Source organism: Labeo rohita, chromosome 10 (genome assembly GCF_022985175.1).
Source record: "Labeo rohita strain BAU-BD-2019 chromosome 10, IGBB_LRoh.1.0, whole genome shotgun sequence".
Lineage (NCBI taxonomy): Eukaryota > Metazoa > Chordata > Actinopteri > Cypriniformes > Cyprinidae > Labeo > Labeo rohita.
This window is the reverse complement of record NC_066878.1, coordinates 18,786,226-18,930,404: the sequence shown is the minus strand read 5'-3', so window position 1 is coordinate 18,930,404 and position 144,179 is coordinate 18,786,226. Positions and strand designations below refer to the sequence as shown.

The window sequence follows — 144,179 nt, the reverse complement described above, 5'->3', positions numbered from 1 at the left end:
AATCAACCTAGCATTAAAAAGCCAGTTTTAAATAAAAAATGTCTGGGGTTTTTTTTTTTTTTTTTTTTTTTTAAGTGTGTCCCAAAAAGATTTTGACCTTTTCAAATATCCAATAATTACAACCACAAGTCATGATATCAAAGTCATATGCAGAATTTATTTTTAAATCATTGTATCAAAAATAGTTATTTAATTAATTATAATGAGTAAAATATATATACACCTATAAAACATTTATTAGAGTAACATTTTATGCTTTAATATCACCCATATGTCCATAATTTATTGCAAAAGTTTAACAATAACTACCAAAAAAAAAAATAAATTCAATTCATCCATGCCTATTTAGTGTTTTTATTTATTATTATTTCTTACAGTAACACTTTAAAATAAGGTTAATTATTTAACATTAGTTAACTACATTAGTTAACATGTATTAAGAATAAACAATACTTCTACAGCATTTATTAATCTTAGTTCATGTTAATTTCAGCATTTACTAATGCATTATTAAAATCACAAGTTGGGTTTGTTAACATTAGTTAATGCAATGTGAACCAAAATTAACAATGAACAACTGTATTTTTATTAACTAACATTAACAAAGATTAATCAATAGTGTTATAAATGTATTGTTCATAGTTCATGTTAGTTATTAATTAACTAATGTTAACAAATGACACCTTATTATAAAGTGTTACCATTCTTGTTTACTAGAAAGTAAAAGAATCATACAAATCGGTTTTAAAATGTGCCACATTATGGTTTTCAAACCTCCTACAGAATGTAAGAAGAAAATAAACACTATCCAGATTTATCCAGAAATCACACCTTTTTCCAGATTGGCACGGTAGCTTTGAGTGTGTCGATGCAGTACTTCACCGCCTCCAGGGAATCACTTCTGTGCGGTGATGAGATCCCAATTATAACACTTGCTTCTGTTACAGGAACCACACTGTGGACATGGTGGAAAAGAACAGAAATTAAAATGATTTTAAAGTAATTAACTTTCATCATCAGAACAAACTGTGAGACTCACCCAAGTCTGTGTTGTATGTTAATATGTCTGACGCTGGGCCATTTTGTCCGGATCTTGCAGCAGATCTTCCTGAGCTCTGACTCTGCCATTGGACCGTACGCCTCATATTCGAGCTGGATCACTTTCTTCCCCTCAAAATTATCTCTGGTAGTCCCTGAAACAGGAGATTACATATAAAACTAATATAGAACTGTAAGAAAGCCAACCCTAAACTGAAGCAATGATCCAAGGAAATATAATGTAACAAAGACTGACCAATAAACAGAGATACAGCACCACAGGAGGGACATGTAACGGATTGAGAAACACTATCAGCAGAAAGTTTGTCAGTAGTGAGTGTAATTATATCTTGACCCCTATCAGCAGCCATACCTGTACAAAAACAAAACATTATTTATAAGATATGTCATTATATAATAAAAATAATATTATGTATACTATGAAACATTTAATTTGTTATATTTTTATAATGTATTATTATGATGCACACAAAAAACAAATGCATTAACAAAGACAGGTCTGAGTTTTAATGCCCACCTTGGTATTTTCTTTAGCCTCCACTAAGGGGCGGTATAACGGCCACCTCGTCCCCGTCTCTGAGGGTCAAAAGCTGCTCTCCCAGAGGAACGTACTCCTGACGCACAGCCAGAACCACCTGCTCTCGTAACACAGAGAGACTGCCAAACAGGACACACATCTTCAGAATGAAACTTGACTATACATAACAAACAGAAATTAAAATAAAAATTAAGAGATGCTCAAGTCCAGAAACGCCCAAACCAAAGATTTTTGATTTGGCATGTAGGCCCTGGTTTGGGCATCACACGAGGAAGGAGAAAAAAGACGGTAAAAACACTAAAGCATATCTTCATTTATATCTATCTATCTATCTATCTATCTATCCATCTATCCATCTATCTATCTGTATATGTTCAAACGATTAATCACGATTAATTGCATCCAAAATAAGTTTTTTTTTGTGTACATAATATATGTGTGTACTGTGTGTGTATATATATATATATATATATATATATAAACACACATACAGTATATATATATAAAATATTTATGTATTTTTTTCATATATTTTCATATTTCATATATTTTTATATTTTCATATATTTACACAAATATATTATATTATAAACAACTTTTATTTTAAATATGTAGTTTTTTTTTTTAAATATGCATATGTATATTTATACATATGTACAGTACACACACATATTATGTACACAAAAACACTGAAAAATGTTTAACCCAATATATGTGAATTTGATTAAAACAAAAAAAGATATGGTTAATATATATATATATTTTTAATGCTATTTAAATATAATTTTTTGGGCACCTTTGCTCTAGTATATTGGGAAATAACACAAGTTCGTAATTTGTAGATAATTTGTTATTCTTAGCATTATTTATATGATTTAGAGCATGCATAGAGCAATAAATCTTCAAATTTTGCCCAGACTTAAAATCTGGGCAAAGAATCAGGAAATGTGTTCTTAAATAATAAATATTTACACTGAAAATAATACACAATGTTATTATATGAAATAATTATCTTTTAATGACATGAATGTTAGTTTATAAAATATACCATAAATATTTCCCTTGCAATGAACAAAACATATATAATTTTAAATAAAATAATATTAAACTAAATTATAAAATATAAAAGAAAATATATATATATATATATATATATATATATATATATATATATAATGTAATTATTTTTTTTATTAAATTTTTAAAAAGAAATATTATATTAAATTGTAAAATATAATAAAATAAATATCTTATATATATATATATATATATATATATATATATATATATATATATATATATATAAATGTAATTTCTTTTATTTAATTTTTAAAAAGAAATTATATTATATTAAATTATACAATATAATAATATAAATATCTAATATATGTATATATAAATGTATATATATGTATATGTATATATATTAAAATGTATTACATAAGATAAAATAGAACAAATATGTATTAATAAAAATTATTTAGATCACTATATTTTGTATTTTTACGTTAAAATGTTTAATATATGTAATATATATATATATATATATATATATATAAGTGTATATGTATATATATATATATATATATATATATATATATATATATTGCATGCTCTAAATCATATAAATAATGCTAAGAATAACAAATTATATATATATATATATATATATATATATACTTAAAATTTTGCACAATTATTGTTATTGCTGTTATTAATATTAGCAGTGAAGTCTTTTCTAGTTTTATCTCGTTGATGACTTGGAGTGTAAATATCCGAAAGTCCAACAAAAGAATTAATGTAAGTTAGTTAAAATAATAATTCACCTAGGGTGTCTGGTCTCCAAATGCTGCCACAGCTGCAGAGATGATATGTTGGACGGAACCGTGATGTTTTCTGCTTTAAGTCCCGTTAATTCGGTACTTTTTGCAAAGTACAGAACCGACACCTGCATAACGTATAACTGTTAGATATTTATGAGAACAATATGGCCAGTTTGTAACTGAAACTGTTACCAAAACATTCAAAGTTCAGTGAATGTAATGAATGAACGGTGACGTATGTGATTCGCTTTGTATTTTTGCCTTGCAGGTGGTTATTTAAAAAAAAAATGTAATTGTATAAACGATTTCAAAAGCAGACTTACCTCGGTACTCATGTATGTACATTGGCTGGACACAAGTAAACTTCAACCCCTCACCGCGTGCTGTCGGTTTGTCTTCCTGAGAGCCCAAATCCAATTGGTTTTGCTTCAGGTCAGCTGACTCGTGACAAGAAAACAGACACGTGACGCTGTGTTTATTCCGGAACTCAATCAACCTTGTGACCGTTTAAAATTACATTTGATAAATTCGCATTTTGTCTCTTCTATTAAATCTAAATTGCGCTTTTATCATTAAAACCAGCGATTTTAACCCTTCCTGAAATTACACACTTCACCAGCAGATGTCTCCAAATTCACATATCAAACTGTGCCATTCACCAACCTCACATAAGCTCACATGTCCCTAAATATAATGTATAAAACACTTTCTTCATGCTTACTATATTTAGAGACTCATGTAAAGCCTTATGCGCATATACCAATGGTACTGATACCATTAAAGGTATCAGTATACAAGAAAAAAAAACTTAAAACAATACATCAAACGCTCGTTTCACCATTATTAAACAGGCGAAGGCTGTTTTTGTTCAGTAAGACAATTCTGTGTGGCATTCGATCAATCCAGTGACATCTGCAACCACAGACCACAGCTGTGCAACGTATGTCCCGGTTTCACAGTCATTGTTATTAACAACGTGTGGTAAGAGACACTTGCAGAGTCGTGCATTTCTCCCAATTTTCCGACAGAGGGACAGCAGGACAACGGCGTCCCATCCAGACATATCTGGCAAGCCGATTTAACATTTACAAGTAGTATGTTTTATGTTACCAGTAGGCAGTAGGTACTACCTTGTATTTATCTACTTATAAACCAAATAATCCAATATTAATTTTGACAGGAATGAAACCAAGGCTGTGAGGGAAAGAAGTATAGTGTGTTCAGTTGACTGTAATGTTGTTTAACAACATACTGATTGTTCAGCTGATCAAATGCCTTTCAAGTACACCAGTGTTGCCAAGTCTGTGGTTTTCCTGTGGAATTGGGCTACTTTAACACTGTTGCCGTGGGTTGTTTTTAATGCAAACACAGTAACGTCATATTTAGCCCCTGAAATGAGAATTTACCAGGGGACCCTGACAAAAAAAACTTGTATTTTATCCCCCGGAACATATTTTTAACTGGCCCCCGATTGGGCTAGTTTTGAGTAGCTATTGGGTGAGTTTTGTTGTGAAAACCTGGCAACCCTAAAGTACATCATAAAACAGTTATCATAAGGACAGTAAACAGCCTGGTTTTCATCCATGTTGAATTCAATATGGCGTATAAACCAATTACGGTCTATAAGTGGAATACATATATAGTACCATAGATATGTATAGGTAGATGCCACATTCATCCACTCATGACGATGCGTCCGCCATCTTGGAATGGTTAACGTCATCGCTCACAGTAAAAATCAATGAGTTTTCAAGATGCCACAACATTGCGCAGCCTCTGGCCAAGATTTAAATTACAAAAGAAGTGTGATTACTTTTTACAGGTGAGAATGTGTTGGTTTGTGTATTTATATGTACTAACTCAATAGAGGTTTTTAAACTGTGGTTACATTTTAATGTGTTTAGCATTTGTCGCCTTTGTCTTGTACAGATGCACAGACAATTTGCTCTTTGACCACTCTAATCAGGGTTGCCAGGTCTGCATGACAAATCCAGCAATAGCTCGAAACTAGCCCAATCACGGACAGAAGTAGCCGAATTGTGTTCACGGGGAAACTGGCTAGCAAAATTGCTCCAAAATCACATTTCCAGCAGGGGTTTGCTTCAACCAACGGATTAAAAAGAACCTGTGGCAACAGCATAAAAGTAGCCCAATTTTGTGGGATAACTACAGACTTGGCAACCTTGGCAGAAGCCATATAGTGCCCAATAGAAACATCTGTATATATATATATATATATATATATATATATATCTATATCTATGCATAGTGCTACAATCCATACTTAAGAGTTTGATTGCAAAAATGTGTTACTAGAAGTAACTAGTAGTTACTTTTCAGTGTTGTAAAAAAAAGCACTATGATCTGATGATTAAGTACATATTTGCATCACGGATGCAACATCTCATCGAAACTGCAAGTGCAAGCAGGAAAAACTAAAACACTCGTCTACACTGGAAGTGTGCAACGTCAGCAGCTTCACAGGAGTTTGTCGTGTCACGACGCGTCACTAGTAGTGTAGACGGGGTGTAACGCAACACTCTTATGGCTTCCTTTTGAAGGAGGATTTGTTGTGCTATATTTACAGATTTGACCCTGGGGAGGACCAAACAACTGTCTCAACTATTATTAGAATGGCCGTATCCTTCAGTCTATTATTACACATTAAAATTCACAGTAATAAAGCACAAGATTAATGCTTATTCTCCCAAATGAAATGAATGGAAAAGTGTCTGGATCTATTAAAAGCAGAGGACTCTAGTAGTTCATACGTATTCTCACGGCACAGAGATGCTGTTGTCTCTATTCATATTGTCTGGTTTGGTTTACAGTAGAGTACATACAATTTTAATAATAAAGAATTTAGTAATGTAGAAAAAAAAAATCAGTTTATAGTAATCCAATAATAATTTGTGCATTATATAAAAACAAAAAGCAAAATTCCAGTAACTTTATTTCATTTTAATATATTTTATTTATGTATTTTTCCTTCATTTTGTAATTTTTTTTTTTATTTTGTTGTTGTTGTTTTTTTTTGTTTTGTTTTTTTTTTTGGTATGGTTTGTTCCCAGGTCTTGCCATTTTAGCAAATATACAGATTTTGGATAAACAAAAATACCTAAATAGAAGTATTTTGTATTTCCTGTCTCTCCTACTCTAATATATATATTTATAACAGGGTTGACTTTTATGCTATCAGCCAAAAATTATAAAAAATATAAAGCATATTTCATAAAAGATTATATATATATATATATATATATATATATGTGTGTGTGTGTGTGTGTGTGTGTTTTAATAGACATTTTTATTAAGAAGGCATGAAACTGTAGGTTAGGCATCAGCCCTGTTACCTTATAATTCCCCTTATCTGTATAATTAAAAATAAATCATATTAACAGTGTTTATCCTTGTGAACTTTTCATCATTTTATATTGCATTACGATCTTTGTCTGTGGCATCCAAAATAGTCAACCCTGTTACCATAATTTTGAACACTAAACTGGATATTTGCAGAAATATCAACATTAAATCTTTATGCAGACACCTTGTAGTATTAAGATCTCAAGAAGAGCACAACATTAAGCATAAAACTCAACCCTGTTATTCTGGGTACACTTCTACTCCAACATATAGTACATTTTATTTAGCCTAAGATTTAGCCAATTTATTGGCATTTAATGACATTTTAATTCTCTAAAAATGTTTACAGTCCTACAACAATCAAAGGTTATCTCATTAAAATAAATTACTATTTATTCTGCAATTTTGCAGAACTGATTTCTGCTTCATAAAGTTCAAGTTCAAAGTTTGGCATATGTTGAAAGAAAAAAAAAAATATTTATGTCAAATAACTGTTATGCTATAACAATCAGCTTTCTTTCCACATTAAACACAAACAGACCCCAAATCACTTTTCTGCTGTTATCCAACTCTTTGAAATCCCCCCCAAACTCAGCCCCAAATCATAATGTTGCTCTTGAGGGGAGAAAGTTTCTAGACTTCCAAATGTCACCTGATAAATTTCGGTGGGCAAACTATTACAATGCTCTCCCCACCCCCCTATGAAGTATGAAGACCGCCCACCACAGGCATCCAACTCGAGACCCCATATAGATTTAAAAAGCGAGACGGATTCCGTGTGTATGACAGTCACTGAGTGCAAAGCATCGGGAGAACATCTGTCCGTCTGTAGTCCGTCTGTCTCCAAAGCGCGTCTCCACTTTTTCTGAGGATGCTACAGTTACCGCAGCTCCGCCAGGGCGTCATCGCGCTTCTCATATGGTTCGCGCACTTGATGGAACAGCAGAAAGTACAAGGTAAAGTGACATTTATTCTTCAAGTGCAGTCTGAAAGTCTGAATGAGGGAGATTATGCAGTGTTAAAGCCGTTCATGCATTGGTTTGGACTTGAACAGCTTGAACGCGCAGTTGCGCGCTGGAGCGTGCGTAAAAACTAAGAAAAATGATCTGAACTTGTTTTCAAGATACCTATACGAATTTATAATAGATATTCATTGGAAAGCCACTTCCTACTTACATCTTAAAATGATTCAAATTTTCAGACGTTAGGTTAAAACTTTGTGCAATAGGAAGTGGTATTTTAATCATTTATGATGTTTATAATGGAATTATGTCTAAACGATTGAGCATGTTGCCGTGCAATGCACAAAAACGCTTGCACAACCACAATATAGTGTTTCTTAAGAGTCTGAGTGGATTCAGATGGCAGAAAGACTCTTTGAACATTTGGAATTTAAACCCGGGTTCGTTTTAAAATACCATTAAAATTATTTTCAAATGTTTGTTTGAACTTTTACCTGCATCCAGAAAAATCTGCGGTTATTTTATTGTCACAATGTAACTTGCCACTAAAATGTAGGCTAACCAGATATTCAATACAGAGGGGACCAAAGATAAGAATTTAACATCTAAGTTAAAAAAAAATCATGCAACATGTCCCCCTTAATGTCTGAGGTAGTTATGGCCCTGCTTGGCACTAATTGGTTTCAATTAGCTACATTCAATTACATGACGGGTATGAGTGATAAATGAGCAAAATAGTGTTCAGCACGTAACAGAGTGACTCTTTCCAGCTGGCAACTGCTGGCTTCAGCAGGGCAAAAACGGGAGATGCCAGGTTCTGTACATGTCTGGGATGAGTCGGGAAGACTGTTGTAGGAGTGGGCGTCTGGGCACAGCATGGACCGAGGAGGATGTACCCAATAACACACTCTTCCGGTGGCTGATCTTCAATGGCGGTGCACCGAACTGCATACCTTGTAAAGGTACCACATAAGATTGAATGTTTTAAATTTAAATGTTAGCTTTCAGACAGGAAATGTTAGGAATGTATGAGTATCCCTGCTGGAAAAATAACAGCTAAAACCAGCCTAAGCTGGTTGGCGGGTCTTAGCTGGATTAAGATGGAAGTAGCTGGTTTTAGCAGGTCTCCCAGCCTGACCAGCTAAGGACGTGGCCAAAACCCCTCTAGCTTAGGCTGGTTTTAGCTGATCTTTTTTTTTTCAGCAGGGATGGTATATATAATATGAAAAGTGTTATCATTTGTCAGTTCAGAACTGGTATGTTAATTAATCATGACCTTCTTTATTGATTCCACAGAGACTTGTGATAATGTGGACTGTGGTCCTGGAAAGCGGTGCAAAATGAACAAGCGGAATAAGCCCCGCTGCGTATGTGCCCCAGACTGCTCCAATGTCACCTTTAAAGGGCCTGTGTGCGGCTCCGATGGGAAAACGTACCGGAACGAGTGTGCCCTCCTTAGGGCCAAGTGCAAGAGACATCCTGACCTGACTGCACAGTACCAGGGAAAATGCAAAAGTACGGTCACTCTTGAAACCCAAAATTACTTGCTTAATTGCTCACAAATACATTCTTCCAAAGAAAAAAAAATGTCTTTGCAATCCTAAATATTTAAAAATAATAGCCTGCTTTGAAACAACTTTTTCTTCTAGTGACATCACGTAGGCCGTGCAATCTATTGGATAATTTAGGAACTGCTTTAACAAACTTTTATTTTAATTTACACTTGGTTATGTAACACACATTTTTCATGTTCCACTCAATTCCCAGTGGATATGGAAAATCAGGTCCCGACCTAATTTTTTATTGCTCAATACCCTGTTTAATCTGCTCCACCTCTGAAACAACTTTTTGTTCTGGTGACATCATGCAGGACACGCAGGCTAATTGGATCATGTAGGAATCGTTGCATTTTAAATTGCATTCTGTTATGTAACATCCACTTTTTATAATCCAATCTTTAACCCAAATCTGCATTAAAAGGAGCTGGATGGTAACTTGATAGTAGCTGAAGAAACATACATAACTTCATGTCTCCTTAAAGGGATAGTTCACTTACAAAGGAAATTTCTGTCATTAATTACTCCTAATGTCGTTCCAAACCCGCAAGACCTTTGTTCATCTTCAGAACACAAATGAAGACATTTTTGATTAAATCCTAGAGTTTTCTGACCCTGCATAGACAGCAATGCTACTGACACGTTCAAGGCCCAGAAAGGTAGAAAGGACATAAAAAATAGTCCATGTAACATCAGTGGTTCAACCATGATGTTATGAAGCTATGAGAATACAACAAAAACATTGACTTTATTCAACAATTTCTTCTCGTCTGTGTCAAGTTTTTAATGCCCGTTCAGGAGAGTACCACCAAATGGTTAAATAAATTTTTGTTTTCTTCGTGCACTAAAAGTATTCTCGTAGTTGAACCACTGATGTCACATGGACGATTTTATCGATGTTTCTGGGCCTTGAATGTGCTAGTTGCATTTCTGTCTGTGCCGGATCAGAAAGCTCTCAGATTTCATCAAAAATATCTTAATTTGTGTTCTGAAGATGAATAAAGGTCTTACGGGTTTGGAACGACATGAGGGTGAGTAATTAATGACAGAATATACCAAAAAATATATAGAGAAAAATGCAGTGACAAAATATAAAGCAAGTTTCAAATCAGTGTCATGTAACCAGGTGTAAAAGGTTGTTAACCACAGAAGCTGCCAGCATTGATGGATGATTATTTTCCTACAGAGTCATGTTATGACGTGCGCTGTCCTGGAAGCTCAACATGTGTCCTGGACCAGACCAACAACGCCTATTGCGTGACCTGCAACCGGTTTTGCCCTGAGGTGACCTCCCCGGATCAGTACCTGTGCGGGAACGACGGGATCGTGTACGCCAGCGCCTGCCACATCCGAAGGGCAACGTGCATCATGGGACGGTCAATTGGAGTGGCCTACGAGGGGAAATGCATAGGTGAGAATAAGACAAAATCTTGTGCTTGCACAATCCCCTCTTAGACATGTGGTTCTCATTACTCTGTTTTCTGTTGCAATAACACATTCATGTTTCACATGGGTAGCTTTGACTGTTGCTGCTTTTCTGCGTTATTTAATACCTCCTCAAACCACACCGAGTGAATAAGACTAAAATTAACAGCCGAGAGTGGCTTGAAAAGTGGTTTTACAAAAAATGAAATCATACCAGTTCTCAGTTTCTTTGTCTGCGCCGTGTCGTCCTTAGACGCCAGGTCTTGCGAAGACATCAACTGCCGGGAGGAACGAAAGTGTCTGTGGGACAAGCGGACGGGACGGGGACGATGCGTGGTATGCGAGGACACCTGTCCCGAGAGTCGTCCGGGCGACAGCGTCTGCGCCAGCGACAACGCTACCTACCCGAGCGAGTGCGCCATGAGGCAGGCTGCCTGCTCTTTGGGTCTTGTCCTGGAAGTCAAACACTCGGGATCCTGCAACTGTAAGTAGAGGATGCTAAACCTGGCCGCACCCATGTCCCGCATTCCCTACCCCTGCCGAAAACCCCCCTCTTTCTTGACCCTCCCATTGCCCCCACAAGGAACAAACAAGGACTGTCGGAGAGAAAGCGAGTGTGTTTTTGCCCTTGTGTCGGCTTCCTCTCGCAAAGACTTAACTCAGTGGCGATGAGACGTTAGAAATGTCCGGGACAATGTCCCCTTGCTCATCTATTGATGAGGCGTTAAGCCAAAATCTTTGAGGTCAAGCCTGAAAGGATTTCCGTTTGGGATGCGAGACAGTTTTGAACATGCTGCTCCTCCGATTTGGTTACACTGTCTGCGCATCAGAGACAGAAACGTGACTGTCGGTGTCTTGTGCAAAGTACATAGGGACGTAAACTCACTTAGCGTGCTCTGTTTGTGAAACATCTTGTTGTTTCTGCCTACGGCAGGCTGACCGGCTCTGTGATGATAATCATGATACAGATGTTATGGACAAAGAAAAGCAAACCTGGTGCCCGGTCAGAAATTCACCAGGGAATATAAAATACGGGGACAGAAAGTTTTTTAAATGTGTATTTTAATATATAGATATATTTCTGACACATATTTTAATTGCAACGGTCAGTATGCTGTGCTTTTATATGCCCAGAGAGACAAATGTGACCCTGGACCACAAAACCAGTCATAAGGGTCAGTTGTAGATAGATGTTCAGATGAATAAATAAGCTTTCCACTGATGTATGGTTTGTTAGGATAGGACAATATTTGGCCGAAAGTCAACTATTTGAAAATCTGGGTGTGCAAAAAAAAATCTAAATATTGAGAAAATCGCCTTTAAAGTTGTCCAGATGAAGTTCTTAGCAATGCATATTAAGTTTTGATCTATTTACGGTAGAAAATTTAAAAGATCTTCATGGAACATGATCTTTACTTAATATCCTAATGATTTTTGGCATAATTTTGACCCATACAATATATTTTTGGCTATTGCTACAAATATACCCATGCTACTTAAGACTAGTTTTGTGGTCTAGGGTCACAAATATCGTCTGCGGACGTTCATTTCTGACCCCAGCTAACATCTCTAACACCTTTGTCTATCGTCTATGTGTAATAAAAGGGAAACGCCATTTTTTCACTATCGGTTTGTTATGTCCATTTTGCGCAATGTGAAAACCTATTTTTCTAATAATTTTCTGTTTTTCTTAACAAAAACCTTATTCCTCTAAAAGATGAGGACGTTTCTTCATGTTTCCCAGAGAATATCACTTCTTTCGTTTTGACCGTATAATGGTTAAAATGTGGGACATAACAAATCTCATGTGGGAAAAATGTGACTTTGTGTTTAGTAGGAACATGTTTAGATGCTTCAGTGATCAGTTAGAACATCTGTTAATGCCTTAAAGTAGAACCATCCTTCACCAGCCCCAGTCTGTGTGTGGTATTGACAAATCATCCTCCAAAAAGCGATATTTGTGTTTATAAGAAGGGATTACGTAGTGTCTCTTACACTTATTTTATACAAAGTACAAGAAATCGTCTCCGCTAATAAAAGACAGAGGTAAGGGCGCGTTCCGCAGAGCAACTCAATCCCACCCTCTCCTTCCTCTCTGAGCTGTGATCCCACAACCTTGTGTGAATTGCAAAGCATCGATTAGAGATGCTTTGGGAGAAAGATGCAGTAGGACTCTGTGCCTGAATGCCGTTGTGTTTTACACTAATGCGACAGCTGCTATATTCCTCCGTAGCGCTCTCCGAAGAGACGGATGAAGAGGAGGACGATGAAGATTACACGGATTATAGCCATGTATCTCTGTTACTGACTGGATAAACCACCGTCGACAGCAGGACTCCATTTAAGCACAGAGTCGTGTTCATATTGTACATACGTGTACTCTTATTTATTTTCCACAGGCACGTGGAAGATGCTTATTGATCTAGATGTTTATTTATACATTTTTTTTGTCTTTATTTATACATTTATAGTCTGAATAAATGATCTCCTTCGTCTTTGCTTTGTCGTCTTTAAAAGAATATTATTTATTATAACGTGCAATGTTACTCTCTGTAAGATAAATGTGTTTTGAAAAGTGGTCATATTGTGAAACAAAGCTTAAAGTTTTTGTCATCTCCCCAAATGAAATCTGCAGTAAAACATGCATGTGTTTTATTTATTTGCAATCTAATGTTCACTAATATCAATAGCTGTTCAAAAACAGCTTTGTCAGTAAAAACTATGTCTGATTTGTTTTCAGTTTGACACCAAAAAAATGGTTTGATTATACAGAAATCATGTTGATTTTAAGTCAAAATATACCTTTTTGCTAACATTTTTCTGTTTTTGTGTGGGTGCTCAGAGGAATCTAGTTTATCATATATTGTATAAAATTAACAATATCAAATTTAGCATTGTTTTCTTGCCATATATTGTTTGTCTTTTTATTTTAGAGATCAAGCTATAGTTTTGTATTTGTATGTAAATGTTTCATGTGTATAAAGTTAATGATGCCATTTGTAAAGATGCAATATAAAAAGTAAAAACTGAACCAAATACGTCTCCTAGTTCAGTCACTGTGGTCGGATTTAAAAAAGTACAGCAGCGAAACTAATCTCTGGAAAAAGTATTATTCCCAAGCCTTCATAGAAATGTAAATCTTGCCATTTTAAATCTGTAATTCAATGATGGGATTCTGAAAAACCTTTAAGAACTTAATTGGCCCTGACCCTGAATCCTTAAAGTGGGAATTTGTTATTCCTTGCTAGTCGCAAGCAGATTGAACACACACACGCACGCACACACACAAGCCAATCCAAGTTTTGCAGAAGCCACCGGAACTGTCTGAGCTGCAGTGAGGAAACTAATTTGCCAGGAAGTCGCACAGACGGCTAATTGGAAAGGAGAGCGACACCACCTCTTTGCCTTGCAAGGCTTCATTAGATGCTTATCGTTAATTCAAACCCACAGAGATGTTTTTCAGACAGTCTGGGAACTCATTTTTCTTCATCTGATTTTGTGCACAGACGCCTTTAAATATCAAATTAACAGGTTTTATGACAACAGCTCGTCTAGACTCTAAGTTAAGCTCTTCACAAACTCACAATCCAGTGTTTAACTTACTTTTGGCTGAAGTATGGACCTAGGCTTTGTTCACTAAAGTGAGGTGCGTCAGTGCTGGCAGGGATGATCTGTGTCTCCTCTCGCCGGGCAGCTGAATCAGCAGTGGGCACGGGCTGTTTTGTCCTGAGGGAATAAGGGCGCCCGGGCCTCGCCGATACCTGCTGGGCAGCATCTGTGATGGCTCAGAAACAGGGAAGAGTAATCATATCTGAAATGACTGCAACGAGGAAGATTGTAATCAAGAGTGAACACTGTGTCACTGTCTCTGGCTTGTTTTGGAAAAAATAGCAGGCAGCCACTATAACGACGTTAAGAAACAGCTGACATTACACGGGAGAGGAGAGAATTTTTCCCATAGTCATGCTGAGGGAGTTAAAATCCCTTGACGTTTCTAAAGTCTGCTTTTATATTTGAATACTTTTGCGGCATAGATAATGATTGTTTTCAGAATGTTAAAAGAATCCCAGCTAACAAAAAAACGATTTGCTAAAATTCTCATTATGTTATGAAACTTATTTCTGAATGTTCTCTGAATGTTCAAAACATCCTTTTCTCTTTGGTTATGTAAACATTAACGACAACATTAAGGAAACATTATTGTTCTCTAAACCGTCTTTGTTAAACGTCCAGTTCAAATGTTTCAGACCAACGTTCCATAAACAATGTACAAATAATGGGTTTTTTTTTTCGTTATAAGAACGTTATTAAAGACCGGATAATTTTGAAAACAAACAGTCTATCAAACATTCTAAACATTCTAACTTAGAAATAAACATTCTATCAACATTACTGCAAGAATGTTTGTTCAGAACTTTGAGAGAACTTCGCCAGAATGTTAGCGATTGCTCAATGTTCTGAGAACGATCCCTGTTAGTTGGAATAGCCACTTAAAAATGTAAATTCTGTTATTATTGATCTTAATGTGGTTCCAAAGTGCTATGAAAATCTTCAGCAGCAGTTCAGAGTGATCACAGGCAGTCAAGCTCCAAAAATCAAAATCATTTAAAACGCCCATACAATGTTCGCCATGTTTCGAGTGTTCTGGACTATTTTTATATTTATAGTGCTTTCTAGTACTATTAGGAGCGTGACACGCATGGTCTCAACGAACTGTTCTTATAAGGCATAAATTATTCTTTAAAACAGCTAAATTTATAGTGTTCCACGGAAATGAAGCATTTCCTTTCTTTCCTTTTTGAAACGTGTGTTTCATGCATCGCGGCGGCGATGTGAATCAGACTGGAGCTGCTGAATTTTAAGCAAAAGATGGCATATTTTAGCCGAGCTGTAAATGTGTTTGTATGATAAAATAATGTGCAGAGCGTTTACCGTAAAAAAATAAAGCAGGTGCCTTCATACTGAATTGCCTTCGCAAGCTTCTCGAAAAGCAAACATATCCTGAATCCTGTGCAAATTCACTCTTACGAGCGGTTCTTTTAATGAATCATAAACTCACGAATTTACCGGTTTAATCCGTTTGATGAATCATTCACTGAATGAACTCACTGATTTGGTTACAGCGGCTAATAAATCAACATTTGACTCACTCATACTCTACTTTCAGTGATGTGCGACTCGAAATAAAGCACTTAATAATTTTGAAAACTTAATGATTTACTGATTAGTTATCATTACCGATTTTCATATGACAGTGTATAGATAGGCTAAATACAGTTGTATATATATTGTGTGTAATATACAATAAAATAATAATACCCCCCAAAAAAACCCATAAATGTACTATTATAAAAATAAATAGCTGCAGAAGAGGAATGAGCAATGTTTCTCTTGTATCTTGCCTGTACTCTACCTGTTTGTTGATGTTTGACCCTGCCTGTTGTATGACCATGTCTCTGTTTAATAAAAGCTTGCCTATGGATCCGCCCGCTTCACATTTCGTTCGCTCCATAACAATAATGGCAGTGAATGGGTGTTGAGATTTTGAAGTCCAATAAAGTGCATCCATCCATCATAAAATGAGCTCCATATAGCTAGGACATTTTTTTTTATATAACTCTGATTAAAATTGTCTTAAAGAAAAAAGTCATATACAGCTACAGTGGCTTGAGGGCGAGTAAATCATGGGGTAATTTTCTTTTCTGGGTGAACTATCCCTTTAAGAGCTACGCAAAAACAGAAGGTCAAAGACAAAATTCTAAAGATGGCTGCACACTTGTTTCTCTGATGCAGGAGATCTATAATTGCTAATAAATATGTATTAGTTGTGTATACAAAGTGTTGTGTAAAAACAGCACAATGTAAAAAGAAAATGACAAACTTATTAAAGTGCTCCTATTATGCCATTTTAAAGATTGCTAATATTGTTTTAATAGACTCTCAAAACAGGTTTACATGTATGCAAGGTCAAAAACACTTTAATTTTCTCTAAAAATAGATTTAATTTTATTCCATTTCTAAATGATTCGTAAACGACTCGTGCGAAGCAGTTTCGAAGAATCAGTCTCTCTAAACCCCTCCTTTCCGTGAGCTCTCACTGCTGTGATTGGTCAGATGGTGCAATCCTTTATGATTGGTCTACCGCGTACAGCGTGTCGGAGAACGAAACGCCCATTGCCATAACTGACCGACAGCCCTGGATACTTGTCAATACATAGAAAAGATGGCATCGATTTTACCATACCAATTCGAGCCAGAGTTTGACAATGAAACGGCTTAAGTGGCTGATTGACAAGTTAGCACGGTCTACCGTGGAAAGTGCTTGCAATTTGCTTATGTTAGCGAACCGGGCACAACCTCTATGTTGTAAACTTTAACACTGTATAATGCATTAAGGCGGCTTTCACACAGAACGCGGAAAGCGCTGCGCTGGGCCCTGGGTTCAGTGCAGCCCTTCAGAGCACAGCGGCAAAAGTTTGTTTGAACAACACATTTGAACTTTGTCCGCGGCGTGCGCGCTCCGCTGCGCGTGCGCTTTGGTCTAGGTAGAAACAAGCAATTGAAATGAATGGGTTTCATAGCACAGCGCTTTCCGCATTCGGTGTGAAAGCCACTTCGTGCGCCATCCTTTATCATTACTCCAACTAATGAGACAGACAGACAGTCAAGCTGCATCAATCACGAATTGTCAGACTACAGTGGGTCCACAGCTGAACAACAGAACTACAGAAGCGTGATTTAGCCGGTTAGCAAGACATGTGCAGGGTTGTTACACAACATAACATACACAACTACGTATTCTGAACGATCACTAGAAAATACAATATTTGTAGATTCATCTTTTGGAAGTGAATATAAAACAGTTTTACTCACATCGTAGGATACAGCGTCTTTTGTATAATGTACGTGTAAATTTCCATGTGACGTAAACCACATGGAAATTTTACTGTTTGTGGGCGGGCAAGTTGTTCACGACATAGAACGTGGGCGGACATTATGCAAATGTGTTACTTTGTGACGTGTGGCCGTAACAGAAAAATATTCGAATTCCTGATGACTCGTTCAGGTGATTGTGAGCCGACTCTTTTTTTTGATAGACAATAACTTCATTTATCGTGCACTGTCGGCTTCACAACTTTGCAGATATGTAGATTTATGTTCACATACAGCTACATGACACACTACATGAAAGATCATATTTAAAAAAAGGCATAATAGGAGCACTTTAAGAAAATTATTTTTGTAGTGCAGTACAAACAGTCACCATTGGTTTAAAAGGTCTTCGGTTTTCTGCCAAGTTCATGTGAGGACACCCTTTTTCTCTCTAGGTATAAACGAGTACAAAAAGGACAGTGCTCCAAAAAAAAAAAAGCATGAAGCGTTCTGGGGCACAAACAAAATGTTTGAAGAGAACCCGTCTGGAGAGAGCTGAGCTCTGTGGGTCATTTCCTGACAGTTCATTGAGTCTCTCTAGCAACCAGTCCGCCGGATCCCCGCTGGGTCTCTCATAGAAGTTCAATACAAACGTGCGAGTCAGTCGATGTCTGTGAGACAGCCACTGGTCAGCTGAGGTTTAGCACACTCTGTGTTTGCCTGATGCCTGGAAATACAATGAGAAATGTACTTGGGGGTGTAATCGAACAGCTCTGCCGCTCTGGACAGCAGTCAAAACAGTCTCTTCTGCCTGTCTCTGTCCACTTTTGACCAAGGCAGACTCATGCACGCAATACACAGACCTTTATCTTGGTTTATACACTCGGCCTGTTGTCTTTAGTGTTTATAGAGCATTATTAAAACCAGAGATCCCTGTAGAGCGAGTGACTGATGGGCCCGTATGGAAAATCCACGCTTATTAATGCACTGTTGACTGTTTTTGCCATTTCAGAAATGTTCTCTATTAGCGGTCGTATAAATTTGGTTTGAATTTTAACAAGGAAATGGAACGCACGGAGCCATCAAAAGAGGCGTACAGTTCCTCCAACTTCAATGCGCCGACAGCGAATCGTAGTCGAATCAGAGAGGGAAACGAATCTGCTGTTAAAAACAATCAGCAATTAAACCCTGGCTTGAGGCTTTGAAACCAGATCACAGAGAGCCGCTATTAGAGACTATCTTTGTTAGTCCTAACGTTGCTAAGAAGAGTTTTTCTCATTCGCTGATGGAGAAAGTGTCCCAAATGAGCATGCATGCCTCGTTACCCCAGACGGGACTGTTTTGATGTCCCGGTATTGTAAAGCAGAGAATGTACATTTTGTCCTTACTGTACATTTGACCTTTGTGTTGCAATACAATGCAAAATGGCATTCGCTAATGGAGGCGACGCGAGCTGCACCCCTAACTCATCATAATCAGTCATGGGAACGTGTTTGTGGAGGTACGGCCGCGACAGGAATAGCACATTTTTCATGTGCATGAAGGAAAGAGGCAAGGCAAAAGGGCCTGGTTAAGTTCATTTTCACCGGCAATTCTGGGATTCTTGAGTTTCTTGAGGCTGATTTGTTTTTTCCTGCACAATTTTGCATTTTTTTGGGGCTGTTTGGCTGTTGTGTCAGACCAGTAGAAAGAAAACATCCAAAATACACTTCTAAGTGTTTATTTTATTGTGCTTTACTGCATGTGTAGACTTCAGTTACGATATCAATCTTTAAAGGCTGTTTTCTCCAAATTATGTTTTTTTTCTGCACTGAGCCAGAAATCTCCACAGTAGCACTTACATACCGAACTTCACAGTTTATTCCTCTTTTTTTGTCATTTGCCAAATTTGATCACACTTTGTTCCTAGAAAACATTTTTTTCTTTCTGGCTGTTGACAGTGTTTCTGCTGTGGAAGCCCATTTCTGCCACAGGAAAAAAATAAAATAAAATAAAATAAAATAAAATAAAATAAAATAAAATAAAAGTTTTAAAATAAAATAAAAGTTTTAAAATAAAAGTTATAAAAATAAAAGTGAAACTGAAATTTTTTATCTTACAATTCAGACTTTTCTTCTCATAATTCTCAGAAAAAAAGATTTTGTTCATAATTCTGAGTATACATCTCAAAATTAATATTTTCTTAAATAAAAAAATAGAATTATATGATTTAATGCAATGCTGAGTTTATATATCTTGCAATTCAGATTTTTTCTCAGAGTTTATATATATATATATATATATATATAATTCTCACTTTTTCCCCTCTGAGTTCAGTGAAATATGTCTCAAAATTATTATTATTATTATTATTTTTAAATTAGATTACAACATTTTCATGCAGTTCTGAGTTTATATCTTGTAATTCTCACCTTTTTTGGCTCTGAATTCTTAAGAGAAATACATTTTAAAATTATTTTTTTTTTCTCAAATAAAAAATAATAGGAATTTTTGCAATTCTGAGTCTTGTCATTCAGATTTTTTATTCTCTGAGTTGATATCTTGTAATTCTCACTTTTTTTTTTCTCTGAATTCTGTAAGAAATCTTGAAGCATCTCCAAAAAAAAAAAAAAAAAAAAAAACTTTTTTTTTCCTCAAATAAAAAATGAACTTAGTTTATATCTTGCAATTCAGATTTTTTTTCTGACTTTATATCTTGTAATTCTCACTTTATATATATATATATATATATATATATATATATATACACATATATATAATTGCTAATTTTAATGCAATTCTGAGATTATATCTTGCAATTCAGATTTTTTTTCTCTGGCTTTATATCTTGTAATTCTCACTTTTACCCCTAAATTCTGAGAGAATGCAATTATGCAGTTCTGAGTTTATGTCTTGCAATTCAGATTTTTTTTTCTCTGAGTTTATATCTTGTAATTCTCTTTTTCCCCCTCTGAATTCTGAGACAAATGTCTCAAAATTATTTTTTTTCTCAAATAAAAAATATAATTGCAACTTTGTCATGCAATTCTGAGTTTATATCTCGCAGTTATGACTATTTTTCTCCTAATTTTGAGGGGAAAAGGCCTAAATTGTTCCATAATGCTTGTTTCATAATCCTCTGTGATAAAAGGAGATCCAAAACCTCCTCTGTAAATATCTTTTACTCTATTATGTCAAGAAAACAGAACAAGAATTTTGAACTCGGCTTTATCCAATGTTCAGATTTCTGTTCTGAAAAAAATATATACAAATTAGTGCTTATTTAAATAAATAGTGTCTCATTTGCATATATAAAATATAACTTTTTAGAAAACTTATACCACCAGTTTTGAATATAATCAACCACCTGGGGAATATATGATCATATCTGTTATATGTTTTTACCCTGTTTACTTGGTGTATCTTGCCTTAAAGGGACAGTTCAATCAAAGAAATGAACTTTCTGTCATTTATATTCACCCTCATGTCTATGAAAGTCATTGGGGTCCAAATGTTCTTTTGTGTTTAGCGTTTTTTAGCGACCTGTCCCTTTAAGAGCTGCAAAAGAAACTAATAATGCCTAAATTTAAGAAACTTTCTAAAACTCTCCCGTTGCACAGGTGTGATAGAGAGCAGAGACTTCTTAAGAAGATTAACGTAAGGCTGTCAGACAGTCAGACAGACTGACATTAGGGAAAAAGAAGAAAATATTGAAAATTTGTCTTGCAGACAGCTTTGTGAAGTTCTTCAGACATGGTTAGAGTTTAAAGATTAATCCCAAGTGTTCATCTGTCTGCATACTAATATTCGTCTGGGATATCGTGAGTGAGTCATTTCAAATGGTCTTAGGTTATTTTAGATAATGTCTCTTCGCCAGACACAATACCCATTAACAAAAGATGGATTTTTCAGAAGCTCATTCTTTCAGCAGCTTCATTTGCATTCATTCTGTCAGAACGGGTTTTGTCAGTCACATCTGAAAATCAGACGAATAATTTTCTGTCTGCCCCCAGAACGCAAAGTCACGGACAATTTTAATGTTGTATTTAAAGATTATTAACTAATCATCAGTGTCTGTGCTCCTTTTTACTTACGTTGTCCTCTGGTCAAGGAGAAATGAGAGAGAGGTTAAACTAAGGCACCTAATTATATTTCCGGATGTCTGCTGTCACCTGAAACTAGAAGAAAGTTTCTTTAAAGTGCAGCCATAGAATAACAAAGTGATCCAGTGATTGTGATCCAGGTTGTCTGAAGCTAGGGAGATATATACAGTGTCCATCTGTAAATATGATTAAAAGATGAGTTGGCGCCGATAGCCTTGTGGGCGAGTTCGTGTTCGAGTCCCGACTCCCGACTCGAGGACCTTTCCTGATCCCGCCTCCGTCTTTCTTTCCCACTTTGATTGTTGTCTTAATAAAGGCAAAAATGCCCAAAAAAAAAAAAGATGAATATGAGATATAATTCATGTACAGTTCTAAGGTCTAAAGAGACTCAGATGAAATCATACAGGAGAGAAGCCAGTCAGTTGAGTTTGTATGTAAATGCAGGAAATAGGATTTAAATCTAAAATATTTTCCCACATTTTTACACCCTTGGTTTACCAACTAAGAAGATCAGTACTTTTAGAGTTCATCCCACTATCTCACAAGTCTTTCTAAGTGATCAGCTGAGTCCTGTTGCATTATTTGTTCAGATATTACAAGCAGGGAATGTGACGTATCAGTTATATCTATTGCTTCTGCATTCTGAGTCTTGCATTCAATGACGACACACACAAACCAGGATGAAGACCAGGGAGCTGACGATGAGAGAACAGCAAGCAAATTGGATACTAAAATAGGAAGTCAATTAGAGCTATAGAAAAAACAAAGGGCATGGAGAAATCAAGATTTTGGAGACCAGCGGAGACATCAGCAGCCAACAATGACCTGATCAGCTGAGAAAAACAACAGGTGAACCATAAAAGCTGTGAAAATGAACCCTAAAATACATCAAAAATAAATCACCAACAAGCTCTAGAAAGCTGGGGTGGTGCTCTGACAATCTACTATCTACAGGAGACTTTAACATGGAATTACTGAAGCTACACAGCAAGATGCAAACCTCCGACCAGCACCAAAAATAGAAAGGCAAGATTAGAGTTTGCAAAAGCCAGTAGAGTTTTGGAACAGAGTTATTTGGACAGATGAGACAAAGATTAACCTTTATCTAAGTGATGGGAAATCAAAAGTGTGGAGAAAAAAAGGAACTGCAAATGATACGCATACAACCTCGTTTGTAAAGCATGGTGGAGGTGGTGTAAAGGCATGGGCATGTAAGGCTGTCTCTAGAACAGGCTCTCTCAATTTTTTTATGATGACTTAATATACTGTATGATGGCAGCAGCAGAGTGAATTTGGAAGGGTACAAAACCGTCATGACAACTAGTATTCAAGAAAAGGCCACCAGACTAATCACATTGCATCAGGACAATGACCCAAAACACCCCGCCAGTTCAGTCAAGGAGTTTATCAGGGCAAAAAAATGTTAAGTTTTAAAACACCCAAATCAATCTCCAGATTTAAATCCGGCTGAACGTGAATTTCACCAGCTAAATAGGAGACTAAAGGCAGAAACTCTCCAAAACAAGCAACAGGGGAAAAGCATTTCAAAGCATAAGACCAAGAATCTGGTGATGTCTATGGGTCGCAGACTCTCTGCTCTGATTGCACGCAAGGGATCTGCAACAAAATAATAGCTTTAAGTCTTTTACATCTGCCTTAAGTTCAACTGTCCCAATACTTATGCTCACATCAAATAGTGGGATGAACTCTAAAAGTGCTGTACATTTTATTTGGTTAAACATTTATGTGTTGAAACAGCTAATAATGAAATGTGACATTCTGTAGTTTTAATCATATTAGCAAATGTCTTCACTCCACAGCAAACAAAGCAATTTTGTCTTTACTGTCCCAATATTTGGAGAGCACTGTATATTAGGCAATATTAAATACTATATATATAAAATGTTCTGAATTAGTCACACCACAGAAAAATGTGTTATTAACCACCCATCCAATCGGAATGATATAAAATGCAAAATAAATAAAATAAGTTAACAAAAAATCTTAAAAAAAAAAAAAAAAAGCAGTACCCACCTTATTTTTGCTGTAAGAGGGGGTTCCAGCCAGCAGAACCTGATTTTACCAAGTACAACAAGTTTTTCTGAAGTTTAGGCTTACAATCAGTGTTTGGTGCTTGTACATTAGTGTCATTCATCTATTATTTCCTCTGATTTTAGGGATTACTCATGGGTAAGGTTAGGTTTAGGTGTAGGGATGTGGTCAATATTAAATTTTTGGATTAAAATGTTGTTCCAGGGTCAACAAAATATGTTGACCCGGGAACACATCTAAAAACTTAAACTTGTAAAAATTTAAACTGCATTTTGGAAGTTCAAACTCAAGGCACCATATTAGACCATATCATATGTTTTCCTTAAAAAACATAATTTCTTTATGACCGAAGAACATCTTGGATGACATGAACATCTTGGATTACAAGGGAGTGAGTACATTATCTGCAAAATCAGGACGTGCGGTGCAGCCATTTGCAAGTGTTATGGCCGGGTCTGGCTTCCGGTCTCATCCGCCTCTAGCTATTTTTACCTGTACAAAACAGCTAATTTTGCTGCTTGATATCGCAAATTGGCATGTCTTACCATATTATTTTAATGTATTGTCTTATTTATGAACACACTGGTTTGTGCAAACAGTTTTACCGTTTACTGGATGTTGTTATTCTTCTCGTTATATCCCTTATGTTAGATACCTTCAAAGTAGACAATAAAGATGATAATAACCAATGTCCATCACATATGTGGATTGATATATAAAAGCTTTTAATTTTTTTCATTTACATTTATATATAAAAATCGAATAAAACATCAGGAATAAAAACAGCTAGCTAATTTAACTGATTACCTTAAAAGTCCATCAATATTACTATTATTTAATACAGCTATTAACCCATTCTCCAACAAGCGGAAGTGATGAGACCTGTTTTCCGGGTTTGGCCAGGTGACGTTCGACATTTACCCTATATGCTTGTGGTAAGTGGTGACATAATGCATCAAACGAATGCACCAACAAATGCTGTTTCCAGGTCCAAGCCTCAACTTATTCCACTTGAGAATACTATCTCAACAGCTGTTTATGAGCACCGTTATATATATTAAACATTTAAGATAAACGCTAATCTGGGATTTCAGTATGGAATTAAAGGGGAGGATTATAATTTTTTTTGGTAGCATTATATCACATTGTTACTGTATATTAGCACCATTTGTTGTTCTCTTGTGGCATCTGATAGAGCGTTTGAACAGAGATTGTCTTTCTATAGGGAGATGAGAGGGTCTGTATTACTTACTATTGGAGAAAGCGTAATGGTTAACTTGGATCACGTGTTCCTTAATAACTACTCACATTACAGCCTTGACCATATTGAATTGTGCGACACTCATTGGCCGTTTACGGATACCATAGGAATGAATGATAATGCCGTAAGCTGAATCCCTCCTGTCGCAAAAAGTCAGTGACTTCTCTTATAAATATTATAATTTTTTTTTTAATTATATTTTTTCATGGTAAACTCTAAAAATAGTTCAATCAAACGTATTGTTTAGTGCAAAACATGTCGAAGATTAACAGAGAGGCTGTCAATTCATTAAATGATTTAGCGTAGTGAAGGCTACTGCGAGGCCGGAAGCGTTAGCTTTAGGTGTTATGCTTTTTGGGCTAAAGGTTGCATGCTTTGCATCTAGTGGCCTTGGTTTGGACCAAGTCATTTCTCTCAGCGGCCATCTTTGAAACGCCTCTCGAGCAGGCAAGTGCAGCTCCTATCTATTTGAATGGGGAAACATAAAATTCTCCAAAACTGTTCACCAAGCTTACAGTTGAATTTCATATTTGAAATCACCAATGAAATCTGACAACAAACTGCCTCATAAATATCGTTCCTTATGCTCCATTAGCGTTAAAAAAGCTTATTTTTCAGGCGAGATCAGCCAGTGCGCATGCGCAGTACTAAGCGCACGTCCCAGAACGCTGACTGTTTCTATAGCAACCGAGACTTCTAACGGCAGCTGCAATGACGCACTGACTTTACTAGTCAACGACTGGCTCTTTCATTAAGAAGACAGGGCTTAGCAGCCATAATGAGCTTTGCATATTTCCCCCATTCAAAACTATACGAGTGACAAGTCTGGGGTATTCTATAATCTTTGGTTTGGACACGGCTGCGGTGACGCGTGACGTCAGACTTAACAAGAGGATTCTCTGCTGTCGGCGCTGAAACCACGCCCACTCGCGGGAACGCTGCCCTCTCTCTCAACTGCCAAATACCGCTACGAATTGAATGGATGACCGAGCCGAACTGAACCTAAGGAAACTCGCATATTTTGCGGATTATTACTGCTGAAAATGGTCAATTATTGTAATGTTTGGGCTGTAAAAACATTTGGAGTACCTTAGACTGCCAAAAGTTATAACAAATCAAGGTGAAGAGTGCAAAAAAACTGAGGAACAAAAGGCGTTTGTGATTGGCCAAAGTGAAGCAGGATTTCCAAGGCAAGAACCTTCACAACATTTGTGTTTGTTTTTATCATTTCCGGTCAGGTGGGTGAAATATTAGGCTAATATCTTAATTAATACTGCTCGTATGTATCTTTACCACTTTTTAATCTTAGTTTGTCAAAATATTGCGCCCTTACCTGCTTACTAAGTCCTTCTCTATATGATTTAGCAGCTTCCACGCGTTTTTTCAGTGGTTTAGACAACATAAATTAGAAGAACAACGTATTCAGTAGTACATTAAAGTCCACTTCCAGAACAAAACTTTACAGATAATGTACTCACCCATTGTCATCCAACATGTTCATATCTTTCTTTCTTCAGTCGTAAAGAAATTGTGTTTTTTGAGGAAAACATTTCAGGAGTTTTCTCCATATAATGGACTGATATGGTGCCCCGAGTCTGAACTTCCAAAATGCAGTTTAAATGTGGTTATAAATGATCCCGGCCGAGGAAGAAGGGTCTTATCTAGCAAAACGATCGATATTTAAAAAAATAGAATTTAAATACTTTTTAATCTCAAATGCTCGTCTTGTCTTGCTCTGCCTGAACTCTGTGTATTCTGGCTCAAGACAGTTAGGGTATGTTGAAAAACTCCAATCGTATTTTCTCCCTCAATTTCAAAAAAGATTTCAAAATCATCCTACATTGCTGCAGAAGTACCAACCCAGTATTTGCAAAGTGAACATGCAAAGAAGATCAAACACTCTTAACAAAAAAGGTAAAACCAGTGATATAGGATGATTTTGAAGATGAATTCAGGCAGAGCAAGACAAGACGAGTGTTTGACATTAAGAAGTGCATAAATTGTATTATTCTTATGAAAATAACCGATCGTTTCGCTAGATAAGACTCTTCTTTCTCAGCTGGGATCATTTACAACCGCATTTGGGATTGTTTGAAGTCGCATTTAAACTGCATTTTGGAAGTTCAAACTCAGGGCACCATATCAGTCCATTATATGGAGAAAACTCCTGAAATGTTTTCCTCAGAAAACATCATTTCTTTAAGACTAAATAAAGAAAGACATGAAAATCTTGGATGACAAGGGGGTGAGTACATTATCTGTACATTTTTGTTCTGGAAGTGGACTTTTAACAGTGCAATCCATGCTGGCATCTGGGTAACTGAACAAACTGTGACGTAAGTGCAAACCCACTGTGGGCTGTAGTAACTAACCCCCAAAATCCTGAACTCAAAAACAGTAAAAAAACAGTTCATGAAGACATGTTTAATGGTTTAACTCCACAACTCAGTTTTCAGTAATACATTTTTAACAATTATAATGTGTTTGCAATTGTCTGAATTGCCTTTCCACAGACTTTAAGCTGTTTTTGTTCCCACACTGTTGTGTTTTAGTTTCCCCATCATCTATAAATGTGTCATTTGACATTTTAGCCAGATCTGGTTTTGTTAAGCTCCTGTATGGACATGGATACAGTACGTTTATTGGATACATGGATACATTAACTTCAGAGTCTGATTTATGGGATTCCCTACAAGCCAATGAAAAGAAACTGCCTCCATCTAATAGTTTTGTGGGTTATGAGGACAGCTGGAAATGACTGTAGATGACTAATCCGTAGACAGGGAAACACTATGACTAATCACTCTTGTGCAGATGACCCACAGAGATGCTGGCGTTCTTTACGCTTTAGTCAGTAGTGAGCTTAAAGTCATCCAGATGACCAAAACAGCGGGAAATATCAAAGGCAACTAACCTTATTGGTAAATGGGTCAGTGAAAGGGCGTTCATTTGTCTGGATCTTGATTATGAATTAAAATTCACTTTTATAAACTTGGGAACATAAAGTGAGAAATAACAAGATGAAAAGAAAGCTTGACTTTATTAAAAGCAAAACTTAAAGGAACAGTTCACTTAAAAATAAAAGTTTGCTTAAAGTTTTCACAGCCTTAGTTCATCCAAGATGTAGATGAGTTTGTTTCTTAATCACAACAGATGTGGAGAAATATAGCATTACATCACATGCTTACCAATGGATCCTCTGCGGTAAATGGGTGCCGTCAGAAAACAGTCCAAACAGCTGATAAAAACATCACAGTAATTCACAAGTAATTCACACCACTCCAAGCCAATCAATTAACATCACGTGAAGTGAAAAGCTGTGTGTTTTTAAGAAACAAATCCATCATTAAGGTGTTTTAACTTTAAACTGTTGATTATAAGTCGATAATAACACCCCCTTTAGTGAAAATATCCATCCCCTGTTGTTCTCTCACATCAAAATCCACCAACATATTTGTTCAGAACTGTTTTCACTTGCAAACGGTGCTTGATCTGTGCATATTTCTCTGCTGATTCAGACGAAACAAAATTTTCACTGGAGTAAACAAGCTATTCTATGAACAGGGGACTCGTGTTTTTAGCCAGAAAGAATAAAATGAAGCTAAAAATGTCTTAATAATGGATTTGTTTTCTTGCAAACATGCATCTTTTAGCTTTACAAGATGTAAATTTGTCAGCTGGAGTGGTGTGGATTACTTGTGGATTATTATGATGTTGTTATCAGCTGTTTGGACATTCACTCTGACGGCAACCATTCACTGTAACAAAGCAAATTTTCATTTCAAAACATAATTTTTGATTAGTAATATGCATTGCTATTGATTTAGACAACTTTAAAGGCAATTTAAAACATTTTTTGCACCCTTAGATTCCAGATTTTTAAATAGTTGTATCTCGGCCAAATATTGCTTTTAAAGAAAAGCTTTGATGTATAATTCTCAATTTAAAAAAATTGCCCATAATGACTGGTTTTGTGGCCCAGGGTCACATACTTCTTAGAAAATAATAAAGAGGACCCTTAAAGACCTCCACAACTGTGTCAAGGTCTAGATCATTTGTTCTTATTCATTATTCATGAGACAAAAAAGTAAAAAAAGACAACACAATGTCCTTCTTCAGCCTTTATTTTCCATGTTGCTCAGTGGAAATTATGCATAAATACACATAAACACCGTCAAACATGTGAATGACTTGACGCCACCTTGGTAAACGGCTAAAAGTCCACCTAGACTTTTTATCTTCCAGTACAAAGACAGGCACATGTCTTTCCAGAGACTGATCTGTAACAAATGTACAAATATCTGAATTACAAAAAGGCAGCTGAATTGGTTTCTGAGGGTATAAAATTGTAGTAGATATAAATAAAACCCAAGATGTTGCTCGAGTTTGATGACGATTATGATGCTCGCTTTTGGAAGTGTGGCACATGAACGAGTTGGTTAACACCAGACTGGGCTCTTGCATTCGCTTCCTCCTCCGTTCACCTCATCTAAATGGGACAACACTGAGACTAGAAGAGTTGTGATGATGCAAAGAGAGTGTGTTACATTCAGGGCCAACAGAAATACAAAAAAACGAGTAACGTGATATCCAAACAAGCACATGGTAAATACATCATGCATACAAAAGGCTGCGTCACGACTCACGGTTCACCTAAAGGGGCTGAGTGTGGTTTTAGTGTCTTTGGTGAAAAGACAAAGTCAAACGGGTGTTACATTTTTCACGTTTTTCAGTAGGGCTCTGTCAACCATTACAAGCAAAACCTTGTGAAATAATACTAGACCAAGTTATGAAAACATCTGTGTCCTCAATGATCCCAAATTAAAAATGTGCGTTTATAGGTCACTCTAAAGCTCCAATAGTACATCAAGTGCGGCTCCATGCAGTTTAGAGATATTACATTTTTTATTTCATTTTTTTACGACTGAGGAATCACTCATAATTCCACTTCTTTCACTTCACAGCCACAAATATTTAAGACAACCTATTTGACATTACATTTGTGAGAACACAATGAAACGTTTGTTTTAAAAATACATTAGCGATCACTTTAAGGCTTTTTAAGTACAAACTGGCATCTCTCTCTCTCTCTCACAAACACACATTCACGCAATAAGAAAAACTAGGGACTACATGACTTCCAGTCGCCCTACGTGACCAAGCATATGATTACATCATCTATTTAGTAGCAATGTGCAACTAGGTCTGTATTAAAAACAACAGATACAACCATTTTACTGAGAATCGTGTGTCGAACGCTTGTTCTGGGTTAATACGTGTAGTTTGAGAGAAGGTATCAAACTTAAGGGCTGAGGTACCTTCTTTTTCGGTAGATATGTATCCTTATGTGAGGATTTACCCAAGTCCGTTTTTTTTCCCCATTTCTCAATTTGTTTCACCACAGTAACAGAGTTGAAGTAACAACGTAGTTTACACGACGGCCAGGCTATACTGGAATGTGCTGGCCTGTGGTGAGTTGGCGATCTGTAGTGTCTGAGGGATGCTGGGATGTCGTCCCCGGGTCATATCCTGCCTGTCTCGTGGTCCTTCTCCTCGAGCAGATGAATGAGCTGACCGAAGCTCTCCTTCACCGCGTCCATGTTGTCCACCGTGCTGCCCTCTAGAATCCAGCTCTTGCCTCGTGCCAGAGGTTCCAGCTCAAAGTATTTCTTTATCTGTGTGTGAAATGAAGAGATGGAGAAAGAAATAGGTCAATTAAAAAAAGGTCAATTAGGTGGAGACTTCATACACTATGAGCGTTTTAAAGGGATAGCTCACCCCAAAATGAAAATGACCCCATGATTTACTGAACCTCAAGCCATTCTAGGTGTATACGACTTTGTTCTTTCAGATGAATACATTCGGAGTTATATTAAAAAAATGCTCTGGTTCTTTCAAGCTTTATAATGGCAGTGAATGGCTGTTGAGATTTTGAAGTTCAATAAAGTGCATCCATCCATCATAGAAAGTACTCCACATGGCTCCAGGGTGTTAATAAAGGCCTTCTGAAGCAAATTGATGCATTTATGTAAGAAAAATATCCTTTTTAAACCGTAATCTCTAGATTTCATTAACTGTTATACACACGTTCACAAGAGAGTGGCGTTTATAAAGTTTTATATATGGATATTTTTCTTAAACAAATGAACCGATTCGCTTCAGAAGGCCTTTAGTAAAAAGGTACACAGATCCTTCACTCAAGTAGAAGTACAGATACTCATGTTTAAAAATACTCTGGTAAAAGTAGAAGCACTGACTTTTTTACTTAAGTTAAAGTAAAGAAGTATGGGCTCCGACATGTACCCAAGTAAAAAATACCCGTTACTACTACCTGTTTCAGTGTCACACTGGTAACTGGACCTCATGTCATATTGACACATTAATACAAAATACCTTACATTTAAAATGTTGTTAGCTAATGAATGTATCAAGGCTGAACAACCACATTGTAGAACAGGGCAGGACAGGGACTGGGATTTCAGGCCGGTAAATGTCCAGGCCATCCCATACACCCACAAAACTTCTGAAACCACGGAAATCACTTTTTCTGTATGGCCATCACATTTTAAAAAAGTTTTAAAAAACCTAGCCTGGTTTGAAAATGTAAGAAGTGGAAAGTACAGATATTTGTGTAAAAATGTAAGGAGTAGGGGTGTAACGGTACACAGATGTCACGTTTCGGTACGTACCTCGGTTCAAAGGTCACGGTTCGATATGATATCGGTACAACAAAAACAAAAATCTACTATGCTAGGTTTCTTTTCATTTGTGACCCTGGACCACAAAACCAGTCATAAGGGTCAATTTTTCCAAAATGAGATTTATACATCATCTGAAAGCTGAATAAATAATCTTTCCACTGATGTATGGTTTGTTAGGACAGGACAATATTTGGCCGAGATACAACTATTTGAAATCTAGAATCTGAGGGTGCCAAAAAAAGTTTTTATATATTTACAGTAGGAATTTTACAAAATATCTTCATGGAACATGATCTTCAGTTAATATCCTAATGATTTTTGGCATAAAACAAAAATCAATAATTTTAACCCATACAATGTATTTTTGGCTATTGCTACAAACATACCCCACCGACTTAAGACATTTATTTTAAACAGACAGTACAAATTCCATTTTTTCCCACCCACATGTGAAAATACTAAATATTATATCAAATTAATGTAATATATAGGCTATAAAATCTGCAGTACATATGAAGAGCTCAGATGCAAAAGCCTCTAAATCCATCTGATGTATTTCTTTAAAATTAGCATTTCTTTCTGGCTACTTTGTATAGGTTTCTACATAAGTACTGATACTTCTGATTGGGCTGAGGCTGGAATTTAGCGAGTTTGAAGTAAAAGTATTTGATGGACGCATAATATGTGTCAGGAGCATTCACTCAGTATCATCTCATTTTTGACAGAGATGCATCTGAACTCTTCATATATACATACAAGGAATAAATACTTGAAATATATTTAATTTTGTTAACTGATAGACAAGGGAAAAAAACTGCAACACATAATGTAGTCTATATTTGCTGAGTTTCAGTTCAGTTTTGTGATGGAAAGGAAACTCAAATGGCAGAAAGTGACAGTAACTAAGTATTTGTACTTCGTTATTTTCCATCTCTGACCCCTCGGAGCTGTGTGGAGTACTTTTTATGATGGATGGATGCACTTTATTGGACTTCAGAATCTCAACAGCCATTCACTGCCATTATAAAGATGGGAAGAGCCATTTTTTAATATAACTCTGACTGTATTCGTCTGAAAGAAGAAAGTCATATACACCTAGGATAGCTTGAGGGTGATTAAATCATGGGCTAATCTAAAATTTGGGGTGAACTGTCCCTTTAATCCAGTTTAATTGTGAACCAAATGAATTTTTAACTGGGTAAGTATCTAACTAATACACTAGCACTGCACTAAAAATCCATCCTGAGATCAGACTGTTAGTTTGTAGATTTTAACAAGAGTTTTCAACAAACATTTGGTTGCGGTCGTTATTCTGGAACAAGTTTCCCCTACTGACCAATAATAATGCAGAATAAATTGTATCTGTAAATATTCAGCCTGTAAATGAGTTCCAAAATAAAACAACTCGATCTTTATTCTACTGAAGTTAGAAAGTGTGAGGTATCAGCCAAGAAATTCCAGTGTATTAGCCAGGGGAATATGAGGACAAACTTGTAGTACTAGCGCCAGTCCTTTTCAACGGGGCAGAAATGGGAGGGGCGGCAGGAATGCGCACGCTGCGCTGATCAGCGTTTGCTACGGTAGATGATACGGAGGAGAACTTGAGGTAACAGATAAGAAAAATGCAAAAAAGGCTTGTCAAACACAATGAACAAAAAGACTTGGGGGACAGTAATGTCACTGGATTAATCACAGCATTACGTGAGATCAGGAAGGTTCTTCTGATTAGAAGCAGCTCTGTGTTTTCAGTATTTCCAAGGCAACAATAGAAAGCAACAAACACAAATATTTCAACAAGAGCTATTTCCATGCTTGAAGCCCTTCAGGAAAGATCTACAACCATCTTACTGAAAAGTAAAACAGCCAGGTGTACCATGTACAATGGTCCCAACAGGCATTTGGAAACTTCTGGATACAAAACAACACTTAAAGGGGTAGTTCACCCAAAAAAGAAAATTACGTCATGATTTACTCACCCTCAAGCCATCCTAGATGTACATGACTTTATTCTTTCAGATGAATACAACTGGAGTTATATTAAAGGGGTCACCGGATGCCCATTTTCCACAAGTTGATATGATTCTTTAGGGTCTTAAAGGGGTCATCGGATGCTAAGTTCACTTTTTCATGTTGTCTGAACATTAATGTGTGTTGGCAGTGTATATACAAATCTACCCTGTAATGATAAAAATCCGTGCAGTGGTTTTTAATTAATCTGTAAAAATAATATTCCCTTTTTCAAATCGAGCCGTTCTCAGATGCCTGTCGGTGTGGCGTCACACCCACAGAGGCCGCTCCCATGATAGTTGATTGACATGAGCGTTTTACCTCGGATCAGCTGTCACAGTCCGCCCTCTTTGTTTCGATGCTGGAGCAGTGATGTAAGTTAGACAAGAATATCTCCGATTGAGCGATTGAGGTGTTGTGTTGCTGGATGTAATAATGAACGTAGTGGTCGTCTTTTACTCCCAACATCTGAGCCGCTGAGGATGCAGTGGATTATGTTTGTTTGTGAAGGGAATGCGCCTCCCGATCTTCATATATCTGTCTATGTTCACGTGAATCATTCCTAATCCAGCTTCACTTACAGCAGAAGTGAGTATAAGGTTTTTTTATGAATCTTTGCAATCGCCGTTCCTTATAACGTTGTAGTTAGGAAGCTTAGCGGCTAAATGTGGCTAAAGTAAACAAGAACATCATTCCACAGAGAGAAGAGAGGGGCGGGGTGAGCAGAGCTCATTTGCATTTAAAGGGGCATCCGATGACCCCTTTAATGAAAAGTCTATAATATACTTTGGTTAAAAATTCTCAATGGTTGTGTAAAACAACACCCTTTTTACCTTGCCAAAATCAGCTCTGCAAAAAAATCAACGTATTCTGGTCAAGGCTGCTTTAAATGCAAATGAGCTCTGCTCACCCCGCCCCTCTCTTCTCTCTGTGGAGAGACGAGCCTGTTTACCTTATCCGCATTTAGCCGCTAAACTTGCTAACTAGCACATTATTAGGAAAGACGATTGCAAAGATTAATAAAAAAAACCTTATACTCACTTCTGTGAAGCTGGATCATGAATGATTCACGTGAACATAGACGGATATATGTAGATCGTGAGGTGCATTCCCTTCATAAACAAACGTAATCCACTGCATCTTCAGCGGCTCAGATGTCGGGAGTAAATGACGACCACTATGTTCATTATTACATCCAGCAACACAACACCTCAATCGCTTAATTCTTGTCTAACTTACATCTCTGATCCGGCATCAAAACATGGAGGTGGGACTGTTACAACTGGTCTGAGGTAAGACGCTCATGTCAATCAACTATTGTGACGCCACAACGACAGGCATCTGAGAAAGGCTCGATTTGAAAAAGGGGATATGATTTTTACAGATTAATTAAAAACCACTGCTTGTGTTTTATTATTATAAGGCAGATTTCTACATACACTGCCAACGCACATTAATGTTCAAACAACATGTAAAAGTGAACTTAGCATCCGATGACCCCTTTTAAAAAATGTCCTGGCTCTTCCAAGCTTTATAATGCCAGTGAATGGGTGTTGAGATTTTAAAGCCCAAAAAAGTGCATTCATCATAAAAAGTGCTCCACACAGCTCCGGGGGCCTTCTGAAGCAAAATGATGCATTTGTGTAAGAAAAATATACATTTTTAAAACTTTATAAACAGCAATCGCAAACTTTCGCTAACTGTCATACGCGCCTTAATGAGAGAGTGGCGTTCCAGCGGATGACGTAGGATGTAGACGTAGCATTAAGCTCCAGTTAGAATATGCTAGTCACGCGAGAGCCAAGATTTGTTTACAGCAAAGGAAAACTAGTCTCCTCTTGGCTTATATTGAAATCCTGCAACATTTTCCTTTCGCCTACGTCAACCACTGGAACACCACTCTCTTGTGAATTTGAGTACGACAGTTAGCAGAAGCTAGAGATTGTGATTTATAAGGTTTTAAATATTGATATTTTTCTTACACAAACACATTCATTCACATCAGCAGGTCTTTATTAACCCCCCGGAGCTGTGTGAAGTACTTTTTATGATGGATGGATGCGCTTTTTTTGCCAACAGCCATTCACTGCCATTATAAAGCTTGAAAGAGTCAGGACATTTTTTTAATATAACTCCAACTGTATTCATCTGAAAGAAAAAAGTAATTTACAGCTAGGATGGTTTGAGGGTGAGCACATGAATGAGTTGTTAATATGTCTGAATATGTCTGTCATTACATTAGATTCTCAACACTTTTTGAGCAACCACAGGTGTAGTTCTCCACATTAACTATTAACATGTTCTACCAAGGACTGAAATACTCATAACATTGATAAGCAATTTAGTTTTGCTAATTTCTCTTTAAAATAAAAGACACTTTGTACAATACTTTTGTTTTACAATTTGTTTGTTTAATACAACACCTGAAAATGCAGGAAAAAATCAAAATAACAGACACCCTGTTGAGTTTCTTAGTACAGGGGGACTTTTTTGTAGGTATTGGTGTTACATGTGTCTACTGAATTTTGTACATGTACATGAAATGGAGCTCGAGGGGCACCTTGTTGAAATTATATAGGTGGCGCTATCGAGCCATTTTGACACACCCACTTATGAAACCCATATCAGATGTAAATTTTTACCACTTCTGGCATTTGTGTAAAGTTTAGGCCTTCAAAAATGGGATTAATTTTGGAGAAGAAGACGAAACTGTATGTTTTACTTAACATTCATCAATAATAACTTAAAGGGGTTGCAAAATTATAGACATAATATTTATAAAATATCTTATTTTGTGTGCACAGAGGGACGAAAGTCATACAGGTTTAAAATGTCATGAGTAAATGACGACAGAATTATCATTCTAGGTTGATGCCAGAAAAACCTTGACCTTCGCATGAGCATGTAAACATCCAAAAATGTCCCTGTCAAAGTGATTTCTCCCCTCCAGCTCCTAATTTATGCTTCTACCCAAATCGTTGACCCCTGACCTCTGGGGACTTAAAGAAGCCCAGAATAAATATAGAGTAAGCCACTAGCACAGGTGTGAAAAGTGAAGGCTGAGGGGCTAAATCATTTCACATGCTGCACTCACATCATTGCTGACACAAAAGAAACGCACTATATTTTCCTCTTGTTTTGGCGGTGTTTCTGGAAGATGGCCCGTCTCGTCACCTGATTGGCTCAACCCCAAATCTCCTGTGGAGAGAGACCACCGCACCGGGAGCACTTCGTCAAGCCTGGCCTCTGATTCCACGTTTAAACTCACTCACAGCACTGAAATATATGGCATCAGTGTCACATCTAGGAAAACACTGAGCTTAACTGACAGCCAGCGGGACGGGGCCAAAAAAGCTGTTGGAATTTTTTTTTACTTCCCTTTGAGAGTGCAATGAGAAGAAAAAAATAAATTAAATAATCAAACAAAACATCCTTTGAGCCAAAGCTTTCCTATTATGCCAAGAATGTTGATTAAGATTTCCCTGTCTGAGACTTTCATTGCTACAAAATTACACAATCCTGCTGCTTCGAAGAGCAAGAACAAACTTGGAACGCAAAGCCATATTTGTCTATTGTTTCACAGTGAAACCTATCCAGACATAAAAAAGCAGATGTAACATTTGCAGAAGACAGGAGGTTTAGGACGGTCTGCCAGTGACGTTCATGAAAAGTACTTAAAAAGATGATACAGATTGATACAGAGTGCTGGTATGTCTGACTACAGCTGATGCAGCAGAATGTGTATCATCTCTAAATTGTGCAATGGCTGAAAAGACTAGGCAGAAGAGACAGGTCAGAATGAACAAAGCATTCTGACACCCTCACACGTATATGAACATTTCTGATGTTTCATTAAAACATCCTGTCCACAACAACAGCATCCATTGCAACAACATAAAAACACTACCAAGCCAGGCCGATAGTTGGTGATATTGTGCTATAAAGATTTTACATACACAAACAAAAAACACTTAACTCTTTACCCACCAGCATTTCTTTTAAAAAGCTGCCGGTCACCGCCAGCATTTTTTAATCATTTTCACAAAACTTTTATGGCCCAGGGCTCTACAGTGCGACAATTTCAGTCACATTTGCGAATGAAAACTTATTTGAAAAATATTTAGGAGCACCAGTGCGTCTTTGCGCTGAGGGGAGCTTCAAAGGTTTCTACGTGCAATGTTGAGTAATGTATCACAGACATATCTCAGGAATCCTTTCATAAAGTGTAGAGAGAGTGTAAATAATTGATTCATTGTGCAGTGTAGTAATGGAACTTTGTGAGATTGTGACGAACTAAGACGAGTGACAGATTATAATGATTTTTAAGGGAGTTTGTAAATGAGATATTGATTTAATACAACAGTCAAACAAGAAGTTAAAGGAGAAGTCCACTTCCTAAACAAAGATTCACATATAATGTACTCATCCCCTTGTCATCCAAGATGTCTTGGATGTCTTTGTTTTTTCAGTCGTAAAGAAATTAGGTTTTTTGAGGAAAAAATTTCAGCATTTATCTCCATTATAATGGACTGATATGGTGCCCTGATTTTGAACTTCCAAAATGCTTTAAATGCGGCTTCAAGCGATCCCAAATGCGGTTATAAACGATCCCAGTCGAGAAAGAAGGGTCTTATCTAGCTTAACGATCGTTTATTTTCATAAAAATAATACAATTTATATACTTTTTAATGTCAAATGCAGTTTTTCCGGGTTCACGACAGTTAGGGTATGTTGAAAAACTCCCATCTCATGTTCTCCCTCAACTTTAAAATAGTCCTATATCGCTTTTTTGTTAAGGGTGTTTGATCTTCTTTGCGTGTTCACTTTGCAAAGACTGGGTCGGTACTTCTGCAGCGATGTAGGATGATTTTGAAATGATTTTGAAATGATTTTTGAAGTTGAGGGAGAAAATACGATTGGAGTTTGTCGACATACCCTAACTGTTGAGCCAGAATACACAGAGTTCAACGAGAGCAAGACAAGACGAGCATTTGAAAATAAAAAGTATTTAAATTGTATTTTTTAAAATTAAAATAACCGATCGTTTCGCTAAATAAGACCCTTCTTCCTCGGCTGGGATCTTTTATAACCGCATTTAAACTGCCGTTTGGAAGTTCAAAATCGGGGCACCATATCAGTCCATGTTATGGAGAAAAATGCTTTCTTTAAAAAACATAATTTTGATTTAATTACGACTGAAGAAAAAAAGACATGAATATCTTGGATGACAATGGGGTGAGAACATTATATGTGAATCTTTGTTTTGGAAGTGGACTTCTCCTTTAATATTAAGTGACTTACATTGTCTGACTATAACACTATTGCCTGATTTTGCTCTATTTTTTCGTCAAAAATAGTTTTAAACAAGTCACAACTGAGACGCTTCTTATCTCCATTCAAACACAGCGGTGTTTCGCTTATGAATGAACGTGCATTTTTAAATGAATCTAGTGAGTCAGTGATTCAATTTCCCATTCATAAAGACAGTCACTTGCTTTATTCCTGAATGAATGAGCCATTCGAACGAATCAAATGAATGAATGATTCAGTAATTAAAATCAATGACTTGCCACCACCTACGGGCAGTTTGAGTTTCATTTTTAAAGCATCTTTTCAGTTATTTAAATCATTTAATATTTTTATATTCAAAATTTTATATTTAAAACATTAATCTCAAAATGAATTTCTGAATTTGACTGCACCTATGCCACCTCTGAGCCTCTAAACATATGAAAATATGCCTACAAGACAGTTTTGTATTGTTCTCTGCCACCTCCCTAGTACAAATTAATTTTGTTAATACTGATTTCATTTGATTGGTAACTTATTCTTATTCTTAAAAAGTTTATAAAATATAATTGTTAAAAAATCTGAAATAAAAGATGACGTACTTTTAATGAAGTCAGAAAAATGCCATTACAAACAAAATGCCCCTGTTAAGCACTTTAAAGAGTCAAATATCATCTTGTATTGGCAATTGCGGCGACATACAGAGCTGTTGCACTACCGGTGTCCCAAGTTCGAATCCTGGCTCGAGGACCTTTCCGACCCCGCCCCCTCTCTCTCACCCACTTCACTTCCTGTCTGCTCTCCAATGTCGTATCATAATAAAAGGGTAATAAACAAATGATTTATATAAGAGTTAAGAAAGTTTTGAGATGAGTAATTAACATATGCAGTATGCATACTCCGTACCATGGGCGACATTGGGGGTGGGGGTGGGGGGTTGCAAAGCCACGCTGCAACTGGAGCGGTTTGCCATGCCGCCGGTTGTACGGAGGTACTAGACTGTGCTAAATACCCTCAGACGAAAGCAAAAGCAACTGAAGATCTGGCAAACTATGCAACGAATTGTAAATAAGGCAGTCGCTATGTAAATAAGGGGTTCATTGTGTAGTTTAGAGAGCTTCATTTAATTATAACACAACTTGTGAGATCGTGATAAACTGAGATGAGTGGCGCTTTTACGTGATAATAAAGTGAGCGAGCTTTGCGCACTTTCTAGGCTATAATCTGTTCAGAATTTGTATGAAACGTTCGTTTTATACGGTGCAGTGTTCCGGGATGACAGCTGCATATTTATGATGTATTATATGCTGAAAGTGGCCAGCGGAAGACTGATCATAGTCTGTTTGATCAATTTTGCCTTCTCACACCTTCCCTAAATAAAATATCTATCTATATAAAACAGTTCAAGTATAAAACAATGTTAGTTTAAACATTAAACCTAGACAAATGTGTGCTATTAGGTGCATATCCAATCATTTGTGTGGAGTGTGGAAGCTAAAGCCGCTTTGCAGAACATGAGGCGCCAGCGCGATCACTTGCATTTTTTTTCAGTGGAAACCATTTTAAATATTCTGTCACTTTTGCTGATAAAAGTAAGAATAATAAATCACTCCAAACTGTAAAGGGTCTACTTTTATTTGTGTGCACTCACAATATTAACAAACGTTGCAAACGGTGCTTCTAAAATAAAGAAAACAAACATGATGCGCTTTCCGTGGTCTCAACAGGAGCGCTTCACAAAAATGAACCGAAACTCAGCGAATACATAGCTCACAGACATGATACATACATCTATAGAAAGCTTTAAATTATACCTTAATGAAATAAAGCAAATCGTAAACAAAAACTCTTTCATCATGTAATCTGTAAAGCATTTCTCTCTAAAGAGGAGATGGCGAGTCAGGATCGGCAACTTCATCCTTGCGACACTGACTCAGAAAACACTAGTTTATTAATGAATAATTCAGAAATCTCGCATTCATTGTAATAACTTTTGCCGGTGCTTTGCGGCAACCTTTTAGCCGGAACTGTTCAAGCTCTGAAGGCGCGCTCGCAGCTGCTGCTGACGGAGACACTGCTGCTGACGGACACCCGTCGGTCTCGGCCTGCAATGCAGGGCTCTATCGGGACATATCAACCAGTAGCCTAATCACATTGACAGTAACGGACGGTAAAATTCAGAAATGAATAGTATGCGATTTATGACAAAATAGTCCCACAACTGATCATTCCTTTTTTGCCTAACGTGTTTCACTTTTATTAACAACAAATCAGAACGGATACATTTCAAGTGACAGGGGAAAAAGACATGGAAAATCAGAAAAGCAGTTTAAAAATGAAAGGCTGTCAACTGACTCTTAAAACGGGAAGCATCGCCAGATTCAAGAGTCAAACGTTGGCAACCTCTATAAGTTATTCTTGACTGCACTGCATTGACTGCTTTGGTGCACTGCAATACGGTAGGACATTTAGACTTTTGCTTTTTTTTTCCCCCCCCCGAATTTTTTTTCTTGCCCCCCCTGACTCAAGAGTCAAATGTCGCCCATGCTCCGTACAACAGTATGATCATTAAAGGGGTCATCGGATGCCCATTTTGTTGATATGATTTTTTATATGATCTTATACGAGGGTCTTAATGAAAAGTCTCTAATATACTTTGATTAAAAGTTCTCAATGGTTGCATAAAACAACACCCTTTTTACCTTGCCAAAATCAGCTCTGTAAAAATCATCCCATTCTCAGGGATTGTTCCTTTAAATGCAAATGAGCTCTGTTCGCCCCGCCCCTCTCTTCTCTCTGCTGCTCTGAGAGATTGTTTACTTTAAAAAAAAAACTCACTTCTGCTGTAGGTGAAGCTGGATCACGAACGATTTACGCGAACATAGATGCATGCATGTAGATCGGGAGGCGCATTCCCTTCACAAACAAATGTAATCCACTGCATCTTCAGCGGCTCAGATGTCGAGAGTAAATGACGACCACTATGTTCATTATTACATCCAGCAACACAACACCTCAATCGCTCAGTCAGAGATATTCTTGTCTAACTTACATCCCTGCTCCGGCATCAGAAACATGGAGGTTGGACTGTTACAGCTCATGTCAGTCAACTATCATGTGAGCGGCATCTCAGAACGGCTCGATTTGAAAAAGGGATATTATTTTTACAGATTAATTAAAAACCACTCCATGGATTTTTATCATTATAAGGCAGATTTCTACATACACTGCCAACACACATTAATGTTCAAACAACACGTAAAAGTGAAGTTTGCATCCGATGACCCCTTTAAACAATTATAGGCTGACTTGTAAATGTCATTGATGACAGCTGACCACAAAAAACTAACCAGCATTCTGCTATTGTGGTCAGAATCCTTCCCGACGAACTCCAACACATTTTTTTTTATAAACAATTGTTGCCATGTGCAAATGGTGCTCACGTGTTCATGCGCATCAAGGAAAACTGCACTGCAAAAAGTGTTTTCAAAAACCTGTTTTCACTGAAGCAAAACATTGTTTACATGTGGATGGGAGGCCAAAACAGTGAAAACTCAACGCTTGCAGAAAGAAATCCGTTTGTTGAATGGGATTTTAATTAGTGTGCTGTTAGCACAGCCATTTGTTTAAAAGAAGATGCAAATATGTACTGCCAATCAAAGGTGGCAAAAAAAAAACCCCAAATGGTAAGGAAAATATCTCTATTGTACTTAAGTGAAAATTAAGTTGATTAGACAGTCAAATGCTGATTATTATTATTATAAACAAAACAACTGACAAAAAGTTGGCAATTTTTCTCATATCAGTAAAAATAAAAAAAGATCACTTAACAGTATTTGCAGATGTTGTTCTATGAAATGGGTATCAGCACACATCTGATTACAGAAATGTTATGTATTTGAAGCTAACCTCAAGACATGTGCAAGGCTCACATGGCGCCAACTAAATCTGCACGTTCTCCAAGCCAGATTGGCTTTTACACCTGGTTTACTACAGATCTTTCTGTTTGGATATAAAGCCTTTCCGGGGTCAGTGGGATAAAGCCTTACTGGAGACAAGCCGTGACTAAATCGCTTTGTCAGAGACCTGACTACCGATGCCCCTGCGCAAAGTCAGAAGCTCACAGGTTCCAGGTCAGGGACCGTGAACAAGCCTCTTGGCCTGTGCGCTTTCATTCTGTGTTTGCCTGGTCATAGGGCAGATTTACAGTAACTCAATTTGCGTAAAGCTTGGCGGTTCACATCTGGATTCGCAAAGGAGCTGGGATTGAACTAATTAACTGCAGCATTGCAGGACCGCAAGGTCTCTTGTTGGTCAAACTATCCAACCGCCAGTCAGTTGTGCTCTTGCCCTGCGCGTCTGTGTGGACTGACCTTCATTTGAGCAGCTCACCCACAAAGGAAGAACGTACGCCCACAGACGCACCGCCTGAGGCACTGACAGGTGACCTGCTGGCAACATACCCACTCAAAGAATGATCAACAAATCCATCTGATATCCATCAGACGCTGAACTTCGTATGCCTAACCACACACACAGACCCACCTGCAGCTCTGCTCCCCAAAAAGGGAGAAAGTCCCCAATGGAAGTGCTAATTTCTTCAGCATACTGAAGAGTTAGCGCTGTGGGAGTCATTAGGAGGATCATATGACAATGAGTTTCTAAAGATAGGAATGCGTAAGCATTGTGATATTCATCAGATTTGAAGAGAAAAACATGAAAAGGTTTTCGGTCCAAAGATGGAGCTGAAGCAGACCACTAGAGAAACGGTGGAGCGCACACCTCCTCCCCCAATTGCTGAGACTTTGTCCAGTTGTTTTGCGGAGCTCTAGTTTCTGTTATTCATGTGTTAAATCAGGCTCATTCCACAGCAAACCACAGCAGTTCCATGGGCCCCCCTATTCACATGCTGGAGGCTGCACTCCCTTTCTGAAGAGATTTCCTCATATTAATAAATGGAACAGTATTTCATGCAGGGCAACGAAGGCCCTGTCGCTGGGGATTCCTCAGCGAAGAAACATTCCTGACAAAGTAGCTCAGAACAAGAGCTGGAGCCAAAATCGTGTTCAAGTTTCAAAACAAAAAGTGCTGGCCAAGCAATACAGGCATACATGTGCATGTATTAGAGGTGTATACATGTGCGTTATGTATTGCTCAATCTCTCCTGACAGGAATGTCTTTGCAAATCTTGAACCAGAACAAAGAGACAAAGCTGCAACAGACAAATAGTTTACGCTGTCAAATGTGGTACAGAACAAAATGTATTGCCCTTCGTGCACCTGAGATGAAAAAGCACCATCTGCTACAATGCCATGACCGCCCCCCCGACAAAACAATAACTTCCCGTCGTCATGACTAGTGTTAGTCGGCTCTTATGTAAGCATGTGTTTGAATTACGGTGATGACTGAAGGGAAGTTCAGAGTTCTCATAACTCATCGAGCCTGGCTCCAGAACATTAGGAACATATTAAAAGGAGCTGAACCTGGCCCCCTGGATATCTTCAACAACACTTTACCTAAACATAATCCCAACCGGGAGCCCCAGGCCATATCAGCGGTGATTCATAGACAAAAACTCAAATCTTGATATTACCCAAGCAGACAGTCATCCATATGCTATTTCCCTTTGCTTTACACGTGTTCACACCCTTCTAGCGTGACAGGCTCAAATGCAAATGTTAGGCAAGGCTTGCTGTCTAGACTCACAAGGCTGCAAATCAAATTGGTTAAAAATACCTAATTGTAGCAGTCGCTCATGAGAGAAGTGATTCAATTAGAGTGGATGCTGCAGGCTGAATGGGGTCTGCAAAAAAAAAATAGTCGCCATTGTGGATCAGGAAATCTGGTTCCGGACCAGCCCTAAAATCTTGCTGGGCTAAAACCATGAGCCTACTATGCCAGAGAATGGTCACCAGGTTAATTCACAAGATTTCTCACAGTTTGGCTAGCTAGCTACCACATTAACATTTCCAGTAAGGAGTAGTTCTGAACTCTGATGATCCGAATCAGGTGTGTTAAATGAGAAAGACATTCAAAGTCCTGGGTTCCCAGAACCAGGACTGAAAACTACTGTTTTACATACGAGGACTATCCAGAATGTAGTCTTGCGTAGCCAGAGCTTTAGTTTGACGGCAGAAGATCTGGGAACCTTGGCCACTTTGAATAGCCAAATACTGCCCAAGAGGCCATATGACTGTTAATGTCACCACCATAACAGACCGGTGTGTAAAATTCCTGGATGTATTTTAAATAGTTCATGCTGTGAACCATGAAAACGGAGACTTCTCGAAAATGTTGCAGACCCTGTTTCAGTTTGAAAACTCAGCGGTTGCGTTTCAGTGTAAATGGACCAAAACTGAGACTTTGGCAACTGAGACTTTGGAAAACAGTGGCGTGGCTGCCCTCATTTGCTCTGCGAATCCTTGACGACCGTGTAAACAATAATATCATGTTCGTTAGTTGCGTCTAACTGCAGAGGCTGCGTTCTCAGGAGGTCGCATTTTAAGGCTGCATACGTCATTGGGCCAGTCTGTTTTAAAGGAGAGGTCCGGTGTGATATTGACCTAAAGTGTATTGAATCATGATACCGAGTGTGAACTAACCTTGCATATCTCATCTCGGCTTGTCCACTCCAGTCCGAAATCTGGGGTCAGTTAGCCGATGCTAACAACAGGTTGTCGATGAGAGTAAATGGGGCATCGGGCTAGCCATGTAAATAAATCACTGTTTTACACCATTTACGAGGCACAAAGTAGCTCCACACTTCATTGGTAGACTTCCAAGGGCCCTGGCATTTAAAACGAGACATTGAGAACTCAGAATAACCACCGGTAGTTTATTTACAAGAAGACTTATACAAACAGTACCTGCAAGAAAATGACGGGCCGCCGCCATCTTCAATGTAGTCACGATAAGTTGAGTGTCGAGCAGGAACGAAACTACAACCTGATAACTCAAATGTTTCATCCTCGTCTTCATAAAACTCAGTAGCTTCATCGTCCGACATCCTTGCAATTGCCAACTGTCTGCACTAACTCCAGTCCAAAACAAACGCGAGGACTCACGTGACTTATCAGGTTGTAGTTTCGTTCCTGCTCGACACTCAACTTATCGTGACTACATTGAAGATGGCGGCGGCCCGTCATTTTCTTGCAGGTACTGTTTGTATAAGTCTTCTTGTAAATAAACTACCGGTGGTTATTCTGAGTTCTCAATGTCTCGTTTTAAATGCCAGGGCCCTTGGAAGTCTACCAATGAAGTGTGGAGCTACTTTGTGCCTCGTAAATGGTGTAAAACAGTGATTTATTTACATGGCTAGCCCGATGCCCCATTTACTCTCATCGACAACCTGTTGTTAGCATCGGCTAACTGACCCCAGATTTCGGACTGGAGTGGACAAGCCGAGATGAGATATGCAAGGTTAGTTCACACTCGGTATCATGATTCAATACACTTTAGGTCAATATCACACCGGACCTCTCCTTTAAGAAAAGTAACTGTAAAAATTGTAAAAAGTAATAAAAAAAAAAAAAAAAAACTGTAAAAATGATGGTTACTTTTCTTAAACAAGACTTCCTTGATGACGTTGGCAGCCTACAAATGCATGCCCAGTGTGCATAAATGGTCATGTGACATGCGTTTTCGGTTGTGTAGTGTAGACAGAGATCATTTCTGAAGCGCAATGAAAACGCCAGTGTAGACGAGGATTGTTTTCAATTTATAACACCGCTTTACACCTGAAAACACACTAGTGTAAACAGGGCCTTTTTGTTTCCAGGCGGAACATTAAAGAGCACGACCAAAGACTACAGAATACCCAAGACGTGTCACTCGTATAGTTTTGATTGGGGAAAAATGCAACGCTCATTATGCAAAAATGCAATGCTCATTAGTACTATGCATGCGCACTGGCTGATTTAGCATGAAAAATAATGCTATTGGAGCATAAGGAACAATATTTATGAGCCATTTTTTATTAGATTTCCTTGGTGATTTCAAATATGAAATTTAATCGTAAGCTTGGTGAACAGTTTTGGAGAATTTGATGTTTCCCCATTCAAAGAGACAGGAGCTGTACTTGCCTGCCCGAGAGGCATTTCAAAGATGGCAGACGAGTGAAATGACTTGCCATACAGGGACTTTGGTGTGACATACACGCCTTCTGGAAATTCTTTAGAATTCAACAAATCAGATAACGACTACGAAACTCCTGAAGCGCTTCCAATTTTGTGCATGTGCATCGGACGTTCACCACAATAACAGACCGGTGTGTAAAACTCCAGGGTTTGGCATCACGGCATCTTTGGCTATGTTTACACTAGTGAGTTTTTGTTTTAAAATGCATAACTTTTGCTACAGTTACGCCTGTTGTTTACACTACTTTTCCACCCACTAAAATGGAGATTTTTGAAAACGTTGCAGACCTTGTTGTAGTTTGAAAACTCCGGGGTTGTGTTTCAGTGTAAACAGACCAAAACTGAGACTTTGGAGTGAAAACGATTACGTGGCTACCCACACTCACTCTATGTATCCTTGATGACCACCATGCTTATTAGTTGCATCTAATTTCAGAGGCTAATTTCAGAACTTTACATATTTCACACACTTTTGAAAATTCAGCATTTAGTTGATCCTGATGAGCACTCATTGTCACAGTTGTAAACACAATGGCTTCACTCTTCCAAGAATGGATTTGGCTATGGTCACGCCATGGTCACCCATGAAAATGGAGACTTTTGAAAACGCTGCAGACCACATTTTAGTTTGAAAACTCTGGAGTTGTGTTTCAGTGTAAATTAACCAAAGCGGAGACTATGGCGTGAAAACGATGGCGTGGTTTCCCACATTCGCTGTGTATCCTTGACAATTGTGTAAACAATAACATCATACTCATTAGATTAATTTCGGAGGCTGTGTTCTCCAGAGGTCACATTATTTTGAAGGCTGCATATGTCATCGGGCTAGTCTCATTTAAGAAAGTAAATTGCAACATAGAGAAAAACTAAAAAAAAAAAATTACGATTACTTTTCTTAAATAAGACATCCTTGATGACATTTGCAGCCTACAAATGCATGCTCAGTGTGCAAGAATGGTCATGTGACATGCGTTTTCGCTTATGCAGCATAGATGGAGATCGTTTCTGAAACGCAGTGAAAAGGCCAGTGTAGACGAGGATCGTTTTTTATTTTAAAACGAAAATGCACTAGTGTAAACAGGGACTTTGTTTCCAGGGAGAACATTAAAGAATGCGACACACACGACTCCTGGAAATTCTGTAGAATTCAACCAATTAGCTGACGACTTCAAAACTCCTGAAGCATTTCCAATATTGCATGCCATATGCATCAACCGTTCAGCTAACGGTCCGTGGGTGTGATGTCTTAGGCTGTCCGGAACTATCCAGCCATGTAGTATGAAAAATAGAGACATTTATCAATGCCTCAGTCCCGTTCAAAGGTGATTTTAGCTTTGGGAAAAGCCAGAACTCTAAGTGCACCAAATTTTGAATGTAAGGGTGGCTGAGCCACCTGGGTGGAAAAACTCAGCATGAGATGTGATGCATGGGCGGGCGTATTGTCGTGATGAGGCCCATAGCTGCGTCCATTTTCGTCATAATGCATCTCTCGTACCTCGTATTTTACATATTAAATGGCTGCATACTTTCCAGCCCTCGTAGTTTGAAGAGAAATCAAAGAACTTGCAAAGACGACTAATGAGGGGATACGCCAAGAAATGCTAAACGCCAACTCCGGATTATAAACCTTAACTCAGATATTAGCATTTGGTGCTCAAGTCATTGGAAATGCAGACCGGGCCAGGTACAGTGGTATGGTTTGACCGTGGCACACTGGGTTCTGCTAAAAAGATGGTTTGCGTTGTTTACACACATGGTGGAGTTTTAATTGGTGTCAATGCTTCTGATCTACTGCAGCAGTGCCTTGCTTGTACAGTCTGTTCTACACAGACGGTTGGTGTCATCTGCCAGACCATACGTAACACGTCCACTCAAAGTGCAGTGAAAAGAACACTAATTGCCATCATGAAACTATAAGATGTACCAGCACATGATGTTTCCCTGTGTAATACTTTGTAAACCACAATAAATGATTTACCGCGATCTTGATGACAGCTTGTTCTTTGGTCTGTGTGTTGCAATCTCGATACAGCGCATTGTCCAAAAACTACACAATTGGACTGCAAGAATCTGCACCGTCCATCCAGGACCCATGACCATATGGTCCTCAAGCAGACAGCTGCTGGTTGTTCAGACACTGGGCACTGCCACCAGATAGAAGTGCTCCATGTGGCAGCACCAATGACCTCTCTCAGCAGAATGCCCTGAGTCAGGCTGCAAGCCGAGCTACACAATAACGTCTGGCCAGCATGTTTCTTCCCGAAGCCAGACAGAATACAGACAGTCCTACCACAGTTCAGCCTCCTTCAGGCACACAAGATGGCCTTTGTCTTCACGTCTCAAACACATCTTTCAGGACGAGGAAAAATTCCTCCCCCAAAAAAAACATTCAATTGATGGCGCCTGATGGCAATGAGGACTTCTCTAAGATTTTCCTCGCCCAGTGTATTTCGGAGATTCACAACAAACCACTCAGGACCACTTACATAAAGTGCCTTCAGGTATGTTGCACATCTTAATGCTCAATGTTGGTCAACACGCTGAGATTCAATTCCGTTGTATAGCTAAATGAATTTGGCGTGAAAGCAATGTCTAGGAATGAGAGTACCCGTTATCCAGAGGGTCAGTGAGGACATTAGATGAGCAGATACGCCAAACACCAAATGTGTTTGCTTTCCAGCTCTCTCTGTAAGGAAAGCGATGGAAAATGGTACCTGCATGCATTAGTTGGAGAGGACTCATAGACATCTGCCATCTGAAACAGGTCCAGTTCTGGAGCTTGGGGGTCTGTGTGCGTCTCCCACTCATGTTGGTTCTGTGCGCATCCATCTCTATCAGTCATAACTTTATTAGAGCCAGATGTTACGGGTGCCCTGTCTACTTCCAGAGCCGTGGTAATTTTATTATTACTCTAAATCACAACCCAGTGAGATCAGCCACGGGAGAAGGGGAGGGGGTTTGGGTCATGCAGGGGAAAACCGGGCGGTTCTTTTAAAGGTAAGACATTGACCCCTTCCATTACCGCATGGGGGGAAGCTGCTTCCAAAGAGCAGATGGGGAAACGGGGGCAGTAAATTACACCGGTGACTGTGACTCTGCTGGGTAGAGTTTCAACTGCCAAGCCCTTACATTTGAGGACCATAGAGCTCCAGGGGTACCATATATGAAAGATACAAGAGTCTCTCTTGAGCATGAGGAAGGGATTTAAAAAGTACACACACACCTGTAATAGTCGACACTAGAGTGTCAGTTTGAAACCAAGTCAACATTTCCTTAGATTTGTAAGCATCTGTGCTTTTTCTAAATCAGTTTTTCTGGTGGTCAAAGCCAAAAGTCAAGTCAAATTAGACAGATGCCAATATGATCAAGTTATGCAATCTCCAAAACAATGAGCAAACTATGCAAGAAACCAAACAATATTAAAGGGATAGAGTTCAGCCAAAAATGAAAATTCTGTCTTTAATTACTCACCCGTTGTCGTTACAAACCTGTAAGATCTTTGTTCATCTTTGGAACACAAATTAAGATTTAAATTATTTTTTATGAAATCCATGAGCTTTCTGACTCCACATAGACAGCAACGCAACTACCACGTTCAAGGCCCAAAAAAGTAGTAAAGACAACCCTAAAATAGGCCATGTGCATACACCGCTGTTGTGCTACAGCCGTCCCGAGTTCGAATCCCTGCTCGAAGACCTTTCCCAATCCCACCCCCTGTCTCTCTCCGACTTCACTTCATGTCAGTTCTGATCTGTCCTATCCTAATAAATGCAAAAATGGCAAAAAAAAATCTTAAAAAAATAAAAAATAGTCCATGTGTCGTGAACATGTCGAAAACTGACAAGAGAAGAAATTGTTGAATAAGGTTGTTATTTTTGTTTTCTTTGCACACAAAAGTACTTTTGTAGCTTCAAAACATTACAGTTGAACCACTGATGTCACATGGATTATTTTAACAATGTCCTTACTACCTTTCTAGGCCTTGAAAGTGGTAGTTGTGTTGCTGTCTATGCAAGGTCAGAAAGCTCTCAGATTTCGTCAAAAATATCTTATGGGATTTGAACAAGATGAGGGTGAGTAATTATTGACAGAATTTCATTTTTGGCTGAACTATCCCTTTAAATATATGCTACCTTGCAACAAGAAATAAATATTCATAGTTACTTTAGAATATAAAGCTTAAAAAGTTGGCTTCAAATAGAAACCCTATTTTTGATTCATGCATGTTTCTTTTTTAACCTTGAAACTAAATCACTTCTGTTACATTGCAACTTTAACATTTTTGCTCACGAATATTAATTACATGACATGGCATCTATCTCACAGTCTTATCTGATTTGGCAAATGTAAATAAGCAGTCGCTAGTCACTTACTGCTCAGTCAACTATCAACACAAAAAAACTTAGGCTTGAAGTCTTAGTTTTACACAGTTGGCTACTATTTTCTTCACACCGTGGCCAAGGAAAACAGAATATAATGATTATCTTCCAAAAAGTGGAGTGGAGGAAGTCTGTTCATGCTCAAGGCATAAAGACAAGCTTGTTGAGTTTTACTTGGTAACATTAATAAATTATCATTAATAAATATGTCACCCTGGACCACAAAACCAGTCTTAAGTAGCACAGGTATATTTGTAGCAATAGCCAACAATACAATGTGTGGGTGAAAATGATTGATTCTTCTTTTATGCCAAAAATCATTAGGATATTAAGTTAATGTTTCATGAAAATATTTTCTAAATTTCCCACCATAAATATATCAAAGCTAAATTTTTTATTAGTAATATTCATTGCTAAGAACTTAATTTGGACAACTTTAAAGGCGATTTTCTCAATTATTTTCAGAATTTCAAATAGTTGTATCTCAGCCAAATATTGTCCTATCCTAACAAACCATACATCAAATGGAATCTCAATTTCAAAAATTGACCCTTATGACTGGTTTAATTTGTGTTTACTTTTGTAAAATTATTTTAGTACTGTGCTGGATTGCCACTTCATGTCCAGTGTCAACCTGTGTCCTGAAGCAAAGCCAGTCAAGAGCCACTGCTCTAAATCATAGAGTTCATTAGGCTACAGAGTATCTTTGCATAATCAAAATGAGAAAGAAGATAGAGAGGAGGAAGGTGCCAAAATGGACAGCACCAATCTTTCCCACAGCAAGTAACATGAGAGACTGAGGAAGGGGTGCAAAGCCAGACAGACACCCAGACAGTGGCGTGAGTGTGTGTGTGCGTGTGGTATGAGGGAGAATGGTGTTTCTCCTGCTGATCAGACACTGGCCTTGGCACCCAGAGCTGAAAACCATGCCAATGTCGGCTGAGCAAATTCCGAGCCCCCGAGGAAAACAACAAACGGGTCTGTTGTTCGGACCCAGATTGCTGTGTGACCACGACGGACACAGATTCCAGGTCTGTCCTGACTGAACTGAGCCGGTCTCTCACATCGCTTCTTGGATCTAGCCTTGTGTTAACGTGCTAACTGAATGTTACTAACCGCCTAACTGGCTTTTCTCTTCTAGATCTTCATCAATTTTATGTTGTCACAACTTTCCTTCGTCCATTTGGCTTTGGACTGTCAACAGCGCACTGATTTGATGACAGATTTCCAGATCTGCAAGAAAAGAAACTCCTCGTTCCCTTTCAAATCTCATTCATCAAAATATGCTTTGTATAGCTACATTTGTCCCTTTCAGCAACCTTAATTGCAGCCTCTGGTCAACTTGGCACACAAGGAGGAGAGAATTAAACATGATTTTTCATGTGGTTGTTGAGACAGTCATGCATTGGTTTATTCAATTTCGGTACAATAGGTCCCTACTGCCACATTTTTAATCACTTGTATTACTCTCAACCTCAAACATCTCAACAGGTCCTAAATTTACATTTTCGTCTCATCTTCATAAGGCACTGAGGAAAACATAGTCATAAATCTAGCAGTCAACACAAATGGGTTTTCTTTAAATTCCCATTTTTCCAGACATACAAATCACGCTGTTCTCCTGCGTCATATATCGTATGCAGGACAAACATTTTACGCTTGACCAACTCTGATCCAAAGACAGAGAAATTGAGTCTCCAGCTGAATGCTTGTAACCATGTAGTCAAAAATATTTTCAATCGGACTAGTCATTGAGCTGTCTGAATGACTAGTCAACTAGTATTATCTAGTGCAATTTGGCTAAAACCTATTGGTAACACTTTAGAAGAGGAAACACTTATTCACTATAGAGGGTATGCATTGACGTGACTTTCCCACCGGGACACGCCCCCTCAGCCGGACTGAGTGGCAAAAGACCCTTCAGCGTGAATGGATTTAATAGGAAAGATGCGAAAACGTGAGTAAAGGAAACGATAATCAGTTTAAACTAAAGGTTGCTGAACTTGATATAATGTTCCTAATAACTTAACAAATATCCAGTGGTCAATGGATATTGATGCAGCCAGGAATCGTGTTTTCTAACACTTATGTGTCGGATTTTGACGTCAGGGAAAATAAATAAAGCAAATTTGCCTGTGAACTCATTTTGTAAATACAAAATAAGTTGGTCTAAACTCCGGTGATTACTTATATCAGTGTTATATATTGCCATATCGTCTAGCTGAAAAACGTATATAGTTTTTGTCAGTGTTTATTTAAAAACATCCAGTTATGCAGAATTTAAGATTGTAAATATTTAGTTGATGAGCTGTCAATACGATATACTATAATACAATATATAGGATATGATTTTACTGAGCAATTCAACATATAAACATGAAATGATAACTGCAAATCTGTGTTTCCCTGCCTGGAAACCATTTGTTTCTTTGAATTGCAGCGATTAATCTGCACCTCTTTCCAGTAGCATTGTCAAAACTATTTGTACAGCCAATCGCAAAGCTTGTTCTGGATTTAAAGGTGTTTTGTGTGTCCTGCTGCAGCATTCACCTTAAAACCAATGCTGCCACTCAGTGTTTTTACCACTCAGTGGGCGGAGCCGCAGCCACTCCAGCTGACGTGACAAATCACTCCCCGAGACGAGTCGTTCTTCCCGAGTCACATCGTTCAAGAATGACCCATCACTAACTCATAGCATCGTGGACGCGCATCGCAGAGCCTGTGCTACATGAGCTTTTGTGCTTAAAAAGTATACAAATTTTTATTTTCAGAAAAAAATGACGATCATTTCGCTAGATAAGACCCTTCTTCCCCAGCTGGGATCATTTACAGCCCTTTGAAGCTGCATTTAAACTACATTTTGGAAGTTCAAAATCAGGGCACCAATGAAGTCCATTATATGGAGAAAAATCCTGAAATGCTCGAAATCCTCAAAAACCATAATTTCTTCACAACTGAAGACAGAAAGACATGAACATCTTGGATGACAAGGGGGTGAGTAAATTATCTGTGAACTGTTGTTCTGGAAGTGGACTTCTCCTTTAAGAGATGGCAAAATAAAGTGTTACCAAATTATTAAAGCTAAACATTTAAAAACCAGATCAATTTCAGTAATCATCTATGTGGTTGTAGGGTGACTAGTTAGTGTAATCTGTGCTGCTGTTATACTAATGCTTCATAAGAGCAAATCACTGCACATAGGCTGAAAGTGTGTCCTTCATTTGGATCTCAAAACAGTAACCTACTGTAAATCAAAGTATTTATGTGCAAATGTCAACAAACTATAGTAAAAGCAAGTGAGGCTTGAAATCCCAATGAAGAATAAGTCAAAGCTGTCTTATGTGCTGTCACCAGTCTGTAGCCTCTTCACGTAGAGTCAGAGGACTCTGAAAAATGGTTGGGATTAATACATGGGATCCAGAAGAAGAAAATCATATGATGTAACCAGTCATAGGGAAACCTGCAGAAATCAGTCACACTAGATCTTTCTAAGCTGGGGTTCGGGGACTCCCAGGGGGTTGCAATGGGGTGCTAGGAGGTCTGTGGAAAATTTGAGATGAAACAATGTTTCTCAAAGGGGTCATGAACTGCCTTTTTTATTATTTTGGCCTGTTCTCTGAGGTCCACTTTTAATGTTATCAAGATTTTTACATCAAAATACATCATCATTTAAAAGTAATAGGTTCTGTCTTCTGTCCTGTTTTTAACCCCCCCTCATCGAAAATCTGTTCAAATATGCGTGGCGGATTGTAAACAATCACTGCTATGATTGGCTAACAGTTGTGTATGTTTGACAACCTACACTACCAGTCAAGTTTAACTTGATCACTACCAGTTTAAATTGATCAAAAGTGATGATAAAGACATTTATAATGTCACAAAAGATTTCCATTTCAGAAAAATGCTGTCCTTCTGAAATGTTTATTCATCACAGAAACCTGAAAAAAAATTCTACTCAGCTGTTTTTAATATAATAACAATAATAATAAATGTTTTTTGAGCAGCAAATCAGAATATTAGAATGATTTCTGAAGGATCATGTGACTGTAGTAATGATGCTAAAAATGCAGCTAAAAAATCAGCTTTGAAATCACCGGAATAAATTACACATTTAAATATATTCAAATAGAAAGCAGATATTTTAAATAGAAAAATATTTCAAAATTGTACTGTTTTTGCTGTACTTTGGATCAAATAAACGCAGGTTTGGTGAGCAGAAGAGACTTCTTTAAAAACATAAAAAATCGTATTCTTCACAGATCACTGCTGTGATTTAGGTTAAAAACGTATAAATACTCAGTACATATCAAAATACCTGCAATAACAGACAAAGCAATAGCAACCATGTAATAAAAGCAGTTACTCACACTTGTGTGGTGCAACATTACTGTCGGATCCAATATAGTCGGCACAGCATCGTCTTTTAAATTCAATCTTTCTGAAAACGCCTTGTTTGTAAATGAATCCACGGTTAAATGAAGTGAACAAAGGACCAAGTTCTCACTGACGTGATCTGGATCTTCATTTAAAAAAAAAAAAAGTTTCTTAACGTTGTAATCAAAGGCAATGCAAAGACTGTTTTTACTGCTCGGTTTCTGTGTAGACCTGCATTCGCCTCTCTCGTTATTTACAACACATTCAAACTCCTAACTCGTCACATATTGACGCTTGGTCAGGACCCTTTGGTGTCGCTTTTTTGACGCTCAAGGTACCCCTTTAGTGTCACTTTTGGACATGCAGGGTCCTCCACTGATTTCAGTTGTTTGCCTTAATTTAATGGTTTGCATAGATTGGTAAAAATATTAATAATTTTAGATAAATTTATACTTTCATGTTACACACATAACAGGCAAATATAAGTACAGTCACAGGTATTTATCGCAGAAACTGACCATAAACAAGCAGTATAAAAGCATTACAAACAAGTCCTGCTGCATTCTGTGTCTTCTGAAGCCATACGATATCTTTATGCGAACAAGAAAATAAATCATAAGGTATAATCGCTGAAAAAGATCCTGCTCTGTTAACATGCTCACATCTCATTCAAAAGATACTCCCGAACATTAGCATGATGCAATCGGGACACATGAGACACACAGGAGCCAATGGCATTTCACAACCAAGGCTGACGTAACGCTTCTTCTGGCTGTATTTTTTGATTTGTGCACATACAGCTTTATGGCGGACAGAGATCGCATCTATTCCTCTCTCAAATCAATCGTTTAGCCTCGGAAGACTTGGAAATATTAACTCTTTTTGAATAAATTATGACTGTAGCTTTATCTGCCTGTTACATTGACAAATGGTAGGTTTAGAGGCGGGGTTGAGTTACGTGCTTGTAAATGTGTAAATAATGTAATGTAAATAAAACTGTTGTGACGGTTTACATTGAAAAAAAAAAAAAAAAAAAAAAAAAAAAAAAAATCACACCCCAACACCAACATATACGCAATAATGGCAATATTATTACCTAATAAATAATGTAATCATGACGATAATTCGCATTATGACGCCAAGGGTTTCTTATTTAAAGCAATGGAGGACCCTGCACATCGAAAAACTACGCTAAAGGGGTACGCTGTGTGTCAAAAATTGATGCCACAGGGTCCAAAGTGTCAATATGTGATGAGTTGAGAGTGAGAATGTGTTATTTACACTACATGCATGACTTGGTGGGCGGGGCTAAACAGGAAGCGATGTAGAAGCAGGCGTTGATCTTCTTCTGCGGAGGCGGTGCTTAGCCTTACTATTACATCATAGAGTGGCACATTCCTCAACCTGACAGACTGGCTTCAATAGAAGCTGTTTTTAGACTAAAACGTTTTGAGTTCTGAACCTTAAAAAATGTTTTTATAGTTTCAATGACCTCTTATATGTCAAACGATCTCTCAGTTCATGACTTTTTTAACAGAGAAATAAAACAAATCGCATATAGTTGGCAAAAAAAGAACATTTTCTCTTTAGTACAAAAAGAAAATGTAATCAATCATTCTGCAATTCTGCTATTTTTTACAGTATAAATGAGCCTGCATACATGAAAATACACAGCTGGCTGCATATTTTGGGAAGGGGGTTCCTCGCGAGGGGATCATCATATTTGGAGTTCCCTGGCAATAAAATATTTGAAAACTCTTGACATAGGTGGATTACTTAGTAACCTTAGAAGTACAGAAATGTTTACGGGAATCAAACGCATTATGAAACGGTCATCCAGGGCAAGACAGATGATCCATCACAGTTCACACCCTGAAATATAAAACAAAACAGGTTGATGCTGGCGCACAGGCCACTTCCATGCAAACCACATTGCGATGCGGACCTTCATTTGATACGTTTAGCAATTTATATCTGGCAAAAATGAAAAACGATCTGAAACATCTCCACAGACTTGTGTGTGCAGATGAAGTAGTATAGAGGGAGGATTGTGTTTCAAGATTATGTTTAACAGCAAGGCTGTTGGCCGAGGACTTGTGGACTTGTTCAACAAATGCAGCGGTGTGGCTAATAAACAGCCAAATAAATAAATTAGTTTTTTGTTTATGAATATAAAGCCTCCTCAAAAACACATGTAAACAGCAGCGAAGCTGAAACTCAGACTGATGTAATTTGTCACCCGAAAACAGTTTTTCATAATGCTGGCGGCAACTTCATCCCTTATAATGACCAAAAAATATGTAAGCAGTTGCCTTTCTGTTTTCTGCACTGTGGATCTTTTCTTCTTTTTAAAAAATGCCCATAGGAGGTCCAGGAGATCTGATCCAGTTTGAAATCGATTGAGAGCAATTTAATGGAAAACAAGCTGGTCAGGTCCGATCTTGTGTAACCCAAGTTGTATCTCCAACAAGGAGAGCGAGCGTCGCTGCCAACTGAAAAGCCCCGTTTTGACACACATCAGTGAACTGGGATGTGTTATTCTCCAAAGGCAGATATTTACTGCTCACCCAGGACCACTTCTCAGCCAGTTAATTAGCGCTCTGTGCATTGGGTGATACCCTGCAGCCCGTGGACCGATTTCTCCACTCGGAGCAGATGTGCGCGCTCACACACGCAGACACACAAACCAACACGCATGGTATCAGCCAAATAACACACACAGACACCAAATCACTCAGGAAAAGACGCACAGGCTGAGTAACTCAATCCTCCAAACATAAAAGTGACAAGGGGACCATTAAAATAGAAATGTGACGGCAGAGACATGCCACGCATTCCAACTGTTCGCCATTACTAACAGCGGCCAGCAATTCATCTTAATTTCGATGCCACTCGCTTTTGAAACCATGTTTGAAAGAATCTCAAATAGAGTAATCGGTAAAATGAATACACTCTTATGAGATGGGACAACAGCTGTAGTGTTTCCCCACACCACCAGTATTTTGGGCTCCCAACAATACAAAGACTTATTGTCAGGAAAGCCTGAGAAAGTGGGTAAGCTGGGTGCTGCAGATCTGTGGGAGAATGTCTTGCGGCCTGTCAGTGTTTGCAAACAACAATCGAATCCTCCGAAACAGACGGAGCGTTGCCTAATGTTGCTATAATTTTTAATGGGTCAGTTCACCCCAAAATGAAAACTCAGGCATCATTTATTCACCCATTAGAATACTTTGCATCCCCTGAACACAGATGAAGATTTTTCGAATCAAATCGGAGAGATTTCTGTACTTTGAATGAAAGTCTTCTGCAAGAACCAATGAGGTTTGCTCTTGTGCGTCAAGCAAGTATGGTTGACCTTCTGTTTATGGAGGCTGATCGATGATTATATGTGAATAAAAGCCTAAATTAAATCTGTTCATTCTATAAATCTCTTTGGAAGTCTCAGATTAAACTGCTCAATTCATTTTTTGACCTTCTTACGAACGTTTTAAGGGTTTTGAGTGAACAGACTTTCAGGTTTCATCTCTCAGGTTTCATTAAAAATATCTATATTTGTGTTCCAAAGATGAACAAATTTCAAATGGGTTTGGAAAGGCATGAAGGTGAATAAATGATGACAGACTTTTCATTTTGGGGTGAACTACTGTAACTCTTTAACATTTACAATAAATATCAAAAGTGGTATGAAGTTTGAAGGTCTAAAGATGTGGTCAGCGAAGGTCTAAAGATGTGGTTGCATTTACCATTTCTTAATTAAATTCTGTGGGTGGAATCCAGTCATTTTAATAGGAAAGCGAGATCAGGAATTTCATGTGAGGGTGAAAAGTTCCTCATGCAGATTACACAAATTAACCACACAAATTTGCTTTATTGACTATAACAATGAACCAATTTGTGCCTATTAAAGCATGACAAAATGTAGCTAAAGTGACCAAAACCTAAGTTATAAAAACAAATTTTTTTTTGCCAGATTTGGTCCCACTTTTCAGTTTTTATAGAGGTGTCTCTTTTCTGTTTAGAACATACATGATTTGAGCTAAAGAAACACAATTTATGATACTATTGCTGTCGGATTGTTGTTTTAATGTAACACTGTTGAACAGCTTAATGCACAATATGTAAGTTTTTTTTATTGAAATATCCAAAAACCACTAGAACAGTGTTATATATTTTGCTTACTTGTGTACTTACATTATCCCAAATGTTTCCAAGAATGTTTAAATCCAGAGAAATAAGCAATTTTAACTAGTGTAACAGACCATGTCATTGCGTCACATGCCAATGACATCATACACCCTTGATTTTCTGGTTTTATTTTGTAGAAAACATGGAAACCCGCCGTTTTACCTCACATATGCATGACCGGAAGGAATGGAAGCGATTGACTTTCAAGCTGCGTATCACGCTCGTCCTTCATTAGCAATAGCTTCAGTGTCCTCGTTTCACTTCCACGACTTTCAGCCCCACCCTGCTTCATACTACAGTGACCTTAAGTCTTTAATACATTAGCCCATCCATTGACACAATATCTTGCTGAGTCCCGACGGATTGCATCTAAGCATATAGGAGATAAGACAGTCTGGGACATCTTGCTTTAAAGGGATAGTTCAACCAAAAATTAAAATTACTCCATTTACTCACCCTGAGGCTATCCTAGGTGTATATGACTTTCTTCTTTCAGACAAAGTTATATAAAAATATCCTGGCTCTTCCAAGTTTTATAATGGCAGTGAATAGCTGTTGAAATTTTGAAGTCCAATAAAGTGCATCCATCTATAATAAAATTGCTCTACAAGGCTGCAGGGGGGTTAATAAAAGCCTTTTGAAGTGAATCGATGCATTTGCGTATGATAATATCCATATATATATATGTATAGATTACGGTTTATAAAGTTTTAAATATGGATATTTTTCTTACACACCTTTATTAACCCCCTGCAGCTTTGTGGATTACTTTTTATGATAGATGGATTCACTTTATTGGACTTCAAAATCTCAACACCCATTTACTGCCATTTTAAAGCTTGGAGAAGCCAGGACATTTTTTAATATAACTCCGATTGTATTTGTCTGAAAGAAGAAAGTCATATACACTTGCTTGAGGGTGAGTAAATCATTGAGTAATTTTCATTTTTGGGTGAACTATCCCTTTAAATGGGACTTTGGTATTAAATTCTGACATCATGTACTCAGCCATTATGTCATTATGACTTATTTTCATCTGCTGAACATATATGATAATCATAAATAGATACTTTGAAAAAACTGTAATAAACTAATAAACTGTTTTATCCATGCAATTAATATTTGGGACCCCACTGACTTTCACTGTATTTTTGACAATTCTTTCATGTTCCACGGAAGAAAGTGACTCATACAGGTTTGGAATGACATAAGTGACCTCTTCAATGAAATATACAACCAGTATATGATGATGATGCATATATTAGGACCGTTTTAGTACGAAAGGGGCGGCAGGCTTGTCCCAGTGGTTGGCCAGTATGTTGATGGGAAGTATTAGGCGAGTGTAAAGTTACGGCTCGCACAACGCGGGCGGCAGGTTTGTTCTGGCGGTTAGCCAGGGTGAGGAAGGGAAGTGTTAAGCGAGTATTGGGTTACCTCTTGTACAGAGCGGGCAGCAGGTTTGTCCTGGTGGTTGGCCAGAATGAGAAAGGGAAGCGTGCAGAGCTGCGGATGCTGCAGGGCCGAGTGGAGCTCTGTACGCGCCACCTCCAGGTCCTCCTCCGACGAAGCGCTGTCCAAAACAAACACCACCCCCTGTGAGCCCTGGTAGTACCGGCTCCAGTACTTTTTAATTGAGTCCGCTCCTGCAACACAAAACACATAAATTCACAGCGTCATGATCGCAGCGAGGAAGTCATAACATTTAATACACACATTAACCCCTTCGCAGAATTAAAAGGTGGTTTTCCTGTCAGAGCTCCAAACAAAAAGCACAACGAAAAACTTTTTGGCAACCAGGCGGGAAACGGACTAGATCGTGTTTCGACACAGTATCAGTTCGAACATTGCTGGAATGCATTTGGTGAGGACCCTGACCTCCTTTCAAAAATCATTGCGGATATTGCATTATGTATTTTTATGACTTCAAGAACGCATGCCAACTCGCACTCTCGATCGGGGAGGCCTGTGGGAAAAGCCGTGTCCAAATGAAGAGCGCTCAACGCAACAGTGTTTCTTTAAAGTCGACCCTGAGAGCATATTAAAATGGTTTCTTCTGATGGCCAGTCTACAGCACAGTTCAAATGGGCCCACTTTTACAGTGAACATATGGTTTCTCTTGTGCACAGCAATTTGGGGGTACAAAAATGTGGCCACCAAGACACACAAGCGCAGCATGGCTTTGGTTAAAGTGAGTCACTGCGGGGCCTGTACCCTAACCGTGAAAAAACAGAGACCAGTTTGTCTATACCTCTTGTCCTTGTGAGTTTCCCCAACGGAATGCGTCATATTAATTACTAGCACGCCTCGCGCGCATCATATCCTATGACGACGAGTTCTTAAAAATTAGCTTTATCTCTCGATTTTCATCTCCACGCTTGAAATAATACACAGAATGCTATTCGAAAAGGTGGCGTCTTAAATCAACGCCAGACAGTCATCGACGGCTTTATTCAAAGCTCTTGAAGTTCGGCCAAGACGTATAAGCTGTTTGCCTGACACTAAGCAGCTGCGCGATCCTTTTTTTCTCCTCGCTAAACACACTGGACGCGAGTTTAATGGTTCCACTTCCAAACTTCTAAGCCTTTGTCACACCACAAATTGAGCTCTTAGTCATGCCTCGCCAAATTATCAGCACTAAAACTGTTTTAGAGGTCTCGGTTCACGTTTGGAACAGGCTCCACCTATCAGATTGAGTTTCTGAGCTCGACTCCCCAATATCATCGCTGTGTATGATGCACAATGCAATGCTTCCAGTTCTCATTAGGTACTATCCATCGACCGACATGTGAGCCTGACAGCAACAGCACACACTTTGCGATAGCCGGCCAAAGATATAATAATGTTTTTTTGCAGATGTTTAGAAATTTGTGACTCATCGTAAATATTTGGAATCCTTGTAGACAGGTCTGACTCATCTAATTAACAGGCGTTTGATCTGCTATTGCCATTTTACCAAGCACTATTAACGCATAATCGCTCAGCCTGAAATGTATTGTTCTATATGGCTTTTCTAAAACACAGTATGCTATCGTCTTAAACGTGCATCATTCATTGTGGCTTGACTTTTGAACAGTTTTACTCAAAGTCTCCATCTACTGGCTGTGAAAACAACATGAAAACGCTGGGAGGTCTTGGGCTTTGAAAAGCAGCAGTTTACTTTCATTTCAAAACATGTGCATTAAGACGAAAACAATGTGACGGAACAAAACAGCATTTATCAGCAACGGGCCGGTGCATTACAATCTCATGTGATAATGCAACTAAAGCACATTTTCGCAGAAATCATTACATCATGGCCGTAGTCCAGAGAAACAAAGAGAGAGAGTCTGCTAAGTGCTTTCAGATGGTCGCTGCGAGATGGTAAATGTGAGCATGTGGGGCTCCCTTCTCTGGTGCGCCTGACAGCCTGGCAGATCGCACAGGGTGTCATCGTGACACTGATGGGAAATGCACACAGACAGCGCGGCGCTTTGAACGTCTCTTGGCTTCCTGACATCACTCACGCAGACCCAAAACACGGGCCAGACGGGCAGACCAAGCAATAACACGGTAAACCGTCTCGATGGCCGCGGCGGAAACGGCGGGAGAGTCGGCGTGTCAAGTCGGCACACAACCTCCATCAATAAAGTGTGACATGAGCCTTCCGCGTCAGGTTCAAGGTTAATGTCCCAGCCGTAACCCTACACTGATGTTTTTGGGGAAAAAGAGGTCGCACTCCGCAGGCCCCTGACACTGAGCTGAACTCGCTGGAGGTCTGGAGGAAAGGTTTCCAAAGTGCTTAAAAGGAAAACAGGACATAATTATACCGGTTTTCAAGGAGAATTCAGAGGTTCATCAATTTCAAGACGATCTCCCATAGTGGGCTTTTTCTCACCAAAAACTGTCCAATAGTAATTCACTTTTAAAGGGTTAGGTCACCCAAAAATGAACATTTACTTTCTTCTGAGGAACATAAAAGGAAACGTTTTTAAGAATGTATTGGTTGCTCTTTTCCATGCAGTTAAAGGAGAAGTCCACTTCCAGAACAAAGGTTTACAGATAACGTACTCACCCTCTTGTCATCCAACAGGTTCATGTCTTTTGTTCTTCAGTCGTATAGAAATTATGTTTTTTGAGGAAAACATTTCAGGATTTTTCTTCATATAATGGACTGATATGGTGCCCCGAGTTTGAACTTTCAAAACGCCGATTAAATGCAGCTTTAAACGATCCCAAATGCGATTGTAAACGATCCCAGTCGAGGAAGAAGGGTCTTATCCAGCAAAACGATCGATTATTTTCATGAAAATAATACAATTTATATGCTTTTTAATCTCAAATGCTCATCTTGTCTTACTCTCCCTGAACTTTGTTTTTGTTCCGGTTCATGACAGTTAGTGTATGTCGAAAAACTCCCATCTCATGTTCTCCCTCAACTTCAAAACCATCCTATATCGCTGTTTTACCTTTTTTGTTAAGGGTGTTTGATCTTCTTTGCATGTTCACTTTGCAAAGACTGGGTCGGACCTTCTGCAGCGATGTAGGATGATTTTGAAATGATTTTTGAAGTTGAGGGAGAAAATACGATCAGAGTTTTTCGACATACCCTAATTGGGAGAACAAGACGAGCGTTTGAGATTAAAAAGTATATAAATTGTATTATTTTTATGAAAATAACCAATCGTTTTGCTAGTTAAGACCCTTCTTTCTAATTGTTTACAACCGCATTTGTGGTTGTTTGAAGCCGCATTTAAGCTGTATTTTAGAAGTTCACACTCAGGGCACCATATCAGTCCATTATATGGAGAAAAAAACCTGAAATGTTTTTCTCAAAAAACAATTTCTTTACGACTGAAGAAAGAAAGGCATGAACATCTTGGATGACAAAGGGGTGAGTACATCTGTAAACTGTTGTTCTGGAAGTGGACTTCTATAAATAATATAAAGGGTGTAACAATCAGTGTTAATTTTAGTCATTCATGAAACACAAGCAGAATAAATTTCTGTTTAAATCGTTCGTAAGGTTGTTTTGACGTAAACTTTCGAATTCATGAAAATGTTCGTATTTTCAAAATGTTAGCTGGTACTAAAGAAATGTACACCTGCTCCCTACCACGTGTAAATGGTGCGTAAAATGTTCTGTGTTCTTTTTGGCAAACTGATGACACTGAATTTTGATGCACTGCCATAATAAGTTCATTTGCCCTTGCCCTCTTTTTGATTTTTTTTTTATGTTATTTATTTATTTATTGCAGCTGAGTTGATAACTGTAAAAATACAGCGTTTGTCATTGTCACTATTGACCCAGCCATAAATAGAAGAGGGGCAGGACAAATACTGTCTAACCATCCTACTTGTACAACGACTGCCTACAACAACAGAGAAGTCAATATTACTGGTTACTGCTTTTTTATATTTAGTAAAATTCTTAAAAATTAGACACTAGTAATACGCTGCCACCGTGGATATTCCAAATCAAAGCAACTAAAGCGTCTCAGTGTCAAGTGTTTCCAGCGCCACCAGCTGGTCATTTTAAGAAGCTTAAGTTTCATGAATGAGGCCCATTGTCTTTTGACTAAAATGCCTTTTATTTTTAGTCATATTTTAGTCATCTGAATTGGTTTAGTTTTAGTCTAGTTTTAGTCGACTAAATCTACAGTAAATTTAGGCAGCTAAAATCTAATGTGTTTAGTTACAACGTAATACATTTATTAAGCATTTCTCTAAAATTACCAAACTCATTATACAGGTTTAATATTAAGGTTTTATCATGATAGACACAGATTTATCTGCTGTTACATGCAACATGCCTTTATATTAAAATGAAATGAAACCACTTCTTATAAAGAAACAAGAGCATGATCTTTTCAATGAAATACGAATGGTTACATAGGCTAATTATGCATTCTTTATAACAACTTGTTTACCATATTCTTCATTCTTTCAAGCAGATATAATTATTTATATAAATAAATGTAGATTAATCTTTGCTAGGGCTACTAAAGCAAATCAGTCAAGAGCAGTGAGTGATTTTCTGTCTTTCTTTTGTTGCTTGATTTACATTGACAATAGCAACTAAATTAGGTCCCTGTCCCTTTAAAACGGAATGCACAGATGCAACCCTGATAGCACATGTATATCATGTCTATTTGACGTGTGCATTTATATCTGCAAGACGTATTTTTTAGTGTGTTTGCTCATCAGCAATACATCTATAGGATGTCTCCTATCAGATGTCAAATAGACATCTTTTAGATATCTTTAAGATGTGTATGTTATAGAATGTATGTAAAACTGACATCTTACAGACATCTGTCAGATGTTGGTACACAGCAGATGCTTTCCAGATCAAGTGATCTTTATCAGACCTCTTGCAGATGTACGTGTGCTATCTGGGAATATACTGATACACGTCCGATATTCTCCCTACTGTTTACAATCACTTAAGACGTAACTGACTGTGTTTACGTGAATACTCAGCAAAACAGACAATTCAAATTCATTTTGTGTGTATTTCTCTGTTCATGTGTGAGAGGAGCTGCTTTGCTCTTTTGTGTCGTCAAATTTATCCATATATCTGCTTTTAAAATTAATCATTAACAAAATTAACACTGGTAACAATACATGTTTCATCTTTCTGTCTGTTTACAATCTAGTGCCACTCCTGGCTCTTCCAAGCTTTATAATGGCAGTGAATGGGTGTTGAGATTTTGAAGTCCAATAAAGTGCATCCATTCATCAAAAAAAGTGCTCCATGTGGCTCTAATAAAGGCCTCCTGAAGCGAATTGATGCGTTTGTGTAGAAAAAAATATCCATATCTAAAACTTCATAAACCATAATCTCTAGTTTAGTCTGGCGTTCCAGCAGATGATGTAGGCAGATGTGAAAGCACAGTGGAGAGAGCAAAACAAAACACCGGTCATGAATTGGAAGTAAAAAACAAGGATTTGTAAAGAAAAATTATGGATGACTTTGATATAAACCAAGAGGAGACTGGTTTTCCTTTGCTAAATACAGGGCTTGGCGATTTTTCTAATTTTATCGATTAATTTGAATGTCATGTTTTGGCATGATTTTATTTTTATAAATCGAGGAATCGCAATTGTGAATAGAAACATTACCAAATGTCAGAATTAGACACCGACAATATGCCAATGATAACAGTAAAGTGTTTAACTGCTCACTTGAGACGTGCTCATATCGCTAGGCGCCATTCACACAGAATGCGCTTTTGTGTTGACAAAGATGCAACGCAGGCAGTGGAATAGGAAAAAATATGCAAGTCGATGGGAGAGAACTTCTTTTAACTTGAGCGCTGTTTAATGCATGAGACGCTGCAACAGATGTGAGTGCAACAGTCAGATATGTCCATGCTGACAGAAAAAAAAAAAGAGAAAAATAATGGAAAAGGAGCGCATGGAATGAAAAAATAAGTGAAGAACTACTACTGTATGTCTGATATTTCATGTTTGCATCAAGGTGACAGGATGAAAGCTGCTGTTCATTGTTTTTAAAAAACATTTATAGTTAACACAACTCTCTCATGATAGTTAGCAGAAGGTACACTGCAAAAACAATTTGTTGAGTCAACTTAAAATAATTTGTAACCTGGCTGACTTAAAATTTTAAGTTCAGTCAACTCAGAAAAAAATTTATTCAACTTGAAATGTTAAATTATACTAAGTGACAAAGATATTTGATTTGAATCAACTTAATTTTAAGGCAGCTGGGTTACTTACCCATCTGAAAACACAAACACAAATATCTAAGTTGTTACTTAGTACAACTTAACATTTCAAGTTGACTAAACTTATTTTAGTTGACTGAACTTAAAATTTTTAAGGCAGCAGGGTAACATTATTTTAAGCTGACTCAACAAATTGTGTTTTTTTATTGTTTTTACAGTGTAGAGATTATGGTTTATAAAGTGTTAAATGTGGATATTTGTCTTACACAAATGCATCAATTAATGCACCGTGTGAGTACTTTTTATGATGGATGGATGCACTTTACTGGGTTTCAAAATCTCAGCAATCATTCACTGCCATTATAAAGCTTGGAAGAGCCAGGATATTATGTAATATTAACTCTGATTGTATTCATCTGAAAGAAGAAAGCCATATACACCTAGGATGGCTTGAAAGTGAGAAATTCATGGTGTAATTTTCATTTTTGGATGAACTATCCCTTTAACCAGAAAGATATTTTCATGATTCCCACTGAAACCCTGAAACACTGAAAGTTTTAAATGCTGTATTTCATTAATGACTGTATTATATTATTAAATTATTAATTATAATTCATACAAATGGAGGCTCAAATGTGTGAGCTTCTGGGTTTACCAAATTTGATGTGTTCTTTGTATGTATGCTGATCATATGTGAATAAAAGCCTAAATTCTTCTTTGGTGGGTGATCCAATGGGGACTCAAGTTTTAAAGCTTCAAAAAGACGGAAAAACGTCATCAAAGAATCATAAATGTGGTCCAAGCTTTGTGTCAGGAACAAGTTGAAATTTAAAGTTTCTAAGACATTTTAAAATGTTGGCGTTGCTCTCAAATATGAATGTGCACTTGCAGTGGATTGTAAGAAAGGGAAAAGGTTTAAGCAAACTAAATGATTGAAGATATCTGGCATGCTTCACCAGGGAGATGTCTGTCATTATGACATTATAATTAAACATCATGTGGTTAAAAAAAAGGGGCATGAATTATTCAGAATAAGACCTACTGTATAACACGCATTTGCAAAATAGATGGGATTAATTTCATTTAATGCCTACTTTAATCTTGACTTCCCTGGCTTTTCAACTGCATTAAAAACAAACAACCAGTGTATTTCTCAAATATCCTTTTTTTTGCTTGACGGAAGTATGTACTTTTTTTGTGACAGAAGTTCAGAACGAATCCAAACTTTTAGTATTTTCATTTTTGGGGAACCTATTCCTTTAAAAAGGTGACATTCGCTTTTCCATAACAGGCTTTGATACACACAGCCTAGATGGAAACGCCCCTCTTTAATCTCAGTTCCAGCAGTTATGAGTCCAGCATTTTTTTCTCCTCACCTATCTAGCCTTCTCTTCCCCCTAGGGTTCCCTGCATTCTCAACACCCTCTTATTCTTGTCATCGCTCATTCTAAAGACAAATTCAAAGCCTCAGCCCATCACTCAAAGCGAAATGCAGGCCAAGATGGCTCTGGGTTCACCGAGCGAGTGACATCTGAAACATTTCCTTTGCGTGCACTGGCTCTTCCTGAGGTTCAATTTACCTTGAAGAGAAGACTATTAGTCATCAAAGAAAATGAGCTCGTGTCCTTTCTGGTCAGGCTCTCATGTAACATCTGCATCAAATAACACTCATATTCGTCGTGATATGTCAGGTGATGTGTTGCCAAAGTTTACTTTTCAAAAGATCAGATACGAAATGATGGCTTAAAATGTTGTTACAGATGTGTCTGTTGATATTTAAATGACATTAGGTTTTTTTGGATTAATTCGGGATCCACTCATTTATTCATACATACAGATGAATGCACTTCTTACACTACTATTCAAAAGTTTAAGGTCAGTAAGGTTTTTATTCAGCAAGGACACATTCAATTAGTCAAAAGTGACAGTAAAGACATTCAATGTATCATGGTTACCATAAAAATGGTTTCAACGTTTTCAAGGTTGACAGTAAGAAGAAATGTTTCTTAAACAGCAAATCAGCATATTAGAATGATTTCTGAAGGATCATGTGACACTGAAGACTGGAGTAATGATGCTGAAAATTCAGCTTTAAATCACAGGAATAAATTACATTTTAAAGTATATTAAAATACTAATCATTTATATGAAGTTGTAATAATATTTCACAATTTTACAGTTTTACTGTATTTGTGTCAAATAAATGCAGCCTTGGTGAGCATGAAACCCCAAATTTTTAAATATTAGGAAAATGCTTCACTGTTTATTAATATATAAATTTATGTCCACTGACCCATTATAAACATGCAAAACAAATTTATAATAAGTCTCTTAAATATCAGATGATTTGAGCTTTTTTACAGGGTTCTTACAGATACTGTAAAATCAAATTCCAGGACTTCCAATGACTTTTCAAGCACTACTTTTTTTGATTTTCAATGTCTTCTATTTCAAATTCTTAAAAAAGGAGAAATAGATAAATAAAAATATACTAATAAAATTGGAAAAAAAAAAAAGTAAAGCACATTCAAAGTATTACTACTAAAGTATTAAAAAGTATACTACACCTTTACTACCACAGTTAATTTTCTTAAGGGATATGTATTTGTGTTTTTATAATGTTTTTAGAATGTGTTCTAATGTTTAATAAAAAAAAAAAAATCTGAAAAAAAAAAGATTTGTGAAATCGCTCTGAAATCCTTATTTCAAACAAATGATTCGCAAAACCACACCGAAGTTCCGATCTGAATAATGATTCGCATCATTTCAGATCAGGAAATGCTTATTGCGAATCATTTGACTTTGATCGGGACTTCAAATCATGTATTGCGATCATTTGAATCATTCAGTTCGCAAAATGATTCACAGAGCCATTCACGATCTGCGATCCGGGCTCCGTGTTCTGATCTGAAATGATGGTTTGCGAATCATTATTCAGATCTGAACTTCACAGAATCATTCAATTCGTTCACAAACCTTTTCCGATCTAAATCAAATGATACATGCCCTGAACTTCCGATCTGAATAATGATTCACAAACCACCATTTTAGATAAGGACTCACAGCACAGACTGTGAATCAATTAACTTAGATTGGAATTTTTTGCATTGCAAATAATTTGATTTCCATCAGGACTTCAAAACGTGTATCTCAAATCATTTGATTTGAATCATTCAAATCACAAAAAAAAGATTCACAAACCCATTATGATCTAAATCAAATGATTCCCAATATGCTGGGTTCCAATCTAAATCGCGATACGCTACCTGATTACAGCGCTTCAAAACAGTGATTCATTTTGCAACGTTTGATTGATGGTTTAACTGATTCAGATTTTCGAAAAGCTCAGTTTCACACATCACTATATGCTTTTTAAACTATTTTCAAGGAAGGCTGAAATTCAAAAATGAATGGCTCTTTTAATTTGATGTGGTTTTTGCAAGTGAATCGCTTGACATGAATGATGGAAGTCAAAAGTTTGAATCAGCCGGAGTGGTTCCAGCATACATGACACAATTAATTTGGTTCATCTGTTCCTCTTTACACGTCTTCAGCCATGTTTACACGACACTGTCACATTTACTACAACTTGCTTATGAGGGTAAATTTAAGACTTTTTAAAGACCTTTTTAAGACCAACTAAAGAAAATGTAAGGAAAAAAATTGTTTTACTTTCACTTTCAAATTAGCAGCAATTCAGCGTCTTGTTTGCTTTTAGTTTGTTTGAATTTTCCCTCTTTTCTTTGGTTTTATGTAGCTTGTAAAAGCGTTGTGCACATTTTACTTTCACTTTCAAATTAGCAGCAATTCAGCGTCCAGCAGTTGTTTGTTTTTAGTTCGTTTGAGTTTTCCCTCTTTTCTTTGGTTTTATGTAGCTTGTAAAAGCGTTGTGCACATTTTACTTTCACTTTTAAATTAGCGGGATTAACGCAATGTAACAAACTTTTATTAAAAAACAAATAATAATACACCATGTACACACCATATGCATAGTATAAAATAATAACTTACACAAAGTTTAAATAGGTATACAAAACTGACAACCAGTAAACACAATGTAATCAAACAAATAAACGTTGGACGTTTATTAGCAAAACGAATATGAAAGCTTGGAAGCACAGCATACACCTTGACATAATATAAAATAATAATTTAAAAAATTACAGTTTAAATAAATAAAAATCAGCAAACACTGTGGAACCAAATAAATATGAAACTTCCACTATCACCTTAGATTAATGGCAGAAGTCAACAAGCTTTTCAAAACCCCAAATACTTTTAAAACAGGCGCTTTTGCATTTTGTTTTGAAACACTACCGCCATAGTCTTGTGCTTTTCACCTCTCTCTTCTTGTCAGTCAGCTCAACTCACTCTCTTCACATGATAAATTAAATCTGATCTGTGATGTGATTGTAGTTCGTCACTGCATTGAGCAGCTGCGTTCAGTTTTAATTGTATCGTCTTTTGTCTAACTGAACTAAATTATTTTTATTACTATAAAAAAAAAAATCAAAACGACAAGTTCTTCTTCGGGTGACTGACAGATGAAGCAGCACATACCACCATCTACCACATATTGTTTAATGAATATTGAGCGACCTAAGCCATGTAGCACAGAAATGACTCTGCTTTCGCTTCACTTTAAAATGAAACACAAGGAAACAATCCCTCAAGAAAATTAATGCCATGATCATATGAATTTAAGACTTCCTGCTCTGATTTAAGACCTTTTTAATGCCTTAATTAACGGAAAAGCGATTTAAGACTTTTTAAGACATTCTTTAAAACCCGCAACGTCTTTTAAACTGCATTAATTTTGCGTGAAAAGATGTGGTTATTAGCAAAATTAAACACTTGTTTCATAAATACAATAGTTCAAGCACTTTTGAAGTTCCGCTTCAGGAATACTGATATTTTCAAAGGTTTTCCAGACCTTAAACTTCAAAAAGTCAAATTCAAGTACTTTAAGCACCTTGTACGAACCCTGTTTTTAGTACAAGACAAGGTAAGTTGTTGTTCAATTTCATGTGGTGACTCCCACATAACATTTCAATAGAAATACGTCATCACTTTTCACTTGATGGTTATAACACATGACATTACAATTAACCGTAAGATTAATTTTCTAAAAATGCATGGCATCTGTGTTTCTTTAATGTGGACACACTTATTTGTCACTGACCCATAAATCAAAAAAACAAACAAAAGTGGTATTCTCATTAACAACAGAGAGCATTTACCTCCGAGCTCCTTGACATTTAAAATGGCATTCTGGAACGGGACAGCTTTAATGCTAAAACCTGCAAATAAAAGTTAAACAAGATTAACAACCATAAAAGGAAGTCATTAAAACACCTCACTGGTACACTGACCGAGATTCAATCAAGTACACTTAAAAAAACAATCACAAGGCACAATCTGAACACAAGGGAAAGTGGAAGTGCAAAGAGGAAGTGCAAGGATCTGTGTTTGTGTTTGCATAACGGGTCTGGTATTGCTCTTTGATGGTGGGCTGACCTGTGGTAGGGACGATGTTGTCTGTTGCCTCACTGCAAAGTCTTGAGAGCAGGCTGGTCTTCCCAGAACCCGTCAGACCGATACAAACCACGTCATATTCTGGTCTGGGAGGGGGAGGTCCTTTACAGCACAACGTCCTGAAACACTGAAGACAGCAGAACGGGGAAGGAACGTTAGAAAGGTTACAACAATTTAGATAAAAACGTCCCACTCATGTTTGTGTTTACGCGATTTTTTGCAATTCTTCGCGAGAAAGCCTGTGGGTGTATGCGTGTGTCACTCCAGAAACAGAAACACATCTCAAAGACATCTGACATCTGTTGACACCATCTGGTTGAGCAAAAGTTACTGCGAAAGAAAAAAACAAGTCTACCGCACAGCGCTTCCATTGAAATCATATGGGCCGAAAGTCACCACAGTGTTCTGGGATAAGTAAGCACCCCTATATATTTCCGCCAAAAAAACAGCCCTGTTTTGTGTAAGCCCGCTGTCAGAGCCCTTCGGTTGACGTCATGACATTGAGTGATAAAGCAAATAAAAAATTGCCCAATAAATTTCAACAGAGCGCAGTAGAACTAACCGCCAAAACACACACACATAAAGCCAGCCCATAATACTGCTTAAACCGATCACATCACAGATCAAACGCTTCCTACTATACTTTCTACGCGAGGAAGATCAAAGCGTGCTTGACGTGCACATTGTGCGAGGAGGAGGCATTGTGTTCGTTACGACGGTGCGGGTAATACGGTCAGGCCCCTTTCGAGTAAAAACAAACTGATATTTTGTATTATATTCTTCTCTTCCTGTCTGCCTCTTTTTTGAGTTACAAAGTTCATTGCACATCTGAAGGTCTTTATCTGGTTGGCTGCGTATAGTTGGATCTCCAAACAGAGACTCGTAATAACCTCGGTTGCAAAACTTTCTACTGCCTACATAGCATCCTGACCCAGATGGACCTTCAGAAGAGAGATTTGGAGCGCTCCGCATGGGCCACAACTCAAAAAAGATGCTGGCATGTTGCTAATAAGCACAGAAATACACAGCAGACAAATATTAGGAAAATAATCAACTGAAGCTGATTTCTGGCAGTACTTTTTCAAACATTTCTTTTAACTAAGCTTGTTCATGCAATAAAAATCTGGGATTGTGAGAAAGAAAAATGCCTACTTTTTGGCACTTTTTGACTGCAATGTCTTACTTTGCCGTCTAGGTGCGCAACTAGAGTTTTAAAATAAGTTGCTTTGACTCAAGGTGGCAAAACTTATTCATGAAACAAAAAATTACGGATAATGTACTCACCTTGTTGTTATCCAAGATGTTCATGTCTTTCTTTCTTCAGTCGTAAAGAAATAGTTTTTTCATGCAAACATTTTATAATTTTTCTCCATATAGTGGACCTCAATGGTGCCCACGAGTTTGAACTTCCAAAATGCAACTTCAAAGGTCTCCAAACGATCTTATCTAGTAAAACCGTTATTTTTTGGTTTTGATATGGTATGGTTTGACATGATATGGTTTTTCACCATACTCAGTACACTTAGACGTGATTCTTAGTAGTGATGGGAAGTTTGGATCATTTAATCGACTTGGACCTTTGAGTCTTGCTCAGCAAAATGAACGAATCTTTTTGAGTCATTTCATTCATTTTAGCAAAATATAATTAAAATGTTACGTGTTACTTCCCTAACACATCTACTGCTTACACAAACGTTGATCACACTACAAACAAGACAAAACTATAATGCTATAAGAAACAGAAAAGATTCATTCATTGTTTACCTGGGTCTTTAGTCTATGATTAGGTCACCTCATCTCTTATCTGACAAGTTTTCAGGTTTGAGTCGTTCATTCATCCATCATGTGACAGCCCCATAAGATGAATGAACGACTCGAAAACCTGAAGACTCGAAACAGGTGAACTAATTCCAGTACAGAACCTAATAGGATGTTGCACATGCATGACTGAACGAATCACTCCCCGAGACGACTTGTTCTTCTGAGTCACATTAAAGATTTGTACAAAATGAATTCCCAATTCATAGCATCATGGATGCACATCTCAGAGCCTGTGCTACGCAAGCTTTCGTGCTTAAAAAGTATACAAATTTTTATTTTTGAAAAAAATGACCAATCGCTTCGCTAGATAAGACCCTTCTTCCTAGGCAGGGATTGTTTAGAGCTATTTGAAGCTGCATTTAAAATACATTTTGGAAGTTCAAACTCGCAGGCACCATTGAAGTTCACTATATGAAGAACATTCCTGAAATGTATTCCTCAAAAAACAATTTCTTTACGACTGAAGAAAGAATGACATGAACATCTTGGATGACGAGGGGGTGAGTAAATTATTTGTAAATTTTTGTTCTGGATGTGAATTTCTCCTTTAATACTCAAGAAGCTGGCTATAAAATGTAACAAGTGCCGCCCACTTTTTCAGTGGCCAGAATCAAACAAACCAGCTATAAGGAAAATCACAACATTAAAAAATATTTGGAAATCTACAAAAAGACAAACGTACAAGACTGTGTGCTTTATAGCTTTAAATGAAGAAAAAAACAACAGGAACTACATTAGGAACAATGCCATGAAGCTTTTTTATTGCAAAATATGCATATATATTATTATTTTGATTCTCTGATTGGTAGAGAGTTTATGAAGAATCATGGGTAATTTTCTAAATTTCTGACTGTTAGACAATTACTAAAAAGTTGAAATAATACAAGCTAATGGCTTCAACAAAAGAATGCACTATTGATTTTTGAATTCAAATGGAGTATTTTAACCATGTCCTTACTACCTTTCTAGGCCTTGAATGTGTCAGTTGTGTTGCTGTCTATGCAGGGTCAGAAAGCTTAACTTGTGTTCTGAAGATGAATGAAGGTCTTACAGGTTTGGAATGACATGAGGGTGAGTAATTAATGACAGAATCTCCATTTTTGGGTGAACTATCCCTTACTTTAATGAACTAAGCTATCTTTAAAATCAGTCCGCATATGTGACTCTGGACCACAAAACCAGTCATAAGTAGCACAAGGATATTTGTAGCAATAGCCAAAAAAACACTGTGTGGGTTAAAATGATTGATATTTCTTTTATGCCAAAAATCATTAGGATATTAAGTAAAGATCATGTTCCAAAAGATATTTTGTACATTTTCTACCATAAATATTTCAAAACTTAATTTCTGATTAGTAATATGCATTGCATATTTGGACAACTTTAAAGGCAATTTTCTCAATATATTGATTTTTTTGCACCCTCAGATTCCAGATTTTCAAATAGTTGCATCTCGACCAAATATTGTTCTATGCTCACATCAATGGAAACCTTATTTATTCAGCATTCAGATAATGTATAAATATAAATCTAATAAACAGAGCAATTCCAATAGGGTCCTCGCACTGCAGTGCTCGGGCCCTAAAAATGACTGGTTTTGTGGTCCAGGTCACATATAGAGAAAATGAACAGGATTTCTACTTCCAGAACCGACTGCTGCACTCTATAACCCTGACAAGACAACTCATCTAACTTCCGCTAACTTGCTTTATGACGAAGCTAACAATGAAATCCATATGTCTAAATATGCTACGAATTGCGCTGTGACTGATTAAAAGACACAATGTGTGAAATCAAACTAGTAAGACGAATCTCTCAATAAACCGGGCATTTCTTAAAACATATCTGTGCATTGATTTGTCATGTGACACTCCATCAGCTGAGCCAAGCAGACACTGGATAATACAGAAGAGGATAAACCGTGAACAATGCAGTGAGAAATCGTGACAGTCTATGCATTAGTTCCTTCATTCATACATCATAAAACCTGAACATGTGACTGCGAGGAACTGCAAAGAAGATGTGAGGGGGTGTGGTGGGGGTTCACTCTAAATTGAATGCAGACTGAGTTTGGGTGTACGGTTAGCAAATGCTGCCCTCTAGTGGACACACTGAGCTTTACACCAATCAGATCCAATGATGGTTGAGTACACCAATTGCCTTTTTCTAAGCTTTCTATTGATGTATGCTTTGTTAGGATAGGACAATATATGGCTGAGATACAACTATTTGAAAATCTGGAATCTGAGAGGGCAAAAAAATCTAAATATAGAGAAAATCACCTTTACAGTTGTCCAAATGAAGATCTTAGCAATGCATATTACTAATCAAAAATTAAGTTGATATATTAATGGTAGAAAATTTACAAAAGATCTTCATGGAACATAATTACTTAATATCCTAATGATTTTTGGTGATTATTTTGACCCACAGTGTATTGTTGGCTATTGCTACAAACATACCCATGCTACTTATGACTGGTTTTGTGGTCCAGGGTCACAAAAGCATTGCAAGCAATCCAAAATGTTACAATATTATAATATATGTACCACTAACCATTGTTTTTGGAAAGCCACAAAAATGTTAATACAGATTATTGGTCTTTTTATGCTTATTGGGCTTTTTCATTTAACATTATCCCAAAGAACAAAATGTTTTAGTACATTTTATGGCTGACGTCACTCATCTTGTTTTCACAACCTCTACTCAAACCACCTGATGTATGGAGACAAGCACTATTCACAATCTAATCAATTCCCAATGGGTAAAATCAAGTCTCGCCCTACATTGTTTTTTCCCAATGAATATCCTGCTATTCTCGGAAATCCTTCTCTGCTGACATAAACCCAGTCCAAGCAAACAGGGAAAATAATATTACCAATTTTTTTTTACATCTTCTGAAGAAAAAGTGAGTCGATTCAAAAACAGCCACCATGATGCTATTGTGTTTCGTAGCCCAAAGTCAATGGCTAAATGTCAGTTTATTTTAAAATGATTTATTTATTTTTTGTACGTTTTATAAGAAAATGCTTTCCGTTTTTCAACTTTAAAGTTGTGATTTTGTTTGTGAAATTTACTACCAGTTCTTGACCATTTTTATTTCTCAGTGTAGTTCATTTTAAAATGTAAAAACACTAACAAGCCTTTACACTAACATGCTTTATTCTAAGTGTTCTTAAGTCAGTTTTAGGTGAACCACTCCTTTCATACTAACCATTATTTGTCACCTGAGTACAACCGCTGGCCCACTTTCTTCAAAAAAGAGACAAAAACAAAAAATAGCCTGCAGGGATCCATGAAAACATTACCTCAAAACTGATACACTTTTGAAACAGGAAGCTCCTCAATCACTTGAACAGACACAAGATGGCAGCACTATGTCCCTGTCTAGTTCAAACGGACATTCTTATTCAGTCTTCTGAATAGTGTATCAGAAAGACAACAACTATGCGAAATATTCAGTCAAGACTACAGCCGAAATAATCTCTGCAGGATTGCAGAAGTGGATTGCATCATTTCAGGAAGGAGACAGCAATGCTTTTTGATTTAAAACAGGTTGGACCTGTAACTGGTGATCTAGGAATCTAAACAAAGGCAGTAGGTCATACAATAGCGTGTTTTGAAGATTTCTTTTCCATACAAATGGAAAGCTGTTTATTTATGTACACGTAGATGGTTGCTTAAAAGATTTAGACTAGTCTTAAAAAGTTAGTCAGCTATTTTTTTCTTTAAGACTGGTCATAATGTTTTAAATTCAGATGCAGAAAAATGTAGATTAGTATAAGTTGAATCCAAAAAATAAGACTGATTACCCTTTGGTTAACTGCTAGTTGGTCAGACTAGTACTTAAGACACTGTCTTAACATAGAGGCTATGTTTATGCAACCGGACCCTGGCTGTCAGCATGCATGAGGATGAGCACAGGTCCTTACCAAACTGAAGTGTAAACTTATAAGGGTCAAAGACAAATGAATGTGTTCAAGAAAAAAAAAAAAAAAAACAAGTAAAACTTTCAAACTGAAGGCTGAAGTCATGAAGGCATGTACATTCATTTGGTTCTTAAAAAAAAAAAAAAAAAAAAAAATCAACAAAAGTTTACATTACTCCCAAAAATGTGGTGTAACAAAAAATACATTACTATATTATATAATGGTATATTATTATTATATATAAACTAGGGCTGTCCGTTTAATGCATTAACTCAATTAATGGAGACATACAGACAGTTTCTCATGAGGATGCAGATTATTAATGCAATTTAGGCCTGCCATTTCTTTAAAAAAACAATTGATCATATTCACTGCGTTAACATGAATCATCTTCAACCTGCTGAAATGTTACTATAAATATATTTCCCTTCCGTATGTGCATTCTGAATAATAAATAAATATATTTCCCCACTAGCCTGCCGCATTCTCAAAAAAGTACTTTTCTTTTGCTGACCATATTTCATACCTGATGAATGTACAATTTTAATTTAAGTTTGACTGATACCCTTAACACCCTTAGGAAAACCATGGTTTTACTACAGTAAAAGTGCCATGTTTTCCCCCTTTTTACTATTTGTATAACAACAATTTTAATACAAATAGCCTACCATCGTTAAACTATGGTCAGTGTAGTGAAACCCGAGTTAATTTGTGGTTATATGGTTTAACTTAAATTGCAACTTTTGGTTTTATCTGTAGTAAAACATGGATTGCGGAACCAGGGGGGCCGTCCGGGACTGGGCCCGGGTAACTTTTGCGGTCTGGTACAAATTATGACATAGAAAAATACATTGGCTATAGACTCATATGGATTATTCATTAAAAGATCGCGATCTCGATTCAAACACATGCAATCTTATTGCTAAATGATGATGATATCGCCATGCCTAAAACCTTTGAAATCGCAATCACATCGGAATATTTAAACCTGCTTTCGCGCAACCGCTGATCCAGAGAGAGCTTTGGTCGTGTAAGTTAAGCTTTATGTCTGAACAAGCTTCACGACCAGGATACACGATATAAGCTACATTTCTGTGTTGCAAACATCAAATAATAACTAAAGTATTCGGATAAATGTTCATTAAAGCCCTGCACGGGCCTCATACATATTTCCTAGCCCGGCCCTTGTCCGACAGCTTATCAGAATTCTCTTCCCAAGCCCGTCTTTCTTCCCCCCTTTTCCCAAAACAGCTTATACTGTTTCGTCTATTGAAATAGTTTAGTTTTGTATGTAATGGCAAAGTGATTTTATTTCGTTTCATTCTTTTGTTAAGTTAATTTAGAAAAACGTTCAGAGCATTTTTGTTTATTAAATATAGCCTAAGTTTTTGTTTTTTAGTAACGACCAAGCGGTCAGCGGAAGACTGATCTGACACAGTCTGTTTGATCAATTTTGCCTTCTCAAATCATCACAACTTGCTTAAAATAAAATCTACAGATATAGGCTCAAAAGAGTTTAAGTATAAAACAATGTTAGTTTCAATGTTAAACTTAGAGAAATGTGCGCTATTAGACGCATACCCAAATTTGTGTGGAGAGTGGAAGTTAAAGTCTTAATTTTGACATTAACTTTCATTTTTACACCAGACATACATATCGGTTCAAAATATGGGTTATCGGTCTATTTGAGCTGTAATAATTGGTATAGGCCCTGAAAAACATATCGCCAATGCCTAATATGTGGCCTTGGACCACAAAAACAGTCCTAAGTAGCACGGGTGTATTTGTAGCAATAGCCAAAAATACATTGTATGGGTCAAAATGATCGATTTTTCTTTTATGCCAAAAATCATTTAGATATTAAGTAAAGATCATGTTCCATGAAGATATTTTGTACATTTCCTTCCGTAAATATATAAAAACTTAATTTTTGATTAGTTATAGTTATGATTATGCATTGCTAAGAACTTCATTTGGACAACTTTAAAGGCAATTTTTTTTTCAATATTTATTTGGACCCTCAGATGCACCCTTATGACTGGTTTTGTGGTCCAGGCTCACATATAGTCTTTAAAAGCTTTAAAAACAGAAAATACTAGTCACTGCACTTATAAACTGAATTTTTCAAGTATTTTTAAAAAAAATGAATCAAATACGCCACTGACCAACAAAATAAGACCAAAAGTGGAAGTTGAACTATTGTTCAGTGGCATGTGAGTATTAACTGGACTATCACAAGAGTATAAACACACCACCTTTACCCAGTTAATCATGCATAGAGCAAATTACACCATCATTACAACATTACAACATCAATGGACTAATCTTTACACAGGTAGTGCAGGTGACTATCCTAATACATCACTGATAATCTAGGCTTCAACAACAGTACAAAGGGCTATAACAACAGGCCAAAATGCATTTTGCAAAGCCCCAGATGCATCTTCATCTATGTGGAAATAGCCACCACTGCCACTGACGGTTATCCTACTCTACACTGCTGTTATGATAGTGCTTCCAGGTAAATACGGGCTGGGCCCACTGCCAGTTGGAAAGGCCAACAACAGGAAACAGGAAGGGTCTAAACTGTGATTGATGCCACAATCAGAGGACTGGGAGGAAGAGGTAGTTCCATGCCTGAAATGCACCAGAGACATGCTGGCGAACAATAAAAGCAAACGGCACCTGTTTGTTCTAGGAAAAAGGTAAGGGAAAGGGGAAAAATCATTACATGAATGCCAGGTCTTAAAGACACAAGCAACAGGTTGATGAGTTGCTTAGCAAATGTTTAAGACTAAAAAAAAAGAAAGATTAAAAGGACATAAAAGTGGAAAACTGTGGAACTGCAGATTCCCCACAACCTAATGATGTTTTCAGCCATGATTTGAAAATATTCAAAAATGCAATTTATTCCTGTGATCAAAGCTGAATTTTCAGCATCATTACTCCAGTCTTCAGGGTCACATGATCCTTCAGAAACCATTCTAATATGCTGATTTGATGCTCAAGAAACATGTCTTATACTATCAATGTTGAAAACAGTTGTGCCGCATAATATTTTTGCGTAAAACATGATTTTTTTTTCTTTGATCTTAAAGTTATTATTATTCTTCTGAGACTAAATTTTCTGACTGCTACTCCTCCTAGAGCTTTAACTCTACAAACTCCAAACTCAGCCCAGATCTTCAGACTGGTCTGACTCGAGTTGCTATATCTTTTCTAACTGATCCGACTTACAGTTTTCTTAAAAATCCCGATTAAAACTGGGAAAAATCCCATAGACTTACATTGACGGAATGTTCAAATGAGCCAGCACTATTCAAATTTCAACTGTCAAAACTCCCAGAATCCTTTGAGACTCAATCAAGCTTCCCTTCTATGTACTGTATTTCTAATCCATTTAAACTCATTAAACTCATCAATCTCTATCTATCTATCTATCTATCTATCTATCTATCTATCTATCTATCTATCTATCTATCTATCTATCTATCTATCTATCTATCTATCTATCTATCTATCTATACTATCTATCTATCTATCTATCTATCTATCTATCTATCTATCTATCTATCTATCTATCTATCTATCTATCTATCTATCTATCTATCTATCTATCTATCTATCTATCTATCTATCTATCTATCTATCTATCTATCTATCTATCTATCTATCTATCTATCCATCTATCTATCTATCTATCTATCTATCTATCTATCTATCTATCTATCTCTCTCTCTCTCTATCTATCTATTTATCTAACCATTACTAACTATCTATGGCTAGCAACCAGAATCATGCTAGCAACTTTGCTAATCATGCTAGAAACATGCTAGCAACTAATTGCTAGAATCATGCTAGCAACTTTGCTAATCATGCTAGAAACATGCTAGCAACTGGCTAATCATGCTAGAAACATGCTAGCAAATGGCTAATCATGCTAGAAACATGCTAGCAACTTGCTAATCATGCTAGAAACATGCTAGCAACTTGCTAATCATGCTAGAAACATGCTAGCAACTTGCTAATCATGCTAGAAACATGCTAGCAACTTTGCTAATCATGTTAGAAACATGCTAGCAACTGGCTAATCATGCTAGAAACATGCTAGCGACATGCTGGTCATGCTAGAAACATGCTAATCATGTTAGAAACATGAAACATGCTAGCAACATGCTAGTCATGCTAGAAACATGCTAGCGACATGCTAATCATGTTAGAAACATGCTAGCAACTTTAATAATCATGTTAGAAACATGCTAGTGTAACCCCTCCACCCGGGTCCTACTCGCACACCGCTCCGAGCGGGTCTCGAACCCGGGTCTTCGGGATGGGAGGCGGACGCACTAACAAGGAGGCTAAAGGCTGCAACCTCTAGCGTCTCTAGTGCTAGTGCATCTCTTGAGATCTGGGGAGTGAGGTTTAACCTGCACAGCACTTACCCGCTGGCCTCTGAAACATGCTAGCGACATGCTAATCATGTTAGAAACATGCTAGCAAATGGCTAATCATGCTAGAAACATGCTAGCAACATGCTAATCATGCTAGAAACATGCTAGCTAAACTGGCTAATCATGCTAGAAACAACAACATGCTAATCATGCTTTAGAAACACATCTTGCAACTTTGCTATCATGTTAGAAACATGCTAGCAAACTGCTAATCATGTTAGAAACATGCTTAGCAACATGCTAATCATGTTAGAAACATGCAACTGCTAATCAACTTGCTAATCATGCTAGAAACATGCTAGCAACATGCTAATCATGTTAGAAACATGCTAGCAACATGCTAATCATCTTTAGAAACATGCTAGCGACATGCTAATCATGTTAGAAACATGCTAGCAACATGCTAATCATGCTAGAAAATCATGCTAACGACATGCTAATCATGCTAGAAACATCTATTAACATGACATCATGTTAATCATGTTAGAAACATCTTAGCAACTTTAATAATCATGTTAGAAACATCTTTAGCAACATCTTTAGCAACATAATCATGTTAGAAACATCTTAGCAACTATGCTAATCATGCTAAAAACATGGTAGTGATATGCTAATCATGCTAGAAACATGTTAGCGACATGCTAGTCATGCAAGAAACATGCTAGACGACATAAACAACATGCTAGTCATGCTAGTCATGCATACATGCTAGCTACATGCTAATCATCATAGAAACATGTTAGCAACTTTGCTAATCATGCTAGAAACATGCTAGCGACATGCTAATCATGCTAGAAACATGCTAGCGACATGCTAGTCATGTTAAAAACATGCTAGCAACTTTCCTAATCATGTTAGAAACATGCTTAGCAACTTTCTAATCATGTTAGAAACGTCTTAGCAACATGTTAATAATGCTAGAAACATGCTAGTGACATGCTAATCATGTTAAAAACATGCTAGCAACTTTGCTAATCGTCTTAGAAACATGCTAGTGACATGCTAACCATGCTAGAAACATGCTAGCGACATGCTAATCATGTTAGAAACATGCTAGCAACATGCTATCAACTTGCTAATCATGCTAGAAACAGACTAGTAACATGCTAGTAACTTGGAAATAATGTTAGAATCATCTATCTATCTATCTATCTATCTGTCGATTGATAATCTGACCAATACTATCTATCTATCTATCTATCTATCTGACAGACTACATTCAAACTTTAAAACTTTAAAAATATTTCAGACTGAAAACCATCCAAACTTAAAACTTCTTAAAGTATTTAAACTTTTGAAACTTCTTAACTTTTCAAACTTTTCAAATTTTTTAAAACTTTCTGGTCCGGCTTTCTCAAGCCAACTTAAAGTTTGTCTTGACGAACTTTCTTCTTTTCATCAGTAGACTAGCATTATTTATGATCTGAATTTTGTAAATTAAGTTCGCTTTTGCTATGTTATAAGCCGAACTTCGGATGCTTTCACTTTCGGGTCGCAATCTGAATACAACATTTCAAAACGAAAACAGAAAAGTAGAACTAAACTGGGTGACTGTGAGGGTGCTTTGCGAGGAAATGAACAGGACATAATTCATTGCTACAATTTCTTAATTCGTTCCTATGATTTATTAATTTATTAATTTGTAAAATGAGGGAACGAATTAATATGTAGTATTAATGAATTGTTAATTTATTCCCACGAAATATTTTATTTCCCACCCGCAATTTATCACAGTAAGAGATACGAAAACATGGATTAAAAGTGAATGACAAGAAAATAAACCTAAGAAATTAAAGGGTGAGACGGTGAGGATTTGGGAAAATAAAAATATTAAGTTATGTGGCAATTCGTGACCAACTGGCAAAACAGTACACTTTTTTTTTGCACAAGAATACCAACATGTTTACCTTCTCTGGTTTAACAAGCGGTCTTTTACCCTACTCGAAAACCAAATCCTCCGTCCGCCATCGTTTCCAGAATAGTCGCGTCCTTTTTGCCGTCACCACCTGGCTCGTGCTGACACTACAAATACAAACCAGGCTCTACACCCAAAGCGCTCACAACGAAAACTACTCTTTGCGTGATCAGTGAAATCCTGAATATGCCACGGCTTTGTAACTCTGTAACCCGCGCTGTATGGAGCAGTGCGACCACGTCAAATTTTAACTTGCACATTTAAATAAAAAAAAAAAAAAAAAAAAGTGACAGTTTTGATCATTCTAGAGCCCTGCAATACAAAGGCATTCAACATGGAAAGAAAGTAATAGAAATGTAGTCACTAAGTCATGTTTAATTATAATTTCTAATTATTTTTTACGGTGCACTGCGCTCTGACAGGGCTGCGGGACACGAACATAATTATTTCCTACAACTTGTTAATTCGTTCCTACGTTTTATTAATTTATTAATTTGTAAAATAAGGGAACGAATTAAAAAGTCGTATTAACGAATTCTTAATTTATTGCCACGAAATCTTTTATTTCCCACACGCAGTTTACCCGCATAAATGATCCGACAACATGGATTAAAAGTAAATGACAAGAAAACAAACCTGCGAAATTAAAGGGTGAGACGGTGATGATTTGTGAAAAGAAACTATAAATATTATTAAGTTTGTGGCAATTCGTGACCAACCGGGAAAACAGGACACACAGCCGCTTATGGCTTTAAATGTATTGGCTCGAACTGCATGAATCCAAAAGTATGGTCGCTACTAACATTTGCCTGCTAACCAATTATTTAACTTATAAAGAATGCTTTGTACCTCACTTGTGTCATATTCACGAAAAATGTTTCATATGAGCAACAGTGTGTTTTGCCGTTGCGCCGCCGAAGAAAGAGAATTCACTGACCGCGCGCCGTAATTACTTTTTATTTTAAATGCAGATCATGTCATGTGCAAACACAGCCATTGGGTTTCAAAATACAACAAAGAGCACCATAAAACCATTTAAAATGTGCATTTAGCGATCTAGTGACTGGATATGAAACAGGCAACAGTAAATTATCCCAAATGGAACAACGGCGCGCTTTCTCCTATAGCCGCTGCTGCCACTGCACGTGCTATTGCTATGCATCATTCTGTATGTGTATTCTCAGTTTAAATGCAGCGATACAAAACAGTGAATCTACTCCTCATTCAGTCAAAACTTTGCTTCAAGAATGAGCCACACTGCTGACGTGATCTAATCCCTAGCACACCCTTAGCACATGTGAGTTAACATATTCATCTTATCGGCAAAACATATCGGCATAATTTTTCATATCGGGCCGATGCCGATATTTACATTTGAAGTCATTATCGGCCGATTCCGATATCAGTCCGATAATATCGTGCATCCCTACCCAAAATCTCAAATGTAATATATATATATATATATATATATATATATATATATATATATATATATTCTAAAAAATGATAACCCAGAATAACCCTGTCAATTTTGACCCAGTGGTTGGGTTAAATGTTTAACCCAGCCTTCTTGGCAGTTTTACTTAACTATTATGTAAAATTCACTTTATGACTGGCTTAAGATGAACCCAAAATAGAGGCATCAGCAATAATCAAAAGGTGAACATTTATTAATAAGCAATTTTTTAAAAATGTATTCTTTAATTATTATTTATTCTAATTATTAAAGTTAATTTATTTAATCTATTAATTTTAAATTATTTTAAGCATGAACTATAAAAACTTAAAAAAGGACTATAAAAATAATTTTAACAGCTTTACAGATCAAATGACATGAAAGCTTCAACTGAAAAATGTATATAAATGCTTTATAAAATTATAAGCTTCCCATTTCTGCTTTTAAACCAACGTTAGGATCTATAACATACATTGGTTAAAATTTTTCAGTGGTAGTGTAAAAAAAACACCCTTGTTACCTTGTCAAAAACAGCCCTTTTCACAGCAAGCCGTTTTTTTTTTTTTTTGCATTTGCCTTTAAATGCTAATGAGCTCTGCTCGCCCCACCCGTCTCTTCTGTGGGGTGACGAGCAGTACTGTTTACTTTACGCATTTAACCACATTCAGCCGCGAAGCTTGCTAACTAGCACATTATTAGGAAAGGCAATTTGCAATAATGCAATAAAAAACACTTTACTTATACTCACTTCTGCTGTAGGTGAAGCTGGATCATGAATGATTTGCGCAAACATAGAAGCATTTATGTAGATCGCCATTTCTTTTTAAAAACAAAAGTAACTCTAATCCTCTGAGTATTCAGCAGCTCAGATGTCAGGAGTAAATGATGACTGCTATGTTCATTATTACATCCAACAACAAAACACCTCAATCGCTTAGAAGCCATTCTTTTCTGGGGTGTCCATACACCCCTTCTAGAACTTTGAGGTCCAGTGAGCTTGGTCTACTTGTTGTGCCTAGATCTAGACTTAGGAAACGAGGAGATCGAGCTTTTGCAACTGCTGGTCCGGAACTCTGGAACAGTCTACCGCTCCATGTTAGATTAGCCCCCTCTATCTCTGCCTTCAAGTCTGCTCTAAAGACATATCTTTTCTCTCTTGCTTTCAATACTCCTTGAACTCTAATCCATTGTTGCTTCTATTGTTGTTTTTATTTTTGATACTTTTGTTGTGCTAATTTTATGTCTGAGATTTTCCTATTCTACTATGTTCAGCACTTTGGTCAACTCTGGTTGTTTTTAAATGTGCTTTATAAATAAATATTGTATTGTATTGTATTGTATTTTCTTTCCCTGCACTGGAGTCGACACAATGGCGGTCGGACTCACTCAGGGCGGGTCTAAGGTGAGACGGCCGTGTCCATCAACTATCGTGGGAGCGGCCTTGGTCTGTGTGACATCACACTGACAAGATGCTAAGAATGGCTGGATTTGAAAAAGAGGACATTACTTATAAAGATAAAAACTGAGTGGATTTTTATCATTATAGGGTGTTTGTGTACACACACTGCCAACACACATTTATGTTCAAACAACATGTAAAAGCGAGTAATGCATCAGATGACCCCTTTAAGTAAGGATTGAAAGCTGTAGCTCAACAGTAAGCTGAGAACATTCACTCTGCCTCTCATGCTGATTCATGGAGGCGATTGGATACGCTGTGAATATCTTCCATATCACCGTAGTGGAGCTCTGAGTCAATAGAGCGCATGGGGATTTGCACAGTATTAAAACTCCAGTGGGATAAAAGGAAGGGGCTCAACAATGCCCAGCTAAGCTGGAGCTCCCCCCGTTGCTCCTGCACTGATGGCGTTAGGCTATAAATCTCCATCGTTACCCCTCCTTCAGCATTTAAACATGTTGAATAATAGGCTTCAATCTCCAAACATCAGATAGAACACTTCAGATAACAACGCTATTCTCAGGCCTTAGGAACCATCAAACAATCACATCATCCGCAAGGTCAAGCCGTGCCCTAAATAACCGGTGAATGGGGATTTTATTTAGACTTTCTGAATAGCGAGTGACTGGCCAGTGAGCGATTGCTTGAGTTATGGTCGCTGAATCTGGAATGGCCGGGGCAGCCTACAAACCCAGTGCACTGGGAGCTCATACAGGAAGTTTCTTTTTGTTTTCCTATTCTGTGATGATTTACACCCAGTTCCCACCTTTGATGGGCTGTATTTGGAGAGGCATCCTGTTTGGTCTGACGAGGCTTCCAATTCCCAGCAGCTCCTGGGTCCCACTAGCCCTACTGGAGTGTGGGATATTCCTTGCTTGAGAGGAACTCTGCGACCTGACTGCCACATCCTGGCTTATCAAAGCACGGAAGTGAAGCGCGCAGAATACATGGATAGCGTCTCCATTCCAACACCAGCCAGTCTCCAGTGTGGGCTGGCGTCTGCCAGAGATGTCGTCCACCCTTGTATTGTACCATACGAAAATGAAAAACACAGAACAGATTGCTGGATGATTTCTTACTCTGTTCTCTGTAAGGATAAGTCATGATGGTTTAATAGTCATCAAACAACTGACTAGTTGCGTGATGTTAAAACCTTCAGTTTTCGAATGCAAGAATGTGTTAATTTAACACTCATATTAAACACATTTGATCAAAGACAGTTGACCCCAAAACCAGTCTAAGTATATGGGCTTGAAGGCATAGTTCACCCAAAAATGAAAATTACCCCATGATTTACCCACCCTTGAGTCATCCTAGGTGTATATGACTTTCTTTTTTTAGATGAATACAGTCGGAATTATACTAAAAAAATGTCTTCCGAGCTTTATAATAGCAGCGAATGGCTATTGAGATTTTGAAGTCCAATAAAGTGCATCCATACATCACAAAAAGTGCTTCACACTGCTCAGGTGGGATTTTGGGGGGGGGGGGGGGGGTAATAAAGGCCTCCTGAAGCGAACTGCTGCTTTTGGGTTACAGCAGATTACTTAAAGGGGTCATCAGATGCCCATTTTCCACAAGTTGATATGATTCTTCAGGGTCTTCATGAAAAGTCTATAATATAGTTTGGTTAAAAATTCTCAATGGTTGTGTAAAACAACATTCTTTTTACCATGTCTAAATGAGCTCTGCAAAATCATCCCATTCTGAGGGATTGATCTTTTAAATGCAAATGAGCTCCGCTCGCCCCACCCCTCTCCTCTCTCTGCTGCTCTGAGAGATTGACAAGATATTCTTGTCTAACTTACATCCCTGCTCCTGCATCGAAACAATGGAGGTCGGACTGTTACAGCTGATCTGAGGTAGGACGCTCATGTCAATCAACTATCGTGGGAGCGGCCTCTGTAGGTGTGACGCCACACCAACAAGCATCTGAGAATGGCTTGATTTGAAAAAGGGGATATTATTTTTACAGAAAACCACTGCAGGGATTTTTATCATTGTAGGGTAGATTTGTACATACACTGCCAACACACATTAATGTTCAAACAAAAGGTAAAAGTGAAGTTTGCATCCGATGACCCCTTTAAAGTGGTGCTGAGCGGACCGATCAGTGAATGGGTACTTTGATGTCATACACTCGCAGTGCTGCTTTAAGTCGAACGCACCTTTTTCTTTTGTTTGGAGTGTTTGGTGAGTTCAATCACAAAATATACATCATTCAACCCGACCAATCAGGTTGCGAACGCATTGCTATGCCTTTAGGTTTGGTATCTTTACATTCGCTGTCAGTGCCAGTTTAAACGCTAAGTGGACCAGGACCAAATGTTTCCTTTTTTGTCTGGAACGAATGGACCAAATGAACCAAACTACAAGTGTGAACACACTCTAAGAACCAAATATAGTCTTGGTCCTTGAGTTCATGTCAAAGGTCTTGCTTTCATCAGCTTTGTGTGGACCATAAATATACAGTCTTGAACGTAGACTAGAGAATGTGTAGTTCAGGGCTCTACAGTGCGACCATTAAAACTACTGCGTGCGAATATGGAAAAATATTTAGGAGCACCAGTGTGACTGACCCTATCAGCATAATTGTGTTTGCGCTGAGGGGAGCTTCAAAGGTTTCTGTGTTTTTGCAACGTTGAGTAATGCATCACAGAAATATCTCAGAAATCCTTTTATAAACAAAGTGTAGAGAGAGTGTAAATAAGAGATTCATTGTGCAGTTTAGAGATTTTCGTTGATTATAATGGAACTTTGTGAGATTATGATGAACTAAGATGAGTGACAGATTTTAATGATTTTTAAGGGAGTTTGTAAATGAGATATTGATTTAATACAACAGTTAAACAAAGAGTTAATATTAAGCGACTTACGTTGTCTGACTATAACACTATTGCCTGATTTTGCTCTATTTTGTTGTCAAAAATAATCTGAAACAAGTCACAACTGAGCCGCTGCACATCTCCATTCAAACACAGCAGCGGTGTTTCGTTTATGAATGAACGTGCGTTTTTAAACGAATCTAGTGAGTCAATGATTCAATTTTCCATTCATAAAGACAGTCACTTACTTTCGAATGAATCAAATGAATGAATGATTCAGTAATTAAGTCAGTGACTTGCCGCCACCAATTTTAGCTTTATTTTTAAAGTATCTTTTCAGTTATTTAAATAATTTAATATTCCTATATTCAAATTTTTATATTTAAAACATGAATTAATCAATTTGATTGCACTCATGGCACCTCTGAGCCTCATTAAACATATGAAAATATGCCTACAAGCCACTTTTGTGTTCTTCTGTGCCACCTCTGTAGTACAAATTAATTTTGTTAATGCTAATTTCATTTGATTGTTAACTTATTCTTATCCTACTTGTTCTTATTCTGTTGTTTAAATTAGACATTTTAAAAAGCTTATATATATATATATATATATATATATATATATATATAAACCGAGTCCAAATGCTCTTGAGTCTGACAAGGCCAAGACCTCAAAGTCTCAAGTCTGAGTTTAAATGTCATATTCATGGTCTTCTTTCTCAAGTCAGGAAAAAAGGCCAAGATCTTGGACACAGACTCATTGACCAAGACTATAGCTTCACGATATTGGTCTTGTTGGATTTGAGACTTGAGGACCAAGACAAAAGCTATGAAAATATGGTCTTGGACTCAGAATTGAAGACCAAGACAATAACCATATTTTCATGGTTTTGGTCTTAGACTTAATAGCATGTGGACTCCAGAAGAGTACTCTATCCTCTTCTAGTCTCTCCTTCTTAATATCAGTGTATCATATGTTCCCTGAAATATAAAAAACTGAGGGCATTAGCATTTTCTGAGATACTCAAATGACCTTGTTTGGCACTAACAGTCTTTTCACAGTCAAACTCGCTTAGATCACATTTCTGGCCCACTCTGATGTTTGGGTTGGAACAGTGACCTGCTTAACCATGTCTGCATATTTTGAGTTGCATGCATGCTTTTGGATATAAACCACTTTAACCTAGCCTATGAACTAAGGTCATTTGGTGTGTAAAAGTGACACTAAAAACACCACCTAACTGGTTTCACACCATAACCACAGGTAAACAAAGAGAACTCCAACCTAAGGGTGGGATCTCTGCGAGGTTGCTTATATTTTCATGCTCACATTCATTCACTTAGCAACATTAACTCAGACTTACAATTTGTCAATTATCTAACAGTTTTTCACCTTGAAGCAACCTAGATGGGGTTTGAATCTACAAGCTCTTATTTCTAGCCCCGATTTTAGGAAGCCCTGACGATTTGTGCATGCAATATGCATCAGACAGTCAGTGAATGAGGTGTGGGTGGTCTATGGTTGTGCCTTCAGCAGCTGAGACAGAAGAACAGGTGCATAGCCTGTGGGCTTCTGTGGTCCAAATGAATGCTCCACTTTTTTTCACTCAAGCAGTGAAGCTTGTCACGGCCTTCAAATCAAATTGGGCTTGAGCCTGTTGAATAAACATGAGAGTCACTGTGACTAGTGACCTCAGAGCATCCATTAAGAGATCAGCCTGATAAACCGACTATTTAACACACCATTAGCACTGAAACTAGATCGCACAGGGCACAAATGACCCACATTAGACAAGCCTAAAGACCTTGTTCAGTCCATGTCTGTTTGTTTTGAGGCCACAAAAAAGTTCACTTTTAGCAGATAATTCACATTTAAAATGTCTTTCTTTTTTTGAGAAAACAGATAATATGTTGCATTTGACCAATCTCATATTCTATATATTATGTCCTTCCTAAGTAATTAAATCCTGACTAAGCAAAGAAATGTTCTTCATGTTGATTTTATCAGTGGGAGATATGAGGTCAGATCTCTGCAGGTCACCTCCTGACAAAACATAAAAGACAAAACTTGCATTATTAGCACTTTTTTTGATACACAATGCACTAATGCTTTCTCCAGACTATAGTTTGACATCTACAGAGACACCAATGAGGGGAACGGAGTTTCTCATACTGCAGGAAGTCCCGAGAGGAACTCAACCCTAAGTGAAGGACCTTAGATGTGTAACATGATAGAGCATGTCATGAAGTTTCCAAACCCAGCTAGGAAATCCAAAGACGTCTTGAGAAGATGAGACTTGTGTTCCACTACCCCAGTGACATACTCTGAGGAAAAACCACCAGGCGAATAATCGATCAGAATGAACCTGGTCTTCAGCTGTATAAACAGAGCTCAGGAGCTTCTGTGTCAAACCTCTCAATTTTATCCAAGGTGTGATAGTATGAAAATACACCAGGGACAGGACAACTCTAATTTTAGAGTGCCTGAGAAATCTAATACGCTTGAGCTAATTATAAAGCATTTAGGAAGAGCAGAAATTGGTCTGCACTGTTATAGATTTGGAGTTAAATCGTAAGCACTGCAAAGCTAAAGATGGTCTCCAATCAAGAGACGGATGCAGAGATAATTGTTTAATGGCATCAGTGCATAATCTAGCCTGAAACTACAGGGCAACAAGTTTGAGTTCAACAAGTTCGAGAGTACAAGCAAAAGATACTTCAAACCTTTAAAGGGCACTTATTATGCAAAATTTACTTTCACATATTGTTTGAACATAAATTTATGTGTACACAACCACGCTATAATAACAAAAATCCGCCCGCTCCTTTTTTTAATCCCCATAAATCATGATCTTACCGAACACAGAGTCTGTAAAGTGTGACGTTATTTTATTGTTTGGGTCATATTAATAGTGTAGACTCAAACAGAACTATAGGTACTGTATATTACGTTGCTATCACTAATATAAACATGCTGATAAATTCACAGACATAACCGACTGCGTTTGGGTAACCCATGCATGTTTTTAACATAAACTTGTGTGTGAAAGAGAACTTAGTTTGGTGTTTACATGCCGTGTGACAGCCGCTTTCTGTCCGTGTGCTTCGGATGTGTCATATATCAGAGGTTTAAACTGCTGATATGGCTTTAAAACACATGATTTCAGCATGATATACATGATAATCAAAACCAAACAGAGTATCTGAGATTTGAGCTGAAATGTCACAACCCTGTTGTAGAAAAGGGGGCGGGAAGTAGCAGCTTATTTGCATTTAAAGAGACAAGAGCGAAAACGGCCTGTTTCTGCTTCCACTCAAAATAGGCATTTTCAAAATGATATAATAAATGATCTGTGGGGTATTTTAAGCTAAAACTTAAATGTTCTCCATATAGTGGACTTCTATATTGCCCGCAAGTTTTAAAGTCCAAAATGCGGTTTAAATGCAGCTTCAAAAGGCTCTAAACGATCTCAGCCGAAGGAATAAGGGTCTTATCTAGCAAAACGATGTCATTTCCTAAAAAAAAATAAAAATGTATATACTTCTTAACCTCAAATGCTTGTCGTGTTTAGCTCTGTCATGTGCATGCATACCCTGTGTAATCTGGGTCAATGCAGTTAGGGTATGTCGAAAAACTCCCATCTCATTTTCTCGTCCAACTTTAAAAATCATCCTACATCGCTATAGAAGTATCGACCCAGTGTTTACAAAGTAAACATGGAAAGAAGGTCAAACGCCCTTTACAAAAAAAGGTAAAACAGCGATGTAGGATGATTATTTCGAAGTTGGAAGAGAAAATGAGATGGGAGTTTTTCGTCCTACCCTAACTGTATTGACCCAGATTACACAGGTACACATGCGCATGGCAGAGCTAAAAAGCATATTATTTTTTAAATCTGGACATTCAAAATCACAGGCACCATAGAAGTTAACTATATGGAGAACATTCCTGAAATGTTTCCTCAAAAAATTTCTTTACGACTGAAGAAAGAAAAGCATGAACATCCTGCATAACAAGGGGGTGAGTATATTATCTGTAAGTTTTTGTTCTGTAAGTGAACAAATCCTTTAAGTCTCAGGTGTCCCCATAATGTGTCTGTGACGTTTCAGCTCAAAATACCTCACAGATCATTTATCATATCATTTTTAAAAAGCCTATTTTTAAACAGAAAGACACTGTTTTCGCTCATGTGTCTTTAAATGCAAATGAGCTGCTGCTCCCCACCCCCTTTTCCAGAATAGGGCTGTGCTGTTAGATTTTGATTATCATGTCTATTGCGCTGAAATCAAGCGTTTTAAAGCCATATATCAGTTTAAACTTCTAGGGTTTTTATCTAGGCACGTGCACAGAAAGTTGCTGCCACACAGCATGTGAGTACTAAACTAAGTTCTCTTTCATGTCGTATTGCGCTTAAACTGTCAGATACACACAGGTTTATGTTAAAAACACACAGGAATTACAGGAATTACAAAAACAGTCACTTATGTCTGTGAAGGTAAACAGAAATTGCAGATCTGAGTGGCAGCAGCATAATATACAGTAAATAAATCAATAAAACCACTGCTGTTTTGTCTCCTCTGAGGCTGGGACTCTAAATAGTGTTTTATGCTCATCAATGCAGCCAACGACAGAGCAGTTAGCATGCTTTGCTCAAACTTTTGCCATGGTGTCAGAACTAGTACACCATTGTTGCCTGGGAAATCAAAATAACAGCGCCGTTGGTGGAAATGTGCAGATTAAAGGGTGGTAACATTATAATAAGATCCCCTATCTATGTCTCCAGGGTAGCGAAATCTGAAGCGCTTGTTTTTCCACATGCGTGCAGGAAAAGGCTTACCAAAACAGTTACTGGGTTATCCTTTTTTCACATTTTCTGGGTTGGTACATGCACTGGGGATTCAACTATACCACTTAAACACGAAAAAAGTCAGATTTTCATTAGCCCTGCTATAAGACCGGTTAAGACTCATCTTGGGGGCATTAGCACACACCATCCCACCCAAAACCCAACATACGCTGGCTTGTTAAAGGACTCAATCACAGGAAATCAAATACATTTGAATAAAGTGTCTTTATAATAGTAAATTTATGGATCTTTACCTCTAGTCATTGACTTCCTCATTACACTGCCTGACTTGCTCTCTCGCTCAAACAGACAGCCGAGCTCACAACTACTGCTGTTGCTTTTGGCAGTTAAACGCAAACCAAGGCTTTAATGCTCACCAGGGTGAAAGTTAAACAAACAATTCAAACACAATGTTCCAGGACACATATTTTCCATGAGCCAATATGATTTTTCACATAAAAATACAAACGTCAACAATGAAACAAAAACATAATTCTGCCTTTTTTTGCTTAATGGCTTTAACACACTGAAATAGTCCATATGAACAGTAAATAGTCATTGCCTTCTGTCATAAAATGTATTACTATTACCATAAAATCCATTTGCCATTGATCCAGTTTCACTCACAATATCCATGTCCACCAGCTATGATAATAAAAGTCCATTAAGTAAAACCAGAAGCTGCTTTATTCTTTAGGATAAAGAGATTTCACTGTTGAAGAGGGGTGGGCAGTATGATGGGTGACAGAAACATGCCTGTTAGGGATTAGAGCTGCAACTAATGATATTTTTAAAAATACATTTTTTAAAAATGCTTTTAAAAGAAGACTCTAACACACAATGAAGCTGCATTTATTAGTAACACAATAATATTGTGAAATATTATTACAATTTAAAATACCACTTTCTATTGTAATAGAAAGATTTCTATTTTAAATAAATGCTGTTCTTTTAAACTTATTTATTTATTAAAGCATCCTGAAAAAAAAGATATTACAGGCTCCAACAACATATTAAGCAGCAATTTTCAACATAATAAATAATAATAAATCAGCATATTAGAATGATTTCTGAAAGATCATGTGACACTGAAGACTGGAGTAATGATGCTGAAAATTCAGCTTTCATCTCAGGAATAAATTACATTTTATAATATGTTACTCTGGACCACAAAACAAGTCATAATCGTCAATTTTTTGAAATTGAGTTTAATACATCATCTGAAAGCAGAATAAATAAGCTTTCCATTGATGTTTGTTAGAATATGAAAATATTTGGCTGATATACAATTACTTGAAAATCTGGAATCTGAGGATGCAAAAAAATCTAAATATTGAGAAGTCTTTAAAGTCTTTAATCTTTAAAGTTGTCCAAATTAAGTTCTTAGCAATGCATATTACTAATCAGAAATTAAGTTTTGATATATTTATGGTAGAAAATTTACAATATATCTTCATAGAACATGATCTTTACTTAATATCCTAATGATTTTTGCCATAAAAGAAAAATCGATAATTTTGACCCATACAATGTATTTTTAGCTATTGCTACAAATATATCTGTGCTACTTAAGACTGGTTTTGTGGTCCAGGGTCACATATATTCACACAAAAAGCAGTTATTTTACACTGAAATAATATTTCACAATAATACTGTTTTTTTCTGGATTTATGATCAAAAATTCAACCTTGATGAGCATAAACTTCTTTTAAAAAAATTTAAATTAAAATTTAAATAAAAAAAAATAAATCTTACTGATCCCAAACTTGAATGGCAGTGTATACTAAAAAAAATATTTAAAAAAAAAAATGTATTCAAATGCTAAATTTAGGTGTCACAACATTATAATGTACAGTATGTTTTTTTTTGTTTTTTTTTTCCCTGCTAAGGATTACATTTAACAGTGTTATTAAATTATTCATGCGTTTAAAGATTAACTTTAAGGGAGCGTCAGATGATGGCAAAGGTAATCTAAAAACACAGCAGATATGGGAGCACTGAAAAAAAATATGGATTCATGCAAAAATACAGAGCAGCATGTGTCTAAAACCAGATAACAAGGAAAGGAACTTGTTATTAAGCAATTATGTAGTTAGCGAAGCAATAATGTTTCGCTAACTACATAAAAAACCCTTCATCCCATCAACCAAAACTCTGCCTTTCAAAGATATATGTCAGGAAGTACGGCCTTTTTATCTTTTGTTATTCATGAGAAAAATTAATTGTATTACATTGACAAAGAAAATAAAATGTGCATCACTTCCCGAAAACTATTAACCTTACATGCTCTCTGCTGACGTATGACCTCAGTTCCTCAGTTAACCATTACATAAAGCTTCCGATTTGGCTGTAAATTAGCTCAGTTGCCTGTAAAATGAATAACATTTGAAAGGATTAAAAGAATACAGCAGCAGTACGCGATCCGGCTTGATTTAATGAGACGACCACCAAAAAACGACTGCTGGACAAATGCTCGAATACATTAAGATTTCTCTCACAAATTAACCAGAGTCAAGTAACTAAACACAATACAATAGGATCATTGTTGCTCCCATTCATTTCTAAATAAGCAGAGCCTGGACCAAATGAGGCCAGATCCATAATTAAACCGAGCTAAGATTCTGCACTGAATCCACTGTGTCCTTTAATAATGGAAAACCATGGGGACACCAAGAAGAATGAACTCAAACCTGATCTCAAACATTAAAACCATTGGCCACGGATGGCAAGCACATAAAACGTGTAAAGGAAGCGCGCTGCTCTGGAAAAAACATACCAGAATTGTAGATACAATGATGTAGTTTCCATGCCAACTACAAAGGCACAGATTTAAGCTCCACCCATTTTGGGGAGAGGGGAACCAACTATGCATGGCATGAATCCCAAGAGCTGACAATGATAAAGCTTTCACTGAGCACGCTAAAACCTTTTTTCTAGGACATGAAGTCTGTTTACAGTTGTGTACAACCTGTTAAATACAAATATATGCTAGAGTGCACATGTGGTTTGTTTTAGTCCAATTCTAGTGAAACAAAAGTAGGTCTTACCCTCAAGAAGCACAAGACACTTTGAATTTATGATCTATCAACTGAAGACTTAAACCTTGTGAGATAAAGGATTTGACAACATCCTCTTTTTCTTAAAAAGCAGGATTTGTCCGGACAAAAAACTTACGTAATCAAGCATGCTCTTATAATCCATACACTGCCAGCACTTCCAGTCCCTTTTCAGCTCCGTTTCTTGAGGAAATGGTTCTATTCTGAGAATCCTGACCAGAATATCCCAAAGGAAACAGCTCTGTGACCTAGGAAGCATACGTCCAAGTCCAGTATCAAAGCACCAAATGTGCGAGAAGTTAACTGGCACCGGAATTCAACGGAGCAGCACCAACACGACAGCACAGCGCTCCCGTCAAACTGAGTGCTGTAAGCGAATTGTATAACACAAATCGTGCAAAAAGGACTTTGAAAGAGTTCAAGAGGCCTGATAAGCTGATAATAAACATATTGTGATATAAAAACATTAGATGTGATCGGTGACCACATATCATTCCAGGAAAATTTGTGCATGGTGTGATAACCACAAGTGGCTGTTTATGTCACTATGATATCTAGATAATAAATCTCCTAAAATGTAATAAACTGAAGAGAGAGTAAAAGATTGTAATACATTTAAAATAGACTGTAACAAGGTCACATTAAACAAGTGTACATTTTGAAAACAAATGAGCTTCAAATGTATCCAGAAAACTAAATTTTCTGACATTTATGTCATCATTTATTCACCAGTCTTCTGAAACCTAGCTTATACTTTATTTCTTCAGAGGAACACAAAAGGAGACGTTTAGTAGAGTGTCCAAGCTGCTCTTTTCCATAAAATTAAAGTGAAAGGACACTGGTGTTGTCATGACAAAGACAAAAATTGTGACTGTGAGATAAGCTTGCAATTGCCAGGAAAAATTATTTTTTAGTCTGAGATGAAGTCTCTACTGCATCATTTATTTGATCCAAAAAACAGAAAAATAGTCAAAATTTTAAACATTTTTACTATTTAAAATAACTACTTTCTATTTGAATATTTTTTTAAATGTAATTTATTCTTTTGATTTCAAAGCTGAATTTTTAGCATCATTACTCCAGTCACATGATCTTTCAGAAATCATTCTAATATTCTGATTTGCTGCTCACAAAACATTTATTATTATTATTATTATTATTATGTTAAAAACAGCTGAGTAGAACTTTTTCAGGTTTCTTTGATGAATAGAAAGTTCAGAAGAACAGCATTTATCTGAAATAGAAATCTTCTGTAACAGTATAAATGTCTTTATCATCACTTTTGATCAATTTAAAGCATCCTTTCTAAATAAAAGTATTAATTTCTATAATTAATTTTCCCCCAAAAAATTATACTGACTCCAAGCTTTTGAATGGTATAGTGTATAATGTTACAAAAGCTTTTTATTTCAAATAAATGCTGCTATTTGGATCTTTCTATTCATCAAAGAATCCTGAAAAAATGTACTCAACTGTTTTAAGTATTGATAATAACAAAAAATGTTTCTTGAACAGCAAATCAGCGTATTAGAATGATTACTGAAGGATCATGTGATACTGAAGACTGGAGTAATGACGCTGAAATTTCAGGTTTGATCACAGGAATAAATTACATTTTAAAATAAATTCAAATAGAAATCAGTTATTTGTAACAGTAAATATTACAATATTACTGGTTTTGCTGTATTTTGAGTCAAATAAACAGGCTTGGTGAGCAGAAGTGAAAAATCTACCTGTTCAAAAACTTTTGACTGGTAGTGCAGGTCGTGCAAAAACGACATTCATGTCATCATTGACTCTTCTTCACCAGAGGAACAGAAAAGGAGATGTTTAGCAGAAACATCCAAGCTGCTCTTTTCCATAAAATTAAAGTGAAAGTGCACTAGTAATGCCATGAACTCACAACTTACAAAGAAAAGTCAAAATTGTGACTGTGAGATAAGCTCGCAATTGCCAGAAAAAAAAAAAGGGTGAAGATAAAAGATAAAAAGATGCAATTACCTTTTTTTATTTTTCATTCCGTGGTGGAAACAGTGATGTAAACTCAGAATTCTGTCAGAACTGCGAGATACAAACTCAGAAGTGATGTGTAAACTTAAAACTACACGAAAAAAGTCACATTTTTGAGTTTATACCTTACAATTACGTTTATATCTCGCAATTCTGCCTTTTAAACTCTGAATTGCAAGAACCAAGTCTGAATTGGGAGACAAAAGGACAAAAGATGAAAACTAGTTCCCATACCATTCACTTTCACTGTATGGAAAAGAGCAGCTTGGACATTCTGATATAAACAGCTTGTTTTGCGTTCAAAGGAAGAACGAAAGTCATATGGGTTCTGAAGGACATGAAGGTGAGTAAATAGTGACAGAGTTTTCATTCTTAAGTAACGTTATACTATTCCTTTAAAACTTGCATAGGTTTTGTTACCTGATTTGTGGATGCAATTAGTTTTGCAAGCAAAAAAAAGATCTTATTTTACAGCAAACTACTATACATCTAATGTGAAAAATTGTATACTGAATGTTTACATTTTTCAAAAAGGCAGGACAAAAATAGATAAAAAGCATAAAAGGCGTGCCCAAAAATTGTTGGTATATCAGGAAAGGCATTCTGGACACCCATCTCTATTGGCTTAGGTTTGTTTGTAAGCAAAACAAACAAGAAACTGTAAGTGACTTCACCCATATACTCAGTATATTTGCAATAGCTGCAAACAAACCCTAACAACTGTTCAAAAACAATATCGACCCAGGCTAAATAAAAAAAAAACCACCTGATCCTACAGACTCTGGACATCTTCAGAAAGACATAAAAAGAGAAACACTCTACCAGATAATCCATGTAATTCCTCGATAGCTTCTTGCTGTTGTCTCCGGGAAGCAGAAGTCCTGAAATAAGGCGACTTTGAAATGAAACGCTGGTGTTGATTGAATGCATCCAAAAGTCTCGATTTTTGACGGCTTTGGCTTTGGATTCCCCGCCTCTCAGATGTGAAAAATAAAATATGAATAAAGCGGCTAGCAGCGTTAGCTGTGCACTCCTCTTCCTCTATAAGTCCCACGCGCGATTATGATTCTAAAACAAGTCCATGTGAATAAAAAAGATTCAGGCTTTTAATACATTCACAAACATGACTATATGTATATTTCAAGTCGTAATAATTCGGATGTATGTACGGCGAATGCACTACACTTTAATGGTGTGGGCGGAGAGAGGCGCTGTTTGTTGTGTGATCGCGAGCCACAGAAGCTCAAGCGTCACGACTTCCACGTGACGTCACTGTCACGCTGAATATTACGTTCATTCATCCAACACGGGTTGAAATTCTTTCTTGTTTTTTACTCCCTTTAAGTGTTTGCACCGATAACGTTAGCTCATATAAGTGGCTGCTCTTTCAACGCTTTCAACGTAATGATTATCTTTGTGTACGCTAATATTGATAACGACGTGTACGTGCTAGTTTTGCGAACGTCTTAGAGATCACGTGATAGCAGATCGTATCGAAAAGCTGCGCGTCTACAGGTTCTTTTACATCACGTGACAAGGAACTAACGCTGCCAGATTTTTGTTTGACAATGACCTCTACTGGTTAAAGTAATGTATTATTCTTCAAAAAAAAAAAAGTGACAGGATACCTAGTGTTGTGTAATCTGAGATCTTATGTTCATAGAAACATTGCTAGTTTCTTTTATAATGCATAACTTTGTGTTTACCTTTAAGTTTTAAATACACATATTTAGAAATTTAGTACAGATTAATTAGATTATATAATGTGGTCAAAATAAAGGGAAAACACATACTCATACATGTTGTTTATGCTAAAAACATAATGATTACCAATTAAAAATATCTAAATAGTGGGCGTTCTTATAATGTTTTAACATACTGCATCATTTTTATTTATGTCTAAATGTTTTGAAGCAACGTATGACCAGTAATACTCATTTGGGTGAACAGGCCATAATAACACGGTGCAATAAAAGTACAGTTCTGGTACAAATTAAGTTCAAAGTTTAAATGCTAGCTAGCATAAGTAGTGCATAGTTCTGTTAAAGTCAATAAAATGCTCTGTACGTTTATATGGCATGCATGTTTGACAATAATTTTCATGTTTTACTTTTCATAGGTATTATGTGTCTGTTCAAGATAATATTAAATCTGGCACAGTGATGGTTTAGGCCTTTTACACATTTTCAGCCAGTGAAGTTATGCTGATGATCTTTTTAATCAACACACATCAATCTTCTTAACACCCAATCCAGGCTAAGTGAACTATGAAAGACATTTGTTTGCAAAATACAAGAGAAAAAGAGGTTACACTTGAAAATATTATTTATTAAATATTCATTTTACAGTACATTTTAAAAGAATTATTTAAAAAATATTAATGAACAGCCACAATATTTATAAAAAACTGATATTGATACTGCTATACATACTGAGCTCTTTTTTTACAAAGTACAAGAAAAAAGAGGTTTACACTTGAAAATGGTGACCGTTTACAATTAGTTTAATGAGTTAACATTAGTTAACTACTTTAGTTAACATGAACTAGAAATGAACAATACTTATAGCATTTATTAATCTTAATGTTAATTTCAACATTTACTAATGCATTATTAAAATCAAAAGTTGTACTTGTTAACATCAGTGCCCTGTGAATTAACATGTGCTAACAATAAACAACTATATTTTCATTAAGAAACATTAACAAAGATGAATAACCTTATTGTAAAGTGTACCAGAATATTTTTTCTATTAAATGTTTAAAAGTGTTTGAAAAAATATTAATTTACTATTAATTTAATATTATTACTGATACTGTTATACATACTGAGCATTTTTTACAAAGTACAAGAAAAAAGGAGGTTACACTTGAAAATATTATCTATTAGGCATATTTATTCAGTTAACAATCAGTTTTACAGTAAATGTTAAAAAAAAAAGCGAAAAAAAAAATACAAAATATCATTCTAATAGTTATAAATAATTACTGATACTGATACGGCTATACATACTGAGCTTTTTTTTTTACAAAGTACAAGAAAAAAAGAGGTTACATATGAAAGAATTATTTAAGTATTCATTTTTATTCATTTTTAAATGTTTAAAAATGTTTGAAAAAATATTAATGAACATTCTAATAGTTATAAATTAATTACTGATACTGTTATACATACTGAGCATTTTTTACAAAGTACAAGAAAAAAGGAGGTTACACTTGAAAATATTATCTATTAGGCATATTTATTCAGTTAACAATCAGTTTCACAGTACATGTTTAAAAAAAAGTAAAAAAATTAGTTATAAATAATTACTGATACTGATACGGCTACACGTACTGAGTGTTTTTTTTTTTTTTTTACAAAGTACAAGAATAAAGAGGTTACACTTGAAAAAAATATTTATTAAGTATTCAGTTAACAATCATTTTTACAGTAAATGTTTATAAAATTGTTTTAAAAAATATTAATGAACATTCTAATCGTTATAAATAATTACTGATACTGATGCTGCTATACATGCTGAGCATTTTTTTACAAAGTACAAGAAAAAAGAGATTACACTTCAAAGAATTATTTATGAAGTATTCAGTTAACAATCATGTTTACAGTTAATGTTTTAAAAAAGTTTTAAAAAATATTAATGAACATTAATTGCTATAAATATTTACTGATACTGATGCTCTATACGTGCTGAGCATTTGTTTGTACAAAGTACAAGAAAAAATATTATGATATAATGATAAAAAAATATGAATGATTAACTAAGTTCATTATGTGTTTAAAAATTGTTGAAAAATATTACTGTACATTCTAACAGTAATAAATAATTATTGATACTGATACTGCTATAGACTTATGTTATGATAACAAAGTTATTATAAAATATTATAAAATGTAACGATGCGTTATTAATATTATATAATGAGTCGAAAGGTAAAACTAGATACGAATATAATGATTACAGTAAGTCATATTGCTCTATGAAGGGGCACTGGGGTTTATTTGTTACCCCAGGCTGATTATTCTGATTGGCTCCACCCTCGATTATTCTGCCCTGGACCGCACAGAGCATTCAGCGAAGAGAGGCAGGCGTACACAAACCTCACTTTTCAATACTCTTCTGAGAGGAATTTCAAAGTGTTTTCACGGGACAATGGCTTAAAAAGTTTTCGACGTGTTTTGGTAGAAAACAAAGGGCATAAATTCCCGAAGAGGCTGATTTAACGGACGGCGCGGAGGAGTGTATTGCAACTTTGTAAACTGAGTTTACAAAGCCTTTCCATACAACTATGGCGCTCAGAGCGAGAGCTTTATACGACTTTATCTCTGAAAATCCCGGCGAGATCTCTGTGAAAGAGAATGAAGTTCTAACTTTGTGTAGTGAAGAGGTTGTCGATGGTTGGTTGGAGGGCACGAACAGCAGAGGTGAGACGGGACTCTTCCCTGCATCATACGTGGAGATTATAAGGACTGACACATCACTGCACGGTAACGGGACATCCGCTAGTCAGAACTATTACCACCAAACTAGCCCTCAGAGGAGGGACACCTCAAATGAGTCGACACCCACTCATTCTGCAGTTTACCAGGGACATCAACAACAGCGACACAGTTTTCAAACGAGCCAGGGAAGCGACGAGGATTGGGACGATGACTGGGATGACGGCGTAGCGGCGGATGAACACGGAGGAACACCTGAAAAACGCGGGAATGCTCAAGCGGGATATCCCACTACCAGCACCTCAGCTTCTCGACGTGGTAGTGCGCAACAGTCCAAAAACACAGGAACAGTTGGTAAAAATCTCAATAGGTTTTCGACCTTTGTAAAGTCAGGCGGCGAGGCGTTCGTTTTGGGTGAAGCTTCAGGTTTGGTCAGAGATGGAGACAAAATATTTGTGGTTATGGGCCAATACGGTCCTGAATGGCAAGAGAACCCGTATCCATTCACCTGCACTATCGACGATCCTACAAAACAAACCAAATTCAAAGGGATGAAGAGCTATATGTCGTACGGACTCACGCCTAGTCATACTCAAAGCCAGGTGAATAGAAGATACAAGCACTTTGACTGGCTTTATGCGCGGCTCGTAGAAAAATTCCCCGTCATTTCGGTTCCTCACTTGCCTGAGAAGCAAGCGACAGGCCGATTTGAAGAGGATTTCATTTCTAAGAGGCGGAAAGGTTTAATATGGTGGATGAATCACATGACAAGTCATCCTATTTTATCTAAGTGTGACGTTTTCCAGCATTTTCTCACTTGCAGCAGTAACGACGAGAAAGCTTGGAAGCAAGGCAAGCGAAAAGCAGAGAAGGACGACTTGGTTGGCGCTAACTTCTTCCTCACTATCTGTCCTCCAGCTTTACCGCTTGACTTACAGGAGGTGGAAGGCAACGTAGATGGCTTCAAAGCGTTCACCAAAAAAATGGACGAAAACATCATACAGCTCAATGCCACTATTGGCGAATTCGCCAGAAAGCAAATCACTGGTTTTAAAAAGGAATATCAGAGAGTTGGACAGGCTTTCAGACTTCTAAGTCAGGCCTTTGAATTCGACCAGCAAGTATATTCAGCTCCATTAAACAAGGCCATGGCAAACACTGGAGAAGTCTACGAGACCATTGGGGATTACTTCGCAGAGCAGCCTCGTCAGGATTTGGAGCCAATTTCCGATCTCTTAGCGATTTACCAGGGCCACCTCGCAAACTTTCCAGACATTATCCATGTTCAGAAAGGTTTGGGATTTTTCTAATGTGTTTGCTCAGCTTGTCAGAATGGCATGCCATAAAATGTGAATATATAGGTCAGTAGGTCAGCAGTTTATGTGCATGCCATCAGCTTAAAAAAATAACACACTACCCAATCAACCCGCCATATGTCAAGTTAATATTTAAGTGGAAACCTAAATCAGTTTTGCTGTTTCATGAAACTAAAGAAGCATCTTATTCGTACTGAAATAAAAGGATGCATTCCTAGCAAACCGCTTTTTAGATTAGATAGACCTAATAGCAACAGGTTCTCGGCAGTATGTCAAATGACATGTCCTGATTTCTCCCTGAGAGCATATGAGGCCTGCTAGCTCTTGCGGCTTGAGATGTGTGTTGGTATGGTGGAAAGTTGCCAACCCTGTTGTAATTCCCACATCTCTTTAGTGGGGGAAGTGTATACTTCTGACTAATGTATTTTCCCCTTACTGTGACATGAAATTAACCAATGTCATTCTTTTCTGTATAATCATATCTCTGGGTTTATATGACGCAATAAGTTATTGCGGTTCAGTATGAGAAATTGCTTGTCCACATAAAACAACTGATGCTGGGATAGCTTTTGTGTTGAAGCCTCTAATCCGAAGCTTAGGGCCCCAGCACAGGGTAGCTGTAAACGCTTACACTACATTTTAACACAGACATAGTTATTCTAATGTGTTGGATGTAGAAACACAACTTTTAACTAAACATTCGCTGTACTGTATTCACAACTGATTGTACTTCCGTAATCAGAAATATTGCAGAGTGAAACAGGATATTTGGCAAGAAAAAAAATGTAGACCAGGATTTTTTCTCCATCTGGAATTGATTGGATCATGAAAAGCAGGCGTTACATAATGGAGCCAGGTTGGAGAGGAGGGTTTGCAAAGCAAAAGGTACTTGTTAAATGAAAATTGTTAAGGCAGAGCAAGTTGTGATTTTGATGTAAGACTCCAATGAATTTTTTTTTTTTTAATTCAAAATATTAATGAACTGATAAGTCATGTGCAATAAGGTCAGGAACGTTAATTTAGAAAGTAAACAGTTCATTTAAAGTGCACAGGGAATATTGATTTTTACTTGAGACATTCCAAAGAGAGCTGTAAGCCATAAATCAGAAGCATGACTGGTCTGAGCTTGCGTTTTAGTATGTTCAAAATGGAAAGCTCACAGAGTGCATGTGTGTGTGTTTGCAGATGTGTTTGGGTGTTACAGACTTTAACTAAACCTTCCTTGATTTTTCCCTTTCTGTTCACTGTCTTTCTCCAGGAGCCCTCACGAAGGCCAAGGAGAGTCAGAAACATGGGGAGGAAAAAGATGGCATTGCAGGCGGAGGCATCCACGACCGCTGCAACATCATCTCCTGTGCCACGCTAGCTGAGATCCAGCACTTTCATCGTGTACGCGTGCGTGACTTCAAGGCACAGATGCAGCATTTCCTACAGCAGCAGATCAGCTTCTTTCAGAAAATCACAGGCAAGTTGGAGGAAGCCTTGGACATGTATGATCAGGCTTAGGATGTTACAGAAGTGGAATACAACACAAATAAGCAACCTTTTTATTATAGATTCGTGAAAATGCACTTCATGTCTTGAAGGCGTGTTTGGGGTGGCTTGAGAACAAAAATGATGAAAGCGTGTGCCAGAAATTTACAATGGTCCTTACAATGTAGACTGAGTAAAATACTATATAATCTGAATCTACATAACAGTCACAATTAATTTGAGTTGAAACCCTTGAGACATAATCACAATTTTAAATTTACATTTTAAGTAATGGTTGATATAAACTACATTGATTACTTATAAATGTGTGCCTGTACTGATGTGCTCTCTATCGATGGACTCATTTCATGGACTTGTGGTGATGTTCAATAAGAATAGATTTGAACTGTTCTCTGATTCCAATGAATTTTAATACAGATATAAAGATACATTATGCTTTTGAATGTCTTATTGTGTCGGTCTGCCAAATATGGTTCTTTATGATCCTTGCAAGTTATACTGCTATTAACCTTTATCTAATCTGCTCTGGGGGAGAGGCCTGTGTCTGTTTTACATTAAGAGAAAGACGAGACATTGTTTCTCAGCCCTGGAGGAGAAGTGCAAAGGAACAATGACCTAGAAAACATGGGCTGAACCCTCTTTATCTAGAGGACATTCCAGACGAGGCAGAGAGGATCACTCACCGTACTAGTTTACCAGCACTTTCATTATTCACTTTAGATTTCTATGTAACAGCATAACTATTTTAGTTAGTTTAAAAACAGCAAATGAGCACTACATGTATATATTTTAAGAGCACAAGGGCCCAGCTGTACGAGCAATAAAAACTGAAGTGAAACCTTAAAAATGAAACTGTGGTTCTCAAGCTCTGGACCACTGGTGGTCCGTGAAAGATTCCCAGTGGTCTGCCAGTTGTTATTGGCTGGTTTAACAAAACAGAGCTAAATTTAAATATGTATTTGACAAAAAGCACAACCATTAAAATAATCAACCAATTAATCAAGTCATCATAATTAGTAATACAGCAATCAACAGATTGTGTTATCATAAATTTTATGACAGATTGTTTCCATTGTCTCACTTCGATAATGTAACGCAGGATTACACATCAGTGTAAATAAATGGTTATTCCAAATTCTTATCTTGCAAATAGCTGGCTTGTGTAAATTCAGTACAGTAGTGGTCTAGTTAATTTCAAAGAAGAACAAAAGCAAACTGGTGAAAAGGATGACCAATGAGAGAAGTCTTGATTTTGTCTTGGGGGTGTACTAGAACATGCTCTCATGCTTCGTGGTTCGAAAAACAAATTATTTTTTACATAATTTACATTATTACAATACCTTTCTCCCAAGCTTGGCACAAATGGGTCTATTAGTTCCAGGTTTGATTAAGCCCGCCTTCCGAAAAATTAAATGTGTTGTGATTGGTTAGCTGTCCCACTGCGTTTTGATTGGCGTACAGCTTAGACAGTGTTTCAGTACTGCCACGCCCCTTGCCAAAGCAGCAAGTTCCATGTACAACTGTTGGCGCAAGCTAGATTAAAGTGATTGTTACGTTTTAAATATGGATATTTAAAAACGCATCGATTCGCTACAGGAGGGCTTTATTGAGGAGTCCTTTATTGGAAGTCATATACACCTAGGATGCATTGAGGATAATAATACACTACAGCAGTGTTGGGTCCTATCGTCAGCCTGCAAGATCGCCAATACATGATATTATCGTGCTAATTTATTTATTTACTTAGTGTCATTACTTGAAATGTGCTCCAGCATAAGGCTAAAAGCAGCCTAATGTTTTTAATGACTTAATTTGTATTTAACATGACAACAATTGAATAAAAACAGCGTAAGTTACTAATTATAATGTTTAAATTTCCTTAGTTATTCAAAAAGCAGCTACAGAAAACGAGCAAAGAACATCACACGTGTATGGCGCGGCTCCAACACGGCCACCGGAGCTGATCACAGCCACTCTAGTCAATGCTTGCGTTTATACCCGCCGCGCTGCGGCTCTTTGAGGCATCCCAAAAGTGGTTTTCTGTGTTGCATCGCTAAAGTTAGGCTAATCCCCCACCTTGTCCCTACCCCACCCCCAACCATTCGAATTTCAATAGGCGGGATTTATTTTAATGATATTTTAATGGGCCGCATTGTGACATCATAACATCCGGAAAACAAATGCTGTAGTCCAAACGAGCCGTTCATTGTAGTTCTTGAAAAGGGATTTTTAAAAAACTAAATATGTCCCTTTGAAGTGGACTTTGAGATTTGTAACTTTATATATCTTTTTTTATGCCCAAGCATACACATCACACACTGACTAAAATTCAAAAAGTGAAAAAGCATAATAGCACCCCCTTAAGAACCATTGAAAAAGAATAAAAATGGAAAAATAATCAACCATCAAGGAAGATTAGCACACTCAGGCCTCAGAGCTCCAATCAAATGACCTCTTGAAGGAGATTGTACCATTATTAGTTTCTGTGCTTACTAGGGGGAAAAACCAGAGCTGTCCGGAGCAGTCAATCCCTCATTTGAATTATTTATCAGAGCTAAAGTTAGGCTTCTCTTTCCACACACTCAGGTACTTAATCATGAAGAATTTATTCCCACAGCTAGATCACTAACAAGCCCACACATATTGTGCATAAAACAATGCTAAGATGAAAAAGAAGACCTATACTATTCATTTATGTTTTTATGAACCATTGTTTTATCTATTATTATTATCTGTTAGTAATGATAAGGATTACAGGGTTATAGAAAAAGCAATAATCTTATTATTTCATACATTAATACAATGTAATGACAACCATTTTTACATTAATGTATTACTGTCACACATAAATACACACATACATGTAAACATTCATTCGTAAATTACAAGATAACAAACAAAGACTGTCATATTTTACTTCAGAAGAATATAAAATTATTAAAAATAGATGTGGGTCTGAAGCATATTTATCTTTGAAGCAAACTAGGCATTACGTAGAGTGTTTGAATGATTCACCTTTTTTTAATAGCAATGCATTTCTGCTGTATTGCTAGGAATGTAAAAATTGTGGTGCAATATTACTGAGGGCGGTTTTGTTTTTGTGGTCAGCATAGTGTTTTAAATTTAGACACTGTTTTAAAATGCACCTTTGAGTAGTTTCAGTTCCCTATTTAATTCCATTACATTCTGACAGATTTTAGAATGTAGCAGATGCAACCATATAAATAAACATAAGGCATTAGGGTACAGCATAAAGCTATAGTGAAAGAATGTGAAAGAAACAGTCAGTTTAGTTATCTTGTAGAATTTTTAATTATTCTATAACTTTATATAATTAATAAACTTGAAGGGATAGTTCATTCAAAAATGAAGATTTTGTCATCAATTACTCACCTTCATGTCATTTCAAACCTGTAAGACTTTCGTTCATCATCAGAACACAAATTATGATGAAATCCGAGAGCTTTCTGACCCTGCATAGACAGCAAAGCAACTACCACGTTCAGTGCCCATAAAAATAGTAAGGACATTGATAAAATAGTCCGTGTGATCAGTGGTTCAACCATAATTTTATGAAGCTACGAGAATACTTTTTGTGTGCAAAGAAAACAAAAATAACTTTATTCAATAATTTATTATCTTCTTTGCACGTTCGTGAAAGCACTACTGCAACTGCTATTACTATGAGAGAAGTGTTTTTTTCTGACAATGTATAATGTAAAATGTAATTGCAAAGTATTCTGACCATGTAGTAAGACTTTGTGGCTATCTCTGTTTTGTAAGAAATGAAACAAAACAAAAAAAAAGATCACAAACCACAAAAACATCTGAGCTGTGGCAGGACAAAACTGAAACAACATAACATCAAAAAACATATGATTGTTAAAATTCTAGTTGTTTGGCGATCTTTCACTTGATACTAAGCCAAGAGTCCTTCAGTCTGCAAGGTTAAAAACCAAATGCCAGCAATAGCAGGATTGGATATTTAAGTTTCTCAAAGTATGGTATGAAACGTAGAAGCTTACTTTCTTCTGCCAGTACTGCTAAGATTTGGCTCCCATGATGGTCCTGCACAATGATAGTTCAAGCAACATCTGGATGTGATAAAAGGAGTGGAGTCAAACCCAGTACTGGTTTTGTTTAAGGGGTGTTGCTGGTGAACATTGCTGGGCAGAACCAGGGTTCAGTGGACTCCATGTGCAAAGGAGAAATGGAGACACAGCTTGTTCGATTGCTGGCACCAAGGCTGCATCATGTACTTCCTGTAAAACAGGACTATCAGGGCAACTCGGAGTGAGTGGGGTTACTATAACTGAAGGAACAGTGAGACTTCTCTCGGGCTGACCCAGATATGGGCCTCTGGCTAAAATATCTTCACCAGGGTTCCCCGTCAGATCCGGTATCATTGCTGGATGAGCCCGCTTTTCCCTGCGGTGCCGGAAGACAAGTATGAGAACCACAAGAATGACAATCAGGAGGAGGCAAGCCAGAAGTGGTAAGATGATGAGCAAGGGATCAGATGCAGGTCTCGGTAAAGACTCCATCCTTACTAAAGTGTTTTTTGGGGAGGGGTTCAACTTGTCCACCGTGGTGCGGGGAACATGAGGAACCGTGGTTCTGCTTCGAGTGTGGTTCCCCCAGCGGTTTCGAGGTTTCAGCTTTGAAGTAGTCCTGTGTGGTCTTGTTGATGGATCTATGTGAGATGGAGGGTACATAGAATTCGTTGTTCTGTTCAAAGTCGGCAACTTGGTCGGCTCTGTAAGTATATGCTTCCCAGTAATGGGATTATAAGGTAATACTAGATACACAAATTCGCCCATGGCAGGTTGGACGTTGGCTGCCTTCAAAAGGAAGACAAACGAGTCATTAAGTGGGTGGACCACTGTGACGTTGTACTTGGCCGTTGTTGTGTTGGCATAAATGCCATGGAAGTTGATGTTTTCCTCAATAGCCACTCTGCCTTGTTCCACATCCCTGAACGAGAAGGACTCCACCGAGTGAGAGGCTCCTCCAAGGTCAAATGTGATTTTGACTAGCTTGCCGTGTTTCGGCGGCTCAATGATTTCAAAGATAGGATCGCTTGCACTAAGGGAGGCCAATTCTGTTGCATCCAAGACATCCTTTCGGAGCTTCACTGGGATGCCATCTGGGATCCTGACGTGCTCTCCAAGGTGGATGAGTGGCTTGACTGTGATGTTGACCACCTGGTTGGTCAGGTTACTCTCAGATGTGAAGACCGTGAACTCAAAGCAGTCTCGTGGGGATGACAGGTCACTCATGTTATAAAATACTCTGCCAGAATGCAGGTCCTCTTGGTCAAAGTGTGTGACTGGTTCTTTCATAACCATGACACTCCCGTGGCTTGGTGGGCTTGTAACTAAATACTTAATGGGTGCATCTCTCTCATTGGTCACTGCAGCCAGGTTCTCAAATGTCAGAATCACTGTGGTCTGGCCTTGCAGTAGAGTCAGTCCTGTGTTGTTGACCACACTGATGGTGATATTCTCCACCTCTATACTGAAGAGCTTGTAGAGTGGTCTGTGGAATCCATCGGTGATACTGAAGTAGATGACTCCTGATGATGGCTCCCCCTTTTGTACAAAGTGCACCCTTCCATGATTTACATCAGCTTGGGTGAAGGTGCTGACAGACTTATTGAGCTGACCCTCCAATGCAAGGAAGCCATTCTTGGGCTTGCTGATTACAGTATAAAAAAGCTCCTCAGGTGGAGTGTCTTGGTCCTGCACATAAAGGTTCTCAGGGTCTAAGGTCACGGTATCCCCTTTGACCACTTTGAGTCTTGGGGATCCTGTCTTGAGCACAGGAGGCTGGTCATTAACAGGCGTCACAGTGATGTTAAATATTTCAGATACTATATAATCTGCATTCTGAGGTCGTTGAGCAGGCTTTCCTTTGGGGATTAGCCACACGTCAAAAGTAAAGTTATCATGAGTGGTTTCTGAGTCGTCATGTACGTAAATTATTCCATTCTTATGCAGGTTGAATTGAGAAAACTTTGGTCTTTCATGTGTCAGGTTCTTTTCAGCTACAACAATTGTACCATGGTGGGGTGGAGAGGTGATTTCGTACCAGACCTCATAGAAATTGCGTTCTGCTTCATCTAATTTTCCCAAAGCGTTGGAGGCATCCAATTTTGATTTATCAATGAGAACACTACTACCCTCAGTGACAACAGCACCTGAATAACAAATATGAATGTTAGTGTTGTTAATGTAAAGGTAATCATACTCATTTTTTTCATGTGGTTTTTAAATATAAATAACTGTAAGTCAGAAATCATTACCAGTGTTTGTTAAGAGTGCACTCCTATGCTCCTGACCAGTATTTTCATAAGAGATGTGGATATTAAAGGTATGAGCTTGGAGAGATGCTGGTGGGCATGATGCAGTGAAGGTGAAGGAATCTGCAGCGGTCCATGCAACAGGTTTAGTCTGTGCATACAGCACAGCACGTTCTTTCACCTAAAATAACAAAGGTTATTTAGCTTAAAATTGTGATGCAAAAAAATGTATTTGAGCTGCAGATTTGGGCTGGTGATAACTTTATGACAGTTACAGCAGCAGTCATGTGCAGACTTGCTTAAAGGATTAGTTCACTTCCAGGATGAAAATGTTTCTCTTCAATGGTGGCCAACGGGTTGAAGGTGCAAATTGCAGTTTCAATGCAGCTTCAAAGGGCTCTACACAATCCCAGCTGAGAAATGAGGGTCTTATCTAGTAAAACGATTGGCCATTTTCAAAATTTATATACTTTTTAACCACAAATGCTCATCTTGCACTAGCTCTGTGATGTACGCATGGTTTAATTCTTCATCTGTGTACTTTGGTTCAAAAAGGTAAGGTAGGGTGACAAATCTCATTTTCCCCTCCAACTTTAAAATCGTCTAACGTTGTTTTACCATTTTTTGTAAAGGGCATTGTACTTTCTTCCGCCTTCTTCCGCCTACGTCTCGCATGACTTTTCCAACATAACTACGTAATGGGTAAGGTTGAGCTAGTGCAAGATGAGGATTTGTGGTTAAAAAGTATATACATTTTTATTTTTTTTAAATGACCAGCCGTTTTGCTAGATAAGACCCTTATTCCTCATCTGGGATCTTGTAGAGCCCTTTGAAGCTGCACTGAAACTGCAATTTGGACCTTCAACCCGTTGGCTATCATTGAAGTCCACTATATGGAGAAAAATTCTGGAATGTTTTCCTCAAAAACCTTAATTTCTTTTCGACTAAAGAAAGAAAGACATGAACATCCTGGAAGACATGGGGGTGAGTAAATTACAGGAAAAATTTATTTTGGAAGTGAACTAATCTTTTAAGTTGGCCATATAGATATACCACAATACAATTTCTGTCAGAACTACTTTGTTATGGTCAAATAATGTTACACAAATAATGTGTGAAATTGTATTGTTTCGACAAGGAAAAAGCATCCTTTAAATCATATCTTCAAAACATCTATGCTAAATGAGATCTGTGGTAGAGCATTTAAAATGTTAAACGTTAACAGAATACACCAAAAAGTACTCAAAAGCAGTTACATCAGTTTCTCTCTGGAATTAAAAAAGAATGTGAACATACTTTTGAAAAGAAGTAGACATTTTAACATCAGCCAACTAAACCTAGAAGCAGATTTCATAAATACCATGTTTTGGGTGAAGGTTGAGATTTCCTCTGTGGAATTTTCATCTTGTTTCCACCTCAGGCTGCCAAATCTTGGAAGCGTGGTCACAGTGTATGTAATGGTGCGATTCCCATAAATATCATCAAAGTCATTTGTGATTATCAACAGCTCATCTTCAGTAATTAACTTTAAAGAACCTGTAGAAGGATACAGGAAATACTCCATTTACATCACACAGAAAATTGCACCAGTACTGCTTCAATGACTAGGCTAGCCTGAGTTTCACTTTTTAAAATCCAGTCAAGCTGCTGCAGTCTGCTACAATATCTTGTTCTTTTGCTACTCTATTGCTTCATGTGAAAGGCACCCTTACTCCTTTCTACTAAAATTTAAATAGTTTTTTGTATTTAAAGGGACAGTTCACCCGAAAAGGAAAATTCTGTTATTAATTACTCACCTGGAAGACTTTTGTTTATTTTCAGAACACAAATTAAGATATTTTTGATGAAATCCGAGAGCTTTCTAACCCTGCATAGACAGCAACGCAACTGACATGTTCAAGGCCCGGAAAGGAAGTAAGGACATAGTTAAAATAGTCCATGTGACATCAGTGGTTCAGCCGCTTTTTTATGAAGTCTAAGACTGACACGGAAGAGAAGAAATTGTTGAATAAAGTCATTATTTTTGTTTTCTTTGCACACAAGTATTTTCGTAGCTTCATAACATTATAGTTAAACCACTGATGTCACATGGACTATTTTAACAATGTTCTTACTACCTTTCTGGGCCTTGAACATGATAGTTGCGTTGCTGTCTATGCAGCTATTTTAGCTGTCTATGTCTATCTCAGATTTCATCAAAAATATCTTACAGGTTTGGAACGACATGAGGATGAGTAATTAATGACAGAATTTTCACTTTTGAGTGAACTATCCCTTTAACAGCACTACAGCATTTGTACTAGTACAAAAAAATCAAACCTGGGAAAACTCTGAGCTCTTGATTTTTCTCTAAGCTGATGACCAGAGATTGGGCTGCAACACTAAAGATTTGCCTTGGAGCAAAGTTCACCCCATCATTGACTTGAAAGTGAAATCCTCCTGACAAGGCACCTGTCAAAACATAAATGCCACAAACTCACTAACATATCAAGCAAAATGGCTTATCAGTGGGTACTTAATAATGTAAACTAACCACTATGTACAAACACTAGCTGGCCATGATTGATATGAGTTTGGGTGAAGTTCAGAACAGGCCTGGAGGGGGCGCTCTTTAGAGCTAGATGCCCATTCCTTGGTGGAGTGATGATGAATTCTAGGCTCTCAGGAGGAGAATCTGGATCTTCAGAACTGAGGTCTTCAGTGGTTATCTCTGTCACAGAACCTTCCCACACCTAATGAAAGAAACATGATGCTGTCAGTTCTGGTCGTGTTTTGTCAGGTAAGGTTTAAATTTTACACCAGAAACCATTTCATAATGTGTTTACTGAGCCTCCTGCTGGTGAAAAGGGGAATCTTAAGTCTAGGCCTCCACACAGTTTAAAGGAGAAGTCCACTTTCAGAACAAAAATGTACAGACAATTTACTCACCCCCTTGTCATCCAAGATGTTCATGTCTTTCTTTCTTCAGTCGATAAGAAATTTAGTTTTTTGAGGAAAACATTTCAGGAATTATCTTCATATAGTGGACTTCAATGGTGCCCCCAAGTTTGAACTTCCAAAATGCAGCTTTAGAGGGCTCTAAACGATCCCAGCTGAGGAAGAAGGGTCTTATCTAGCGAAACGATCTGTCATTTTTGAAACAAATTTACAATTTATATACTTTTTAATCTCAAACGCTCATCTATTCTCTGCAATGTGCATGCGTACTCTGTGTAATCCGGGTTAATACAGAGTATGTCGGAAACATTCCATCTCATTTTCGTCCCCAACTTCAAAATCATCCTACATTGTTGCAGAAGTACCAGACCCAGTGTTTACAAAGTGAACATGCAGAGAAGAGCAAACACCCTTTACAAAAAAAGGTAAAACAGCGATGTAGGACAATGGGATTTCTTCAACATACTCTAACTGTATTGACCTGGATTATAAAGAGTTTACATGCATATCGCAGACAATAGACAAGACGAGCGTTTGAGGTTAAAAAGTATATAAACTGTCAATTTGTTTCGATTTGTTTTAAATGCACTTTTTGAAACTGCATTTAAAATGCATTTTGGAGGTTCAAACCATTGAAGTCAACTATATGGAGATCATTTTTAAAATGTTTTCCTCAAAAAACATATTTTTTTAACAACTGAAGAAAGAAAGACATGAGCATCTTGGATGACAAGGGGGTGAGTAAATTATCTGTACATTTTTGTTCTGGAAGTAAAGTTCTCCCTTTAAGCTGGTTTACCAGCATGCTTTTTTTTTCCAAGTTGAAAATGGAAAAATAATATGTGCCAAATTCCCTTAACTTACTGAAGCTAACTGAATGCACCACTATTTTTCACACTAATTTGTGGGAATAAAATAAAATCATTTGAAAAACCCAGGTTGCAGTCATGTTTACTGTTTTGGTGTGTGTTTTTGTTTTTTGTTCATTTAATATATCTTACCATTTAATTTTTACAAATCCTATTTTGAATGAATGTCTTACGGGTTTGGAATGACATGAGGGTTAATAATTTTCTTTTTTGGATGAACTATCCCTTTAAGAAAAAACTCACCTTGAGAATCCTGTTGACAGTTACAATTGGAGGTTCGTCATTTATGGGTGTTATATTGACATAAACTACAAAAGGCAAGCTTTGCTTTCGGATATCTGTATTATTGGCCACCACTGTAAAATTATCAGCCATGGTCTCACTTCCATCATGGACATAGAATATGAATCCCTGTTCAGCCTGTGACAAACAAAAGTATACAATTCTTTGATATTATAAAAACTACTAGTGAATATTATCTTTTCATAATGAACAAGTGAAGAACAGAAACTCACTTGAGCCCTTGTGAAAGATGGAATGGGAACACCAGGGATCCTTGAGTGCTCAATTCGTCCATGATGAGGCCCCTCGGTTATAAGATAGAAGATCTGGAGTCCATGAAAGTGTCTGTTAACAACTTTGATGATGTCCTGAGTGAGAGCTTTAGAAGAACCCTCTATCAGGGTCATATTGGACACCTCGAGTGGGATGTGCAAGGGGATAATATCCACTACGATTACGAGATCATGGAATGTTAGAACGCCATTGGTTACGTCAAGTGAGAAAGAGTCATTAACATATCCACGCTCTGTTTGAACATACTGAACATGACCTTCATTAATATCACCCTGTGAAAAGCTTTGGATGGGATTCTCCTGACTGCCACGGTAGTGATCTTCTTCTAGCATGGATATCCGCAGAAAACCGTAAGTGGGTCCAAGTTTCACAGTATACACAATCTCAGAAGGTTTGTTATCCTCATGAACAACCTGGAACACACCACATAAGCGCATTATATAGATAATAGTTTACAATACTCAATCAAGTTAACTGAAATTTTTTTTGAAATAGAACCCCAGGTATTAAAAGGGTCATTGGATGCTAAGTTCACTTTTACATGTTGTTTGAACATTAATGTGTGTTGGCAGTGTATGTACACATCTACCCCATAATGATAAAAGTCCATGCAGTGGTTTTTAATTAATCTGTAAAAATAATATTTTCAAATCGAGCCATTCTCAGATGCCTGTCATTGTGGCATCACACCGACAGAGGCCGCTCCCACGATAGTTGATTGACATGAGTCCAACCTCCACTTTTTGATGCCGGAGCAGGGATGTAAGTTAGACAAGAATTGAGGGATTTAGGTGTTGTGTTGCTGGATGTAATAATGAACATAATGGTCGTCATTTACTCCTGACATCTGAGCTGCTGAAGATGCAGAAGATGCCGTCTATGTTCACGCGAATCATTCGTGATCCAGCTTCCTTTACAGCAGAAGTGAGTATAAGGGTTTTTTTAATGAATCTTTGCGATCGCCTTATAATGTGCAAGTTAGCAAGTTTAGCAGCTAAATGCAGCTAAAGTAAACAGGCTCGTCACTCCACATAGAGAAGAGAGGGGCGGGGCGAGCAGAGCTCATTTGGATTTAAAGCAACCTCATCCAGAATGGGATGATTTTTGCAGGGCTGATTTTGGCATGGTAAAAAAGGGTGTTGTTTTACACTACCATTGAGAATTTTTAACCAAAGTATATTATAGACTTTTCATTAAGAGCCTAAAGATTCATATCAACTTGTGGAAAATGGGCATCTGATGAGCCCTTTAAGACTTGTGTGGCTCTTACTGAAATATGTAGTAGAAAACCCATGAAAGATTTAAATTTTTTAAAAGATCTATATTGTTTTATACATATTTTGGACTATGGGGGCTGCCATTATTTCAATGATATAAAATGGTTGTACTTGCGCTACTGGCGATACCTGTTGCTATTTTTACCACAACACAACTTAGAAAATAAAATACTGATACGATGACCACAGCTACTGAAAGAGCTAACAGGTGCTGATGGATATAAGCGTAGGCTTAAGTCAAATGCCGTACCATCGATAAACGCCCCCAGATATCAAATGAAATACACGCTAAGAAACTCTTTCAGTGGCTTCAGCGCCATGACAAGTGCCAGCATGTTTGCATCCTACCAATATGGCATCTAGCATTTCTTGTCTTTGCCATTTGTAGGCTGTGGTCTACTAAAAGCCTCAAAGGCTTTTAGTGTAGAGAACAAAGACGCAGGTCTTTAGGAAGTTTTATTCATCCACAGCCATCTTCCCATTCTTTTCTCCTTGCCAGTAGCTCACTGAGTGCAACCTTTTCACGTCATTTAAATAATGGCACCCCCTATAGTCCAAATTATATATTAAACAATGTGGATTTTTTAAATAACAGAAATCTTTCATTTGTTTTCTGCTACATATTTCAATAGGCGACATCTTTTACATTATATTAAGAAATAAAAATCTTAATACCTGGGATTCCCTTTAATAAAGCAAAACTAACCTGGAGAACTTCCTTGTTAATTTTTACAGGCTTTCCTTCCTCCACCACAATTGGGTTATTGTGGATGACTCTTGGGGGCTTCTGATGACTCTCAAGGTACACCTTAACTGGCACACTTACATCCAGACGCAGGCCTTTAACCTTACTGGTGAAGTTAAAAAAGTCCTCCAGTATTTCACTGTCATCATGATGATACACTACATTACCCATCTTCAGGTCATGTTGTGTGAAAGTATCTGCTTTTATACCACTGCAGTAAAGAGTCCCATGGCTCGGTGGTAGAAAAACCTTAAAGACCACTTCTTCATCATGCCTGACATCCATATTAGTTAAGATACTGAAATTAGCAACTTCTAAACTGGCCATCTGGCCTTTCTGGACCAAGAGACCTGTGTTGTTTGCCACCTTAACAAATGGATCATGGGCTGATACTTCAAGAAGTGTTGATGTATAGTGCTTCCCATCAGATATGAAGAGGACAAAGCGTCCATAACTCACTCCTTTGTGAATGAACAGCACTCTCTTCTCTTCTAAGTCCCTCTGATGGAATTGATAAAGCTTGTGTGTGGTGTCATTTACCAGGACCAGCTCACCCATGGGGATCTTTCGTCTGGTATAAAGCAGATCTTTGTCATCAAAGTCTGTGTCAGCATCATGGTAGCACAAATCTTCCAGCGTAAGCAACCGCTGACTGTCACGCACCACATGGAAAACTTTATCCACAACACGGATGGGTTTCTGATCATTAACCAACTGGATGGAAATATTAAATGTACCCTCTGTGCCTCGGGTCTTATTTTGCAGAGAGCCAAAAGAGGCTAGGAATGTAAATGCATCATGGGTGGTTTCACTATCATCATGGACATACAAAATGCGTTCCTCTGAAATGTCCTGATTGGTGAACTCTATTATGCTGTCATTACTGGGAGAAGAATTAGGGAGGTTTATTTTCTTTAATATCCCATGTTTAGGGCTGCTGGTTACAGTGTAGTGTACTGCTCTGGAGCTGGGCGTCTCTGAGAATAGCATTGCCTTGGTAATGACCTTGCTCTCCCCTTCCAAGAGAGAAAGTCCATGATTTTTTAAAATTATGTTATGAATATCTGCTTTGATACTGATTCTGAACTCATGAATCCCTGACCTGGCGAATTTCGAGAATACTTGAAAATGAAACATGTCCCTTATATCATCATGTGGCCTTTCTAAGAGCTCATATTGCAACTTGTGATTAGTAATGTCAGCTTGGCTGAAAGTAGAGTTCTTTTTTAAAATCTTATTATTGAGAAGAAGATGTCCTTTCCTTGGTAACGTCAATAAGCGAATGTAAAGATCATTTTCCGAAAGTCTTGCACCCTTGGTGACAACATGGAATTGTTGAGCTGTCAATGTGACTTTGTGTTCACCATCTATCTCTACCTTATTCCTGGTGATTCTGTAACGAATCCAGCGTACTCTAATCAAAAACATCAACTCGTCCGTGATTGAGCCGACTGTGACTTTGCATTTGAAACTGTCAGTGATATTACTTTGCTGCGTCCCATGGAAGGTGCTGAGATATCGGAGACGCTCCTTTTCCAGGAGTTTTTGCGTAAATGTGTTTGTTTGCTTCCACTGCCCACTCGAATGCAGCCTTTGTATCTCACCATACACTGGCAGGACTGTGATGTCATATCGAATGTCCACTGCTTGTTTAGGAACATTGACTTGCACAGCAAGATGTTTGTTACCAATAAAGGTTGCTTCACCTTGGGTTACCTCTACTCCGGTGTTGTTGGCAACCTTGTGTTCTAGGGGAACAGCGATGATCCTGAGTACCACTGTGTTGCTTACCTTGTCCCCATCACTCACCCTAATAGCCATCCTGGAGTTCTTGACACCTTTGTGGACATAACTCACTTTACCCTGCTCTAGATCGCTTAGAGTAAATGAGGTAACTGCTCTGCCCGGGTGTTCCTCGATCTCTAGAAAGCCTGAACCGGCATTCAGGTTTCCAAGGACTGAGAACATCAGGTCTGTAGAGTTAGTGTCAGGGTCGATGACCCTGAGGACATCAGTGCTCAAACGACGTCTTGAGTGCTCCAGCAGAATGAAGAGGCTGCCCTCAGGAAGGCTAAGTTCAGGAGCATCATTGACAGGTGTGATGCTGATGTTAAATCTGTGCAGACGATTGCCTTTGAGATAGCTGGGCACTTCCTTTTTGCTGTTGGTGAAGATGGAAAACATGAAGAAGTCAAGTAAGTCCTCGGATCCTCCATGGACATACATGACCCTTCCATGCCAGAGGTCCATAATACTGAAGGTGTTCTCGGTCAGAACAGGGTCAACATCTAGTCGGAGCTGCCCGTGGACTGGCTGCTCTTCAATGCGAAACATAATCTGTGATTGTCGGATCCCAAGCTTCCGGAACTCTAGGTTAATTTTAATGTGTTTAGACTCAAGTGGTGCCCGTCCACCTTCAAGAACTTCAAGTTCCTTGAGTACAAGGAAGCTTCTCTTGTCCATCTCAGATGAGACATCTGTGATATTTTCAGAATCCACGGTAATAACTGATGGACTTGTGGCACTAGGTCCAAACTGTTTTTGTGGTTCACAACCTACAGAAATATCCTTGGTGACTAATGCTTTTGGAAGGCCCATCTTTTGGTAATTAACTCTGATATTTCTAAGACAGCCTTTGAATGATCCTCCTCCTGTACGCTTCCCTATCATCGAGAGCAATCCATTCTTGCGGACTTCTGTGTAAGTGCCGACATCGACTCCACCTAGGAACAGAGGTCCAGTAAACTGTAACGAACTGGCATTTATCCCAAAGCTAGAATTGTGCATCTCCAATCCCAAAGTAAATTGCAGATTCAAAGGAGACAAATAGAGGCGCAAAATGTGCCAAGCCCCATCATTGACCATCATCAAGGAACGCAGTGCCGTTTTGGTTATACCTATTTTAATGATAGCAACAAGGTGACCCTTTTGGATCTCCAGGGTAAAATAGTTACCCTGCCCTGCAGAGCTGTATAAAAGGATGCCCTCTGAATATACTGTATGCAGTTCACATTCAAATACACCCTCTTGGGGTACGTCCCATGTTGGTAAGGACATGAATGCTTTGGAACTGAAGAAACTTATCGAATCGTTGACAGTGGCCGAAAACTGTGGGCTGCAACCAAGCGACACTTCATGAATCATTTTGTATCCAGAGTAAGGCCTAAGAGAGGACAGGAGGTTATGCTCATTGAAGAGAACCTCGTCCAAACATCCCCGAAAGCCAAAAGGAGTTTCATTTGCTGAGAGGTAGGATTTTTCCAGATCCCCAACACCACCAACAAAGAGTCCTTCCTTAACATCCAGTTCAAAGTCAGGTCCTGGCATCCTTACAGATGTTATAGAGTTTTTGTCCACAGTAAGTGTGATGTTGTCATGATCATGTTGAAGTTCTACTGTATGCCAAGTCAGATCATTCAAGGGGATTCCTTTCTCAGAACGAACAGTCCGTTCCCCGGATCCAAGCTGAATCCGTACCTGACAGAGATGGACAGGAGATCTTTATAGTAATGCAAAAAAGAAAACTTGTACTACATTAAATAATTAGTTCACTTCCAAAATAAAAACATCCTGATAATTTACTCACCCCTATGTCAACCAAGATGTCTTCTTTCTTCAGTTGAAAAGAACTGAAAGTTTTTGAGGAAAACATTCCAGGATTTTTCTCCGTACAGTAGACTTCAGTGGTGGCCAATGGGTTGAAGGTCTAAATTGCAGTTTCAAAAGGTTCTACACTATCCCGGCCAAAGAATAAGGGTCTTGTCTAGCAAAACGATTGGTCATTTTCTAAAAAAAAAAAAAAAACGTATACTTTTTAACCACAAATGCTCATCTTACACTAACTCAACTTGATGCATTACATAATCACATTGGAAAGGTCACGCATGATGTAGGCTGACGTACCAACCCAGTTTACAAAGCAAATGTGCAAAAAAAGTGAAACGCCCTTTACAAAAATCGTGAAAACAACAACACTGAATGATTTTAAAGTTGGAGGAAAAAATGAGATGGAGTTTTTCGCCCCTACCCTACCTTTTTGAACTGGAGTACACAGATGAAGAACAAACCACACGCAACCTTTCAGCCTGATCTCACGGCAATTTGTACAGATTTTACAAGGTGGCCTTACACCTAACCCCGCCCCTAAACCTACCCATCACTGGGATCTAGGCAAATCACACAAAATCATACGAGTGAGGTTGTACGAATTCGTACAAATTAGCCACCTCATAAAATACGTACATATTCCCATGAGATAGCATTGGACCTTTCCAACGTGATTACATAATGTGTGAAGTCATAGACTGTAAGCCCTTTGAAGATGCTGTATAGAGAAAAATACTGGAATGTTTTCCTCTAAAACCTTTTCCTCTTAAACTGAAGAAAGAAAGACATGAACATCTTTGATGACGTGGGTGAGTAAACTTACAGGACATTTTAATTCTGGAAGTGAACTAATCCTTTAAGTGCAAGTAACAGAGTCGCCATGTCAGTACTCCTCAGCATGAAAAAACTTGTCAGTACAGTGATGCTTGTGGAGGTTTAGATTATGAACAGACTTTTTCTGTCTAGAAGCAACAAGAAATCACTTGCCTCTGTGTTTTTGCCTTTAGGTAAAAAATATCTGCGATGAGCGCATACCTTATTATCAGTCAGATAAATGTAACTGCCATAGTTGGATTTAACTTTAAGCTCAGTAAGAAGGATACTAATTTGTGAGATTCCAACATACTGTATTCATTAGAGTTGATTGTTATATGCAATATTTCACTATGCAATCTCAGCCTCTTACAGCAGTCACAAAAACTGCAATGATCTCAGACAAAGGATTCTTATGCGAAAATATTCTTTCTGTTTTTGCCTTATCGCTGAAATGAATATGCATGGGAATCTACATCAGTTGAACTCTATTTTACAGCTTAACATGAATTAATATGCAATTAAAAGTTACAAAACATCAAATTACATGTTACCATATATCTGTTTATACCTATATACAGTATCGTGTTCTATGATTTAGAAAATCAATTAAATTTAATGCATTTAATTAATCACCTGTACTCTGCCAGAATGCATCCCCACCCAGAGGAAGTCCGTCTCCCCAGCTGCCAAGAACAGTAGGCCGCTGGGTCCAGAGGTTCGAAACCGTACATGGAAAGACGTCTGACTAGACAACTCAACTGCTTTCAAATGCACAAACCCATCTCCGTAGAAAGAAGCTGCAAAGTAATTTGTACTAGAATTACTGTTTTTATAGAACCCCTATTAATGCATGTGTTTTATAACAGTATGCTTAATACAGCATATACATAAACACTACACATTTTTAACACTTTGCACTTTACAACAGGGCAAAGGACACATTCCTTAAAACAAAGTGCCAGAGGGTAAGACGTCTTTCTGTTTGAGAACTATAACACACACACATTTAAATTGCATAATTTCATTCCTTTAAAACAAGCTTTTGTCTCGTCTCATAAGTGCAAGGACTATTCTTGCATACTGTATGCATCTGAGTTAGACACTGATATAGCCCCCAGTAAATTAAGAGTTTTTATTGGCCTGAACAGCTCTGTGACAGCTGATGCTCTGTGCCTAATGCAGTTTAGACTAAGTGCTGTTGTGTCTGCAGCCCTCTAATGCTTTATCAGAATTCAATTAATGCATTTTAATGTGCTGAAGGCTTTTTAGGAGCACAGTAGTAATTTCTAGACCACTGTGTCAAAGTCAATAGGGATTAGCACAGTGACTGAATGTGCTTTTATGAAATGCTAACCGAACCGAGTTAGTAGGGCAAGCAATTTTTACTAATTAGATTGCTCAGATTTTATATTTAACCTGTGAGGGACAGACTGTAAAAGTATGTCCAAATTAAGTGTGCAAACTAGTCATGCAACACACAGTGGCAGCAAACATAAACACCTAATTAAAGAACGAGTCTATGACACTTGTTGTGCATTAGAATGGACACTGGGATATACAAACATTGCATTAAAGTTTACATAAATATGAAGTTTTACCCAAACAAAATAGCCATGAACACCTCTTAAGGAAGCATTATCTTTATAGCAACGTTAAGGTTTTTAAAAATGCATTTAATTGCAGATTACTGTCTCTGGATTTGGACTGAGGGAGGTCGCTTCCATTCATGCTGCAAGTAAACAAAATGAATTTGGACAGATCGGATTATATCTAATCCCATATCAGACATGTGCAGAAGTGTCTTTGTACAGTGAGGTGTTAATTACTCCTTACATGACACTATATCCAAATGTGCTGTTTATAAATGATTGATTATATTTTCTATAGTTTACATAAATAATCGTTATATCTGAACAGGATTACTAAAGCCAAACAGAAATTACTAGAGATACATTAACTATTAAAAACAAAATTATATTGTTTAGTCTTAAATAGAAATAGAAATAATTATCATATTATATTATATTATATTATATTATATAATATAATATAGTATATTATATGACTAACTTAGTGGTCTGCTAACACTCACCTCCGAAAGCTTTTCCACCAGTCAAAGAGAGCAGCACAAACATGCGCCACAAAAACTTTTGCTCAAAGGAAATGTGAATCCACATGTTTCATAGCATTTCAGATCAATTCAAAAGTCTTACTGATTTAATATTCCCCAAAATACGTCCATTGTGCGACCTTAAACCATTGTTAACTTTAAATCACTGTACCTGCAAATCTGTCATCTAAACAACGTCACGGGCGTGTGACGCAAGCCCCGCCCCTTCATACATATTAATGACGCTCACGCCATAATTACGGAGGAAAATAGGCTACCGCAACCTCAGAAACTGCCCAGACTATTCATTCATATTTTCAGTACGCTTATACTTTATCTAGTAGCAATAATGAAAGCAGGGGAAATCTTAAAGCTGCAGAATCTGGCTCGTTTTTGTCATCCTTATTGATCTGTTAATTTAGGATAACTAGAATTTAGGAAAATCATAATCATAATGTTAAAGCCAATGTCTTTTTTGCATAATTACGTATATATATATATATTTTTTAATATGTAGTCTATTTTATGTTATACCTTTTTTCGAACGTATTGTAAATATAGCATAGCCTACATTAAAACTACCAGCAATTTAATCATTATAAATATAAAATAAATAGAAATATTAAGTATATATTTAATATATATATATATATATATATATATATATATATATATAAATCATCACAAAACAGACATCAATTCGACATCTGCGTTTACTGACGTATTTGTTTATAGTCTATTTATTTTTACGATGAGCACTAGGGGGCGCAATCACACTACATAAACCGTCAAAACGTAAAAAAGTGTTTTTTCTAAATGCCTTTGGAACAACACTTTTACACACTGATCACAATTAAATTTATAGGTTAGAATCTCTCCCTCACAGGATTATATATGTCTATTATGTTTTTTGTTCTTAGGCCAGAGTGAGTAAAAAAAAAATTATTAAATATTTAAAGTATTTGCTCAACAATAAGTACGTCTGACTGACATATTGTTATCTTCATATTTATATTTTCTTTTTAATCATATAAAACACATACAAGAAGATACACTGCCCTCCAAAATTTTGGAAACACCCCTGGCAAAGTGTGGTTTTGGACGATATCAGCATAAACCCTTATCATTTTTTGGTGCAAATACATTAAAGCAACTTGACATTATCATTGAAGACCAGAAATAATAATTTTCATTGTGATTACATAATATTGGCAATAAATACATGTCGAAGTCAGACATGCTCCTTTGCCAGCTGTGATGCCTGGTTACTGGTTTAAACTTGGCCCAGGTTTTTAAAAGATTTTTGGGTCAGCACACCTTAATAGCTTCAACAACTGATTGCCAGTTTAGTTTATAATACAATGAATTTAGGCCCAGATTATACAGAGCTGTAATAGCTGCTAATGGTGGATATTTTGATGAACTGAAAATTTATGTTTTTTCTATGTATAAACTGTTTATGTAATAAAATATGTTTTTGTAATTTGTGTTGTCGCGTATCAGTGAAAAATTATCACAAATTAAAAAGGATTCATGCCAATATTGTCCAAAACCCCACTTTTCTAGGGCGTTTCCAAACTTTTGGAGGGCAGTGTATACTGTATTAAATACACAGGAAAAATGTTTTCACATGTTTTCATATTTTAAAAAGGTGTAGCTGTACTGGCTGGGATGGTATTCCTTCAAATACTTCAGAGTAAATCCACAGAATATAAATATCATATCACTCAGTACCTTGGAATATCAAAGTACTATAGTATTACCTGATACCATCAGAGTTTTGTAATGGAACTCAAACAGCAAATACAAACTGTGTATTTCACTATGGAGACTGCAGAGGTAATAAGCCCAAAATGAACCCAGCCATAAGCGGATACGCCAAGAAAAGCAAATGTTAGGTAACACATTAAAAAAGGATGAATTTATTAAATCTGGGGCAAAATTCGCTCCAGCTCCTTGTTCATTTCTGACTCACATCCAACTGCTGCCAATAATGACTCCCTACTGTCTGGTTAAACTGTGTACCCCACTGTCTTTTAATATGGAGTTCCATCTGCCTTGTTCTTTAACATGAAAAAGTTGTTTTTTCAGCTGCACTACTGAATCATCTTAACACTCTTATAAATAGCGTTCAGGGAAAACATGTTTGTTATTGCCAAAGCTTTGAAAACCTGTTGTTTTTAAGTGCCAGTGAAGTGGCCGGGATCCAAATGAAGGGGAAGAGAACTTAGCTAGGTCAGCACTGGGGCAGTTTGGAGAAACCGTTGACTGATTCACTTAATTTTGAATGTCCGTGATTGTTCCAAACGAACACAAGCCAGGCCTGTATCCTGTGATATAGAGCAGCATGTTCAGGGCCATGTGTTTACTGCCATTAATTTCGCTGTGGTGGGTGGAGATCAACCGCTACATCAGGAAAGACTTATGGATCGCTTTGACAAATGTAAATATGTCTTCAGTGAAGCATGTTCTTAAAGGAATAGTTCACCCAGAATTGAAAATTAGCTGACAATTTACTCACCGTCAGGCTATTTCTGCATGGGAACAGATTTGGAGAAATGTAGCATTTCATCAATCGTTCAGTGGATCCGCTGCAGTGAATGGGTGCCGTCAGAATAAGAGTCCAAACAGCTGATAAAAACATCAGTAATTCACCCATCAATGAATGTCTTGTTAAGTGAAAGGCTGAATGTTTGTAAGAAACAAATCCATCATTAAGACATTTTGAACTTCAAACTGTTGCTGTTCTAGCACTGTAAAAAAAAAACAATTTGTTGAGTCAACTTAAAATAATTTGTTACCTGGCTGCCTTAAAATTTTAAGTTCAGTCAACTCAAAAAAAAAAAGTTTATTCAACTTGAAATGTTAAATTATACTAAGTGACAACTTAGATATTTGAGTTGATTCAACTTAACATTTTAAGGCAGCTGGGTTACTTACCCATCTTTTAAGTTTAACAAACACAAATATCTAAGTTGTCACTTAATACAACTTAACTTAACAAGTTGACTAAACTTATTTGAATTGACTGAACTTAAAATTTTAAGGCAGCAGGGTAAATTATTTTAAGATGACTCAACAAATTGTGTTTTTGGTTTTTTACAGTGAGTGAGAAAACTGTCTAATCTGAATCAGGGGAGAAATATGCATAGATCAAGCATTGTTTACAAGCAAAAATGGTCCAAAACATTTCTAAACAAATATGTGGGTGGATTTTGACGTGATAGGACAACAGCAGATGGACTTTTACACTGGATGAAGCGTTATTATGGATTATAGAATCATATTTTGGCCAGAAGTGACGGTTTAAAGCTAAAGCATCTTAAAGATGAATTTGTTTCTTACAAACATGCAGTTTTTCATTTTACAAGATGTTAATTAATGCACTGGAGTGGTGTGAATTAATTGTGGATTATTGTGATTTTATTATCAGCTGTTTGGACTCTCATTCTGACGGCACCCATTCACTGCAGAGGATATATTGGTGAGCAAGTGATGCAATGCTACGTTTCTCCAAATCTGTTTTGATGAAGAAACAACTTATCTACATCTTGGATGGCCTGAGGGTGAGTAAATTTTAAATCTTATTTTTATTTTTGGATGAACTGTTCCTTTTATTACACAAGTTTTACTTTTAACAACTTATATAATCAGTTAATGCAACAGGCCTGAATATTTATACTAAGAAACAGTAAGTTTTAAGAGCAAATATAGTTGTTTCAAACACATTACTGACCCTGAAACGGTTGCATAACGAAAGGGTATATTTTTCCCCCCGAAAGGCCTACTTTTTCGCAGATTACCAAATATGCAATGTCCCTGAGACCGCTCCAAAACCCACAAGTTTTGATTTGACAGATCAGTGTCGACCTCCAAACACTCTTAATTATTCCAATATGCAGTGGATGGAAAAAGCCTGCTCTGAACCGAGTAACTGGGCTACATGCATACTTTAATCGTGGATCATGGTGTAGGCTGACACCAGATTGCATAACAATCCACTTTTTTGGAGCTCTGACTGCCGTGAGACAGGCCGTATCCGGAGTGTACGTAGACAGCAGGCCTCTGGAATAAGTCTGGGGTTGTGCAATAGCAAAACAATTGAAACCAGACAGACTCATGCTAATGCTGATATGTCTCTTTGATGCACATTTAAAGAGGAATTTTAACCATTTATAAACACAGTTATAAAAAATAATGACTTTGTTCAACAATTTCTTCTCTTGTTGTTGTATAAAATCTAATTTTTGGTTTCTTTGCACACAAAAGGTTATCTCATAACTTCAGAACATTACGATTGAACCACTGATGTCACATAGACTATTTTAATGATGTCTTTACTACCTTTCTGGGCCTTGAACGTGTCAGTTGTGCTGCTGTCTATGCAGGGTCAGAAAACGCTCAGACTTATATAAGCTCTCAAAAATATAGTAATTTGTGTTTCAGTGAAGGTGAATTAATGACAGAATTTTCATTTTAGGGTTAACTATCCCTTTAAGATTACAGTTTGGTGTAAGTGTTCAGCATGATTGGTTTATATTAAAAAATGCCTTCATAATACCCCTGAAATGTATTTAGTATTGGAGACTTGCTGTCTGCAACCCTATTAGAACAGAGCTGCAGAGCTGTGGTCTATTTTTGAGAACCAGTGCCCTAAAGCATTTAGCAGTGGCATGTGTATAAACACAAACAAACATGTAAACACAATCTGACTGATATTCTAGATTGCATTCAAATTCAATCAACGTGGATCTGCATGCCTGCAAGACACTGCAGATGACTGCTCTACACTATTAGACAGAGGCCTCAGTGCTCAGGGGAATTCCTCTGACATCTGATCTGCTCAATCTAGACGCTTGATGGAGGGAAGGGCCAGCTGGTGGCCCTCAAACACTGCTGGGGATGAACAACTACATTGTGCATCCATTATACATGTACAATGAAGAAAGAGAAGCACTTGTAAGAGAGGGCAACAGCAAAAATGTTAAGAAGAATAATTTTGACCTATTTCAGATGTGTGTGTGTCAATTCCTGTTTAACCAGGATAACAACATTAGCTGAGAGATTGGATATTTAGTGGTGTGGAATATTAAACAAATCCCTGTGTTTGTGTTTTTCATTTGGTGTCATGCGAGTGAATGGATATGTCTGTGACTGAGAGGGGAAAAGCTGATCTCTGTGCTGATACTAAAGGGATCCGATGTAAAGGAGATTAATGAAAGCCCCCATTTGTCTATTTCCATACCCGCCTACTAGGTGAGTCTCCCCCCGACAGAAGCTAGGGGAGGATTACAAGTTTAAATCCCAGGGCAGAGACAATTACACTGTTTAGACCCGAAAGAAACACACAAGATGGAGGCAATAACAGGTTTTAGAGCTTGAGGTGTATTTATGGTGAAGTATTAAACTTCAGCACATCATTTGGGGTACTACTTTTCAAAGTATTAGATTTACAGTTTTCATATTAAAAAATCATAAGCACCTACATTAGAGTAGATCCATATCTAGTGACCAGGATGTTATGGAGACTTGGGAGGGTAGGCTGTTTTGTCCTGTTCCCTATCAATCACTCAGAACTCTCTATACCTTAGTGACCCAAAAGACCCTGCTAACTACTAGCAACAGACTAACAACCACTCAGAACTTCTTAGCAACACCTTAGTGACCCAAAAGACCCTGCTAACTACTAGCAACAGACTAACAACCACTCAGAACTTCTTAGCAACACCTTAGTGATCCAAAAGGCCCTGCTACCTACTCGCAACAGGCTAACAACCACTCAGAATCCCCTAGCAACACCTTAGTGACCCGAAAGATCCTGCTAACTCTTAGCAACAGATTAACAATCACTCATAACTCTCTGTCAATCAACCAGAACACCCTGTCATCAAATAGCAACTACCCAGAACTCCCTAGCAAAACCTCTGTGACTCAAAATACCTCGTAAGCTACTAGCAACAGACTAACAGCCACTCAGAACTCCTTAGCAACGCACCAGTGACTCTAAAGACCCTACTAACTACGTGCAGCAGACTAAAAACTCCTCATAACTCCCTAGCAATACTTTAGTGTCCCAAAAGGCCCTGCTAACTACTAGCAACAGATTAACAACCACTCAGAACTCTCTATCAATAAATCAGAAAACCAAATAGTCAACAAATAGCAACTACCTACCTAGAACTTCCTTGCAACACCGTAGCGACCCAAAAGACCCTACTAATTACCAGCAACAGACTAACAACCATTTTTAACAACCAATCATCTTACCCTGGTGAAAAAAACAGCATATGCTGGTAGGTATGTTTTGATGCTGGTTTAAGCTGGTCCTTGACCAGCAACATGACCAGAATAAACCAGCAAAGGACCAGCTTAAACCAGCATCAAAACATACCTACCAGCATATGCTGGTTTTTTCACCAGGGTAGTGATCCAAAATATCCTGCGAACTACTAGCAACAGACTAACAACCACTCAAACCTGCCTAGCAACATCTTAGTGATCCAAAAGACTGTGCTAACTACTAGCAACAGACTAACAACCACTCAGAACTCCCTATCAATTAACCAGTACACCTTGTCAACAAATAGCACCTACCCAGAACTCCCTAGAAACACCTTAGTGATCCAAAAGATCAAGCTAATTACCAGCAATGGACTGACAACCAGTCATAACTCCCTAGCAACACCTTAGTGACCCAAAATACCCTGTGAACTACTAGCGACAGACTAACAACCACTCAGAACTCCCTAGCAACACCTTAGTTACTCAAAAGATCATATTAACTACCTAGCAACAGACTAACAACCACTCCAAACTACCTAGCAATACCATAGTGACCCAAAAGACCCCACTAACTACTAGCAACAGACTACTAACCACCCTAAACTCCCTAGCAACACCTTAGTCATCCGAAAGACCCTACTAACCACTAGCAGCAGACTAACACTCAGAACTCCTTGGCAACACCTTAGTCACCCAAAAGACCCTACTAAATACCTAGCAACAGACTGACAACCACTCAGAACTCCTTAACAACACCTTAGTGACCCAAGAAATCTAACTACTAACAACAAACAACCACTCAGAACTCCCTAGCAACACTTCAGTGACCCAAAAGATCATGCTAACTACCAGCAATGGACTTACAACAACGCAGAACTCCTTAGCAACACCTTAGTGACCCAAAAGACTCTAACTACTAACAATAGACTAACAGTCAGTCAGAACTCCCTAGCAACACCTTAGTCACTCAAAAGACCCTACTAACCCCTAGAAGCAGACTAACAAACACTCAGAACTCCTTAGCAACACCTTAGTGACCAAAACAATCTAACTACTAACAACAGACTAACAACTACTCAGAACTCCCTAGCAACACTTCGGTGACCCAAAAGATCATGCTAACTACCAGCAATGGACTTACAACAACACAGAACACCTTAGCAACACCTTAGTGACCCAAAAGACTCTAACTACTAACAACCACCCAGAACACTTATTAACTGCTAAGCAACGTTCTGGCAACACAAGTTGGCAAGAGTTTTACACTGACAAGCACCAGTGACAATTTCTTCAAAAGTTGTATACAAGGTTATTTAGGGAACCAACTATGTACTGGATATTTAAGGAACCTGAGGAAGCTTCTATTAACAAAACCAACCATAGCTCAACAAACCCTAAACAAAACAGCTGAACCTGTTTAACAGAACTGTGTAGACAGGGCAACATGTTCATCCCAAACACCACATATTATAGAATACAAACAATTATAAATGATTTACTGATATTATAAGCAGTTTATCCCAGCTGAGAGCATGTGGAGGGATATTTAGCGAGCATAATCTCTGCTGTGCTGATTTTGGACAAAGACACACAGCAAAACAGTCTGTCTGGAACATTGAGCAAGAGATGATCCAAGCTCTTTATCTCAGTAAATGTGTGTGTATGTGTGTGTGTGTGTGAGTGAGTCTTTTGTCATCCAAAATCAGGTCATTCACTGATTGATGCCCGAGGTCTTCCTAGATCGAGAACCAGGCAGACTTAGTGAAGCAGAAAACAGAAAGGGAAGACAGGAAGGGAGTGTTTGACAACCGTACGGGAACAAATGCCATATTATGATAACCACCACCTGGAAATCGCACTTCCTGAAACACGTTTAACATCCTTTTTTCTAGAAAGTTCATGGTTAAAAACCTTTCTAACCGTAACTAGTATTATCTTGCATTAAATACTCCAGTTGATATCTATGTCTGTCCAGTGTTTGTTGTTTTCTTTGTGTGTTTTTTGTGAAGCTCTGTATGAGCGGCTAAGACAATAGAGGTCTGCCACAGCTGTGTTTACCACTTTGGCCCCATTTCCACCTCTCAAGGCGGGCAGCTTTTAACAAGCCTTTTCAAAAACATACAGAGGCACTAACGCACACAGAGACGCTCACCAGGGTAAGCCAACACACCTTTATCAGCACAAACGTCTATTAATGAAGTAGTGCATTGCCATAACAAAGCCATTAGCATTGCTTTATGTTACATTACGGCAATGGACACCGAGCGGTGTGGCTGAATAAGCAGAAAGGAAATTTAGCCACTCTCTGCCATGTGAGGTCATCTGCTGTTTTTCTTCAGTGTAAGGTTGAGGCCATCTCAGGAGATTGTTTGTTTTTCTGGCGACTTGGCTGGCAGGAGTTCTGCGGTAGACGCTCTCACAGCTTCTGTGATTGTACCGTTGAGGCCCACATAAGGTTACCAGACTGTTTGTCTTGATGAGAGGACGAGATTTCAAAGTCTGCTTGAAAAGCAAAGAGCTCACTGTAGAAACCTTGATGAACTACATATAATAAAATTATGTATGTTTTGCCTAATATTTTCTGAAAGAGTCTATTTTACAAAAATATGATAAAATGAAACATATGGAAGCCTGTTTTCATCACTGAATAAAAAATAAAAAAAGGGTTTTACTTTTTATCTCTGGCTTTCTTCTTTGCATCTCGCAATTCTGACTTTTTTCCGCAAATGCGAGTTTGTATCTCGCAATTCCCCGCCCGTTTTCATCACTGAATAAAAAATAAAAAAAGGGTTTTACTTTTTATCTCTGGAATTTTTTCTTTGCATCTCGCAATTCTGACTTTTTTTCTCAATTACGAGTTTGTATCTTGTAATTCTGACGTTTTTTCACAAATATGTGTTTTATCTCGTAATTCTGACATTTTTCGGAAATACGAGTTTGTATCTCGCAATTCTAACTTTTTTCCGCAAATACATGTTTTATCTCGTAATTCTGATGTTTTTCGCAAATATGAGTTTGTATCTTGTAATTCTGACGTTTTTCGCAAATATGAGTTTGTATCTTGTAATTCTGATGTTTTTCATAAATGCGAATTTATAGCTTGCAATTCTAACTTTTTTTCTGCAAATATGTTTTATCTCGTAATTCTGACGTTTTTCACAAATACGAGTTTGTATCTTGTAATTCTGACATTTTTTCGCAAATACAAGGTTTATCTCGTAATTCTGACGTTTTTCGTAAATATGAGTTTGTATCTTGTAATTCTGACGTTTTTCACAAATGCGAGTTTGTATCTCACAATTCTAACTTTTTTCCGCAAATACATGTTTTATCTCGTAATTCTGACAATTTTTGCAAATATGAGTTTGTATCATGTAATTCTGACGTTTTTTAACAAATGCGAGTTTGTATCTCGCAATTCTAACTTTTTTTTCCACAAATGCGAGTTTGTATCTTGAATATCTTTTTTTTCGCAAATATGTTTAATCTCGTAATTCTGACGTTTTTCGCAAATACGTGTTTGTATCGTAATTCTGATGTTTTCTTGCAAAAAAAAACTTTGCATCTCGCAATTCTGACTTTTTTTCTGCAAATGTGAGTTTGCATCTCGTAATTCAGACTTTTATTTTCACAAATACGAGTTTGCATCTCGCAGTTCTGACTTTTTTTTTTACAAATGCGAGTTTGTATCTCGTAATTCTGAGTTTTTTGTCGCAAATACGAGTTTGCATCTCGCAGTTCTGACTTTTTTTTCTCAAATGCGAGCTTGTATCTCGTAATTCTGACATTTTCTCGCAAATGCGAGTTATTATCTCATAATTCAGATTTTTTTTTCACAAATGCAAGTTTGTATCTCGTAATTCTGATGTTTACTCGCAAATGCGAGTTTGTATCTCACAATTCTGACGAGAGATATAAATTTGCAATTTCCAGAAATAATCACCCAATACTGACTTTATTTAACAGAATTGTGACTTTGTAACTTGCAATTGCGAGTTTATATTACGCAATTCTGAGAAAAAAGTCAGAATTGTGAGTTTATGTCTCGCAATTCTGACTTGCAAGTGCCAATTTCTATCACAATTCTGTTAAATAAAGTCAGATTTCCTAGATGTAAACTCGCAATTGTGCGAAAAAAAATCAGAATTATGAGATTCAAAATTCAAAAAGTACAACTGAATCTGCTTTTCATTTCTGTTGCGAATTCTCACAAACAATGCCACTGTTTGCCATTGGTCAACAAACAAATAGTCCAGCCAGTAAATAAATAGTCCCCCGTAATTAATGGTTTACTTTTTTCTCTGAATATTAAACTCAACTGCTTCTACATATTAAAGAATAAAATTAATCTAAAATAATATAGATTTTTTGCATTACAATAATATGTTTTTTAAGATAATTTGAAGAGGAAATAAACTTATTTAACATGAATTCATCCTAAAAATATTCACAGGGAATCTTTGTTTATGTTTCTCGGCAGCAGTACAGAGGAGACCATTATACACTAGGGAGTAATTTTATCACTTCTTTGGAAGTTAAATTTAGATATGATAATGTACACAGATAACGCTAATGTAAACATCCCCAAAAAAACCCAACAGCAATAATGCCTTGAGTGACTGTTGCCTGTGACATACTTTTTTACATGCTGTGACGCAGGAGCTGTTGCCCTGTGCTCTGTTTTCTTACTTTTATCACTTTTGGGTTGGAAAGAGATGGAGCAAATGAGACACGGAGAGAGAGAGCAAACTGTGGGAATGAGATCCTGTCTGGTTGAGGTTGTTCTCCTTCAGTTTCCCTCTCTTCCTGAAAGTCCCTCCCTCTCCCCTGTTGTTTTTCCTGGCCAGCTGTACTTACTGTTCCCGCTTTGTGCGCGTGTACATGTATGCGAGCTTGAAGAGTTGCACTCCTATCCACTCCCTTTCCCTTGAGTTAGAACACACACACACACACACACACACACACACACACACATACATATGCTCATAATGAACAGATCTGTCTGCATGGCTACACAATGAGGCTCTGTCGGAATGTTACTACACTCTAACTATGCTCTCTTTAAAGTAAGGGGTAAACAAAATTGGATCACGTAGGAGGCGGAGGAGGACCACAACAGCGCTGAAACGTAAACGACACAGCCATGTTGCAGCCCATCCTGTTTGTTTCATTTTTACCTTCCCCTGTAAGGACTCTACCAGCCACCTGCAGCTCTAAATATAAATATCAAACATTATTTAGCTTCCAACGGCTTTACAATATCAATATTTTGATTCATTTTAATCTATTAACATCTTAAGATTAAATAAGTTCAGTATAAAATATTTAATAAAAATAAAAAAATATATATTTTTTCTTATGTTAAGTTTACTTTATGGCTTCACTATGGAAAAGAGCAGCATGAACGTTCTTTAAAACATCTACTTTTATGTTTCATGGAAAAAATGCATAGAGTGTTTTACAGGAATTTGTTTTGTTTGTTCTTTACAAACCTTTAGTTTAAGAAATGTAAATCAGACAGAAATTAAGCTACAGAGTGGAAGAGATACCTAGAAATGTTAAAATCATAAACAGTTATCAGTTAGAAGACAAAACAACCAAAAACAAAGCAGAATGGCACTTGTTGCAAAATGGTTTGAACTGATCACACAAATTGCGATTAGTCATCATCAGAATTACGACAGAACTCAAATCTAGACTATTTTAGCTGACAAAAACATTAATTCATTATTATTTTTCTCAGTAATTCACATGTATGTACATTTACAGGAAACTCCTACTGAAAAAAAGGGAGGGGGAGACGATTTTAGAACTGCATTCATCCGAAAACTATTTCAGCAGCCCAGACATGAATAGCTCACCTTCATGAGTGTGTGCATGTGACATGCGGGTCGTTAACACTTGCGGTGGTGGCGTCACCATGGATATGGGGACAGCTGAGGGAGGTACTGAACTATTTAGTCGCACACAGAGGGCACCATGTTTGAAGGTCAATGGACCGGGGGGCTGAATCATTTTCTTACTGGAAAGCAGTGAGTCACACTCCCACCCCCATTATTCAAGCGCATCCATTGTAGACCCAACACATGTTATTGCACTCATCCCTAATGGCTTGCAGGTTTCATTTTCTATTGTCACATGGAATTTCCCTTATATGAATGCTTAGCATTTTTGTTTGTTTCGATTGTTTTGGTATAGAAGAATATGCAGGTGACAGCTAGCTACTATTCTTAACCATCTGAAGCTCTTTAGTCATTTCTGACTAAAATACTTTACGTTTTGGTTTTTAAGAACGGTTTTACTTCATCGGAATGGTACGAAACTTGGTAAAGGTTTTGCCACTTGTTGCATGAACACAAAAAATATTGAAGCCCGTTTCTACAACCGAATAAAAAAAGTCTAAAAGGTAATGGCGACCTATTATCTTACAATTCTGACTTTTTTTCTCCGAATTGAGTGATATAAACTCCTAATTCCGACTTTTTTCTCACAATTACATGATATAAACTTGCAATTGCAAGAAATAAAGATACAATTGAAAGATATTTGGAGTTCTCTTTTTTCTTGCAGTTGTGAGTTTATATCTCCCAATTTTTACTTTTTTCTTGCAACTGTCAGTTTATAACTCACAATTCTGATTCTTTTGTCACAATGATTATTTTTGTCTTGCAAATGTGAGTTTATATCTCAAAATTCTGACTTCTGTCACAATTCTGACTTTTTTTCTCACTATTGTGAGCTTATATCTCACAATTCTGACTTCTTTTGTCACAGTTCTGACTTTTTTCAAACATTTGTGAGTTTATATCTCAATTCTGACTGCTTTTGTCACAATTATGACTTTTTCCTCGCAACTGTGAGTTTATAGTTCATAAATCTGACTTCTTTTCTCGCAATTGTGAGTTTATATCTCACAACTCTTGACTTTTTTCTCACAACTGTGAGCTTATATCTCACAATTTGACTTCTTTTGTTGCAATGATTACTTTTTTCTTGCAATTGTGAGTTTATAACTCACAATTCTGACTTTTTTCTCACAGTTGTGAGTTTGTCACAATTCTGATTTCTTTTGTCACAGCTGACTCTTTTTCTCGCAATTGCTAGTTTATATCTCACTAATCTGACTTTTTTTTGTCACAATTATGAGTTTTTTCTTGCAATTGTGAGTTTATATCTCTCAATTTTTACTTTTTTTCTTGCAACTGTCAGTATATGTATCTAATAATTGTGACTTCTTTTGTCACAATTCTGACTTTTTTCCTCACAATTGTCAGTTTATATCTCACAATTATGACTTTTTTTTGTCACACTGATGACTTTTTCTTGCAATTTTGAGTTTATCTCACAATTTTTTATTTTTTTCTCACAATTGTGAGTGTCACAAATCTGAGTTCTGTCACAATTTTCTTTTTTTCCTCACAAGTGAGTTTATATCTCATGATTCACACTTCTTTTGTCATAATTCAGACTTTTTTCTTGCAATTGTGAGTTTATATCTCACAATTCTAATTTCTTTTGTGGCAATTCTGACTTTATTTCTCACAATTGTGAGTTTATGTTATAATTCTGACTTCTTTTGTCATAATTCTGACCTTTTTCTTACAATTCTGACTTTACCTCTCACAGTTGACTTTTTTTGTCACAATGATCACTTTTTTTCTTGATATTGTGAGTTTATATCTCACAATTCTGACTTTTTCCTCACAATTGTGAGTTTATATCTCATGATTTTTTGACTTCTTTTGTCACAATTCTGGCTTTTTCCTCACTATTGTGAGTTATAATGTGACAATTCTGTAAAAATGACAATTCTGACTTTATAACATGCAATTGTAACTTTACTCCCAATTGTGAGTAAAAAAAAAAGTCAGAACTGAGAGATGTAAACTCGCAACTGCAAGAAAAAAGGCAGAATTATGAGAAATGAAGTCACACCTTTCATTTTTTATTCAGTGACTGAACGGGCTTCCACACAAGAAAAACAAAACAAAAAACAACCTTAAATTTGGAACACAACATAAGTGAGTTCAATTAGTAAAGCTTAATTTATTTAGATTTTGTTTTATTCTACTCTATTAATTACTTGGCTTTGACTGTACTGCTGTGAAGGTTATAGGAATATCATCCGAGATAGTCCAGCCACAATGCTCATTTATGCAGAAAACTTAATATGCAGCTAAAAGGTCACAAAATTGCTGTTGCGTGTTCGGCAGGAAAAAATAGCAAAGGAAACTTTCTTGTGAAGTGCGTGCTGACGTAGATCCGGTTATGTAACCCGAGTCTATAAAGCACAACATCATCACAGCTAGTTTGAAGATATAAAAGCCTGGAGTTCCCAAAGGGTTCTGCTCTGTTGGTTGAATCTTTGTGGGTGTAAGCTGAAGATGTGTGTTCACCATATGCGATAACACTGTCCTTCTGTAGCTCAAGCCCTGCAGGGGCCAGAAGGTTTCAGGGCTTCAGCGCTGTGGGTGGAATCCAACATAAGCTTCAGCTTGAAGCACTGTTTCCGAGCTCAAGTCAAACTCTCACCATTAGGTGCCTCTTAACGGTGTGGGCGAAGCACATCATTCAGGAAAGGCCTCGCAGGGGTGAATTATTCTTACAGACACTTTGCTGAGTGGAGCTGAAGAGGTACGGGCTCGAAATGAAATCCACCTACTTATGAAATGAGACTTGCCTACCTCTGCATTGATGTAATTCAACTTTTATATAACACAAAACTCCCACTTAGAGTCGACCACACCCACAGAAATAAAAAATAAGCTGTTATGGAAAGAGCAGGAAAGCAGTGTTTACCATGGGAATACTGCACACAGCTGCATTTGCCCAACCAATGACGTGAATTTTGAGGCGGGACTATCTACAATGTCAGATTTGGGATGTTTCTGGAAATCTGTTTGAAATTAATAACTGTGTTTGCACAGACGGCATATTTTTCTAGGACAGTACTGTTAGCGAGTTGGGTCAGTGGGTTTTTTGAATGAGTTTTGAGTTAAATGCCTGTAATAAGGTCTGTGGTAAACACAAGCTCAAGATATTTTTACATTTTATTCTACAACACAAAATCCAAGTTTTTACTTGCCTTACAGAAGTTGTCAGGGACATTAAACGTCATCATGCTGCTTTCACACCCTCGTGTTTATAACCACGCCCTTGCAAGGTATTCTAACTCACACTTTCAGGAAAATGTTTCTTAAATAAAGACTGAAAGAGTTGGCGAAAGCTTAGTAATGGTGATGTTGAAGTCATGTGACTGTGGTGTAGCTTGTTTATAGCACACATTTAGCTTTTTACTTCTGGTGATTGTAGTTAGGCTTTCTCATTAGTTGTGTACATTTGTGAAGATTATCAAGAGGAACATAACATGTAAAAATCATAAACTTTTGTTGGTCACAGAACCTATTTTCTGGAATAACTCAAAAGCCAATGGCAAAAACCTATAGAGGGTTTGCACTTACGCCACGATTTGGTCAGTTACCCATATGCGTGGCCATTTTGGCGATACTCAGATGTAAACAACAGCATGGACTGCACAGCTGAATATGTTGTTTTGCTAATATATGTTATCTAAACCACATAAAAAACCTGTGGAAGCTGCTAAATCATATAGTGAAGGACTAAGTTCATAGGTGGTAAAGATATGTACGAGGAGTAATCATTAAGATATTAGCCTAATATTTCACCTACCTGACCGGAAATTATAAAAACGAACATGAATGTTGTCAAGATTCTTGCCCTGGAAATCCTGGTTCAGTTTGGCCAACCACTCAAGACAGTTTTTTGCACTCTTCACCTTGATTTGTTATAATTTTGGCAGTCTATAGTACACTGTAAAAAATAAAAAACACAATTTGTTGAGTCAGCTTAAAATAATTTGTTACCCTGCTGCCTTAAAATTTTAAGTTCAATCAACTTAAAAATAGTTTAGTCAACTTGAAATGTTAAGTTGTACTAAGTAACAACTTAGATATTTGTGTTTGCTAAACTTAACAGATGGGTAAGTAACCCAGCTGCCTTAAAATTTTAAGATAATTCAACTCAAATATCTAAGTTGCCACTTAGTGTAATTTAACATTTCAAGTTGAATAAATTTTCTTTGAGTTGACTGAACTTAAAATTTTAAGGCAGCCAGGTTACAAATTATTTTAAGTTGACTCAACAAATTGTTTTACAGTGTACTCCAAATGTTTTTCCGATTAGTACAGCCCAAAACATGACAATAACTGACCATTTTTCAGCAACAACAATCAGCAAATTACGCAAGTTTCGTTCGGTTCAGCGGCATTATATACACAGTGGCCATTTGAAACATCATGAAAACACTATTGGGTTTTTCTCAAAAGAAAACAGGGTAATGCTAACTTACATGTT

The 144,179-nt window shown here is 37.3% G+C and overlaps 6 protein-coding genes across 10 annotated transcripts in view; 2 read left to right on the top strand and 4 right to left on the bottom strand.

Annotated features, from left to right (window-relative positions):
- The window catches only part of LOC127172452 (molybdopterin synthase catalytic subunit), an 11,321-nt gene extending 9,912 nt beyond the window's left edge, over nt 1-1,409 (bottom strand). For both annotated transcript variants that reach the window (XR_007828626.1, XM_051121719.1), the window contains exons 1-3: nt 1,295-1,409; nt 1,040-1,193; nt 832-955 (exon numbers count right to left, since the gene is read on the bottom strand). Coding sequence is in view for 1 of the 2 variants with exons in the window: in XM_051121719.1 (XP_050977676.1) it covers nt 832-955; nt 1,040-1,193; nt 1,295-1,409 (393 nt within the window). In the remaining variant the exon portion in view is untranslated. The remainder of the gene's footprint in view (nt 1-831; nt 956-1,039; nt 1,194-1,294) is intronic.
- On the bottom strand, nt 831-3,843 carry LOC127172453 (molybdopterin synthase sulfur carrier subunit). 2 transcript variants are annotated; one of them, XM_051121720.1, is made up of 5 exons: nt 3,744-3,843; nt 3,424-3,545; nt 1,577-1,716; nt 1,040-1,193; nt 831-938 (listed from the first exon to the last, which is right to left on the bottom strand). In XM_051121720.1, the coding sequence occupies exons 1-3, from the start codon at nt 3,753-3,755 to the stop codon at nt 1,590-1,592; spliced, it is 261 nt and encodes an 86-aa protein (XP_050977677.1). In that variant the 5' UTR covers nt 3,756-3,843; the 3' UTR covers nt 831-938; nt 1,040-1,193; nt 1,577-1,589. The 2 variants fall into 2 exon arrangements, with proteins under 2 accessions (XP_050977677.1, XP_050977678.1); XM_051121721.1 differs by having other exon boundaries at nt 1,040-1,183.
- A 3,633-nt stretch (nt 3,844-7,476) lies between these two features.
- Nucleotides 7,477-13,751, top strand: fstb (follistatin b). Its single transcript, XM_051121715.1, has 6 exons — nt 7,477-7,739; nt 8,516-8,707; nt 9,042-9,260; nt 10,488-10,712; nt 10,980-11,210; nt 12,960-13,751. Exons 1-6 carry the CDS (start codon nt 7,655-7,657, stop codon nt 13,040-13,042), a joined length of 1,035 nt encoding a protein of 344 aa, XP_050977672.1. The 5' UTR covers nt 7,477-7,654; the 3' UTR covers nt 13,043-13,751.
- Nucleotides 13,752-29,100: 15,349 nt separating this feature from the next.
- Nucleotides 29,101-102,262, bottom strand: arl15b (ADP-ribosylation factor-like 15b). Of its 3 annotated transcripts, none has more exons than XM_051121718.1 (5): nt 101,860-102,262; nt 73,249-73,393; nt 72,972-73,031; nt 61,499-61,707; nt 29,101-30,669 (listed from the first exon to the last, which is right to left on the bottom strand). In XM_051121718.1, the coding sequence occupies exons 1-5, from the start codon at nt 101,965-101,967 to the stop codon at nt 30,517-30,519; spliced, it is 675 nt and encodes a 224-aa protein (XP_050977675.1). In that variant the 5' UTR covers nt 101,968-102,262; the 3' UTR covers nt 29,101-30,516. The 3 variants fall into 3 exon arrangements, with proteins under 3 accessions (XP_050977675.1, XP_050977673.1, XP_050977674.1); XM_051121716.1 differs by lacking the exon at nt 101,860-102,262 and adding an exon at nt 99,146-99,421; XM_051121717.1 differs by lacking the exon at nt 101,860-102,262 and adding an exon at nt 89,064-89,327.
- Nucleotides 102,263-105,104: 2,842 nt separating this feature from the next.
- snx18b (sorting nexin 18b) lies at nt 105,105-108,716 on the top strand. Its single transcript, XM_051121713.1, has 2 exons — nt 105,105-106,769; nt 108,051-108,716. Exons 1-2 carry the CDS (start codon nt 105,326-105,328, stop codon nt 108,296-108,298), a joined length of 1,692 nt encoding a protein of 563 aa, XP_050977670.1. The 5' UTR covers nt 105,105-105,325; the 3' UTR covers nt 108,299-108,716.
- Nucleotides 108,717-111,105: 2,389 nt separating this feature from the next.
- On the bottom strand, nt 111,106-127,718 carry LOC127171514 (chondroitin sulfate proteoglycan 4). The gene is made up of 10 exons (XM_051120219.1): nt 127,506-127,718; nt 126,047-126,210; nt 120,953-124,468; nt 118,909-119,382; nt 118,637-118,813; nt 117,121-117,319; nt 116,907-117,038; nt 115,948-116,123; nt 114,591-114,768; nt 111,106-114,485 (listed from the first exon to the last, which is right to left on the bottom strand). The coding sequence occupies exons 1-10, from the start codon at nt 127,588-127,590 to the stop codon at nt 112,405-112,407; spliced, it is 7,182 nt and encodes a 2,393-aa protein (XP_050976176.1). The 5' UTR covers nt 127,591-127,718; the 3' UTR covers nt 111,106-112,404.
- Between the last annotated feature and the right edge of the window lie 16,461 nt (nt 127,719-144,179).

What these genes read in the sequence shown, in the direction of transcription:
- LOC127172453 (XM_051121720.1), bottom strand. An exon ending in TTGGAGACCAGACACCCTAG is followed by an intron (nt 1,717 to 3,423) that starts GTGAATTATTAT and finishes CCTGTTTGGCAG; the next exon opens with TCTCTCTGTGTTACGAGAGC.
- fstb (XM_051121715.1), top strand. Translation starts at nt 7,655, where the DNA reads ATGCTACAGTTACCGCAGCTCCGCCAGGGCGTCATCGCGCTTCTCATA. An exon ending in GGAACAGCAGAAAGTACAAG is followed by an intron (nt 7,740 to 8,515) that starts GTAAAGTGACAT and finishes GACTCTTTCCAG; the next exon opens with CTGGCAACTGCTGGCTTCAG. An exon ending in ACACTCGGGATCCTGCAACT is followed by an intron (nt 11,211 to 12,959) that starts GTAAGTAGAGGA and finishes ATTCCTCCGTAG; the next exon opens with CGCTCTCCGAAGAGACGGAT.
- arl15b (XM_051121716.1), bottom strand. Translation starts at nt 99,286, where the DNA reads ATGCTTCCTAGGTCACAGAGCTGTTTCCTTTGGGATATTCTGGTCAGG. An exon ending in AAATGTCAAGGAGCTCGGAG is followed by an intron (nt 61,708 to 72,971) that starts GTAAATGCTCTC and finishes TTTGTGTTGCAG; the next exon opens with GAGCGGACTCAATTAAAAAG. An exon ending in CTGCCCGCTCTGTACAAGAG is followed by an intron (nt 30,670 to 61,498) that starts GTAACCCAATAC and finishes TTTCACACACAG; the next exon opens with ATAAAGAAATACTTTGAGCT.
- snx18b (XM_051121713.1), top strand. Translation starts at nt 105,326, where the DNA reads ATGGCGCTCAGAGCGAGAGCTTTATACGACTTTATCTCTGAAAATCCC. An exon ending in CATTATCCATGTTCAGAAAG is followed by an intron (nt 106,770 to 108,050) that starts GTTTGGGATTTT and finishes GTCTTTCTCCAG; the next exon opens with GAGCCCTCACGAAGGCCAAG.
- LOC127171514 (XM_051120219.1), bottom strand. Translation starts at nt 127,590, where the DNA reads ATGTGGATTCACATTTCCTTTGAGCAAAAGTTTTTGTGGCGCATGTTT. An exon ending in CTGTCAACAGGATTCTCAAG is followed by an intron (nt 117,320 to 118,636) that starts GTGAGTTTTTTC and finishes TTCTTTCATTAG; the next exon opens with GTGTGGGAAGGTTCTGTGAC. An exon ending in GCTAGTGTTTGTACATAGTG is followed by an intron (nt 117,039 to 117,120) that starts GTTAGTTTACAT and finishes ATGTTTTGACAG; the next exon opens with GTGCCTTGTCAGGAGGATTT.